Source organism: Chenopodium quinoa, unplaced genomic scaffold, assembly GCF_001683475.1.
Source record: "Chenopodium quinoa cultivar QQ74 unplaced genomic scaffold, ASM168347v1, whole genome shotgun sequence".
In the NCBI taxonomy this organism is placed as follows: Eukaryota; Viridiplantae; Streptophyta; class Magnoliopsida; order Caryophyllales; family Amaranthaceae; genus Chenopodium; species Chenopodium quinoa.
The window spans coordinates 1,289,304-1,402,645 of NW_018743099.1; the positions used below are offsets into that span (position 1 = coordinate 1,289,304).

A 113,342-nucleotide genomic window follows, 5' to 3' on the forward strand; every position below is an offset into this window, starting at 1 on the left:
TTTATTGCCATTAATATGCAATTTGAAGAAAATTTCGAAGCTTTGAAGCTTCAGACTTCAGAGATCGCAAACAAAAGAGAAGGCATGCTCTTGTTCAAACTAGCCCCACATTTTCCCTTTTTTCACCCATCAGAGTAATACTGCAATTTTTTTTTTTTATTTATTTTTTATTTTTTTTATTTTTTTAGGGAAGAGTAATACTACAATTTAAAATATTTTACCATAAATGAATATTATTCCAAAAAAAAAAAAAAAAAATTCGCAAAAAATTACTGGTAAAAGTACCTATTTGTTGGTTACAACCATTTAAGTTTATTTTTAAAACTAGTTTTGTACCCCGTGCGAAATTGGTGGCAAATCAGGTCAGCAAGTCGGATTCGAGTCAGATTTTGGGTCAATTTCGAGTTGTGCTTAGAAACTATAAAAAATAGTTAAATTTAATATTATTACAATATATAAAATTTTGGTCAAATTCGGGTTGTTTGGGTTCAGGTTTCTCTCTGTAACTTCAGGTCGGGTTAGGGATTGCCAACCCTACGAGCGATGCTCGGATTGTTTGTTGAATTTTGAGATAAATTTATAATCTATATGTCAAATTTTAAAATATATCATCAATACAAAATTAGTTAGGAATTGATGTGCTTTTGGCAAATTTGCTATCTAGTAGACATGTAATGACTAATAATAATGTTGGTGGAAATATTCGCTTTGATACATTAAAAACAAATAAAAAAAAAATAAGAAAAATTAGCAAAAAATAAATTAAATAAAATAAATGTTCAAAGTCTGTTGGGTTGACCTGAACCCAAAACTTTGGACAAGGGTTGAACATTTCTTGACTTGTAACTTGACTCAATACGAGATGACTTATGACCCGACCCTAATTGACAGGTCTACATAATAAAAAAAAATCTATTAGATTGTGAAGTATATTATTTTAATAGATTAGTGTAGATTATAAATAGGTGTTGATTAGGGGATTTTGCTCCCACCAATCGGAATGCGCCACATGGACCAATCAGGTCCTGCCAAGTGTCCCCCAGTTGGAACAGTCAGGGCTTCCCACGTGGCACGCGCTTATTCGTCCACCTTGGGACCTGTTATGTCAAGACATGTGACATACTCCATGCCTAATGGAGAAACCGGCCACCCAGGCCCAACTTCCGAGGGAAGCCCAATCGGCCCTAGGTTTACCTAAACCTAGGATGGGCACGTTTCCCAAGGTTATAAATACCTCCCTTAATCCTCATTAAGGAAAATTACAAAAAGAGAACAGAAACATTACGGAAAAAACACATTAATTACACACAGTAATAACCGGCTGATCTCGCTAACAAAGCAGATTACCTACATTAAACACTCTCACCTAGAGAGACCAAATCACTTTAATTTCCGCATTAATTACTCCTTAATCAGGTACTAACTTGACCGTTGGAGGCGGAGCTCACAGGAGTCTCCGTTATTTTGCAGGTACAGGCGTCCGGTTCCAGTCTCGGAATTGTAACTCTCCCGCAGGACATCAGAAAACCCCGAAACATTTGGCGCCGTCTGTGGGGAGAGTACTTCTGAGATGGCATCCAAATCTGTACCGACTCCTGAAGAGAGGCGTCCCCTAGACGACCCTCAAGTTCAGTCGGACAATGATACCGAAAGTGAATTCGAAGTTGAAGCTCATACAGCTTCAGACGGGACCCTAAGGGCCCGACGTACCCGTCATACCGAAAGGAGGGAACGGGAGCATCTTCAAACAGGAAGCGAGCCAGCAGGCGCACCGCCTGTTCGGCAACAGCCGACTGATGGATCTGCTCCCATCACAAGGAACGAACTCATGACCTTCATGAGGGACTTCAAGGGAGAGATTCAAGAGTTGATCAACAAGAAGCCGCCTGCTCCAGTCAAGGAGCAGTCGGCCAAGAAACCCTCCACTTCACTGAAGAGGAAGCCAGTTCAAGGGCGAGAGGCGACTCCTCATCCTAAATCTAGGAAGCGGGAGCCACCTGCCCTTGATTTCACAAAATTCCGTTATCCTACAGGAAATAGGAAACTTGTTCGTCATATTCAGGCGGACGGGTCGAAGCAAACATTCACAGATGCTCGGCTACTGCTAGAGCAGAAGAAGAGTGACCGATTGTCAAAGTCGGCCTCTACTTCAAAATTTCAAGACAGTTTGCAAAATGCCTCGATGAGGCATACTCAGTCGTATCATGAGAGTCAGTCAGGCGGCACCTCCCGTCAGTCCGGCTTTCATAGCGACCAGGCGGTACCAAACTTACCATTTGTGCCGCAACAACAGTATTTTTTGCAGCCACCTCCGTTTGGTGGACCTGCAGCAAAAAACGTCCAACCTATGGACTGGCAGCTACGGTTGCTTAGACTTGGTGAACAGCCGTCGGCCTTCTCCAAGGAAATTACTGAAGCCGCTCAGCCGGCCAAAGTGAAAAATGTACTAGTAGGCGCCTATGACGGCACTACTAACCCAAAAGACCATCTGATGGCATTCACCAACCTGATGTACCTTCAAGGGTTGGATGATCCCACTTGGTGCAAGTGTTTCCCAGCGACTCTCAAAGGAATCGCACAGCAATGGTTCGGCAACCTGCCGACTGGTTGTGTAAATAGCTTCAGGACGCTTGCTTACTTATTTGCCTCCAACTTCGCCATGAACATCCCTGCGAAGAAAACGACCCTTGATTTGGGAACAATTCAGCAGGGCGAGAAGGAGGGGCTTCGTTCTTACATCAGACGGTTTAACCTGATGAGAATACAGATTCAAGGGTTACCGGATGAGGTAGCTTATACTGACTTTTTCAGAGGTCTCAAAGACGGGTCTACCTTCAAATTTGATTTGGTAAAAAGGGTGGCGACTCTTCAAGAGGCCTCGATTGAAGCAGAAGCCTATATACAGGCGACTGATCTTTGTACGATAAAACAGTCGGACGGGAAAAAGTTCGACAAAAGAGAAGGACGACAGAAACAGTCGTCAAACAAAGATGAGAAAAGAAAACAGGTCTGGGCGGCTGATTCCTCTAAACAGCCGGCCCAGAAAAAGAAAAAAGAATTCAAACCATACTCCCCAAAGTATGCGTTTAACAAGGATAACCAGTTTATCCTAAAAGAAATCAAGGGACGGATCTCAATTGAGAAGCCGGTCCCCATGAAGGGTTCTGCAAACAACCGGAACCAAGATAAATTCTGTGCTTATCATTAGGGGTGTACACCGGTCCAAAACCGGACCGGACCTGGTCCGGACCTGTTTGGACCGGGGACCTGAATTGGGTAATTATAAGGACCGGGGACCGGACCTGAATTAACAGGTCCGGCTTTGGACCTGAATAGACCTGTTTTGTGTCTTTTTCGTTTTTTTTTTTTTAATACAAAACCTGTTGGACCTGCATATGGACCTGTTTTGTGATTTTTAGACCTGTTGCATAATTTAATAATTACATACAAACCAAAATTATCAATTACAAAACTACATAAAGTCTATAAAGTCCCGATTCTCAAACACCAAAAATACAAATGAGTCCACCGAAAATACAAATAAGTCCACGAAAACTCAGTTTCAATTTTTCAGAGTTTGGTTTTCTTTTTTTTTCTTTTTTTTTTTTTTTTTTTAATTACGATTTTCCCGGGTTTCAGGTCCGGACCTGAAAACCCTGGGTTTGCACCGGGTCCGGACCGGGACCGGGAACCTGGATTTTTAAGAACCGGGACCGGACCTGAATCAACAGGTCCGGGTCAGGTCCGGTCCGGTTCAGGTCGGTTCAGGTCCGGTTTCAGGTCCGGGCCAATTTTTGTACACCCCTACTTATCATGATGATGTTGGTCATCACACCAATGACTGCATCAGTCTCATGCGGTACCTAGACCGCCTGACTAAGCAAGGTGATCTTGACACTTATGTCAAGAAATCTACGGGGAACACTTCCTCAAAAAAGCAGTCGGCCAAAAAGAATCAGCAGGCCGACAGCTCTGATATAGATGATGCAGTCGTCTACACCATTGCAGGCGGCTTCTCAGGAGGCGGCCCCACTATTAGAAGCAACAAAGACAATATCAGGCAGTTAGATATAAATTCCGTTCACCAAGAACGGTCGTCCAAATATTCATTTCCTGAGATTGTCATCACTGAAGAAGATCTAGGAGGGGTAAGGGGGCCGCATGACGACCCTCTCGTTATTGAATGTAAAGTGGCCAACCAGAGAGTTGGTCGAATCCTCATAGATACCGGAAGCTCCTCAGATCTCATCAGTAGCAAATGTCTGTCGAAACTAAAATATCAGACTGATTGCATACATCCGGCCTCCCACCCTTTAGTAGGGTTTGGAGGAGGAGTCGTCCACCCACTGGGACGAGTAGATTTACCCATCCGCCTGGGCGAAAAAGGGGAAGGACGACACATGGTAGTCCGGTTCCTGGTAGTAGAGGAACTCTCGGCCTACAACATGATTCTGGGTCGACCTACCCTGAATAATTCCAAGGCTGTTATAATCCCATCTCTTATGTTGCTCAAGTTTGAGAGGGATAATGGAACAGTCGGCTCCCTAAGGGGATATCAGAGAATGGCCCGAGAGTGCTATCTCTCGGATGTCAAGCCCACTGTTATGGCTACTGGGTCAAGCGGTGAAAAAACAGACCTTGACAAGGAGAGTGCGCCTGTTCAAGAAGCAGGCGGCAAAAAGAGAAAGGCATCCCAGACAGGGGCCGCAAGAAAAGCAAGAAAATAGCAATCATTGGCAGAGGAGCGGCCGGATGAGTTCCGCCCACAACCGGCTGGTGAGCATGCGGACCTGATATTAGACGACTCACGTCCTGACCGAACAGTCAAAGTTGGGACGACTGCTCTGAGAAACCTTGGTGACGACTTTCACAACCTATTGAAAGAATACAAGGACATCTTTGCATTCGAAGTCCATGAAATACCAGGCATTAGTCCTGATATGGCGGTACATAAACTGGTCGTGGATCCGAAAAAGAAGCCGGTACGGCAAAAGAAGCGGAACCATGGCGAAGAAAGAAGTCAGGCGGCAGCCGTCGAAGTTAAAAAATTACTTGATGCAGGGTTCATTCGGCAATGTTACTTCCCAGACTGGGTTGCAAATGTGGTGCTTGTTAAAAAGCCGAATGGCACCTGGCGAATGTGTGTAGACTACACAGACTTAAACAAGGCGTGCCCCAAAGACAGTTACCCTCTGCCTAAAATTGATAACCTGGTCGACTCAACAGCCGGCCATGCTTTGATGAGTTTTATGGACGCCTATTCTGGTTTCCATCAAATTCCTTTATGGAAGAAAGATCAGGAGAAGACGGCCTTCGTCACTGATCAGGGGTTATACTGTTACACGGTCATGCCGTTTGGTCTTAAGAATGCCCCGGCTACCTTCCAACGAATGATAAACACTGTGTTCTTTGATCAGATTGGGAGAAACGTCGAGGCATACATTGATGATATGATTGTCAAGACTAAACTTCAGAAAGATCATCTGTCGGACCTCCGAGAAACTTTCGCCACACTCAGGCGGCACCATGTCATGCTCAATCCCAAGAAATGTGTATTTGGAGTTGAGTCTGGGAAATTTCTCGGATTCCTTATCAATCATAGAGGAATAGAGGCGAACCCTGAGAAGGTGCAGGCGGTCATTGACATGCAGTCGCCTCGTACCATCCGAGAGGTTCAGAAGTTAACAGGTTGTCTGGCGGCCTTGGGAAGATTTCTAAGCCGATCAGGCGACAAGTGCCTATACTTTTTCCAGGCAATTAAGAAAAAGGCAAGGTTTGAATGGGGGCCGGATGCTGAGGCCGCCTTCCAGAAATTAAAAGTTCACTTGCATTCCTTGCCGAGGCTGGTCAGCCCTTTGCCCAAAGAGGTTCTCTACATGTACCTGGCCGTCTCTGGTCATGCGTTAAGCGTTGTTCTCCTTGCTGAAAGGGACGGCTGTCAGCTCCCGGTCTACTTTGTCAGTCACGTACTGAAAAATGCCGAGTTAAGGTATCCCCTAGTGGAGAAATTTGGTCTTGCACTCTTCATGGCTGTTAAAAAATTGAAGCCCTACTTTTTGGCACATGCAGTCGTCGTGTATACAGACCAACCTATCAAGCGGCCACTTACCATCATGGAGTCTTCAGGCCGCATGATCAAATGGGCCATAGAAATACAGAGTCTTGAAGTTACATTCGAGCCTAGAAAAGCAGTGAAGGGGCAAGCCTTTGCTGATTTTATTGTAGAGATGACTCGTCCTCCTGACTCTCAAGTTCCAGACCAAGTATGGAAGGTATATGTGGACGGAAGCTCTACTTCAAATGGTTGTGGAGCACGCGTCATATGTCAGTCGCCAGAGGGCGACAGGTACAAGTATGCTCTACGCTTCAGTTTTCAGGCTTCAAACAATGAGGCAGAATATGAAGCTTTACTAGCCGGGATCCGCATGTGCAAGGCGGCAGGGGCAAGAAAAATAGACGCCTGTTCCGATTCACAATTGATAGTGAGTCAGTACAATGGCGAATACGAAGCAACCCATCCGGCCATGATCAAGTATTTACAGGCGGTCCGACAAGCAGTCGGCTCCCTTGAGGATTTCCATCTGATCCAAGTGCCGAGATCAGAAAACAACCAGGCGGATGCACTGTCAAAATTAGCATCATCCGCCTCCTCTATACTCCTCGAACTGTTTTTTGGGAAGTAATGGAGAAGAGAAGCATCGAGGAAAACCCTATTGGAATCCTAGACAGAAGCTCAACCTGGATGGATTCAATCAGGGTGTATCTGACAAACGGTACACTGCCGGATGATACTCAACAGGCGGCAGCACTGAAAAAACGAGCCACCTGTTTTGAAATGATAAAGGGAGAACTTCACAAAAAGGGGTACCTTCAACCCTTCTTAAAGTGTGTTACTCCAGAAAAGGGACGAGAGATACTAGACGATCTTCACTCTGGTTACTGTGCTTCTCATATAGGTGGTAGGATGCTTGCTCAAAGGGCAAGGCGGCAGGGCTACTTTTGGCCTACTTTGGAAGCAGATGCAATGGAGATGGTGAAAAAATGTGACAAGTGCCAAAGGTTTGGCAAACTAATTCACCGTCCGGCTACTGACCTCACTACCATTCACAGCCCACTACCGTTTGCTAAGTGGGGCATGGACATTCTGGGTCCATATACGCCTGCTACAGGCGGAAGGAGGTACATACTTGTTGCCGTCGACTACTTCACTAAATGGGTAGAGGCGGAGGCTGTAAAGGGAATCAAGACGAAAGATGTAATTTCATTCATTTGGAAAAATGTCATCACTCGGTTCGGGGTTCCCATGTCTATGGTTTTTGATAATGGTCCCCAATTTGAGACGCCTGTTCTAAAAAGCTGGTTGGGTGATCAAGGAATTGCAAACTACTTTGCATCTGTCGGCCGTCCACAAGCAAACGGCCAGGTAGAAGCCTTTAATAAAATCATCTCAGACAGTCTCAAGAAAAAGATTGAACGAGCAGGCGGCCTATGGGCGGATGAACTACCACATGTTCTCTGGGCCATTAGGACGACTAAAAAAGGGGTGACTGGAGAAACTCCATTCCTCCTAACTTATGGTGCGGAAGCTGTTCTTCCAATAGAACACTACGAGCCGACTCTTCGAGTAATGCTATATGACGAAGAGGCAAACTGGGAAGCCATGCGCCTGGCATTAGACTCACTTCCTGAAAAGAGGGGCAATGCTGTCTTGCGCCATGAAATCTATCGCCTGAGAATGACTAGATCATACAACAAAAAAGTACACAGGCGTCCACTCAAAGTAGGGGACTTTGTACTTAGAAAAATGGAAGCAGTTGGTAGGGCTAATGAGTCTGGCAAACTAACTCCCAACTGGGAAGGACCCTACCGAATCTATGAGGAAGTGAGGGACGGTACCTACCGTCTGGAAACACCAGACGGACAACCGTTGCCCCGAACTTGGAATGTAGATAATCTTAAGAAATATTTATTTTGAATGATGTAAATAGTCAAGAGCTACTTAATAAAAGTGCACTAACTATTCAATTTTGTACTAAGAGGGACACGCCTACTAACAAATAGTCGGCTACTCTCCATGTTTAATTTTTATTACATAAGAGGGGCATGCCGTCTGTACCTTTACAGTTGGCTACTCTCCATTGAGTATTTTACTCTATTTTCAGAGGGGCATGCCGTCTGTACCTTTACAGTCGGCTACTCTCCATTGAGTTTTTCACTCTATCTTCAGAGGGGCATGCCGTCTGTACCTTTACAGTCGGCTACTCTCCATTGAGTATTTCACTCACAATAGGGGCATGTCGTCTGGGCATATAGTCGGCTACTCTCCATAAGAAGATGGTCGACTGGTTCCAAACACATAGCCACCCCCCTAATACTTAGCTAAAAAGATTAGGGCATGGCCGACCCTGTGCCTAACAGGCGGCTACCCTCCTTTTACTTAGCACCTACGTTCACCAAGAACTTACCAAGGCCACAGGCCGAATGATCAGACCAGGCGCCAAGCCAACTGATCAAATCTACAAAACTAATACGACCTGTCCCAACATCATAGCAGGCGTCCGACGGCATCCCTCCGGATGAAATTCGTCGCAGAGAGCAGCTCCCTTTTGGGTGGAACATTGTTCTATAAACTAATTACACGGAACCTATACGACTGTCCCCAAGGGCAACCACGTAGCCGTTTTTGAGACAAGGATAACTCTATCACTAACCAAACCAGTGGTAGCAGTTGACATCTGAGTCAGATGACCGCCTGTATTACTTGGGATAAATGCAGGGGGTACCTATTGAGTTAATAGCCAACAAACATTGGCGAATCAAGGGGTCTAGCCGGCCTACGCCGCCTGGTACCTCTACTTCTCAAGCAAAAGTGACGGCGACTGAGTAACTCCAACGTTAACTCATAGTCACTCCCTCAAATTTGGTATGGAACCTAAAAGGTTTGAGTAGACCACCTGTTTTTTGGCTAACAGGGGCACTCAAACCCCTATTCCTACTAGGTAACCTATTGAGTTAATAGCCCACAAACATTGGCAAATCAAGGGGATCAGCCGGCATCCGCCGCCTGGTACCTCTACTACTCAATCTAGATTGTGACGAAGACTAAGTAACTCCTATGTTAACTTAATATTCACTCAACTTAGTATGGAGCCTAAAAGGTATGAGTCGTCCGCCTGTTTTTAACAAACAGGGGATCTCAACCACTACTCTTGCTAGGTTAACAAATTATGAGTTAAAAGCCAACAAACATTGGCATTAAAGGGAAACAACCGGTACCCGCCGCTTGTTATCTCTACTACTCAGTTCCTTGGCGACTAGGTAATACTCTATTTACTTGGTCAGACCACTTTCCTACTTGGTTAAATTTACAAATGACAGGACCGCCTGCCTAAAAAGGATCCAGACAAAATAGTTCGAATACTGATTGGATAAATGGTCGACTGATCGTCTATCCTGGAAACAGACAACCAGTCGTCCAGGGGCATAGGCGGCGTACTAACTATCCGTACCTGTCTGCAACGTTCGGCCATGTAAAACAGTCGGTCTAGTGAACAATTGGATATTAGATATGGAATACTTAGACAAATTTGAAGCAAAACAAAAATTCATTAAAAATAAGCCGGTCATTAAAGACCAGCAAAATATTCAAAGCCCCGGCCCCCTGGCCGGGTAAATACAAAGCAAACGGCACGCAGGCCGTGGAAAGAATACATAAAGCTTAAGAAGGGGGCAGTTCAGTATTAGCAGCTGCCGCCTGGTCAGCACTCTTCTTGCTGGACTCGGCTTCAGCTGCATCCTTTTTTGATGCCTTACCCCCAAGCGGCACAAGCGCCACTACCGGCTCCTCCTCCTCCAACGCTTCCCCCAACGCCTCTTCTTCAGCAGCCGCCAGGATCTCTTGATTATATGTATCCGAACACTGGCGGTACGGTTCTTTCCCAAGAGGCAAAGTCGGCACTGGGGAAGAGGCGGCCCCAGGTCATGCGCTGGATTTGAGCGGAGTCTTCCATCATCTCCCGGACCAGCTCTTTCTTCTCTTGCTCGGCCTTTTCCGAGAGCTCTTGGGTAAGACTCTTCTCCTGGGTCACCAGGCGTTCCTTTACGCTGGCCAAGGATTTCTCCATGGCTTCGTAAGAGTACATTTTCAGGCGAAGAGGTTTCAGCTCGGCCTTGAGATTTGTGATGGTCGCCTCCAGCTCGTCATTCTTCTTCTGGGCCGCCTCTAACTGAGCCCGAAAAGCGGCGGTAGCCTGCGCCTGATAATAAAGAATATCAATGGTCAGTACTTCATTTTGGGCAATTTGAAACATTGCCTTATCACAGTCAGAGGCGGCCATAGCTTTTGCAGCCTTTACCTCTTTGTTCTTCCGATCAAGCGGCTTGCGAAGGCCGTTAACTCGGAGCAGGGCCTAAGTATAAAAAAACAGGCGTCAGTTTCCAAACAAAAAAGAAAACAGGCGTCCAGAAATTCAAATACTCAAAAATATGCTAAGTACCTCAGCAAGGACCCCTGCAATCCCGTCAAGGTCAAGGGTGCCGACACCCCTGACCGCCTCCCTTTCAGCTGGAGGAACTGCCCTGATCATAGACTTGGCCATCTCTACCAAGTCAGGCTCCTGGGGGCCGGCTGCATCAAGCATAAACAAACGGATTAGACTTAGTAACAAAGGGAGCAAGTCTAAAATTTACAAGGACAACTTCATACCTCTAGGCGGCCCAGTTGGAGTTTTAGAAGAAGAGGCCGGCTGTTTCTCAGCCGCCACCTGTTTCCTGGCAGAACCAGGAGAGCTCCCAACAGTCGTCTTCCGGGCCTTGGGGTCCGGCTGTTGGGAAGATGAAGCTCTTGGAGCACCCGTCTAAAAAAGAAGAAAAAAGTCAGTATATGCATAAACACTCCAAAAAGAGGGTGAAAGGTTCGGAGCTCACCAAGGGTGCCCCCTTCTTGGGGGAGTCGGTTGAAGCTTGTTGCATAATAGAGGCCCGCAACATGGCCGCCGCAGTCTTGGAGGCGGTGATTTTGCTCATGGCGTCAGCTGCAAAAACAAACAGCAAATTTAATAAAAGATAAACAACAAATGTATGGAACAACAGAGTATTCGACAGGCCGACTACCTCTTGAGCACCGACTGCTGAGGCCGCAGGCGGCCAAAAAGTACTCGTCATAAAGCCACTTGAAGCTCGGGACGCAGTGCAGGGGTACTTGCTCTCGTACCCCTGAAGTAGAGTCGACCCTCGACTCTACTTTAAAGAGTCCTTTATCAAGGATCTCTTTCTTAGCCTTGGGGGGAACAGGCGGCATGCTACGGCCGCCTGCAAGAAGGGGTGGATTCCTGTTCCACCTATTGAAGCGCTTGTTCTGCTCAATGTCTGAACTCTCAATGATGAGGAAGGTGCTCCGTCAGTCCTTCCACTTGTTTGCTTTACCTCTTGTCATGAGGTAGCCCCTGTGGCTTGTCAATTGATACCAGCCGGTACCGCCTGTCTTAGGGGTCCGGCTGAGATAGTTCATATGGGCGAAAGCCTCGAAGCTCGGCTCCACCCCGTGCAGTTCGCACCCGGCCACATAGCCGAGTACGTTGACCCAGGAGTTTGGGGCTAACTGCCATAACCCCAACTCATACCCATCCAAAATCCGCTGAACAACCGGATGTAATGGGAAGCGAAGCCCTGCCTTGATGGCCGCCTCGTAGCAGCCAAAGCAGGCGCTTTCATAACTGGAACCAGCCGGCCAGACGACTGTGTCTTCTGGATCCGGCACAAACACTAGAAAGTCGGGGCCCATGGTGTGGTTTGCAATAAAGCTCTCCACTTTCTCTTGCATGGCTGTGATTCGGCCCCGAGGTACCGTGCAGTAGTAGGGGGTATTTAGCTCTCGGTAAGAGGCGGATGGTTCCGCCCAATTGTCCCCCTTCTCAACTGCGTGAGAAAGTCTCGCCTCTTGCAGGCGGCTGTTTTTCTCTTCTGTACCCAAAGAAACATGGCCAGAAGAGCTTGACTCGGAATCGTCCTCCGACGAGTCTGAAGAGGACGACTCCTCCCCTCTCCCGGAGGGGCCCGCCTCCTCTCTTTGAAAAGGAGCAGATTTGTTAACTGTTAAATGGGAAGGGGTCACTATGACTCCCCCACAGAATTGCCGGCATCCAGGCCGCCTTGTTTCACTTCCACATCTGGCGCCTGGTCAGATGTTTCACTAAGCGGCACCCTGTGGGAGGAGCCGTCTGAATTTGAGATCCTAGCTGTCTTTTTCGTTCTGGCCATCCTGCTCTGCATAGACACAGATACAGTCGGACTTTGTATAAAGGGCAAAGATGGGTCCGGAAAAGGGCAGGCGGCACTCCTAGTCCTAGATTCAGCCGTCCCCGGTGACCGGCTGATCACTAACCTAGGTCGTGTCGTGTGCTTCCGTGGTGCCATTTCAGAAAATAAAAAGAAAATTAAGAGTAAGAGAACTGAGTTACCTGAACGAGTGACGGTTGATGAAGTTCTGGAAATCCAGTGCAGTCGGCTTGTCAGAACAGGCGGTAGGCAGAAAAGGTCCAAAATGTCAGAGCAAGTTCAGGGGTCCGAATGTTCTCAAAAAGTTCTCAAGGTGTGAAAATGACTCAAGACAACTCTCCCTTATATAGGCGAAGTGAGAAGGCGAAGGGTCACTTTCAGAATTCAAAATTTGGGCGGGAAAATCTCTCGTCCTTTCGCCGACTGATACCTGTAGCAGGCCGTCGCCTGTTACAGTGCGACACCTGTCACAGGTAACACGTGACCAATCACGTGCCACCTATGAGGGGCAAATGATTAGGGGATTTTTCTCCCACCAATGGGAATGCGCCACGTGGACCAATCAGGTCCTGCCAAGTGTCCCCCAGTTGGAACAGTCAGGGCTTCCCACGTGGCACGCGCTTATTCGTCCACCTTGGGACCTGTTATGTCAAGACATGTGGCATACTCCATGCCTAATGGAGAAACCGGCCACCCAGGCCCAACTTCCGAGGGAAGCCCAATCGGCCCTAGGTTTACCTAAACCTAGGATGGGCACGTTTCCCAAGGTTATAAATACCTCCCTTAATCCTCATTAAGGAAAATTACAAAAAGAGAACAGAAACATTACGGAAAAAACACATTAATTACACAGAGTAATAACCGGCTGATCTCGCTAACAAAGCAGATTACCTACATTAAACACTCTCACCTAGAGAGACCAAATCACTTTAATTTCCGCATTAATTACTCCTTAATCAGGTACTAACTTGACCGTTGGAGGCGGAGCTCACAGGAGTCTCCGTTATTTTGCAGGTACAGGCGTCCGGTTCCAGTCTCGGAATTGTAACTCTCCCGCAGGACATCAGAAAACCCCGAAACAGGTGTTTTACGCTTTAAACTACTTCCTTCGTTCAAAAAAATATTGTGATAAAAAAAAAAAAAAATTATGATAATTTTGAGAATTATAATCTAATAATTTTACTCTAAACTATTTTTTTTATCTTATAAAGTCTATTTAAATTTATCCAACGTGGCTCGACACTTTAATTTGCGAAAAGTTATAATGCCAAGTGTTGTTGCCTCAGGACCTGGCTAAAAGTTTAGCTTTATACATTAGTTACTAGTTTTGTGCCCGTGCGATGCCCGGGTTGTTTATTGAATTTTAAGATAAATATTTAATCTATATGTCAAATTTTAAATATATCGTTTATACAAAATTAGTTAGGAATTGATGTGTTTTTGTGACAATTTAAACTATGTAGTAGACATGTAATGATTAATAATAATAATATTGGTGAAAAATATTTCTTGACCCGTAACTTGAAATAATGACCCTGCTTGAAATGACTTGTGACCAGATCCGATTGACAATGACTGGTCTACACACAGTAATGAAATTATATTAGATTGTAAAGTATATATTATTTAAATTGATTAGAATATATTATAAATAATAGATGTGGTGCATTTTGAACTAATTCCTTCTCTCTAAAAAATATTATGATACAAAAAATAAATTTATATCATAATTTATGAGAGTTATAATCTAATTATTTTTTGAATAAAATAATAATTCAATTTGCACATATGAAATATTGGTATTTTATCGAAAATAAAACTCTAAATTAACAATTTTATCCTAAAATTCTATCGAAATTTGATTGAAAAAAGAATTATAAACTTATTTTTTATCCTACAAATTGAATTCTATATAACTCTGTCCTACGTGGCGCGACACTTGGCGAAAAGTTGAAACGCCAAGTGTCGCTGTCTCGTCGCCTGGCTAAAAGTTTAACTTTATATATTAGTTACTCCGTATATGATATGATATTATACGAGTATGATTCACAACCAAGAATGTCAAACTAGAACTAAAATTCGATTTTCGATCATTTTTACGGAAATGTATTAACCATTTATTGATAAAAAAAATAATAATAAATAACTCTCATCCAATACTAATTTGGAATAGTGTTTTAAAAAAATTACTAATTTGGAATCATTTACTGATATAATGTCATATTCTAATGAAAGTGGTGGAAAATTGAATTTTGATTGTAGTTATGTTAGGAAACTATTTGGTTGTAATTTGCAAAATTAAATTTTTATGGTGTAACCTGCAAAATGGGTACTTTTAATAATTATAATTGACTAATTTTTCAAAATTTTCCCACAAATCAACCTAAGTCAAGTTAGCTATCATTTTGAATAGAAGTTGTTTATGGGGCGAGACGGACTGCTAAGTCCACCCAATTTGGGTAGACAAAAATTTTGAAAGAAATTAAATATTTGACTGGGCTAAGCCTGGCTCGTGAATAAAAAATGGGCTGAAATGCACAAGACGCTAGAATAGACCTGGTGCACTAACAATTTATTATGCACCTAACCTTTTTTGTAAAATAAATTCTCCTCTTGGATTTATTTGCAAAATATCTTCCTAAATTGCTTTCTCTCTTCTTTGTTATGACTCGAAAAATGGTTGTAAAAGGTAACTATATCACTTGAAATCGAAATGTAATTATATCATTCGAAAAGTGATTATAACAATTAAAGGATAAGTATATCGCCCAAAAAGTGATTAGTAATTATGTCATTCGAGCGGTAATTATGTCATCCAAAAGATAATTATATCATTTGACTAATTTTTTAAAAATACGACTAGATGATGTATGTGGTGCCATGTCATACAATTATTGTTATTTGTATGACAAAAATGATAAACTGTTTAATGTTTGAACCCATGACCTCATGCATTGCCATGCTCATCATAGTTTAACTTTAATCACTACTCCAATAAAACATCTTATGTCTATAATATTTTGTCAAAAAAAATTAATCATATTCATAAACTTGAAGATTTAATAACTGTAATACCCATATATTTTATAATTTAATAAAAGATAAAATTTGAGTTGTACTTTTTATTTGATAAATTTGTCAAACTATAAAATCCTACTTTTTCATTGGAATCTTTATATGATAAATTAGATTTTTATATGTATATATAAATATTTAACTTTATTAAAAAAAAAAAAAAGGGAGCCACTGTTCCTATTTCTTCTGCGTGGGATTTATTAATCAAACCCACAATTGATTCTTGTAAAAGTTTAGTTTTTATTCTCTAATCTCCATTATTTTTATTATTCTATAAAGAAGCCCCACCATATTATGTTTTGTATAATGACCAAACGTTGTGCATTTCAACGTCGCTCGATCTTTTATTGCTTCTGTTGTAATTTATCCAAAGGTAATCACACTATCAACCCTTAATTAGATCGATTGTTTATATTTGATTGTATTATTTATTTTATGTAATCACACTTTATCAATTTGAAGATGTTTGATTAATTTGATTATATTATTTATTAAGTAATCACACTCGTTGCTATTTGTTATTTGTTATACGTAATCACCCTATCTTAATTATTTATTTATTTTATTATTTGTTTGATTATAAATTGTTAGTATTAATTATAATCCGTGTTGTTATGTGTAAATTTTATAATTTGTGAATTATATATGATCATGATTTATATGTATATGATTAGTGTGTGGTATTATATGATTTAATTGTCGCATTGATTGATTATGTTATTTTTCTAGGGTTTTTAACGTTATTGCTATAGGGAGTATTGTTCTTGAGGTTTTAGGATTATTAATGCTGAGTATTATTTTTGGGTTGAGATTTGATTAATTTCACTACAAGAATCAGGTCAAATAACGACGGACCAGTTCTGACGGACCTGAAAATCCGTCGGAAAAATCGATATTTCCGACGGATTTAATTTCCGTCGGACAATTCCGACGAATTAAAAAAATCCGTCGGAAATTTCCGACGGAAAATAAATCCGTCGGAATAATTGGACATTCCGACGGAATATTCCGTCGGAGAAGGTAATTTCCGACGGAACAATATTCCGTCGGAACATATACTATAAAAAAAAGGAAAAAAATATTTTCGGAGTATTTAACCTCTAACCCTAATCCTCCTAGCCGCCCTTTTTTTTCCCTCACTTCTCTTTCCTCTTCTTTCTCTCTCCTTAATCCTCCTCCTTTCCTTTCTTCTCTTTCTCTCTCCTCATCCCCTCCGTCCGCCCTTCTCTCGTCCTCTTTCCTCTCTTTCTCTCTCATCCCTCCTCCTTTCATCTCCTCATTCACCCCCTACCACCACCAACAACAACAATACCATAAAGACCAAGAAACAACAACGAAGACGACTACAAAAACAACGGCGACCACAACAAGAACGGCGACCAAAAAAGAATGGCGACCACGTACATGCGCATAAATCTAGTTAATTTTTTATGAAATTGTAATGTTAATTTATAAATTTTATTAGATGATTGTATAATTATATATTTCCTTTAATTTTTGTGGTTTAATTAACGTTTTTTTTTTTAATTTTTCTTTATGAAATTCTTGCTAAATATGTAGATCTATCGGTTTTGATTTATTTGTGTGGTGTTTTTCGATTTTTTTTGTCTCAATTTTCGTATTTTTGGGTTGATTATCGATTATTGGGGTTATTTTCAGTTTTTTTGCTAAGTTTTGTGTTTTTGGGGTTTATTTTTGGTGTGGTGGTATTAAAAGGTGGGAAGGGGCTAGGGTGGGTGTCGGTGGCGGTGTTTGAAGGTGGATTAGTGGCTGCTGTGGGTGTTTTTGGTGTCGGTGGTGTCGATGGTGGTGTTTAATGGTGGGATAGGGGCTGCGGTGGGTGGTGCTTAGGTTGGGGGGTTTGGTTTGGGTGGGCTGTTGAAGTTCGGGTTTAGGGTTTGGGTGGGCTGTTGAAGTTCGGGTTTAGGGTTTGGGTGGGCTGTTGAAGTTCGGGTTGGGTGGTAGATATGGTGGTTGTGGGTGGGGTGGTAGAGTTGGGGTTTGTGGGTGGGGTGGTAGATCTGGTGGTTGTGGGTGGTGGGGTGGTTCTGGAATTCCGTTACGAGTTAGGGGTTGGGATGTTGGGTTTTTTGGTGGTAAGAGGTGGTGATACGCTGTGCCGTGGTGGCGCGGCGTATTTTTTTTAAATTTCAGAAAAGCAATTTCCGACGGAAATTCCGTCGGAAATTATTGTAGTACCTGAAAATGTTTTTCCGGCGGAAAATTCCGTCAGAAATTCCGTCGGAATAGTGTTTTCGACTGAATTTTCATCGGAAAAGTTCATTTTTCCTACAACTACTTTTCCGACAACCTCTTCCGCTATTTCCGACAAATTTCAGGGTGTTTCCGACGGAATTTTTCCGTCGGAAATTAGCCTATGTGTAGTAGTGTTTGGGTACTAGTATTAGTTCTATAAGAGTTGAGATATTTGATGAGCCGAATATGTCGTCATATATGAATTGGGAACTTGTGCCAATATTGAGATATTATTTATTATCATGTGAATGGTTATTTGATCGATGTATGAGATCAAAAAGGTTGAGATTATTGTTTTGTTTTTGGTTTGAGGCTCCGCGTTATATAACTTAGTCCTTGGCTTGTTGGTAAGAGGGTAATAATCATGAGTTAAGAATGAGGTACAATCTTTATTATTTGTTTTTCTATGGTCCCCTACAGTGGAAATTGGCCCGTATGTGGTCTGGTTTAAGGTGTTTTCTGGTTATTGGGAGTATTCAAGTTTTTATACTTGTTGGTTTTATTCGAATTACCCATGTCCAAGGCTAGGTATAGAACAAAGAGCATGGCACACTATTGGTTATGAGTTGAGTAAAGGTTCGTACTATTATTCGAGGTTGAGTTGTTAAAGATTATTTTCATAGTACAATGTGTAATGTAGTTTCGAACTACATTGTTTAATTGATCTAGTAATGTTTATTATTATATTATTCTTTGTATTATGATATGTGGTGATTACTCAGCTTTTTTTGCTGACGTGTGTGTTATTTTGTTTTGCTACTTGTGTTTGCGGCAATGTCTTTTTCTTATGGTGGCCCTGCGAGGCTGCGACGATCTATTTTGGAATTTGTCCTTAATGGTGAGCAGTCAAGTTTGTGTAAGCAGGTTTGATCAAGTAATCATAGCTAAAGGGAGCTCAAGTGATCGATTAGTATGCTATAATGATTTGTAAAGTTGTAAATAGCTCACCTAGATTATTGGGTTGTATTTATTGGGATTTTTGTAAGCCTTAACGCTCGACAGGTTGTTGAGTGTGGCGGTAATACCTCTGATTTAGGAGTATGCTTCCGCAATTTTATTTAAAGGCCTATTTTTCCTTTATTTATTGTTTATTATTAGTCAATAAATCGGGGGTGTTACAATAACAAAAAAATAATCTAACATACATAAAATAAAACCAATAGCTATTTTTTTATATGTACCCCAAAATATGTATCGATGTTCAATATTGATTGAAAAAATATATTTTAAATAATACGAATGCTATAGTTTATTTTACTAATTTCACCTTATTTATATTCCACCACATAATTTTTATTACCATGTATAAAAGCTCATTTTTAATTTATATTATTGTAGACGCCTAAAAATGTCTCCCCAAAACCAAACCCGATGATGAACAACCTTTCACCGCCACCGCCACTATTGGTCGGGTTCAGTATTTAATCCCAAGAGTGCTTAGAAAATAGTATTTGATTAAATTCAATTTTTGAATAGTCCAAGGATTAGTCTTGATGTTTGGTCAAAGCATAGTTTTAATTTCAGCCCAAACTTATTATTTAATTTTAGCCCAAACCTTTTATTATTATTTATTTTGGCCCAAACTTTTTATTTATTTTATTTATTTTAGCCCAAATAATAATAAAATTAGAAAATGGCCCGAAATTATCAATCGGCACTTAAAATGCTGAACGAAATTAGGGTTTAAAATGAATTTAGACGGAAAAAAGGACTGAAATCTCCCGCGTCACGGCAACAGTCCACCGTGTCACGGGAAACTTTCCCGTCTGACGGTGGGGTTTCCCGTGATACGGGACATTTGCAGTGACACGGAGATTTCAGTGTCCTTTCCGCGTAAACCCTTAACGCGTTTTCTCCTCCCCTTCACTAAATATTTCCCACGTCACACAAATTTGTACCGTGTCACGAGAAAGTTTCCCGTATGAGGGTGGGATTTCCCGTGTCACAGTACACTTTTCCGTGTCGCGGGATACTTTTTTAGGGTTTTTATCATTTAGGGTTCCGTGTGTTCCCTCGGCACATTTTTTCTATAAATACCCCCTCATTTCTGATGTACGGTGCATGAATTAATTCTCTATTTTTCTCTCTTCTATGCTCTAGCCTAAACACTAGCCTACCTTATTCTTTCAAAATTCCTTCTTCAAGCACTCCCAGGAGTCCATACTTTATTCGTGGTTCTATCCTTAAGCCAAGGCGTGAAATGTAGAACTGTTTGAGGGTTTGGCCCCAAATCAATTCTATTTAATTTTAATTTTAATTTAATTATTGTTTTATTACTATTTCCTTGAAGTTACTAACTCGTTTATTATTTTGTAGTTGCAAGCAAACAGAATTAAAGTAAGAATTATGTTCCTTTTATTTCTATTATTTTTCTAACGATTTTATATTGTTGGAATTATTGTTAAATTGCTTCCAATATTGATGTTATTCTATTATTATTTATGATCACCATATTGCATGTTTAAAGGGAATATGTAATTGAAATCACGCCTAATAAGATAATTTGGACAACCGGTTTAGGTTCCTTTTTAATCTTGTTATTTAATTCAAGTGATCACAAATATTTTAGAATTATATGTTGCATTAATATTCAACCAATTTAGCCTAATAATAGTTTGGAGCAAATTTATTTTGTTTGCATGCCTTTGAGATCGCAGGAATCACTTTTCACTATAAGAATCGAGTAGAGGCCAATACGAGCGAATGTGACTCGATGACTCACTTCGTACCATCATCCCCAATCCTCCTTTCGTGGTTCCAAACCATATGGAGTTAGTAATCTCATGGATTATGAATGGGGTGTAACCTTAACGGGTCAATCGTTGTTGCCTATCGTTGTCCCTTAGTCGTGGTTGCCTTTTTATGATCCGTGAACGGTTTACAAGTTCCTTAAAAACTTGTTGGCGGCTCCCTACTTTCCTTGTCCCTAATCGTAATTTCAATTCCCACTTCCTATGAGTGCCAAGCATATTCACCACATGCTTTTAATGTAGGCGCACTTCGAGCGACGCCTACAATTATATAATAATCTGAGGTATTGTCCGAGTCAAAAACTAGTTATTATATTATTAAAAAGTGATTATATCATCCAGAAGTTGGCTATACTATTTAGGAATGTCAAATTATTGGGTCCATACAACAACCCATATATATAATAAAACTAATATTTCAGTTCATACTTTTCATTTAATTATTTTTTACGAATTACTAGGTTTTTTTTTGGGGGGGGGGATGTGGTAGTACTTAGTTAGGGCATGTTCTCATTGATTGAACTCAGCTTAACTGAACTGAATATTTTATAAGAGAAGAAAATTAGGAGTTGAATGACAGGCTAAAGTCGTATCACCTAATCAAAAGTAATTCCTAAATCCTCTAACTAATGTAGATAGGGAAGTAGGGTCGAATCCACAGAGAAACGAGTCTTTCTATTCCTAATTTAATTAATATATATAATCTAGATTATTAAGTAACCAATATGTAAATTTGGATATAAAACTAAACTACAAAGATGAAGAATAAGAAGAAAACAATGAATAAAGGGATCTAGGGCATAGGTTCACCAATAAATAATATTCTAGGTAAAACATAATAATCAATCATCAATGCATACATTAATCAGATCATAATAAAGGGCTTTCCCTATGTATTACAATCACACAATTTAATTTACCGGTATTAAATCTCATCTCTCGAATCTCGACTTAACCATTTATAAATTAACCTGTCTATTGAAACTAGATCTAAACATCAATTCTCATCTGTCGAATCTCGAATCATTATTGTTAAACTCATGCATAAAAAATCTGCGCAAATCTAGTCACAGAGCATTAAATCAATCAATAGGAAATCAATCTAGCATTGGCAATTAACAACCATAAATTACCCCTTCATATTATTTATGGATCCCCAAAAAACCCTATAAATAGAACTACTCACACATAATAAAAACTAAACTAATCAAAGCAATAAAATTAAACAAGACATGATCAAAGGAATAAAATAAACAACTAAGATTAAGAGAAGAGAAATTGTTACCAAAGAAATCTGAAATTAAGAATAGAGTTAAGAACAAAGTATATGAGGGAGAAACTAATCTAAAAGCTAAGTAGAGAGAGAAAATCTAAAAGAGGAGGTCGAAAGAGTAAAAAGAAGGTAATTAAAATTCAGTACAAAAATTGTACTTAAACCTCCCTAAACAAATCCTAAAACAAAACTAATCAGATCCTTAGAAAAACACGCGCCCGATCGGGCGAAGGGCCGCCCGATCGGGCCCGCCTTTTTTTACTACGCCCTTGCTGGTGTGCTGCGCCCGATCGAACCTACGCTCACCCGATCGGGCGCAGCTTATCCTTCGATGCTGCTTTGTGCGCGCCCGCCCGATCGGGCGTATGCTTGCCCGATCGGGCCCGACTTCTTCTTCGAGGCTTGGATTTCGATTGGGCTCGATTCCTCGGCCCAATCCGGATTTCCTCATCGGGTCTTGATTACTTGATCCAATTGCCCCGGTATCACATGCCGAGCCCTTAATCACCGGCTCTCACTGGTCCTGGGCTTCAATGATGGTCGTGCTCCTCTAATTTCCGTAGTTGATCCATGAAAACCCGGGAAAATGCTCTAAAAGTGCAATTTCCTGTAAAACTCAACCAAAACTACGAAAACACTAATTAGTAATAAAAGTGGCCCTAAAGAGCCAAAAACACTACTAATTATGACCAAGGGACGGGGGTAAAACACTATATAAAATAGACATATCACTGAACTGAATTGAACTGAACTGAATTTCAACGTATGAGAACAGGCCCTTAGTTATGGAGGAATGCTTTAGAAAATAAATACTGGGAATATATTGGATTTTAAACTTTTATTGGTTATAATTATTTTATTACTTATGTTATCAATAAAGATTTATTAAATTCCTCAATTTTTTTACATGTCACAATTTCAACCTTTTAATTTCTATTGTTATTTGTGATTGAGAAATTTTAAATGACTTAATCAAAATAATTTATTTATAAATATTTAAAAGAGCAATTTTGTGAAAAATAAAATAAAAATTTTAGGTTCATTAGCTCGCGAGCAAGGTCGGCTTGAGTATGTACAACAATACTAGTCAAGTCAGCATAAATAAATTAACCAGTACAGTTTACTAGCCTAACCTGTTTTGGGTAAAAAAAAAAACCCATACCAAGTGGCCCAATTAGAAGGTGTCATGTGTCACCTTTAGAGAGGTCCAAAATGGACTAATAATCATTCGACACGTGTCCCTCCTAGAATGTTGGTATAGGCGTCGTTCGAAGTGCGCCTACGTTAAAGCATGTGGTGAATATGCTTGGCACTCATAGGAAGTGGGAATTGACATATACGATTAGGGACAAAGCAAAGTAGGGAGCTGCCAACAAGTTTTTAAGGAACTTGTAAACCGTTCACGGATCATAAAAAGGCAACCACGACTAAGGGACAACGATAGGCAACAACGATTGACCCTTGAAGGTTACACCTCATTCATAATCCATGAGATCACTAACTCCATATGGTTCGGAACCACGAAAGGACGATCGGGGATGATGGTACGAAGTGAGTCATGGAGTCACATTCGCCCGTATTGGCCTCTACTCGATTCTTATAATGAAAAGCATTTCTGCGATCTCAAAGGCATACAAATAGAGATTCAATTCGCTTCAAACTATTATTAAGCTAAATTGGTTTAATATTAATGCAACATATAATTCTAAAATATCGTGATCACTTGAATTAAACAATAAGATTAAAAAGGAACCTAAACCAATTGTCCAAATTATCTTATTAGGCGTGATTTTCAATTACATATTCCCTTTAAACATTTAATATAGTGATCATAATAACAATAGAATAAACATTAATATTGGAAGCAATTTTAACAATAAATCCAACAATATAAAATCGTTAGAAAAATAATAGAAATAAAAGGAACATAATTCTTACTTTGATTCTGTTTGCTTTAAACTATAAAATAATAAACGAGTTAGTAACTTTAAGGAATAATAATAAAACAATAATTAAATTAAATTAAATTAAATTCAGTTGATTTGGGCCAAACTCTCAAACAGTTCTACCTTTCAGGCCTTGGCTTAAGGACAAAACCACGAGTAAAGTATGGACTCCTTGAAGTGCTTAGAGGGGGAATTTCGAAAGAGAAATGTGTAGGCTAGTGTTTAGGCTAGAGTAAGAGAAAAAGAGAGAATTCATTGATGCCCCATATTAGGGGTGTTCAAATTCGGGTACCCTGAGTTTCGGGTAATGGTTAATTCGTCCCATGTCCCGACCCAAATTTCTCGGGTACCCGGGTACCCGAATTATTCGAGTCGGGACATAGGGTACCCGGATTTTTTTTTTTAAATAGCAATAAAAAAAAACTACTGTAATTTAATTTTTAAAACTACTGCATTTTTTTAAAAAAATTCTAGATTTCCATATTCTAGTGCGTGAAGGAACTCGAAGCACTGAGTCGCGTGAACATGTTCTGCTACTCAATTAGATAAACAAAGATAAAAGTCGTAAAACACCAACACACCATTAACAACAAATTATCAAGCTTGTATTGTCTCATTCTTAATCGGATTCCTAGTTTTCTTCACCCAAAATTCAAAATGGCAGCATTTGTATCATCCAAAGAGTAAATAAGCTTTCGAATTCAAAACCAAAAGCAAAATCGAAGCTCGTACTATACTCGCCGTCTTACGTGGTTGTGCGATTGTGCCGCTGCGATGGGAGTTCTCTCTCGCGGTTGTGCTTGTGCCGCTGTCCGTGAAGGAACTCAAGGCAGGAAGAGAGATAGAGAGGCAGAAAGCAGACCCGTGAAGGAACTCAAGGCGGGAAGGAGAGAGAGAGGAAGAGCAAGAGAGGAAGAGAGAGAGAGAGAGAGGCGTTTGATGAGAGAGAAAGGCAGGAGAGGCGTTTGATGAGGAACCCTAATTTGCAAACTGAATGGGCTGGGCTTAGTTTGAGGGAGGGTTTTTTTTTTTAATTTTAATTTATTGTCGGGTACCCAAGAATTAAATAGTGCGGCCCATGTCCCGGGTGGGGTACCCGACCCGAAAAAACCTTTTTTCCCAAATTTCCCATCGGGTATTTATCGGGTCATCGGGAAATCGGGACGGGACAATCGGGTCGGGTTTTTTTAACACCCCTACCCCGTACATCAGAAATGAGAGGGTATTTATAGAAAAATGTGTTGAGGGAACACACGGAACCCTAAAAAGATAAAAACCCTAAAAAAATTGCACCGCGACACGATAGAGGGCACTATGACACGGTGTCTGGCATCGTCAGACGGGGCAAATTCCCGTGACACGGTGGACAGCTGTGTGACCCGAGAAATATTTAGGGTACGGGGAATAAAACGCGTGAAGGGTTTACGCGAAAAGGACACGGAATTGCCCCGTGTCACAGCAGAGACACCGTGTCACGGGGAATCCCACCGTCAGACGGGGCAAATTCCCGGGACACGGTGGACAATTGCCGTGACGCAGGAGCCTGTAGTCCGTTTTTTCCGTCTAAATTCATTTTTAACCCTAATTTCGTTCAGTATTTTTAAGTGCTATTAATAATTTCGGGTCATTTCTGATTTATTATTATTAATAGGACCAAAATAAATAAATAAATAAATAAATAAAAGGTTTGGGCCTAAATAATAAAATAAAAAGGTTTGGGCTGAAATTAAAAATGAACTATGCTTTGACTAAACATCAAGACTGATCCATGGACTATTCAAAAATTGAATTTAATTAAATACAATTTTTAAGCACTCTCGGGATTAAATACCGAACCCGACCAATAATGGCGGTGAAAGATTGTTCATCATCGAGTTTGGTTTTGGGGAGACATTTTTAGGTGTCTACAGTTGGGCAAAAGGCTGCCTTTACGGACCAAATCCAGAGAAATTAAAGTCGCAATGTGGCGCAGCCCATCAGTCCTAGGTTTCTTGTAACTTAGGCAGGGGCACAATATCCGATGACCCTATAAATAGGGTGATTTCCCCCTGTTTAGGGACACGTTCATTTATTACTTTCTACCTACATTCTCTCACAACAGAAAAAACACTTGATCCCGGAATCCGAGAACATCCCACTTTTACCTTTTCGCACCTTTTCGTATTCTTTGACCGATACAAACTTGATCGTCGGAGGCGAAGCTCCTACCAACCGGAATCTCCGTATTTTGTAGATACAGACCACGCAAGACCAGTCTTGATGACGTAACTCTCCCGAGGGACAAAAAAAACACCCAAAACATAACCCATTTCTCTTCCAAGCCTATAAACGATTACCACAGAATTTTAAGAGAGGGGCAAGAATAAACAGATCTGATCTCCACCCTTAAAGTTCCCATAAATATGAACTAATTTTGAAAGATTTTTTTTAAGGAGCCCTAGTAGAGATGACAATTGATCATATTTGAATCGGGTGGAGCTTCACCCGCATCCATCCATTATTACAATCGCTTCATCAACATCCACTCGTCACACGCTTCACCCATCATCCATATTCATTTGTCCATCATTCGCGGATTAAACGGGTAGAGCGTATGACAATGAATGAGTATTTAAAGTGAAAAAAAATCCACATAGACTCTACATTTCTGTTTTTTAATACAATTTTTCTTTAATAAAAAAAACAATAACAACATATTGTTTAAAAAGTTAATTTGCTAAGTAATTTTCTTGCAAAATTCATATTTTATTATTATAATTCTTACAAATATTTTTCAATATATGTTAAATGAGTAGGTGGATGGTTAGCGAGTGAAGTAGAGTGTCATCCACGTCCAATCCAATCAATCACTAACTTTATCCGTCACTTGCTTTTTATCCATTTAATTTGGGTTTTCATCCATTTATTTAAAACGAGTGGAGCGGGTTAGTGGATATCTATTTAATATTGTCATCCCTAAGCTCCAGTTTATATTATGATAAACAAAAATCATTTATCTAATGGCATTTCTATAAATAAATCAATGGACATGCTTGGTGAATAGCTTATAGCTGAAAGATGAAGCTGATTGTGTTAGCTAATTTTCACTGGCTGATTGTATTAATTGATTTGACTAACTTATTTTATTAGCTGATTGTATAAAAATGTTTGGTAAACAACTGATAACTTAAAGTTGTTTGAGTATGTAAAATGACCAATAAGCTAATTGTGAGGTAGGTGGTTTAGGTAGAATTTTAAATTAAATTGGGGTATAAGTGGTATTTAACCCTAAATTAATGAGTAAGCTAATTGAAAAAGCTCCTAATAAGAGCTTATTTAGTGAAATGAGCTCTTTAAATAAGTTTCCCACGAAAGTACCAAACATCTTAAATTAGCTTATTTAATAGTCAACAAGCTAATATAGGCCAAATAAGCTAATTTTGCTCAAATAAGCTATTTACCAAACACAACCAATAAAATTTCTCAATCAGTATGGCATTTGCGTAAATAAATCAATATTAGTTGGACCCCTATTTAATATAAATTGTTGACTTATTGACAGAAATAAAATTAAAACACATTTTTGCTTATTATGAAGATAAACATGTACTTTCTCTAATTTTTTTTCTTTACTATTTAGGTCAATACTTGATGATTAATTTATTTTAAAAAATAATAAAAAAATTAAGGAGTATAATTTTGCCATTTGAGAAAAATTGTATTTATTTACAACTTTACCATTTGAGAAACTTAGAATTTTTCGTTATCATCTGCCAATGCCCAATAGTATATCCCGTTACTAATTAAATTATACGGAGTATATGTATTAGAAAAATTGATCTAATACATTATAGTAACAAATTATGAAACGTAACTGAAAAATATACATCGTAAGTAGGGGTGAGCAAAATTATTGGGTACCCGGTTTTGGACCCGGAATTGGTTAGGACCCGCCGGGTCCAGAACTGGAACTGGTGCAACCGGTTCCGGGTCCGGGTCCAAAAATCAGGAACCGGTTATAACTGGTTCCAGTTCCAGTTCTTGATTTTACGGACCCGGTACCCACCGGATACCCGGAACTGGTTGCATTGCTTTAAAAATATGTTATTCGTGGCCTGCTCTGAATATATGGGGCATAATTATCTATTGGGCCTTATAATTTCCTAGCCCACACTTTATTTCTAACCTAATTAGTCACCATATATTTAAGGAGTACTTTTTTTTAACTCATGTTTTTTTCATTTCATCTCCCACCAAAAACCACTCATAATTTCTACTTTCATCCGTCAAACATCAAACTCCAATTTGATGATTATTTCACCCAACTTAAATTAATCACTCCATTCTTATCTTTTTCCCAAATTCTTGTATCTAAATCCACTTTTTTCCATCCTTAATTTTTATTTGTACAATAGAAAGAGGTAAAAGATGAAGGTGGTGAAGAAGAGGCCGAAAACAGATGAAGATTAAAGATGAATCAAGCTTACATACTCTATTATTCTGAGTTTTAGGGATGATTTGTGTGATTTCAGGCCAATAAATTTATGAAAAAGCCATGATTATGTAATACAACTCGAGTTAGCTACTGTACATTCTCTAAATGCTCAGATCTACTTTTTTTCATCTTTATTTTCTGCAATTTTCATATAATACTTTTAGGTTTATATTTTTTTTTTAAATAAATATAATTTTTGTTTATCGATCAAATCTGATTTTTCCTTTGGATATGTAACCGGGTACCCGGTTCTAGAACCGGTTACCACCAGTTCCAGTTCCAGTTCTAAATATTCTGGACCCGGTTATACCGGTTCCGGGTCTGGTTCCAAAATCTAGGACCCGGTACAAACCAGTTCCAAGACCAGTTCCTTCGTTTTTCACCGGGTACCCGGTTGTGCTCACCCCTAATCGTAAGAAGTATATTATTAACAGACACAAACTTGCATCTATTATGTTTGAGTGAATATTGTTAATGGAGTACAATTAATATTGGACACACATGACCTCGGGTCAACATATATCCATAGAAAGTTGTTCCTTTTTCAGAGACTAAACTCTGAAGTCTGAACTCATTACTCATGTATACATAATCAGCAAAGGAAGAAGAAACAAATCTCATCCTCTTGACATGGCCTTCAATATCAACTTGTAAATCACATTCTTTGAAATTATAAGCTTTTCATTATTGCCGCATCAATTGTGCAGTACATGTATCAAATGGCATATGCACAACTCCAAATACTTTTATTTTCACATGTAATAACCTATGTACTCAATGGACAAAAAAAGTCTGTATCACCCTGTAAAATGGGAAAAAAGAAAAAAAAAAAATTCAACCTCGGGAAATCTTTGGATATTCCTGACATATCTAGAGGCTTGAGAACGGATGATTTACAGTCTTCACCCATCTTTCAGACGAGGTTATCAAGACTCCATGGCCACACAAGGCAAAATGTATATACGATGAAGGTTCTTCAGGTAAATTTTTTGAAATCATACTGTCTGCCACTCCAACTCAACATGTATAATTCCATTCTTTGAATTGATCAGATTATATTTCTCATTCAGTCGTCCATTGTTCACAACATCTGCTAGAGTGATCTCCACAAATCCAAGTGACTCCTGCACAATATAAAGTCCTCAGTTAATTGACATGGAATGGTAGTAACAGACAGCTTTAAGATGCTAAAACTAAGGCAATTGATAGGAGCATATTTTTACTTTTCTTGTAAAACCAAAAGTTCTGCGTTTGCTTAGGATTTCAATGCACAACTTTTCATGCAAAGGTGGCTCGTCAATCATAAAACTAAAGTGCTCATCCCACCGTGGATTCCGATTCTTCTTGATAGTCTGCAAAAACATGTACATGCATCAGTGTGAAATTTATGAATATTTTTTCATCCTATTAAAAATTCAAAGAAATTGATGTATTTCGAAACAGATGGAATTGAACTTGAGCGACTGCACAGTCTTGAGTAAAGGCATTTTTTCGATAAAAAACAAGTCCAACAAAAACTATGTCACTTGAAAAAGAAATTGATAAAATAAGATGGAACTTCAGTATAACCCTACCTATTTCTGTCTAAAAATTCTCACATGAATCAGACATAGGGAAAACATGAATACTCAAGCACCTAATATTTTGGTTTAATGCATCTCCAAAAAAAAAAAAAAAAAAAAAAAAAAAAAAAGAAAAGAGAGAGAGAAAACTCCTTACATTTTAGCACCATGCAAATTTTGCCTGAAATCATGGCCTAGCAGCCCTGACCCCACATATACAAAGTAGTGTTTTAAAATCTCCCAGTATAAAGCAAGTTGTTCACAGATGTAATAAGAAGTATAAGCCAGAATTTTTTTAGATACATCCAGGATTTTCTGTTCATTTGACATTTTTTGCTCATCCAAAATTATTAGTATAAAGTAAAAATTACCCTTGGGTGCACCTACCTCTATGTGCAACCGAGTGTATAAAAGAATCTCTGATATAAGCCACACCCATTTGCATTAGTTGTCACATTACTTGTTCAAACAACAATTCTAAAGTAATTATCAATTTCAGACAGAGGGAAGGTAACATTGGCTTCTTGTTGAGCACAAAAACCTGCCGAATCCAACAAGCTCTAGAGTCTAGATCAAAATTATATGAAGAACTAGAATTTAAAAGCAATTTTCTCTTGCTGGTTGCAAATATATATATAATGCATCATATTGATTAAATTTCATGCTTGACAACACTTTCATTGAAACATTTTCTTTGTTGAAAGTCTCGAGATGAGTTGCTTGCTTATATGAGAGGTTATCATCAGAGAGAAGCTTTGATCATTAAGAATGTAACAAAAAAAAAAAAAAAAAAAAAAAAAAAAAAAAAAAACTCACCATTGTTTTCTTTTTTTCACCTCTGAACACAATCTGAGCATAAGGGTTGGTGTGATGCTCTCCCTCTACATCCTTAGCTGATATGACGCTAACCAAAAGCGCTCCTCCTTCACTAGTAATCGAAGCATCGGACAAAGATTTAGTTAAGCTGTTCTGTTTACTCATCATTTCATCCCCTGGCGCCGCAAAGCTGTCACTCTCCAACTTGAAAGGATCAAAAGTGAGTTCAACTACAAGTTGTCCCCTTAGCTTCTTATCTGGAGAATCGTTCACATCAAAACTCTTGAGTAAATCGAGGGTAAAAACCTTTGCCTCATGGGGAGTTAGTTGATTTAAAGGAACTACTTGCATCCCTAGTTTATCATCTCCTCCAAACTGCATGCAAAAGCATTAAAAAATAAGCATCAACTGCAGTTGTAAGAGGATTAAGCTATGTATAATTATATATACCTTCAACTATGGTCATGTAAACATTAGCCAAAAAATAAATGTGAGAGAATCCAACTATGAATACGTAACCCAATAAATCTTATATATACTCTTTTAATAAGGGATGTGAAATTAGAAAGCAGGATGCATAATGAAATTTGGTGTATCTGGTCAACAAGCTAAATCAACCATGAGTGAAAGTTTGAAACCACAAATTTTCACATACAGATATTGACATCTAATAAAAGAATCCAAATATATAAACATAAAAAATTATCACAACAGTAGTTGTTAGTTTGTGACCAACATCTCTGCTTAAGTGTTCGGGAGATTTTGGAAATTCATTGCTATTCGACTTTCAGTACAGGTCTTAAACTCTCCAAGCATATTTTAAATTTATTGCAGTTTGGCTTTTGTGCACAGAACACTTTCATCTAATAAGCTTTAATTATCAAGATAGGAGCACTGCAATGCTACACAGTTTCACAATGTCTATTTGAAGAAAAAAAAAAAAAAAAAAACACATGTTCCTCCTACAGCAGAGTTATAAGAATCACTGCATGGAGATAAAGAATAAAGAAAAAATGATTGTACTTCATATATAATAGTTCAATAACATTCCTATACTACATACTTGGATATTTATACTATTAAATTACTAGTATTGTAAGAGTTTTAAGATCTGTAACAACATATTTCAGAGTCTATTATTCTATGATTATCTTCTAAAGCTGTCATTTCTAAATTTCCACAGGTCTACTAATAGAATAGGTTATGTCTAATAGTCTTTGATTAATGAGTAACAATCAATTAATCATTCATACTCCTGCATAGTTATTTTCTTTGTGTAGAAGTCAAGGGTATTAATTCAATATGTTTTAAACCTGAAACTGTACTATAGTTGGGTGATAATTATGACTAAAAGCAAAAACATAATAGTCTAAGAGGTTTAAGAAGAAAACCTTGTCCCAGTCATAAACTTGTAGCTCGAGAACTTGGGTTTCAGGATCCTTGACGATTAGCTTAAAGTCCTCATTCCACTCCGGATTCAAGTTTCTTTTCTTGACAGATGTTTTTTTTGATGGCCTTTTTACACCACTCAACCTTAATTTAACATATGGATCAGATGTTCCTAAAAGATCCATCTTCAAAAGCTTCATTGCTCGGATAACTTTCACATGTAATATGCCAACAGGCTTCTGTATGGCAACGCTGCATGAATATTGGATATATAACCAAAAAAAAAAAAAAATTAATAAAGGAAGAGATGAATATATCCTGGTAGAAGAGGAGGGAAGTTTGGAGGGGCGGGGGCAATGGTATACAAGTATGGTGTTAAATCTTAAACATTTAACATGGAATTCTAGCGTAAACTTTGATAACAAAAACAGCCTTACTTGTTGTCTGGTACACCTCTGCTTCTGCATTCTTAATAGTGTTTCAAAATGCATCAAGGTCTAGTATAATTTGTGCGTGTGTGTGTATTTATATGTTTATATATACAGCTCACCCATCTACAAAGGAATTCTTACGTTGAAGTATCAAGAACGGGAATTTCAAGTGATTGGGGCCAGTGATAGAGGCTTGCAACTTGTTTCTTGATAGTTTCCTGCACACAGACAGACTAGTCAGTCTGCTATGCAGTTTTGTCAACAATTTGACCTGAACCAAAATATATATCCTACAGTCCTACCCATCAAATAAATCCTATGGTTGCACCTGAACTAAGCGATAAAGACCAGGTATGGACATGACATCTCCTCCAAGAACTTTTAGTCCAAAATCCACATGCGGCTGCAAAAAGATTATAAGATCAACAAAGGGAGTTGCTAGCAAATTTTGATGCAACATACAAAAACTGATACAGGACAGTACCTGTTCCATTAATGAGACCACTATACTAGCGAAACATGGGAATGTTGGAACAAGGGGTTTCAGGTGTATCCTAGGATTAGCGAATACTTGTACGTCCACAAGCTGAAAAAGAGGATATTTGGTTCAGTATGATTTTGGATCTTAATATGGACTAAACAATACCTGAATTGAGCTTCCCAGTCAATTCTTACTTGAACCCTAATTTTTGCAGACATCAACTTTACAGCCAACACAATATTGGGATTTCCTGCCCATCTAATTGCTGGTTCCAAGACTAGTTGCTTTTCATTTGTCTCATATACTTTCATACCTGCACAAGGCATCCAGTGAAAATGAGGTTTTCAGGTGAAACTGAAGAAATAAAAGTTAAGCTGGACTTAAACTTCACAGGCCAGAGCAGACATTGAAAAGACATCAATTGTAGTTAAGCCGGAGAAAACAAGATATGTTTCTTGTCCAAAAGATTACACAAATTCCGCTGAATTATCTTCAATCTCAGCATGAAATAAAGAGTATACCTTTGACAAAAGATATCAAAGGTAACATGAAGTATACATTTGCAAACCAAGATATTTAGAGGGATTGAATTCCAATGAACAGACAATTTTTTTTATTGGCCATTAGATTGAGAAAATACTAAGGTAGATTTCATCTGATCGATCAAACTTATAAACTTTGAATACGAGTATACTCACCAAGTAACCGACATAAAAGAAAACTATATTGCCATGTAGAGTCTTGTTAGATTCAAATTATTAATTCTACAATTATTAATTAGACATAATTAAGATATAATTAGTCAAAGATGTGTGCTGAATATTGTACATTAAGCAAATGGGACAAACATAAAGGAACAAACAGCGGAAGTACAGCCACTGATTTACTATGAAGTATCACAATAACATCAGCAGTGAGGAGGTCACCTGGGTTCAACACAAGCTGATATAAGCTAATATCAGAGTGACAATATAATTGAATCAAATCTAAGCATCAAGCTAAAGACAGCACAAAGGAGCCACAAACTGAATGAGCTTTGTATAGCAAATTAAGATTAAAAAAAATAAATAAATAAAAATATAGAAGCAGAAGACAGAAAATTAAACTACTGCAGTAGCTTTAAAAGCTAAATTTGTCTAATCTGACATAACATAGGTTAAAGCCGCTTCTGGAGTTCAGGAAACTAAGAGCTAAACTGTAATAATAAGCCTAAAAAGACAGAAAATAGCAGATACAGATTCACACAATAGAAACCAGGACTTGACCAAGCTAGAATACAACCAACATAGCATCAGCTGAAATCAATCTACAGCTGAACACCAAAGCTGAGAATCTGAAAGAACTAGTTTGAATCAAAACTTTCTATCGCGGTAAACACCACAGCAGTGTTAATAAAAAAAAATTCTTGACTGGAATTGTAGAGATCTGATCATGCCCTTAAGAGTTGCCTCAAAGATTCAGAGTACCTGTTATAAACTGTAAACGTGACTTCCCTAAACAGGTTCCTTTTACAGTTTCTTTTCGACTGAATTAGTGAAAAATTTACAGTTTCTTTTCAACCAAATTCCATGTTAAGATTCAGAGAAGAGCATAGTGTCAGGCCGAGCCACATCTGAGTATGTTTTAATTCAAAAGGACTATGCCGAAATTAGAAGAATCATACACAGAATTTCTTTTGCATATATATATTAGCCACCACATATCAATCATACCCTTCTTTTCTGCTACTGTAATTCCTCAAAATTAGGTGAAAAATTACTAGGTTCGTGGAAAGATTTGTTTTTCCATGCAAAATATATAATACATGTACCATATATGTGTACTAGCTAATAAACCAAACTGGTAAAGCATACTCACCATAAAAAGTAGGTGGAAGGGTTCCAAGACTTAGATTCTCAATATCAATGTCCTTTATCTGATATTTTCCTATGTAATCAGCAAACATAGGTTTTGCCGTGCTTCTGATCGTGTTGCAGATTGCCTGTAAATATTAATGAATTGAGCATCAGAGCTTACTCACTAAATATTAATGAATTGAGCATCAGAGCTTACTCACTCAAAAGATAATTTCGCCAAGGGAAACTCACCTTATCGAGATAAGGCCACATATCCGACACAAACGTGTTCACCCAATCTACCTGATATATTGAAGCCTGCTTAGATATCTTCATTTTTGTTGATAATTGATAAGAAATATGAAAAGTACTACTTACTCGCTCATAATCAGGACTCTTTACCCAGTTTGGAATATCAGGTAAAACACTCAATAGAGTATCTGTATCGAATTCCTGAAGTGGGGTAACAACTTGCTCCTGTGTCCATGTTTAACAAGCTCATAAGTAATAAAACAATTTAAGAAACCTTGTTAATGAAAAGATTTTGTAAAATTAAGTTACAGATTAAGCAACTGAATAAGATTGTTAATATGTTGCATCTGAGCAACTTGCCATCTCGTTAGTCTAAGTAGTATCGCCAATGCTGCAGTCCCTGCAGACCTCCTTAATCCAAAACATCAAAATAAATTGCACTGACCAATTAATTTTAAATGCCCATTTAATGCCCAAAAAAAAAAAAAAAAAAAAAGCCATCATAATTTGTTAGGAAAAAAAAAACAGCAATTTTAAATATTAGATTAAATTTTAGGTGTATCAGGATTATCAAATATACTCTGTTACTTTGTTGAGAGGTAGAAGCCCTTAATGAGTATGCTACAATGTATTATCAAACACTTATTTAGGTGTATCAGGATTATCAAAGGTAATGGGTTAAACAAGATACAAAACATTGTATCAATTTTTAATTATAAAGTCAAGGGTACAAACCCCAAGACTTTACCAACTAAGCTGGTAGACACTCACACGGTATATATTCTCATATTATAAAGTTGAAAAACGGCTTTCATACGAGGTCACCCAGAGAGTACACCACAGGGGCCTGCAGGGACATGCATTTAGAACTTTTTGGATAAAATAAAAGGAGGGGGGGAGGGTGACTTTATTCTGTTTATATTACAACCATATGTATATTAAAATATAATCAATACATTATAAGAATAAACAAGCTGAATAATTTAAACCATTACGGAGTATAATATTGAAGATCTTTGCAACATTTTTAATTTGATATCTGGCCATCAAAAGGAAGATACAGCAATACAACATCAACCCATATCTTTTTCATTTTTTTTCTTTTAATTTATTTGATTACATTCCCACCCAACATGACATCACTGCCAACTATCAAACAAACCAGAAATATAACCATTGAATGAACCAACTTAGCCAAAATCTTCAATCCCTTATTATATTCCAGATAATCAATTCAGTGAATCAACAACTTAGCTGAAAACTTCAACCCCAGATACCCATTGAATGTCTACATAATGATCAATTCCATTTAAAGTTTATCAATATCTCGCAACTATTGGGCTTGAAGTAGTCAACTAGATAAACCAAAATCTATTCATTTGATATATTAATGAAAATACAGCTGAAATAACTAAAACCCAAGAACAAAATCATTTAGCAATCAAAAACTCACAAATAATATGATGAAAACATAAAAACAAAGTACAAGAACACAGGAAAGATTATGTCATGATCATAAGTCTAAAATAATCATGACTCAGTCAAACAATTTATCAAACAGTAAATGTGCATTACCTCAACATCTTTAGGCTTGGAATATATAAAGAAGAAAAATCCAGCAGCAAGTCCAATTGGAAGACCAATGCAAAAACCCAGAATTCCTATAAAAGTACTCACAAAACCCATATCTTTTTTCTTTGAAATTATCAGTCTTTAGCTATGAAATGATCATTTTTCAGAAATTGTGCAGCAACTCAATAAAGAAATTGATAAAATTGAATGTGGGATTTTTGAGTTTGGTGGAAATAATTGGAAATTGTTTTACAAGGAATTCGAAAACGCTACGACAACCTGGGTTTCGCTCTCAAAGAAAGACCAAATGTCGAAATACAGTGTTCATAGTTGTTTTGTATTTTGGTTTATACAAGAAATATGATAATAACAACCTGGGTTTTTCTATAAAATAAGTACCCCACAAATACAATAATAACGACACTTTGAAAATGTGAATAAACATACCTGAAATTAATTTATGAGGCATTTGTTTATTTGAAAAATCAAATACTACCACCGTTTCAATTTTTTTTTACAACGATTAAACATTTTTTCTCTTTAATTTATGTCATATAATTGCAAATAATATAAAACGGATGCAGTACTTAATAAGGCCCATTTAATTCACCCTACATTAAGAGAACTGATTTTTTTTTTTTTTGATAAATTGAAATTATTATTACTAGTTCTCTTTTGCTACCTCCATTTTAAATTATATACAACAATTTGATATAAAGTATGAGTAGAATAGGTCTAGTTGATGCAAATTATTTGAAACGGTGATAGTATATTAATAAGACTATAGCTTAAAATGTACTCATATTTAGGAAAAAAAAAAAGTGTTGTTGTTTTGAATAAGCTCAGTAAATATAAGTTCAATTCTATAACAAATACACTTTAGTGAACTGAGGAAGTATATAAAATGTATCTTGCTTTGAAAAACTTTTTTAGAAAAAACTTATGATGTAAAAAATAAAATAAAATAAACAAATTTATAAGATAATTATTTAAGTTAAGGTTCTTTGTACAATCCTCTCCAATACCACATCACCCCTTTGAGAGTCTTTGGGTTGAATTGGTTTACTAATATGATCCTAGTAAAACTTTAAACGAATAATTTTTTAACCAAAATCTATTCTGATTTTAGTAAGGTAAGAAAAAAAAATCTAAATTAACTCATTTATCTTAAAAAAAAAACTATCCAATGGTATCCAATTTCTTTATCCAAAAAAATCATAACTTTGTTAAATATTAAGAAGAAATAATGGGAGAGATCAGAGAAAATTTTTGTGTGTATTCTTATTCCATCTAATACGGGATATTTATACATATATATTATCTAGGGTTCCAGCATCGGATAAGATCAAATACCCAACTCTAGAATATTCTAGATAATACATGGGATAATAGTCATCCACATTTAATATTTCATAACACTCCCCCTTGGATGACTATAAAACGATAACTAAAATTTACTAAAAAAAAACCCGTACAAATAATTTATAATGCGCATAAGATGCTGCCTCGTTAAAAACCTTATCAGGAAAACCCAGTGGGAAAAACCATGATTAAGGAAAAAAAGAGTGCAGCGCGCATTAACTCCCCCTCATGACTACATCACTTGAGATCTTTAAGACGACGCAATCCAATGCCGTAAGCTAACTTTTTGAATGTGGCGGTTGGGAGCGCCTTAGTAAACAAATCTGCCAAATTTTCACTCGAGCGAATCTTAAGAACTTTTATATCACCATTCTTCTGTAGATCATGAGTGTAGAAGAATTTTGGTAAAATGTGCTTTGTTCGATCACCTTTGATATACCCTTCCTTAAGCTGGGCGATGCATGCTGCATTATCCTCATATAAAGTCGTTGGAACTTCTTTCTCGGAGTTTATGCCACAATCTGTCTGTATATGTTGAATTACAGATCTTAACCATACACATTCACGACTAGCCTCATGGATTGCCAAAATTTCTGCATGGTTAGAAGAAGTAGCTGCAATCGTTTGTTTCATAAAACGCCAAGAAATAGAAGTACCTCCACACATAAACACATATCCAGTTTGTGATCTAGCATTATGAGGATCAGACATATACCCTGCATCTGCAAAACCAATCAAACCTTCTTTGAATAGGTTAGAGAAAAACAAACCCATATCTTTCGTACCTTGAAGGTAACGAAGTACATGCTTAACCCCATTCCAATGCCTTCGGGTGGGGCATGAGCTAAATCTTGCTAACAAATTTACTGAAAATGATATGTCGGGCCGTGTATGACTAGCAAGATACATTAATGCCCCTATTGCACTTAAATATGGTACTTCAGGACCAAGAATTTCTTCATCATTCTTCCGAGGTCGGAAGGGATCTTTTTCTACATCAAGTGCTCTAACAACCATGGGGCTACTCAGTGGATGTGTTGTATCCATAGCAAATCTTTTAAGGACCTTTTCTATGTATGTTGACTGGTGCACAAGGATTCCATTCTTTAGGTGTTCAATTTGTAGCCCTAGGCAAAATTTAGTTTTTCCAAGATCTTTCATTTCAAATTCTTTCTTTAAGCACTCCATTGTTATTGAAATCTCTTCAGGAGTTCCAATAATATTTAAATCATCAACATATACTGCAATTATGACATATCCTGATACAAATCTCTTTATAAAAATGCATGGGCATATAGAGTCATTCTTATACCCTTCTTTCAACAAGTACTCACTTAGTCGATTATACCACATGCGCCCTGATTGTTTCAATCCATATAGAGATCTATTCAATTTTATTGAGTACTGTTCTCGAGAACTTCCATTTGCTGCTTCTGGCAGTTTAAATCCTTCTGGAAGTTTCATGTATATGTCATTATCTAGTGGGCCATATAGGTAAGCTGTGACTACATCCATCAAGCGTAAATCAAGTCCTTCTCTTATTGTCAGACTGATTAGAAATCTAAAAGTAGTTGCATCCACCACGGGAGAGTATGTCTCCTCATAATCAATATCGGGTCTTTGTGAGAATCCTTGTGCAACTAATCGGGCCTTGTATCTTACAATATCACCATTTTCATTTCTTTTTCGTACAAAGACCCATTTATATCCCACTGGTATTACACCTTCAGGTGTACGGACTACAGGTCCGAATACTACTCTTTTTTCAAGAGATTTCAATTCAGTTTCAATTGCTTCTTTCCATTTTTGCCAATCACTTCTTTGTCTACATTCATCAATGGACTTTGGCTCATGATCCTCTTCATCATTCATGACATCTAATGCTACATTGCATGCAAAAACATCATCAACGTCGATTTGGTTTCGGTTCCATATAACTCCAGACATGATTGAATTTGTTGAAATTTCTTCATTATCAGGTACCTGAATATCTTTTTTCATCATGTCTAGGGTCTCTTCTGGAGATCCTTCAAAATTAATAGCTTCCTCGGTTTGGCCATTGTCAATAGTTGCTCCTTTTTTCTTCCGAGGGTTTTTATCTTTGGAACCGATGGGTCTACCACGCTTCAGGCGTGCTTTAGAATTATTTGCAATTTGGGCTTGTCCTTCCGGGACATCAATTTTAATCAGAGCATTTTCAGCTGGTATATGTGACTTGGTCACTTTCTTTGGGTCAGCAAATGAGTCTGGCAATTGATTTGCTAAGTTTTGTAAATGAATTATCTTTTGGACTTCCAATTCACATTGTTTAGTACGAGGATCAAGGTGAGATAATGATAATTCATTCCAACTGATTTCCTTTTGCAGATGTTTATTTTCTCCCCCTAATGTTGGAAAGACTGATTCATCAAAGCGGCAATCTGCAAAACGAGCCGTAAATAAATCTCCTGTCGTTGGCTCTAGGTACTTAATTATCGATGGAGATTCATATCCAACATATATCCCTAGTCTTCTTTGAGGGCCCATTCTAGTGCGTTGTGGTGGAGCAATTGGAACATATACTGCACATCCAAATATTCTCAAATGGGATACATTTGGTTCCTGACCAAAAACCAATTGTGATGGGGAGAATTTATGATGACTTGTCGGCCTGATGCGAATTAGTGCTGCTGCATGTAATATAGCATGCCCCCAAGCAGAGGTTGGAAGCTTAGATTTCATAAGTAATGGTCTAGCAATCAATTGTAAACGTTTAATTAACAATTCCGCAAGACCATTTTGTGTGTGAACATGTGCTACATGATGTTCAACACTAATCCCGATTGACATGCAATATTCATCAAAGGCCTGGGATGTGAATTCACTAGCGTTATCAAGACGAATAGCTTTAATAGGAAAGTCTGAAAAATGTGCTCGTAATCTGATCAACTGAGCAAGTAGTCTCGCAAATGCCAGGTTGCGAGTTGATAACAATGATACGTGTGACCATCTAGTTGATGCATCTATTAAAACCATGAAATATCTAAATGGCCCACACGGGGGATGAATTGGTCCACATATATCCCCTTGTATACGTTCTAGAAAAGTAATTGATTCGGAATTTATTTTAGCTGGTGATGGCCGGAGTATTAACTTGCCTATTAAGCAAGCAGCACATGAAAAATTATTATGAAGAATCTGCTGGCTCTTCAATGAGTGTTCACATGAATTTTCGATTATTTTTCGCATCATTATTGAACCGGGATGGCCTAACCGGTCATGCCAAACTTTGAAGTCATCAGTAAACTTCTGGTTTACTATAGCATGTGATTCAATTGTATCGATTTTTGTATAGTACAAACCAGTGGAGAATGTAGGTAATTTCTCCATAATAAGTTTATTGCCTTGAGTTATACTTGTGATTTGAAGGAATTCATTATTTCCTTCACTAATTGTCTCAATATGATATCCATTTTTTCGAATATCTTTAAAACTTAGTAAATTTCTTTGAGACTTAGGGGAGTATAATGCATCAATAATTTCCAATTTTGTTCCCCCTGGCAATAATACATTTGCTCTTCCGGAGCCTTCTATAATTCTTGTACTACCTGATATAGTACTCACACTAATCTCTTTCATCACCAATTGTGAAAAATATTTCTTATCTTTAAGTATGGTGTGAGTGGTAGCACTATCAACTAGACATAAATCTTCACCATTGGTTGATGATTGAGCTCCAAAGGGATACATATTCTAATAGAATTAAAGAAACTAAAATAAGATTCACTAAATCAAATAACTTAAATTAAATAATGAAATATGCGAAACATAAAATGTCCAAAAACATAAAATTGTCCAAAAACAAATATTCCATAAAGCATAAAGTCATAGTACTACAATAAAATTCTATAATAAATGCAAGCTAATTAACAGAGTTTATTCGCCAATGGGACATAATTTATTCAATTATTTTCTTCAGGATTAGGAAAGAAATCAGCCGCTTCCAGGTGAGTTGTATCACCGTAATCAAAATCACCTTCGCCATCCTCATACACCAAATTTGTCTCCACTTTCTTTCCTTTCTGTTTGATTGATTGTTGATAAAGGTCTACTAGATGTTTTGGTGTGCGATACACACGAGACCAATGACCTTTTCCTCCACAACGGTAGCATATATTTTCATTTTTAACCTTCTCATTCTTATTTCCATTTTTATTGTCCCACTTCTGGTGAGAGTATGAGTTCCTAAAATGACCACCTCGACCACGATCATGTCCACGTCCGCGGCCGTGACACTGACCTCGACCACGACCTCGACCACGACTGCTGGCGTGATCTCTAGCCTTTTGCTCTTTTCCAGTATGGGATGTCGCATTCGCTTCAGGGAATGGAGTAGAGCCAGTTGGGCGTGATCCATGATTTTTCATTAATAGTTCATTATTTTGCTCAGCCACAAGGAGACAAGATATCAATTCAGAATATTTTGTAAAACCCTTTTCACGGTATTGTGTCTGCAGGACAACATTGTTTGCATGAAAAGTAGAGTATGTTTTTTCTAACATTTCTGCATCCGTGATTTTCTCTCCACATAATTTCAATTGTGATGTAATTTTAAACATGGCTGAGTTATATTCACTCACAGACTTAAAGTCTTGTAATCTTAAACGTAACCAGTCATAACGAGCTTTTGGTAATATCACAGTTTTCTGGTGGTCATACCTTTCCTTTAGATTACTCCAAAGGACTTGTGGATCTTTAACAGTCAAGTACTCAGTCTTAAGGTCTTCATGAAGGTGATGGCGAAAGAATATCATAGCTTTAGCCTTATCTTGGCTTGTTGCAGTACTGTTTTCTTTAATAGTATCACTAAGTCCCTTTGCATCTAAGTGTATTTCAGCATCTAACACCCAAGACAGATAGTTGTTTCCAGTAATATCAAGAGCAACAAATTCGAGTTTTGCAAGGTTTGATATGATTCACTGATATATAAAACAATATTATAAATTAGGAACTAAGATGATATAATAAATACTCACAATTCTACCATCAATTTTCATATATCACATTTTTCAATAAGTTTAACCATCCTTTCAGTTTTGAAACGCACAGTAAGATTATAAGCATTTTAGTAGGAAGGATAAGCAGCTTGCACTCAATTTTTTTTTTTTTTTTTTTACTCATTACATTCAGTATAATTGAATAAAAGCTAGTACCCCATATAATGATGTGTAATACACTAATACATAATTTTAATTGCTTTATTAAAGGCAATATGTTACATCACAGTAATTATGCAGAATGTAATGTTGCGGTGTGTACTTCCTGTGTGCGAGTATGTGTGTGTTGCGTGTATGTATCTTCCTAGTTTGAGGTGACAAATCACTTTTATTGTAAAAGAAAATAATTAACAGAGAAGTTTAAGATAATAGAGCACTGACATTAATGATCAATTATTGAACAACAACAGCTTTTATGCCACCAAATCTTAGTTCGCTGTAAACTATTAGATCCTGTTCAATGTATGTTAGAGTATATCTAAACAATCATAGTCCAATTTTTCACTTCTAAGGGTCAACATAAGACCTTGCACTGCTCATTCAAAACATATACAGAAAATAGAATTCCTTTCCAAAATGATATGAGAAATATATTTTTGACAGAAATATATATATTATTATTATTTATTTATTTATTTTTTTCATACATCTCAATCTAATTAGTAGGGAATACTTGATGATAAATTATCATCTAAATTAAATGGCGGGTTGATTGAAAATGCAGAAGGTACTGAGGTTGATTATGCGTCTTCTAAGGTACTCACTCTTATTATGCTAAGTATGCTCGCGAAAATTTCGTCAAATACAGCTAGTATGCTTAAATTTAACAAATACCCATTTTTATCCTTTCAATCCAATCAAAGATAATCTTCTACTACATTACACCAAATTCTCAGAAAAAAAAAAAACCACAAATTTAACAACACTTAAATTCACACCCAGAGTAAATTCATCAATTTCAATTTCACAAATTATAGCAAAACTACTAATTTCAAGCATTTGGTCAAACACCCATAAATTAAGATCTTGATTTCTAGCTATCAAAGTATCTAATTCGACTTAAACAATCAATATGAACTCAATACATCATAATTTATTATCAAGAATTCAAGATATAAATCTATAAACTAATTAACGAAACAAATAGTATGTAAATATAAGAAATTAAGAGGTAAAAATTCAGTAATTCACCTATAAAGTCACGGAATATGGACGAGTGGATGACGGAGCAGTGGAGCACCGAGCACAGGAGGCCGGAGGCGACGACTGTGGGACAGCCAACAGCAAGAACAGGAGCCGGAGCGGTGAACGTCAATGGCAACAGCTTACGGGATGATATGAATGCAGTTAGGGGTGGGACTTCGGTCTGGCAGTTCGGTTTGACCTCAGTTTGAAACGGTTTCGGTTTGAAACGGTTCGGGTTAAAACGGTTTCATTTAGACGGCGGGTCGGTTCAGTTCGGTTTTGATTAGTCACAGGTCGGTTCGGTTTCGGTTTATTTTTGAACGATTTAAATTCGGTTCGGGTCATAAACGGTTCGGTTTATAAACAGTTCGGGTCATAATCAGATCGGTTAGAAACTGGTCGCTTCAGGGGCGGATTTAATCGGGTCAATGCCGGTTCGGTTTTTAAACGGTTCGGTTAATAATCGGGTCGGTTTGAAACAGGTCGGTTCAGGGGCGGGTTTACCCGGGTCAATGCCCGTTCGATTTATAAACGGTTCGGGTCATGATCTGACCGGTTTGAAACGGATCGGTTCAGGGGCGGTTTTACCGGATCAACGTCGGTCCGGGTTCATATCGGTTCGGGTCATGAACAAATTATTTTGAAATGGGTCGGTTCAGGGGCGGGTTTACCCGGGTTAATGCTAGTTCGATTCATATCGGTTCGGTTTATACTCGGTTTGGTGCTAAAATCGTTCGGGTTAGTTTGGTAATCGGTTAAATTGGATCGGGTTGAAATCGAGTTCTAAAAAGTGGTTTTGACCAGTTAGCGCGTTTTGTTTTATATCAAGTTGGGACTAGTATTTCCATTTCATTAGCGGGTCGGCATAGGTTGGTGAAAAAAATAATGGATCGAGTAGAAATTGGGTTTTAAGAGATTTTTGACCGGTTAGCTATTTTCGTTTTATATAAAGTTGGGACTTCGTCACTTTATTTTCAGACATCGGATTATATACAATTACACAAATCTTCATTTATTCAATTATTCTATATCATGTTAATATGTTATGTTCAAGTTTGGTTATACTCTTGTTGTTGTTTATTCGATACTATCATATTAGTCTATTACAAATTTATAATGTATTAATGTATTATTGTTTCATTATTAAATATATATTATTAGGTTATCAGCTTCTTGTTGGATTGTTTTTAGATATCGTGTCATGACCATGTTTTGATGAGTTGCTACTTTGAATACGATAAATCGATTCAGATATCAGATTATATAGAATTACAGAAATTCTCATTCATTCTATATCATGTTAATGTGTTATGTTTCAAATTTGGTTATAGTCTTGTTGTTGTTTATTAAATATTAGTCTATTACAAATTTATAAGGTATTAATGTATTATTGTTTCATTATCAAATATTATCAGGCTATCAGCTTCTTGTTTTAATTGTTTTAAAGATCGCGTCATAACCATGATTTGATGAATTGGTACTTTGAATACGATAAATCGATAATTGATATTGTAATAAACTAATAATTTAATGTTACGGAACTATATTTGGATGTTTAATTAAAATCACGATTATTCAATTTCCCATTAGTCTAATAAAGTAATAATTGACAATTGTTTGTAACTATTCCATAATTTTGGTGTTAAAGTTATATTGCTGAATTACTTTGTTGTCTTACCCTCTCTAATCACCTTTTAAGATTACGTGCCTACAAGGCTGCAACATATATATGTTGCAACTTGCAAGTTAAAGAAAACGGGTGGGGAAGTAGAAGTATTCAATTAGATCGATCATCAACTGTTTTAAGTGTTAATAATCAGATACATTTATCGATTATCTATACATACCAATGATAGTATGATACCAATCGTACCATACATGATTATTTATTACATATACTGATATACATATAACTAATATACATTAAATATGTCATGTTGAATCAATTCCAATTTCCAAACATTTGTGTTTCTTACAATTTATAAGTTACATAAAGTTAAGAGTACAGTAGTGTTTTTATTAGTACGTAGCTATGAATAAAAAAAACATAATATCCAAATCCATTATCCCATGATCCGTGTCACCGTCTTATATTAAATATCAGCCATTGATTTGCATGTCATCTAACGGCCTATCATCGCACACATTCCAATTCACGATCCGTGTGTTTTCTTTTCCACCAATCAGATCACTCTTACCATCGTCTCTTTAGTACTCTTTTTGATTTCTCTCTCGTTTTCTTAATCCTCTTCTGTAGTATTATCAATTTTTTGAAGCCATGGCTGCTAATATGCTCACTGCTCTCTCGTTTTCTCTCTCATCTCCTCTTCCTTCTTCCTTTCTTCTTCTTCCTTCTTCTCCCTTCTTCCGTCTATATTCTCCTTTCTTCCATCTCGTTTCTCCGTCTCCGTCTACCGGCACCACGCACAACGGTTTTTATGGTCAAATTCGACCACGAAACTCTAGATCTAGTTGTTTCATGATCGAATTTGGCCTTTTAAAACCAAATTCGAGGCCAAATTCAGGATTAATATATAAGGTGTTTTCGTTCTTCCTTTTTTTATTTTCTGTTTTTCTTTTTAATTTTTTTTCAAGTTGTGGGCAACAGAGGGGGCCGAGTTAGGGTGGGTGCGGCGGCGGTTAGACTGGGTTCGGGTGGGTGGGGAGGGAGGATTTTTCGAGGGAGGGAGGGAGTTTTATGGTGGGTGAACAGTTAGAGTGAGTTGGGGGGTTTCGAGGATGTTGGGTTTCGTGGGGGTGGGTGGGGTGGGGTTACGGTGGGTTTGGGTTTTTTTTCGATTTTTTTGTATGGGGTGGGGTGGGGTGTGTTACGGTGACGGTGGTGGGTGTGGTTGGGGTTGGGTCTTTTTTTTTTTTTTTTTTTTTTTTTTTACAGTGACGGTGGTGGGTGGGGTGGGGTGGGGTGGGGTACATTACGGTGATGGTGGTAGGTGGGGTGGGGTATGGGTCTGGGTTTTTATTATTTACGGTGACGGTGGTGGATGAGGTGGGGTAAGGTTTGGGTCTGGGTTTTTTTATTTACGGTGGGTGGTGGGGTGGGGTGGGTGGGTTACGGTAATTATGGTGGGTGCGGGGGTGGTGTTAGGGTGGGTCTGGGTTGACGTTGGTGGGGTGGGGGTGGGTTACGGTAACGGTGGTGGGGTGGGGGTGGGTTACGGTAACGGTGGTGTGTGGGGGTAGTGTTAGGGTGGGTCTGGGGTGACGGCGGGGGTGGTGTTAGGGTGGGTTACGGTGGTGGGTGGGTGGAGGGTGGTTGGATTGGGTGGGTGGCCAAATTTTTTCATTTTTTTATTTAATTTATAACTTCTAATTTAGTTATACAAGAATATAATTTTAATTTTATAATAGCAAAAAAATTTACAAATTTAAATCAATAATTATATGTAAAAAAAATTGTACTGTTAAATTACATTAAACATCAAATATATTTCGTGAAATTCTAACAAATTGTTAAAGGCTGTAAATAGTTCAATTTGAATGGAACGGGTTGTAAACGGTTCGGTTTAAATAGTTTGTAATCGGATCGGTTTAAATGGGTTGCGGTTTGAAAATAGTTCGGTTTAAACGGTTTAATGGGTTATAACAGTTCGGTTTAAACGGTTAGCGGGTTGTAAATGGTTCGATTTAAACGGTTTTTTCCTACGGTTTAAACGGTTTCAGTTTATAAACGGTTCGGTTTAAACAGTTAGCGGGTTAACATTAATCGGTTCAAACGGTTTCGGTTTATCAACGGTTTGGTTTGTTATTGGTTTACGGTTCGTAACGGGTTAACATTAATTGGTTCGGTTCGGTTTCGGTTTGACATTATACGGTTCAGTTTGGTTTTCGGTTTAAAATTAGCGGGTTATAAACGGTTCGGTCCGTGATGGTTCGGTTCGGTAATGGACGGTTTCACGGTTCGGTTTGAAAAATCCCACCCCTAAGTGCAGTGATTTAATTATCACTGTTACCTTTTCTTTTACTTTTTATAATATTCTGTAGCAATGGTGCTGATAACGTGTTAAATATTAAGAAGAAATAATGGGAGAGATCAGAGAAAATTTTTGTGTGTATTCTTATTCCATCTAATACGGGATATTTATACATATATATTATCTAGGGTTTCATCATCGGATAAGATCAAATACCCAACTCTAGAATATTCTAGATAATACATGGGATAATAGTCATCCACATTTAATATTTCATAACAAACTTTTTATCCTAAAAAATCCAACTTTTTTTATCCTAAAAAATCCAACTTTTTAATCCTAAGGAAAATCTATTCTAATAAATAATAAGGGTCATGTGGTGCAACATTTGGCAAAAACTTAAAATGCCAAGTGTTATTGTCGCACGCCTTCCCTAATCATATGACTAAGGCCCCTTTTGGTAGTATCATTTGAGGTAAAAATTAGCGCTTTGATCAGTCAAAACACTACCAAAAAAAAAAAAGAGTATTTGGCAAGGTAGCAGTGTGAGTAGCGATTAGCAATAGAGGTAGAGTTTAGGTAGCTAATTTCAAACGTTAAAGATAGTAGCGTTTTAACGTAAAAGAGTAGCGGGTAGCGTTTACTAAATTTTGGTTTTTTTTTTTTTACAATTTATATTATTATTAATATATTTTAGTATGCAATGTGATAGAGTATAAAATATATTCCTGGGCCTCAACCATAAGATTAAGCTTTTGGTTGAGATGGTCCTCTAACATGGTATCAGAGCCAGCGTGACACAAAGGTCACGGGTTCGAATCTCATCCGCCCCTCTTTCAAAGTGGAATTAATTCGCGCCGGGTATTGGAGGGTATGTGCTGCATCCACATTTCAAGCCCAAAGGGCCTTTCATGTGAGGAGAAGTGATAGAGTATAAAATATATTCCTGGGCCTCAATCATAATAAGCTTATGCTTTTGGTTGAAATGGTCCTCTAACACAATCGCTACTAAACTGCTAAAAATATTGACGATAAGAATATTATAAAGGCTGAAACTCTAATCATAATGTTTATCTCATTAATCGATGAATTGTTGATTGTGTCGTCCAACTTGCAAGACATTTTATAATTCATGATACATAATATAGTTAAGATCAATCTTTATCAATTCAACACATTCATGATAATTAAGATACGCTTCTTTTTACCTGTAAAAGTTGTTGACACTCGGGATAATACTCTCATAAAATTGAACGATTATTTATGTGGGATTGACATAAGATAGGTTTATTTATTATTGGAAAAAAATGTTGAATGTAAAGTAGTGATTTTGGTTATTCAATGTTTTAGTGGAATAAATGATAATGATGAGTGATTTTTATTTTATTTTACTTATTTTTTTTGGGTGCAAGATTAAAAGAAAAGATATTGTTTTAGTTTAAAGTTTTATATATATATTTTTTAATCTAATTCAATTTTATTTTTTAAATTAAATGTTCACGAGGTCTTATAAATTCTGATAATTTTAGTTTAGATATGTTCATGTTTGATAAATTGAAGAGAATACACCCATATTATATTTGTGGTCATAATTACAATTGGTATGATAATGATAAGATAGACAATCCATCATGAAAATGTATTACAGATTGAACAGACACAAAATTGGTAAGTTATTAGTGAGTATCTAACATAAAAATGTCACACTCAAATTCCATTAATTTAACACATAATTGATATTTTATTTTTTGGACATTGGCAATATTTTGACCAGTAAAGTTTGTTGGCAAAATCTAAACTACTTCTTGAAAGTGTTAATAAAATATACTAGATTACTAGGCAGTTAGGCTGGAGAAACTTGAACCCATCCACTAGATTTATAAATATTGATATGAAAAACTGGTTTATTGTTGAGAATATTATAAAGGCTAAATAATTTTATTTTATTTTTTTATATATATATAAAAAAAAAAAGTCTCAATATTTTTTAATTTTTTTTTATTTAAAGTAAGCTAGCAAATAAACTTCTTATTATGAAAGGTAAAACTATAAAAGCACTCAAACTATTCTTTTCTCACAAGTCACAAGCCACACAAGGTACACTACTTTTTTCTCTTGAATTGATGAAAATGACCCATAAAAATATATTTTTCATTTTATTCTGCAATCTAACTGCTTCATTATATGTTAGTTGGAGGATGAAAGTTACACAAGTGACTCACCACTATATTCCTAATTTTGACATTATATAAAGACCTTATAAATTTTATCTTCATTTTATTATTTAAATGGCTGAAATTTTTCATCCCATCTACTTCAAGATGAATCATGCCAAGAGACTAATAATGCATCTAAGATATTATAATATTCAATTCTTTAATTTTGACATGTGTCCTATTATTACTAAAATGAACTATTTATCTACTTACGCTGAAAATCCCAATATGCAAAAAGAAGCACGAGGATCAAATTGACTTAAAGGTGAGAGAGGCAGAGGAGTGATAAGTCTATTATGCGTAGTATATTTTTTTTTTTAACCCTCCTATCATGGTTATATTTGTGCTTATTTGAGCTTTGCGATGCTATTTTTATTATAGATACACAGTTTTTAGTGTTTTTATAGATTTGGTATTGTTATATAAGAATTGATAGATTTACGACAATTCTTGAGCTTATTAAAACTACAATTAAATACAAATTATATTTTTGACCGAAGATTAAAAGCTCCAGAATGGATAATTTGGTCCGGTGATTAAAGGCTCGATTAAGTGAATTGGTTACAAAGCTCCAAGCTGAACCAATAAAATGAAAGTTCGGCCCAAAAAAGATGAGTCCATGATAAATGAAGCAAAGGAGCGCAAATGTTTAGATAGACTTTTGTCCAGCCACCACTTATTGGTCCATTTACTGTTTAGGATGAGCATTTGGATTTGACAATGAGTAATTGATTATCTATTGATTTAAAAATTAACATTTATTAATTTGGAAATGAACATATTGTATACACCCTCTGTGTGTTTTTTAAGTGTTAGAATTTGAACGACACATAGTTTTAGGTAATTTAATTGACTTAAATAAAATAAGAGGTAAGTGGGGTAGTTAGAGTATTAAAAAATTGTAAAAGAAAGATAGTGGAGTTAATAGTTTATTAAAAAGTAATGAATGTAAGAGAAAAGATATAATAATAAAAAAAACAGTTGTGGGTTTGGGTAAGGACCATGAGAGGAGATAGATATAATATTTTAATGTAGTTTTTTGCCAAAAAAAAGGAAGTGTAACACTTAAAAAAACACGGTCGGAAATGAGAAGTATAACACTTAAAAAAACACGGAGAGGGTAATTATATTAGGGCTGGTAAAAGCTGACCCAACCTGACAACACCACTCGAATTCAACTTGAAATAAATGGGTTTTGATTGAGATTTTCAACCTGTTTATCTAATTGGGTCACTCACTCGATTTGAAAATAAATGGGTTAGGTTCAAATTTATATGTGTTTTAAAAAACGAATATTTACAAATTTGGAAATGATCATTATATATATATATATAGTACATGATTTAAAATTGAATATATATAGATTAGAAAATGAACATGTTGTATAATTATACAAGTAAATGTATTAAAATAAATTTTATGCAAATGAAGTATATCTTTAATACGAAGTATGTTTTATAACAAATTTCCCTATTATAAATTCTCAAATAAAATGAAATTTTATTGAACAAAAGAAATGGCATACAGATTACTGTACAATTGGTTTAAGCTGCACCAGGGTGCAGCTTAGATATGTGCAACATCGGCCCAAAAGCCCAATTACACACGCCCCATTAAAAAAAGCCCTAAAACAAAACTAGACAACACAGAATTGCTGCCCTCCACACCCAATTAAAAACTGCTATAGTTTTATTTCAAAAAAAAAAATAAAAAAAAATTGTCAATTCATTCTTCTATGTCTTCAACTTTTCCCAATATCTTTAATTCTTTATACTTCACTTCTCTCTCCTCTTATAATTTTCTCTCTCTAAAAAACTAAAAATTGTCATGGTATTTGAAATGAGGTAAAAAAATCAACCAAATTTCCCAAAAAAAAACCGTTTAGTTATTTCAAACATTTTTACAATTAATTTCTGTTGTTATTTTCTCACTCTAACAAAGATCCTTCTCGCTCCTCTACATGATTTCACTTCACTAACAAACTGAAAAATAACAATGAATATTAGAGAAGAATGAAAATAAAATGATTCTCTCAATAAAAGGAGAATTTTTATGAATATCAGTGACTTTCGTCGTTAATTTTCGTCCGAAGTTTTTGATGCTCTATTCGAATTGTTTGTTTCGTAATTATATTAGGAAACCAATGCATGTCCATATTTTGATTGGTTATGTTCACTCTTTGAAATGCACATGTTCATATTTTTATGCCTATTTTCACTTTCTGAAAAGCTAATGTTCACGTTTAAAGGAACCTATGCATATGCTCATATTTTGCATGATTATGTTCATTTTCTGGAATTCATATTTTTTTTTTGAATATGTTCATATTTTTAATACTTATAATGCATATGTTTCATAATCATATTATTTTTTATTTTTTCAAATTTTTATGCTCATAATTAAATGCATTATATTCATAATAATATTTTATATGTTCATAGATAATTTCAAATATTCATAATGTATTTATGTGTTTTTACGAAATATTTTCATTAAATATGTTTATGCATATGCTGTCTTTCTCAAATGTTTATGTTCATATTTTTTTACGCATATGTTCACCATTTAAATGCTTTTATTCTTCGTCAAAAAAACAAATTAAAAAAAATAAATGCTTATATTCACTTTAAGAAAACCAATGCTTACGTTCACATTTTGAATTTTATGTTCACTTTCTGAAAATGCATAAATTTTTTTTTTAAATTTTTTTATGCATATATTCATATTTTTATGCCTATGTTCACTTTCTGAAAAAGCTAATGTTCACATTTAAGGGAACCTATGCTTATGCTCATATGTTGCATGATTATGTTCATTGATAAAAAAAAAGTGCAAAAAATCAGATGAAATTCATACACAGATGAAATTGGTCGAAGCTAACAAAATTCTTCATGTGAATTCAAAAAATCAGACAAAACTTATCAATCGAAATTAAGCACAAACTCACCACATAATAAATCGAAATTCATGCATAAATCGAAACAATTACAATTGAAATTCACACAAAATTCATACATAATATTTTTTTTTTTAAAAAAAGAGGAGAGATAAATTAAAAAAGGAGAAAAAAAATAGAGGAGACAAAATTATAATGATATTTTTGATCGAAAATTTTAATGAGAATTAGGAAAGAAAAGAGAAGAGAGAGAATTGGGAAGAAGGAAACCAAGAATTTAAAAAAGGAAACAAACTAATGCGGAAGAATGTTAGCTAGGTTTTATGATATGACTTTGGGCTGCATGCGTTTCACGCAGAATATCTTGTGTTTCATGGTTGTTGTATCTAATCCTATATACATGAGGTTGCAGCTATCCTATATACATGAGGTTGCAGCTAAGAATATGTGACAAACATAATAAAAAATCACATATTGTAGACTTAGACCTGTCAATTTGGGTCAATGAGTCAGGTTTGAGTCAAATTTTGGATTATTTGGTTTGAATCGATTGGATCATTACAGAATACGAAATTGTGTCGGATGAAGTTATCGGGTCAGGTCAGAAATTAACAACTCTAAATGTAGCCTATTGACTCTATTCCTTAAGTCCATTACCCAATGAATCCAGAGAGTGTAAATGGGCTGGGCTAGTAACACAATCCCTCAACAAAACCCTAATTTCCCCCAAATAAAACCCCAATCAATCCCCAAAAACCCTAACCCTCACCCTCCTCCCCCATTTCATCAGCAGCCTGAAAAACCAGAGGAGAGAGAAAGAGAGCACAAAAATGCAGATCTTCGTGAAAACCCTAACGGGTAAAACCATAACCCTAGAAGTCGAATCCTCTGACACAATCGACAATGTGAAAGCCAAGATCCAAGACAAAGAAGGCATCCCACCCGACCAACAACGCCTCATCTTCGCCGGAAAACAGCTCGAAGATGGCCGCACTTTAGCCGACTACAACATCCAGAAGGAGTCGACTCTTCACCTTGTTCTTCGTCTTCGTGGTGGTGCCAAGAAGAGGAAGAAGAAGACTTACACTAAGCCTAAGAAGATTAAGCACAAGAAGAAGAAGGTTAAGCTCGCTGTTCTTCAGTTTTACAAGGTTGATGATTCTGCTAAGGTTCAGAGGTTGAGGAAGGAGTGCCCTAATGCTGAGTGTGGTGCTGGTACTTTTATGGCTAATCATTTTGATCGCCATTATTGTGGTAAGTGTGGTCTTACCTATGTTTACCAGAAAGCTGGAGGTGATTGATTGATTTCCAGTTTTTGGAGTTTAATCCAATGAATTCTGTTAACTAGTTTTTAGTTTTTGTTATCAAACCTATGTTTTGTTGAGGATTGGTTATTATAATTACTCTTATTTGGAAATGTTGAATCTACAATTTTGAATCTCTGTGTTTTTTATTTGTTTTTTTTTAAAAAAAAAATTAGGGATGGAGTATAAAAGTATAGTGTTCATCCCATACATACATCAGAAAAAAATTGTGTTCTGACTACAAAAATTGAAAAAAACTGAATTTAGGAAGAATGGATTTTGAGATTTTGACAATACAACAGTAGTTGAGCAACTGTTATACATTGTGCTCTGCGACAAAATATTTAATGCAGTTGAATTTGAGTATAACCCCGCGGCTTATATTTGTGTAAAACATCTCACATTAAACATATGAATACTCCATACATATTCAGTTGCACCACTGTCTGAAGGCGGAACACATGGCCTGACTGCACCGCCCTCGGATACAAAGCACAGTTTAAATTCTCCCCCATTGCCCCAGTGTCTGGAATCAGTTTTAACACACTTTGTATAAATCAGTTTTAACACACTTTGTATAAATCAGTTTTATAGACTAGTAAGTAGTAACAATCTGGACTTGTAATGTTGAAAGCAAACCTCACTCCCTTGTCAATGCCTTCAGTTTAACTACTGGTTGTCTAGTAGTGAAATCAATTAATCAGTTGTGCAGTACCATGTATCAATGGAATATGATGTACAGCTCCAAATACTTTATTTTCGCTTGTAACAAATTAATCAATGGACAAAAAATTCAACCTCGGGAAATCTTGGGATTGGATAATCCTGTCGAGACTTGGATGATTTTATTGAAATCTTTACTTCACCATCTTTTTGTTGAGGTTGTCGAGATTCCATGGCCAAACAAGGCAAAATGTATGTACGATAACGTTTGTTGTTCGAGTAGATTTTTTGAAATCATATCGTCTGCCACACCAACTTAACATGGACAATTCCATACTCAGAATCAATCAGATCGTATATCTCATTGACACGTCCATTGTTCACTACATCAGCCAGACTGATCTCCACAAACCCAGCTGAATCCTGCACAATATAAAAGTTCACAGTTAATCAACAAGAAATAGTAGTAGCAGAGGGCTTTAAGATACTATAAATGGGGAAATTGAGGAGCATATTTTTACTTTTCTTGTAAAACCACAAGTTCTACTTTCGCTGAAAATTTTGATGTACAACTTTTCATGCAAAAGTGGCTCATCAACTATATATGTAAAGTGTTCATCCCACCATGGATTCCAATTTCTCTTGATAGTCTGCATAAACATTGATGAATCAGAAACAAATTGAGTTTCTGACTATAAAAATTGAAAGAAACTGAATTTAGTGAGAGATCAATTTTGATAATACAACGAATATATGTGAGCACTTGAGCAACTGTAATACATTTCTACAATGAAAAACAACTTTAATATAAACAATTCGTATTAACGAGCACTTAAGCCATTTCAGAAAGAAATGATGAATTCAGATGAACTTCAGTATAACCCCACTTAAACTTGTCTGAAACTTCTTACATTGAATGATTTGACGATTCAGAAAAATTATGAATACCAAGAAGCTTACGAAGAAGTACATTGTTTATATTTCATCCATCATAAAAAATACTCGTACATTTTCAATTGCACCATGCAAACTGTCTGAACTCTGAAGGCAGAAACATAGCCAAGCTGCCCTCAGTCAGTGTTACCATACTTTGAAGTATAAAGCAAGTTGTTCACAGAAGTAATACAAGGTATAATACACAATTACACACTTATTTGCATTATGCAAAATAGTTGCTGGGGTTTTTATGTATAAATCCAGTAACTTTTTTTTCCTATGAAAACCACTCTATCCGCCATCCGGATTGAATTGTCACATTAACAGTTTAAATCACAGTTCTATAGTAAATATCGATTTTAGGCAGTGGAAGTACAACATTGACTTCTTGTTGAGCACAATGCAACACCTTGCTTAACTGCCTCTGACGGAAGATCCTTGAGCTGAACCTGTCCACCAGGAGCCCAAGAATCCTCTAAAATCAGAGGCTAGTGGAAGTCGGTTGTTCTAATGCCTCCAAACATTATACGAAGTGCTAGGGCTTAAAAGCAATTCTCTTGCTGGTTACAAATACATTGAAAATCACATATAATAAATCGACTCAAAGTAAATATTTTTGCTTGGCAACACTTTTAGATACTGAAATATTTTCATGTACATCTTCGTTATCATGAGAGAGAAGCTTCAATAAAAAATTGTGAGTAACTCACCCTTGTTTTCTTTATTTCACCTCTGTACACAATCTGAGCATAAGCGTTGGTGTGCTGCTCTCCCTCTACATCTTTCGCTGATATGACGTTAACCAAAAGTGCTCCACTTTCACAAATAATTGGGGCATCAGATAAAGATCTATCTATGCTGTCACTCCCCTGTCTCCCCAACTTGAAAGGATCAAAAGTGAGCTCGACTACAAGCTGCCCCCTTGGTTTCTTATCAGGAGAATCGTTCACATCAAAATTCTTGAGCAAGTCGAGGGTAAAAATCTTTTTCTCGTGGGGAGTTAGTTGATTCAAAGGTACTACTTGCATCCCCATATAATCATCCCCTCCAAACTGCATGCAAAAGCATTAATTGTGAGATAATTAAAGCTATATATAATTACATATTTACAACGCCTTCAATGTGGTCATGTAATGTTGTAAACATTAGCAAACTCATAAATGTGAGGGAACCCAACTATGAAAACATAACTCAATAATGTTCTTCCAACAAGGGATGTGAAAGTAGCAAGAAGGTGATTTTTTTTTTTTTTTTTTCCAACAAGCTAAATCAACCATGGGGTAAAGTGTGAAACCACATTTCATACAGATATACACATCTAATAAAACGGTTCCAAATTTGTAAGCAACTCATACAGATTAACAGATAGATGTTTAGTGTCTACTTCTAGGATTATCTTCTAAAGCTGTGATTTCTTATTTTCAACAGGTCATCTGATGGAATAGATTATGTCTGATTAATGATCAATTGATCATTGACAGTACTCCTGCAGAGATATTTTCTTTGTAGAAGCCAAGGGTATTCAATACGTCTAAAGCCTAAAATTGGACCATAATTAGGTGATAATTGATGACTGAAAGTCAGTCTAAGAGAGTAAGAGGAGTTTAAAAAGAAAACCTTGTCCCAGTCATAAACTTGTAGCTCAAGAACTTGGGTTTCAGGATCCTTGACGAATAGTTTAAAATCCTCATTCCACTTTGGATTCAAGGTCCTGTTCTTGATAGATGTTTTTCCCAATGTCCTTTTTACATTGCTCAACCTTAATTTAACATATGGATCAGATGTTCCTAAAAGATCTATCTTCCAAAGCCTCATTGCCCGGATAACTTTTACATATAATATGCCGCCAACAGGCTTGGCAACTCTGCATGGACATACAACACACAAAATAATAAAAAGGCGGTAAATGGATGAAAACATATCCTAAGCAAAGAGGGGGAGGGGGAGAGGGGGAGGGGGTAGTATACAAATAAGGTGTGATTATCAGTCATTTAATACGGACTGCTGGTGTAAACTTTGATAACCAACACCACATCTGTAGTCTGTATAGTGCTTCAAAATGCATCAAGGTCTAATATAATTTGTGTGTCTCTAATATCTATATACAAGTATATATATACAGCTCACCCATCTATGAAGTAAAACTTACGTTGACTGATCAAAAATGGGAAATTTATACGATTTGGGCCAGTGATAAAGGCTTGTAACTTGTTTCTTGATAGTTTCCTGCACATAAACAGCCTAGTCAGTCAGCTATACGATATATCTACAATTTGGACTGCTGACCTCTATCCATTAAACTAATCCTATGGTTTTACCTGAATTAAGCGATAAAGACCAGGTATAGACATGACATCTCCTCCAAGAACTTTTAGTCCAAAATCCACATGCGGCTGCAAAAAGCTTTTAAGATCAACAGTAGGAGTTGCTAACATATTTTGATGCAACATAAAAAAACTGATTTAAATAGGACAATACCTGTTCCAATAATGAGACCACTAAGCTTTCGAAACATGGGAATGTTGGAACAAGGGGTTCCAGGTGTATCCTAAGATTAGCGAATATTTGTACGTCCACAAGCTGAAAAAAGAGGACATTTGGTTTTCAGTATGAATTGGATTTTAGTATGGACTAAACTATACCTGCATTGAGTCGATTCTTACTTGAATCCTGATTTTTGCTGACATAAACTTGACAGCAAACACTATATTGGGATTTCCTGCCCATCTAATAGCTGGTTCCAAGACCAGTTGCTTTTCATTCGTCTCATATGCTGTCATACCTGCAAAAGGTGGTATCAGTAAAAGTGAGAGGTTGAGATGAAACTCAAGAAATAAAACTTAAGCTGGTTCTAAACTTCACAAGTCACTGCAGACATTGAAAAGATATCAATTGTAGTTAAGCAGGATTGCTGGAGTAAACAAAATATGTTTCTTGTCCAAAAGATTACACAAATGTAACAGAATTATCCTTGATCACAACAAGAAATAAAGAATAAGCCTATAACTAAAAGATATCGAAGGTAATATGAAGTATACATTTGCAAAACAAGATTTTTAGAGGGATTGAATTCCGATGAACGAACATTTTCTTTTGGCCATTAAGATTTAGAAAATTAAAGTATCATGATCCTCAAAACAAAAAACAAAAAAAAAAACAAACAAAGGCATAAAATTGTCCAAGTTAAATTATTTTTACCATGAGTATACTCACCAAGTCACCGATAAATAAGAAAATAATATTGTCGAATAATTAGCTTTACAATTATTAATTACATGTAATTGAAGATATTGTTAGCCAGAGATATGTTTTGAATATTGAACAAAAAGTAAATGGGATTAACATTAAGGATCGAACAGCAGTTGTACAACCACTTAATATCAGTCTAGAACAGTCAAATTAAACCAACAAGCAGGCCTTTGAGAAACTAGTTCATGAACAAAAAACTTTTTCCAACACATGATTTATGGAAAATTGACAATATAATTGAATCTAGTCTAAGACCAAGCTAAAGACAGCATAAACGAAAAAATAGAAGCAGAAGACAGGAACGTAATCTACTGCAGTAGCTTTAAAAGCCAAATTTGCTAATCTGACATTCTGACATAACATAGGTTAAAGCCGCTTCTGGAGTGCAGGAAACTAAGAGTTAAACTGTTATCTTAAACATGGAATGACTAAAATTAGCAGACCCAGATTCACAAAATTGAAACCAGGACTGTATTAAGCTAGAAATCAACTAAATGTATTGTTGAACACCAAGGCTGAGAATCCGGACAGAAATAGTTTGAATCAGAAATATCTTCAACAGAAAACACTACAGCAGTGTTGTTTTACAAAAAAGAATTACTCTTGACTGGTATTGTAGATATCTCTAATCATGTTATTAAGAGTTGCCTTAAAGATTCAGAGTGCCTGCTATACATAGTAAACAACTAAACACGACTTCCCCAAACAGGTTCCTTTTACAGGTTCTTTTCCACTAAATTAGAGAAGACTTTACAGTTTATTTTCAACCGAGTTCAATATAAAGAATTAGTGATGAGCATAGTGTCAGGCTGAGCCACATTTGAATTCTCTCCTGTATGAGACGAATGAACATTAGAAAGAGTTGTACTGCATCATGCATTATTACTCAAGGACTATGTCGAAATTAGAACCATAGGCAGAATGTTTTTGATATATTAGCCAATAGCCACCACTCATCAACTATCTCCTCCTCATCTGAAACTGTTATTTCTCAAAATTAGGTGAAAAATTACAAGGTCCTAGAAAGATTTGTTCTTCCACACAAAATATAAAATACACGTACCATATATTAATATATGTGTACTAGTAGCTAAAAATCAAACTGGTAAAGCATACTCACCATAGAATATAGGTGGAAGGGTTCCAAGACTTGGATTCTCTAAATAAATGGCTATCTTATATTTTCCTATGAAGTCAAATTGTTTAGGCTTTGCCTTGCTTTTGATCATGTTGCAGATTGCCTGTTCATATTGATAAATTGAACATCAGGGTTTACTCAAATAGTAGTTTCACACTTTTGCCAAGAAAAACTCACCCTATCTAGGTAAGGCCACATATTTAACACAAACTTGTTCAGCCAATCCACCTGATTCATTGAAGCCTGCTTAGGATATCTTCATCTAGATATTAAAGGTAATTAATAATAAGAAATCCGAAAACTACTACTTACTCGATCATGATCGGGACTCTTTACCCAATTTGGAATATAGGGTAAAGCACTCAACAGAGTATCTCTATCGAATTCCTGAAGTGGTATAACAACTGGCACCTGCGTCCATTTATAACAAGCTCATGAGAAAAAATTTATAGAAACCTTCTTGATGCAAACACAAAATAAAATTTTAAACTTATAGTCAGACTAAGCAATTGAATTAGTTTGTTCATATGTTGCATCTGAGCAATTTGCCATCCTGTTAGTCTAAGTAGTATTGCCATTGCTGCAGAGCTTCTTAATCCAGAACATTGAGATAAATCACACTGAATGGTTAATTTCAAATGCCCATTTAGTACATTCGAAAAACAGATGCTCCAAAGTCATCATAATTTGTTAGAAAGAATTCAACACGTATGGAAAGTAGATTAAGAGATCATAGCATAACCAAAATGCCCACTAGACCCTTGCTCAAAGATACTATTTTACATTATAGAGATGTAGAGAGACCCTTAATTGAGAATACACTACAATGTATTATCAAATATTTAGGTGTATCAAGATCATCAAAGGTGGTGGCTTAAACAGGATCAAAAGCATTGTATCGATAGTATTCAATTTTAAAGTCAAGGGTATCACCCCCAATTTTTCATCAACTAAGCTAGTACACACCCATTAGGTACATGTCGATAGGGGGAGGGGGCGATCTTTATTCTGCTTTTACTGCAACCATGTGTACATTATAAGAATAAACAAGATCAATTTAATTTCCCGGAATCACCATCATAGTATTGAAGATCTTGCAGTAATTTTATTTGATATCAGGCCATACAAAGAGAGATACAACAAGACAGCATCAATCCATTTTCTTTCAATTTACATGATTATCACAGTTCCACACCTCTATCGATCCAGATATAGTCTAAGAATGTGAAATGTTAGCAACTTAGCATGGAGGGGAGGAAGACTAATTTCTTGTCAGCCCTCCTACTCAACATGACATTGCTATGCCAACTATCAAACAAACAAGAACTTAACTATTTAATGAACCAACTTAGCCCAAATCAGTGAATGCACCTTAGCTAATTCTGGTGCAAGAAATTCAGTGAATGAACCAACTTAATCAAAAACCTTAGCTCCAGAATCCCATTGAATGTTTACACAATGACCAAATCTTATTTATCTCTTTTTTTCGAGATTTTGCAACGAATTATAGCAAACTTAAAGGTTGGAAGTATTCAACTATATAAATCAAATTAAAGCACAATTGCACAAATGCTATAGTTTATCCATAATGATAATCATTCATTTGACATAATACTAAAAATTCAGCTGAAAGAACTAAAACCCCAAGAATAATATAATACCATTATATCAAGCAAAAAAAAAAACACAAATAAAATGACAAAGAATTGAAAATGAACACAAAGTACATTAACAAAGAAAAGATCATACAATTATCATAAGTATAAAACAATCATCACTCAGTCAAACATTTTATCAAACAGTAAATGTGCATTACCACACCATCTTTAGGCTCAGAATATATGAAGAAGAAAAACCCAACAGCAAGTCCAATTGGGACACCAATGCAAAAACCCAGAATTCCTATAAAAGTAATCACAAAACCCATATCTTTTTTCTTTGACATAATCAGTCTTTAACTATGATATGATATACAGTGTTCATAAATGCTTTGTTTTTTGGTTTATAAGTACAATAGTACAACATATTAGAATTTATGGCTTTATATACTAGGCAGTTAAGCTAGAGAAATTTGAATTTATCCAATGGCTTCAGAAATATTGATGTGATGATTATATGTATATTGTTGAGAAAAATATAAAAGCTACAAAAATAATCTATCAAGTTAGGGCCTGTTCATATTTACTGAACTGAGCTGAACTGAACTGAACTGAACTGAACTGATTGGAGCTGAACTGAACTGAATTGAACTGATTGGAGCTGAACTGAATTGAACTGAACTGAACTAAGCTGAAATGAATATTTTATGAGAGAGGGAAATTAAGAGCTGAACTGAACTGAACTGATTAGAGCTGAACTGAACTGAACTAAAAATAAGTAAATATGAACAGACCCTTATTCTCTTTTTTCTTTTTTGGTAAGTAAACATATACAAGTATTATTCAATTACTTTACTTTTGGTAATCTTTATGAAAGTGACTAATAAATACTCCCTTCGTCCCCCGATTGATAGTTACTTTTTCTATTTTTATTGACTCAAAATGTTAGTCATATTTGTTTTTTTTAAGTACCATTAATATTATTTTTTTTACCAAAATTCTCTAATATTTGCAAAAATATTTGTGCAAATTTTACTTTCCCATGTACTTTAATTATTTTATCTCTCTATTTTTTTTGCATACCCAATGTAATTACATTTTTCAATATACTATTTTTCTTTGTAAGTGACTATCAATCAGGGACGGAGGTTTATTTTATAAATTTGCAACCCAGTAGATTCTTTAATTTGTTTGTTGGAGGATGAATAGTTGTACACGTGATTCACCTTTATAACCTACATAAGTCATGTTTGCCGGTAGCTTTTCAGGTAATAATTAGCGTTTTGGCCAAGTTAAAACATTAGAAAAAAAATAAGAGTGTTTGATAAAATAACATTTTATGTATGTAATGGTCAGTGGTAGAGGTACTGTATTGGTAGCTTAGCTTTCCTCACACGTTAATAATGTTAGCAATTGGAAGGTACTCCATACTTATTAACTATTACGCATTTACGCACAGTTAAATAATCCCAATTTTCACATGTGTTTTCTCAAACCGGTCAACAACTTAATATTTAAGGTTACTTGACCGCGAGTGTCCAAATAATAATAAAAAAATCATTTATTTATTTATTTTTTTTTTTTTTTTTGCATGCATGGTTTGGTTTGGGTTGGTAGCCTAGCACGGTGTCTGTGTGACATCCTCCTGCAGTCCTGCATCCAGAATTTCTCAAATTTCAAAGAAAAAAACCTGAATTCGTACTACACAATAAATACAAGCTAAATTTTCATTAATACCACCCAATTTTACTCTGCTTCTCACCCATTTTCACTCTCAGAAGTGCAATTTTGCTCTTACAGGACTCAATTACTGCTACTTCTGGTATATTTATTTATCTACCTTCTTTCTCTTCTACCCTTTTTATTCATCATAATCCCCTCTTCTTCAACTTTTTGGGGTTTTTTTTTGCTGATATTTTTGATTGGTTTGGTTCTGAAATGGTTTATTTCTTCAATTGTTAGTGGGTGTTTTGGATGCATTGAATGAGTAAATACAAATGAAATTAGTTGACTATCATATTTTACTGTGGTTTTTGTATTTATCTTTGTATATAATTTATGGCTTTATGCTTTGTGATTTGTGATTATTTGTGTGAGTAGCTCACAACTATTCATTGTCTTTTGTACGTTTGTGTTTTAGGGATTCAAGGGTTTTTATTTTTCTGTGTAAAATATGATTAAATTAAAGAATTTGTTGGTCAATTGCACTTCTTTTTAAGGTTTTAATAATTGTTAGGGTTTGAAATTTATGTGTGAGAGGAAGTGCTGACTGACTGCTGAGAGTTTGGGATGTGTGTATGAGAGGAGGTGCTGATTGCTGAGGGTTTATCAATGTGATGGAGTAAATTCACTTGAGTCCTACATCGAGTTGAAAAAGAAAAAGGCGGTGTATTGGGTTGTGTTCTTGTGTATGCTGGTGATTTTGAAATTTGGTGGGTTGATATTTCGGCCTTTTGGGTTTTGTTGATGCAGTAATAAAGATGAGGTTTGCTGGGTTATTAGCAAAGTATGGGGAAAACTTGTCATCATTTTGTGTGTTGAGTCCTCAGTTTTAACTTGATTTTGCATTGTCCTGTATAGCAAGGGTTGATTTACTTTCGTTAGTAGTTAAATCGTGATTAATATTGCTTTGGGTTATTGAATTGGTGTATTCTTGAATACAACACGAGTGGTTGAATGGTTGTTTGTCTGTCTAAGTCTTTCGAGTGAATTGAATGTTGTCTATCGGTCTATTTGTTTATTTCATCTTTTGTTGCTTGGCTTCTTGCGATATTTGCTTTTAATTGCAGCTAGTCTGTTGGTCTTTGGCCTTTGTCCATAGTAGTTTTATTGGGTGGAAGTCTTGATTGCTGATCATATGAGAGTGTACCATTAAGATTGCAGATTGGATTTTCTAAACTAATGTATCAGAATATTCACTATGATTTTAAATGGGGGCTTGTAAACTGTGTTGTTCAGGTTGTATCTATTGCCTTTAATACTTTGTGCTGAAGGAGCTGATGTTTTTTCTTCAGTAATTATTATGAAGTGTATCATCTAGCTTCATCTGGCAGACATGTTTTGAGATTTTATGCACTAATTTATTGTTTGGCTTGATTCTGTTTTCTGAATTTCTTTATTTTGTTGAATCTTAAATTCTCTGTCTTTCGTATATCAGTAGAGATTAATAGTAAATCTGAATGGAGTATTTCAATGCAGCTTCTTTTCCTTCCACTTTCTTCAATGGCCCTCCATAAGATGAAGATATTCAATTCTGTTGCCAGCAAGATTCTGTGCACCGTGAAATCTTCTCAACACTTCAGCAAACGTGGATTCTGCAGCTTCTACGGTGAGTCAACAGAAGCCAAGAACGTGAACGTCTTCATGAAACAGGGCCCACAGAAATCCATGGAGTCATGGGAAGAAGATGGATCGCTTCGATTTCGGTTTGATATTCCAGGAGTCCCAAAAGAGAAAGTAAAGCTGGAGGTTGTAGGGAATACATTGACTTTTGAAGCTGAAGCAGTGGAGATTCCATGTGATGAGGGAATTCGGGCTTACGACACTTCCATTGAGCTGAACCCAATATTTTACAATCTAGCCAAAGTCCAGGTAGAACTACTTCATGGAGTTCTGTACATTGACATTCCTATCCATTCCTCTCCCTAGATTTTATCGTGTCATGAGTTTGTGAAATGGTAGCCTATCATCTATTCATTTCTTGAAATGTAAATACACAACAAAATATTTCTGTAATCAGAGTTAAAACTGAAAATTCTGTCTCATAGACCCTATTAGAACCCCAGAATTTTATGCTCCTCTTCTAAAACATTTCTGTAGCACATTCTCTGCATTACGAAATAGTAGTTTAGCTCCCCGTTGCTGGACTGTTCTTCTTGTACCGTTGTACGTACATTGATTTAGGGAAATCTTTCAGTCAGCAGTAACCTAATTTGGAAGCTGATGCTGGAAAATGAAAAGAAATTTTGAAATCAGAGTGAAACTGTCTCATACATAAACAGATTATTTTGTATATGATGTTTAACCTGAACCTGTTCCTAATGCTGTGCCGTTTTAATTTATGTTTCCTGCATAAACATCACGTTGGCTTTGAAGCAGCTGCATGGTACTGGCATTTTGTAGACGTGGTTTGGTTATTCTTATTTGTCTCTATCTATTGGTGGGGAGGTATATGAATGGTTTTTGAGCTTTAAATGTTATGAGCAGTATCGTAGTTTTATCTGACCAAGAAGGTAAGAAGTATACATGGCTCATACAATACTTTGTGTGATGTTACATACATTACTGTCAGTTTTGTGTAACATAGGAATATATGAACATGTGTAACTAAACAACATGCGCTAGAGTTGTTCCATAGAGAAACACACAAGCAAGTTCGTGGAACCATGGAAGAGCTGCAGCCACATTCGAAGTTCAGGGGTTAGAAATGTTGGGATACCATGGTGTGAAACTGCCTGCTTGGGCAATTGATAATAACATGGTAAAATCTCTCCCTTTTCTTGTAAAGCTTCATCTTGAAGATTGCAAGGACTTGGAGCAAGTGCCACGCTTAGGAAAATTGCAAAATCTGAAGGTGCTCTCGCTTTTATCATTAGAAAAATTGGAGTATATAGAAGAAGATGATCCTCAGGCTTCTGTGTCTGGATTGTTAACTGCAGAAGAACCACCGTATTTTCCCTCCCTAGAGCAACTTTGGCTAAAAAACTTGCTAAAGTTGAAAGGATGGATGAAATCAGGGGTGGAGTTGGATGATGTTCGTCTTTCTCAATTGAATTCATTGGTTATAGACAAATGCCCAGAACTGACATGGATCCCGCAAAGTCCTATCCTAGAGGATCTGACTGTATATTCATTCAATGAAAGACTGATGCTGATGAGAATCCATGAAGTTTCATATAGTCCTCCCTCATCTCCTTCATATTTGAACATTGGCATTCCCTCTTCATCGCAGTCAATTGACCCTGGAAGTTCAAGTAATAGTTATAGTAGTAACGTTCTGAAATTAATTAAGGGCAGTGGAATCAGACAATGTGGCCTGGCTAAACTCACTACCAGTTGAGGCTTTTAAGTGCCTATCTGAGATGCACATTAAATATGATAAAGCGGTGGAGAGTACTAATGAGAAGATTGCTTGTAACGTGACTGTTCGAGGTGATAAGGCAGTGCAGCTACTCGAAAGTGGTTTAAAGGTCAAGGAGTACGAGTTACTCAACAAAAACTTCAGTCACACTGGCTGCTTTGGTTTTGGTATTCAAGAACACATCGATCTTGGAATTAAGTATGTTATCTCGACTATTAGCTTTCTTTCTTTCATTAATTATTGCTAGTGTTGCTTCAAATATGGTCGATTGTTTGTTTATTTGCTAGTTGATATTAAGTTGATCATCAATCTTAATTATATTTCCTCTTTTCAGGTATGACTTTTCTACTGGTATCTACGGTATGGACTTCTATGTTGTTCTCGAGCGTCCTGGATACCGTGTTGGCAGTCACAAAAGGTGTAAGGCTCGAGTTGGAAATCAGCACAGAGTTAACAAGGACGATGCCATGATGTGGTTCCAAGAGCAAATATGAAGGAGTTATTCTCAACAACGCCCATAATATTGCTGCTTAAACTTGGCTAGCACCAGCATTCAAAAGGATATCTATCATTTTAGCTCTCCTTTTATGTACTTTTTAGTTTCCTCTTGATTGCTAGATTAGCTAAAAGGATCCTCTCTTGATTAGAACACTAATATTTCCTTTTTGTGGAAAGAAAACAATGCCTCGACCCACGTGCCAAAGCAAACAAAAGAAAAAGAAAAAAAAAGGAAAAGTATCCGTTGGGAGCAAAATGACAAACCAACGTCAAAGAAGAACGGTCAAATGATAAAGCATGCACAAGTTAAGTTGTGACACTTGTCATAACTTTAGAGGTCACGTATTTTTTGTGACTTAAATCTCTAAAACGACTATAACTTGTTAACAGTAACTTATTTCAAAAAACCAAAAACACCAACGGCTATAAATCCTATAATTATGAGTTGTATGTTTTATTATTATTGTAACTTTGTAGAATTATTGTCAATGTACCTTTTTAATATGAATGTAATTTCTATGTATTAATATGAACTTTATGTTTAAATTGAGTTCAAGTCTATTAATGTTACTTTATATTATTGTGATAATGTACAAGATTGCTGCTCATGACATTTCATCTAACCAAAATCTTATCTTTTGACTTGATAACAAAATCTTAGTAGCTGACGAGCATTCAATAATATTAATTTTTCTTTCTAGCATATTGAACCATTAAATGTGTAGCCAAGCATAACCTCCTCTCTTCTAGATATATATTTGCCTGAGCATGTAGCTGGCATGTTTATGGATTTGATGCTTTCGCTTAGCATTAACGCGACAAGTTTGATCGGGCAACATGCTGGTTGTGGGAAATTATAATCTACCATTACCGAATGTCATTTACAGCAAGTACATGTAGGCGCAAAAGTCACTCGAATTCGTTGTTGACCTCGGTTGTGAATGTTGAAAAAAGAAAAAAAATAAAAAAAAAATGAATATATAATAAAACTTTTAATAATTCAACAACAAAGTCGTTGTAGTATAGTGGTAAGTATTCCTGCCTGTCACGCGGGTGACCCGGGTTCGATCCGATCCCCGGCAACGGCTTTAACTTACAAAATGAAATCCTTGAACATAAGATTTTATTTCTTAAAAACAACAGTATGACCCAGGTTCGATTCCCATTGCCGGGAAGCATAAAGGAGATGATTCCAAGCATCAGGCACACCAGGAAGACACCAATGACTACAATCAGGAAGTCTATGTCACCAATTCCGTAAACTCCAGGATGTCCATCTCTTCTTAATTGAGAAAGTGGTGTTACTCTTAACAATTCTAGTGGCTTTTCCATTTTCTTAATCACCTTTTCTACTATCCTTTCTGCTGGGTGTTCTTCTACTACTCCATTGTTTGTTGCTCCGAGTAACGGTCGCTTTACTCCTATACATGTTCTTGCATTTGGAGCTGTCCAGTTCAGGGCACTGCAACACATACAATACTATACTTTTCCATCTAGTCCATGTCTTCAACCCCTTTTCGTATGCAATTCTACCCATCTAGTCCATGTCTTCAACCCCTTTTCGTATGCAACGAGTCGGTCCATGTCTTTATACAATTTATTCCCATCTTCAATGAAATCCCACCTGCATTTACATACAATTTACTTAATTACTTGCAAATTTCTTTATTATAAACTTGTGTGAGAAAAATTAAAAACAAATGTTACGTCTTAAATTAATGTCATTCTAGTACTTACGGCTGTTTCCTCCCGGTATGAAGCCACCAATGCCAACACATACAATACTATACTTTGATCAACATGTATAATGGTAAGTGTCGCGTAATTCAGTAATCAGGTTGAAACTATCTTATATATAATCAGTTTTGGAAATTATTTATTTGGATTACTAAATATTATGTACTTGTATGTTAGTATTATAATATAAGGTGAGGACTTATTTCAGTTTCATAAATTCAGGTTATATTTATTATGTTTCAGATAGAATTTCTACAAAAAAACAGAGTTTATAAGAGAAAGTGTCTTACTTCATATGATCAGGGGAGACTCCTTGAAAAAACACCCTGATATCAGAAGAGCTCAAATGTAATTCTACCCATCTAGTCCATGTCTTCAACCCCTTTTCGTATGCAACGAGTCGGTCCATGTCTTTATACAATTTATTCCCATCTTCAATGAAATCCCACCTGCATTTACATACAATTTACTTAATTACTTGCAAATTTCTTTATTATAAACTTGTGTGAGAAAAATTAAAAACAAATGTTACGTCTTAAATTAATGTCATTCTAGTACTTACGGCTGTTTCCTCCCGGTATGAAGCCACCAATGCCAACACATACAATACTATACTTTGATCAACATGTATAATGGTAAGTGTCGCGTAATTCAGTAATCAGGTTGAAACTATCTTATATATAATCAGTTTTGGAAATTATTTATTTGGATTACTAAATATTATGTACTTGTATGTTAGTATTATAATATAAGGTGAGGACTTATTTCAGTTTCATAAATTCAGGTTATATTTATTATGTTTCAGATAGAATTTCTACAAAAAAACAGAGTTTATAAGAGAAAGTGTCTTACTTCATATGATCAGGGGAGACTCCTTGAAAAAACACCCTGATATCAGAAGAGCTCAAATGTAATTCTACCCATCTAGTCCATGTCTTCAACCCCTTTTCGTATGCAACGAGTCGGTCCATGTCTTTATACAATTTATTCCCATCTTCAATGAAATCCCACCTGCATTTACATACAATTTACTTAATTACTTGCAAATTTCTTTATTATAAACTTGTGTGAGAAAAATTAAAAACAAATGTTACGTCTTAAATTAATGTCATTCTAGTACTTACGGCTGTTTCCTCCCGGTATGAAGCCACCAATGCCAAGTATTGAAGATCAAAATGTCGAAACCCTTCCACGACTTACCTTGGCTTACTGAATTCAGAACTAACACTCTGCCAGCCTTCTTTATTCACAATCTTTATAAGGAATCTGTCTCTCAACAACGTCAATGATGTATTATAGTCCTGCATCCGTGTATAAGTGTCCATTATTACATCATTTTCTTTTGTCGAAATTACCAATTAATTAACTTGGAACGTCTCATATTAGCTATATATAGAACTCTCTTGGTCTCTAAAAATAAGAAGTATATATTTTTCATACGCAAAGTAGTTTAGGTTATTCAAAATGATTATTAATGGAACGTAAACTAACCAGGAAAGTGAACTCAGAGAGGCCTCCATTCCTAGCTAAGGTGTACTTAGATTTTGGCATGGCCGTGTGGAGCATGCATGCAAGAGATTGCCATTGATTCAGGCTTATTGAATCTCCCACAAATAGTATTTTCTTTCCTCTTAATCTTCTTAAAAAATCAGCACCATCAAACCTAAAGGTTGAAGAAAAAAGGTCATATTTTCTAGGGAAAAGAATGGATATCCTAATGCAACATATTTATCTATCACTAAACAAATCATTATGAAAACATGCCATAACTTCATTTGGGTACTGTTGTCACGTTACTAGTTCAAAAATGAATACGTGACAAAAGAAATTCGGCATTTAAGGCGAATGTTACCTTGGAAAAAAGCAATGAGAAGGCTTCCATCTAAACTTGAGATAATTTTTGTCAGGTCTTCCATTTTTTTCACAACCAAATTGTTTCTCAAAGAAGGGACAACTTGATGCATCATAAAGAGGATATGAACTATCATAAACCCATTTTCCTGTATATAAATCACATGAGTTTTTACTAATCTCTTTCTTTCTACTAGTAATATTCCAATTTTGCCCTTCTCCACTCAACACCATAACCAGCAGAAGAAGCATAGCAAAAGCAGTTGAGTTTTTCATGATGAAGAATGAGTTGGTTATGAGTTGCAAATGGTGTGAAAAGTTGGGCATTTAAAGTGGTAAATTTTATTAATGGGTGGTTATATTTTAGAAATACCAAAAAAAAAAAAAAAAAGGTTAGTGGGGGGATATTTTAAGGGTAGTGTACACAAGAAAGGGGAAAAAATCAAATATTTTGAAGTTTACATATTTTCAAAATTAAAAATAAGGGAATTAATTTTACGAGCATTGTATTAGCACGAATACATTCTAATATAGGGTATGGAAAAGTATAGGTATGTTGCTTAGCTACCGTGTGCGAGCAAAGTGAAGCAAGTAACGGATGAGAAACTGAGGGAGAGAAAAAGAATGTGTGTTAACTGCTTAATTAGTTTAGATGATGAAGATGGATGGCAACTTTTTGCTTACTTTAATACCATTTCATAAGAGAATTATAATTGATCCAAGAGTGCATATTTTTATGAGATGATTGATTGGGGTAAGCTTTAATTTTCATGTTTGTGTTGTTTATTTGAAAGTCCGCTTTCAGTTGCAACAAAATTGATAGTGCTAGGTTTCCCTTAGGACTCTAATGAGAAAGCCAACTTGTTACGCTACGACCACTAATTGATATGTGACTAAACATGAACATAACCTGTTTACTCGAATTGTCATCTCTTTTTTTTCAACTCCGAGAACAATTTAGTTTTGTTTCTAGTAGCTTAGTAGTTAATGGCTAACATAGGTAGTATTGATGCAATGTAAGCATTAAAAAGGACAATTTTTAAAAGTATAGACCATGTAATAAAAAGAGCAAGCTGTAGATCTAATCTTGATCAATTTATGTGTACATCGACATCACTTAATAGAGTATCGGATACAATACATGCATGTTATAATCACTATTTATTCGTGTGATGGCACACATATTACTTAGATGTGGTAATCGATTTAAGAAATTAAGTTAAAGAAAAATGGTCTCCAAGGAGTATGACATTTGAGAGTTAGTGATTAATGGTAGTCATAAGCCACGAGCCCACAAAAAACCTAGTCATGCAAGGGCGCAAGGTTCTTAATAATTAAATAGCTTCCACAGCATGGCTAGGTCGAGGCACCTCCAAAGCGAGTTCACAGCCTCCCTATCAGTACAAAATTAGTACTATTGTGCACAACTGATCTAATCTGAATATGGTTATAATCCACCCTATTTCATCACCTAGCCATCGATTTATTGTGGGCATTAGGTTTTGAACTCTAAACACAAGTATTACATGGTCAGTGATCCAACCAACTCAACCAAGTTATTTCCAACATATATATGTGCAACGGGAACTAATTATACTTATTTTGGATCATGGGGCGGGCCATAGCCTGGGCTGGCCACCCTCTGGATCCGTCATTGCATACTTGTTCTAATCATACAAGATATGGCATTCAAGTGTAATGGTAGTAATAATGTAATGGCAGTCTAACGATATAGTGAGAATTGGCTGTAATTCAAAAATCACAGCTTAGTTAAGCTTAAAGGCTAGTAAAAATGCAAATTATTAATACTATGAACAGTCGAACAGGGGGATATACGTATATAACACAAGGGTGCACATAGTAATACGTAATATTGTCCGTCATCTTTTGATGTATACGTACAAATACAGGTATCTATAAGGGTACAAGTAGACATATCTTTTTTGGATGGTAAGATGGATGGACTTGACCCCTCAAGGGTCATCTCAAATACATGATAGCAGTCCAGGCCTTTGAAAAGAAGGGGCGTAATGCTAGATCAAGCAACCTTAGTTACGACTTTGATATATACATACATCGATATTAGGGGTATATAGAATCCTCTGTGCTCATATGTGAGCCCTTTGTTTCCAAATCATCGGTCTCAGAATTTTGGGATTGTGATGTGAAGTATTCCCTCCCTGCATCAAAATGAATTTATGATGAATGTTTGTGAATATACTGATAAATTGTAGTATCAAGAGTATGCTGCTCTTTTTAGTTCTCTAAATTTGGTCTTATACTTACACAAGCTCTGCAGACACAGAGTTCTTGTTTGCACTAGGTGGAAGTGGCAAAATGATTTGGTATGGTCCTTGCGCGATTTCCCTCCTGTGGTAAGTGGTGAAAGAATCATTTGAACAACCTCCTGCTTTCAGCCACTTCATTGACCGCTTACCTCTCACAATTAAGCTGCAATATGTCAATAACACAAAGGTTGGATGGTTTGATAGATTGAAAATGACATTAACAGAAGATTTGACAAGTTACAAGTGCTTAGGTTATGTCAATACTTTTTGTCGTCCATTTCCACTCTAATATCATTGATCTCAACCCCAGGAAGCTCAACTGTGACGACATGACTGCGTTTGGATTCAACAATATTTATCCTTGGCGACCATCCCATTCCTACAACAAATCGTAGGTAACTTAAATCAGAGCAAATAGTATGATTGCTCAGGGAGTAAATAATGATTTATATACTCAAGACTAATACTACAGCAGTGAAATTTGCAAACTACATACCATTGATTTGAGAAGAAAACATCTGTCTCGTGCAACTGCTTTGCTTCTCTTGTGGAACGACAGATGTGTGGCATTCTGATGCAGGTAACACTTCATCTTGTTTACAGGATTCAGTCACCCCAATGTCAGAAGAGTTCAATTCTTCTTGAACAGGTCTAGAATAAAGAGGATCTTTAGAGGCAGGACGAGAAAATAATGGTGACTCAAGGACAGTAGTCTTTTTCTCATTTTCACGCTTTGCAGAACAATCTTTGCATTTGGAAACCTGATTTCCCTGGAATGTAAAAGAAGTCATTCGAGAAAATAGATTGAATTCAACAATACCGTTTCAGTGTAAGAAAGAAAGGATATAATGTCCAATGCCAAAATTAATCAAACTTGGGATCGGAAGGTATGTACATTATGTTTAGTACCTGTTCAGTAGAATTCAGCATAGCCTGCCTCATAAAATACCCTTGAGAGGCAGATGCTTGCCGTCCAAATAGCATTCTGTTATCAAGCCTTCTAAATGAAGTGCTTATATTGCTGCTGCAGTTCTGAAACATTGGATACATTCACATTCTTATTATAACTATGCATAAAAAATGAAAGCAAAATGGAAAGAAAATAGAGAAATCATTCAAAAAATTACATCACAAAGTGAATTGTTGAAAATTAATCAATGGGTTTTTATATCAGCAGCTACTCAGCTAATGTACTGCACTGTCAATTAATTTTACAGCCAAAAATGACAACGAATTTACGGTCTCTTCCATCCACAGTTTGGTAAATTATTACAGGCAGTTCTATATAGGATTATTTAAGGTCTTATTGGATTCTTTAATCTTGGGGGTTATTGTTTGCCTAATATGAAGTCTAAACTCTAAAGTGACGAACTACCTTGGTTTCAAAATTTTTTGTCAAAGTTAGCGAACATTGAACATAAATTTATCAAATTGTGTAGTCAAATACTCCTATAATGTAAAAAATATCATCACTGCTTCACTAGACTTAATATGCATAAGAACTATTTTCCCAATGTATTCATTTTATAGTATTTGCTAAGACAAAAAATATAATACACAAAATAGTCAATATTTGAACAAAAATTCTACCTCAAAAATCAATATGGTATACCACTTCAGAATTTTTACTGGTAAAATAGATAAGGGAATTAAGGAATCCAACTAATGAACACAATATGTCAATATATGATCACATTGATAGTATAATATGAATTATAAAACAGCATTTAATATTAGATTATTAAAACACATTCCTAATTCATTGATCTTTATCCAAAAAGTTACTCCACCAGTCCCTCTTTACTTACAAATTCTTAAATGGACCTGGTTCACACTAATTTATTGTGGACCACTAACATTAAAGAAAGTATGGTTGTTTTATTAATAAAAAAAAGTCACTATAATTAAAAAAAAGTCACTATATTGAAATAAAAATCATTTTGGTAATATATAGGCCTAAGTGGTTATTTTTGTAATGAAATATTGTATATATTGATCAATATGAATAATAAAGGCCACTATGTTAAAATTAGGGTAATAGCGTCGTATTTCAAGTTCACAATATTATTAAACGTTGTAGTAGTTTTAATAAAGGTTACTAGGTTAAAAATAAGGATACTATGTTAAAAATAATGGTCACTATGTTCAATATAAAGTCAGTTGCGTGTATATAGACCTCGGGTCCACAATAATCCACGCAAGTCTTTTTGCTCTTTACTTGCATTATATTTCTTTTTATGACGTCCCTTTGAGAATTTTTTCCCCTCATAATATATAGACAAGCGTGAAACCTCCAATGTTAAAGGTAAAAAAAACATGTTCCCAGTATTTGATAAACTCTATTAAAAAGGGATGGATGGAGGACAAATCAACCAAATAAAAAATTCAATAACTTATGGAGGCATGACGCATGAGTAAAGATAGTACTATCATTAACTTTATAAATCACAATAGTTTGACTTTAGCAATTTCACTAACTTCACTCTTACTATCTCTAGCAATTTATAGTTTTACTTTTTGGTGAACATCTCTAGCAATTATGAATATATTATTAGATCCGTTATTTTAAAAGGTCACCGGTTAATAATTTTAATATTTTTGATAATTAAAATATAGTAAAGAATCAAACGATTGCAATTAAAAATGAATACATATAACAAAACAATGAAACACCAATAAATCATGGGATAATACACCAAATTAATAAAAAAAAGGGAAAAAAAAAAATAATTACCAAAGGAATTAAGTGGGCATTAGGAGCAGTGACATCCTCAGTGACAATTCCAGCAGCAAAGTGAGCAGAAATGGTGTTGATCCTACGCCTTATCACTTCACTCTCCATTTTTTATTTATATTTTTTTTAGTTGGGTTTGAAGGTTTATGAACAGTGGATTTGATGATTGGTGAGAGATGATAAAATAGAAGAAAAGATCACAAGATTTTTTCTTTCTTTCGGTGAGGCTTGGCGGCTAATATTTATCTCATTTCCTTTTCATTTTTTTCCCTCTAATTTTTATTTTTTATGGTCACTCATGTTACTACGTATACCTTAATTAAATAAAATTTAAAAATAAATTCGGTGCATATTTAATGCTCTCTTTATTTTATTAGGCTTGAACTTAAACGAGCTTATTGAAAACTTATTAGATCTGATTGAACTTAGGGTGTGTTCTGTTTATCTTACTCCGTATTAGATTTGTTGAACTTAACTAAACTTATCTAAAATTTAAAATTTTTATTGAAACTTATTATACCTGATTGAACTTTATTGAACCTAATTGGAACTTATTAGACCTAATTAACATTACTTGCCTTAGTGTTCAAATTAAGGGCGTGTTCTATTAACTTGATATTCACTTATCTGAACTTATGTTATCTTATCTCAAATTATCATAACTTATTATTATTAGGCCTTATGAAAACTAATTTTAGTTATAATTTGTATTTGGATAACCATTTCAAAGCTTATTTTTCCTAAAATGAAATTATTTGAACATAATAAATGAACTTGTTACACTTAAAAGAAAGTAAAAATAAGGTAAACAAAAAAGGCCATTAATCAAATAGTGTTGAGACAATTTCTCCATTTTCATTTTGAACTCTTAAGAATATAATGTGCCAAGATTTATACTTTAAAATATTTATTTACAATTTTCCCTTATTTATATTGGCAACAATTTAAGGTGTGGCGTGATATAAATCTATACCAAAAAAGCTGCACGGGTATAGCTGGTATGAGCCACCCTAGTAACTATTTTTACATATCCAAACCCGTCCTTTTCCTGAGCTGGATGGGGTTGAGATAGTGGGTCGAGCCGTAAATCGTAACTGATCACCTCTACCTCCCAACAAACCCACACCAAACGACGCAACGTTTGAACCCATTTTGACAATCGAGTATTGACATTTCCTCAAATCAAAATCCCCACCATCCTTCTCGTAGATCCGATCTCCTCCCGCCCACCCCCCTTTTCTCCCTCTCTCTCTCTCTCTCTCTCTCATCGAGTCATCGATCTGCAAATTCGTCGAATTCGGGATCATGCCTCTGTAATCGGAGCTCTAATGGAAGGAGATGATACCCATTGAGTCGCCATTAGAGCACAATGAGCTGTTAACCTTCCCTTCTCTCAGTCGCGAGCCTTCGTTTTCTGGCTGGTGCGATATCAAACAAACTCATCATCTGCAACGAGGCGAAGGCGATAGCGACACTGATATCGATAACGAATTTGAGCTGCCATTTGATCAGCCAGGAATTGGAATAATGGAGAAACCTGGTGATTTGGAGAGAGATGATAGGCATGGGAATGGGAATGAGAGTTATGTTCCTTTTGATGTTGAAGATGAAGGGAATGGGATTGGGAATCGGAGTATTGAGGATTTGGATTCCAAGACTGAAGTCTCACCTGCTAATGTGCTCAAGACTTTGTTCTTTATCTGTGTTTGGTACACTTTTAGCTTGTTTTTGACACTGTAAGTAAATCTTCTTGCTCTAATTTCGACTTTTGCTTTTCTATTTTTAAGAAATGTGGTTTTGTTTTGGAATTGTGAGCTTTGGTTTAGTTTGATTCTGAATTAGGACCTGTTTTATTACTTGATTCATCTGTATCGGACCGTAAAGTAATGAAATCGAGTACTTGGGGTGGTAAGGATTTGGTATAAACTCAATGTGTATTGTGTAAATTGTCGGCAAGCCGATTTGACAATCTTATTTATGTTGACAACTGATTATATATGCAATGCCAAATTTTATCTGAAATTCTATTATTTTGGGTGTTTTTTCCTACTAAGAGTTTGAATTAGTTTCTAAAAGGAATTTGAATTTGGTATAATTAATAATAAGTGCTTTTTTGTTGATAACTTAGCGTTATAAGTTGCATCTATGCAAGTTGGTATTGGATAGTTGCATAATTCTATGGTACTGTGAAGGTATTGGATGGATATATAATATTGCAGTCAGAACAAATGGGTCAACTTTAAAAATTGGAGATTGAAGAGAACAATGATGTTGTATACGGTGATTTAAACATTGTCATGATATTTGGCACAAAGATAATGTTGCGACTTATGATGATTTAAGCAACCATCTTAGGACTAGCACAAACTATAAACATGTGTCAAAATTGAGAACTTAAGATGGTTCCACATTCCATCATATATTTGGAAGGCTTTTCATTTGAAGAATTGAAGGGGAAAAAAAAAGGTTATGCTAGTGATTTTGTACTTCATATACACTTTTAGTTCAAATCCATAAATTAAAGTTGGTCATTAATTATTAATATAAAAGCACTAAATTAGCAAAAGCGCTAAATTAGCATTCTACCAAATCAGTCATAATTTAACGGTGTTTAGTTTATAGTAGAAATTAAATTTTAACAACTTAAAGAGAAAACATATGATTTAATATGATTGGTTTGGGAGTATGCTGATATTACGCTTATAGATAGGTATACATGAACCGTCTTGTAAAATAGCCTTGTTGTTTGTCCTAAGAAGAAATATGTATACAAGTTGTGCTGAGTAGACAGTAGCAAAATTGGATGTTCTAAGCTTCTTTTTATGAAGGGTTTTGCACTATTGTGTAAAATAAAGATTCAACCTTAAAATCCAAGGTAAATAGGGAATTCACTTCTGGTATATTAGTGTAGTTGTCAGATAGCATTATTTGTAGTTAGGGAACTTTTTTTCCCCTCTCTTTTTCTTGTTCTAAATATATTGAAATCATCTTTTGTTGCTTGTCAAAGCAATTGACATCCTAATACTTGTAAATTTGTTGTGACTAGGTATAATAAATCTCTATTAGGGGATCACATGGGGAAGTTCCCAGCTCCCTTGTTGATGAACACATTTCATTTTGCTATGCAAGCTGTCTTATCTAGAGCTATAACTTACATTTGGTATGAAAGATTTCATAAAGGTGTACGCATGACATGGAGGGATTATTTTTCTAAAGGTATGCCAGTTCAATTACTTTGACTTATATTCTACACAGTTTTTTTTTTTTTTTTTGGTTTCCAATTCGATTCAGTTATGTTCTCTTATGACATTACATGTTGGACATCTTATAAAAACTAGTAAGATGTTAATCATGATATCCCTTAAGATGTTGAAGTGTTTGAAGACAATAATTTTTATTATGCCTATTCTTAAAACCTAGTCCTTTGAAGCTCTCAGATAAAAGCTCCTTTGGCTTTGGCTTTGCTTAAGTTATCAATTGTTACCTTGTAGTTTTAAGCTAGGTTACACAAGACGATTATGGACATGGTACAATTGCAAAATTGACATGATAAAATGCCAACCTAAAAGTGGGGCACATAAATCATAACTTATATCATAAAAAAGGAATGTGACCATTCATTCAAAAGATCCCTCTACTCTTATTTTTTTAGAAAAATAAATAAATAAAATTTATCTCAATTGGAATCTTGAGATATTACGTTGGAAATGAATTCTTTTACTATAACAAAACATGTATTTTCAAAACAATAACTATGTGGGATCTTGTAAGATTCGTCTTGTTTTTATTTTCCTTGTACCCTTGTGGCATTTGTTTCCTAGTGTCCCAAAATATCAATAAATCAAAACCAGACATGGTATTCCACACATGTTTAGGTGTATCTCACATGTATCGGTGTCGGTATTGGACCCTAGTGCGACAATTACATGGATTAATTGTGATTTTTAGGTTTCAAGGACTTTGATCTAAGATTATCTATTTTAATTTATTTTATTTTTCAATTTATTTATTGGGGCTTTGTGAATATTACCTTCCATAAGATTTCACTTTCTGTAGGGATTTCCAAGGTTTCAAAATTGATCTTCATTTACATGTATTGTTGCTCCTTTATTCGACTAGCATGTGAAAAATGTGGGTCATGGTGAATGAAAGAGACTAAAGATGGGTTGAACCTATTTGGCCAAACTTGTCTCAACCCCCCCCCCCCCTCCAAACAAAAAAAAAAAAAAAGAGGATAACCTACACATATTATTTTATTGGAACTGTAAGGGCATGTTGTGTGCTATAATCTCTTTCAATAACTAGCAGATGGATGGATGACTTAATGTCTATTTAAATTTATTGTAGTAAAAGTTTCTGTTACTGTTAGACTGTTAGCAATATAGCATTGACTTATCTGATGCCTAACAATACAGATGGCCTCTGCCTTTACAGTTTTCCCTACAGCTCTTGCAACGGCATTGGATATCAATCTGAGCAATGCATCACTTGTTTTCATCTCTGTTACATTTGCCACCATGGTTTGTCTCTTATACTTGAATTTTATGTTTATGCAGTATGGTTTATGCTTCCATTTTCTAGCTTCTTGTTTAAATCTGGTGACCTTATCCTCTTTGTAAAATTGTAATTGTTCGAATTTTCCCTGTAATTTGCAGTGTAAATCCGCTTCTCCGATATTTCTTCTTGTCTTTGCTTTTGCTTTCAGGTAGGCAATACCTTTTCATATCTTCCTTTCCCCCTCCAAATCGTCTTACTTTTTTTTTCCTGATTATGTCTTTGCATTTTCTCATGTTCTGCGTAGGTTTTGTTCCCTTTTTTTCTTAACCTTTTTTTTTTTTTTTTTTTTTTTTTTTTTTTTTTTTTTTTGAAAATTATAAGATGGTGAATTAAAAAAGTTTGCTTTTTATTCTTTTCTAGTTTTGTAGTTGCACTATTCGCATAAAGCTATAGAGTATAGATAACACTGTAGAGGCTGATAGACAAGTTTAACTTTCATCTCTATGTATTACCTTTTGCTTTTCCAAATTGAGATATTCAAATTTTATTTTTAGTTTTGAAAATATGATTTTTTTTTCTTGCTACCTTTACAACATAATTGTACTAGAATTTTCTGCCAATTTGGCTTGGTTTTTGTTGATGTGTCATTTGTATGTATTAATAGTAGCATGGGGTGAAAATCTTAAAGTGCGCTTTTGTATCCAGGAAGAAAAGAAGAGTGAGCTGTGAATACACAAGATTTTAGGATTAGTAAAATTATCTAACATTGGATGGTCAACATTCAATTCCAATCTATCTACTATAGGGTTAACAGCTTCATGGTTTTCTACCAGTAACTCAGTAAGCTTCAGCAAGAACTTTCTGTAATTTCTAACTTGTTCTTGTTTTCCTATGAAAAACATCTTTTTTACCCTTTTTGCCAATGCATAGAGCCTTTTTTAAAATCCTCTAAGGCAAGATTTTACTGTGCTACACAGATTTTGAGGTGATATTGATATTTATTACTATAAAGTTAGTTTCAGTAATGCTATGATAGGACAAAATCCATATATATTTTACGTTTTTTTTTTTGGGTATTTTAGCAAATTTAGATAGCTGCCTCTTTTGGTAGATAGGGGATGTACTTTTGTTAGTACTCAGTTATATCGATATTAATCTTCATTCTTACTATAACTAAGAATCAAGGATGACATTCATATGCTTATTTTTGCCAATTGAATTTGACATTCTTTGTTCTTGATATAAATTTTTTATTGTATCTTGGTTGATTTAGGTTGGAGTCTCCAAGTGTTAAACTTTTTGGAATCATTCTAGTCATCTCATTTGGAATTCTATTGACGGGTATGTGCAATTTTTTTTTTTTTTTTTTTTCCTCTCTATCTTTGCATGGTCATGGATGTAAACATGGTCTTATAAAAGTAGAAGACCTGAAAAAAATCTAGGGATCCTAGGTTGGGTCTAATGTATTGAATTTTGTAACCTTATTTCTGCAATGCAAAGAGGCTATGACAATTTGTATTTGTCTGCGGCTGTGCCTGTTTATTGGGTTAACAGTAGCTGCAAAACAGCAGTTAGCAGTGCTTGATGTTATTGCTGACACAGTGACTAATGGAATTACTTTTGACATATTCATATTCTTTTTGACTTGCAGTTGCAAAGGAAACAGAATTTGAGTTTTGGGGATTTATCTTTGTTATGCTTGCTGCTGTTATGTCTGGATTTCGCTGGTGTATGACACAGATTCTGCTCCAGGTATTGCCACTTCCATGCGTGATTTCTCCAATATGATGCTTAGTTGTTGAGATTAGAAAGCTCAATGGTCACTATAGATGATTTCTTATGGCTGCTTGCTGCTGTAGCTTGACAATTTGATTTTGGTTTTGATGTTTTAATCCTAACTTTCTTTTTCACTCTTGCCATGGCCGGTTGATTTGCATTGTGGTTGTATTTGCTGTTAACAAAAAACTGCACTGAAGAAAGAATCCTATGGTGAGTACCGTGTTTTGTTTGCTAAACCTTTATGAACATAAGCAATTTATGACAATGTTGTGGCCATAGTCTCTTACCAAAATGCTATTATAATTCATCTTGGAAATAGTAACTAATTAATTAATTAACTAATTATGTACTCTCTTTAACTAGACTGCTGCAAGACACTAGGTTCTTTTTTTTGGGGGGGGGGGGTGGTTGGGGGAATAGTGGAGCTAAGCCTATTTTGTATGCCTTAATGCCATTTTGCCATCTTGGAGTGACTTTCTAAACTTCATCTACTTGCTTAAAAGCCTTATGGCCAAACTACTAAAATTTGAAAGTTTTCTCCCTCAGGTTTAAAGAATCCACTTACCTTCATGAGCTATGTCACCCCTATAATGGCACTGGCAACTGGTTTAATGTCACTTTTGTTGGACCCTTGGCATGAGTTCCCACAGAACGAATATTTTAACAGCTCCTGGCATATCACAAGAAGTTGTTTGCTCATGCTTTTTGGCGGTACCCTGGCTTTCTTTATGGTAACTTTTACTTTTAATTTTCTGTAGGTCACAAAAGCAAATCAGATTTTGGTTCCTTCTGATGTCTTTTTTTTTCCAGGTACTGACAGAGTATGTTCTGATCTCAGTAACAAGTGCCATGACTGTCACGGTAGCGGGTATTGTTAAGGAGGCTGTTACCATAATTGTATGAACTCTTCCAGAAAATTTTCCAATTAGTTGTGAAAATGTAATTGTGTCCTAATTATATATGTTATTCTGTGTGCTGTTTCTGTGTTCACTGGGTTTTTGTAATTCTATTGGTTGTCTGCTTTCAGTTTTCCATATACTTGTTATAGATAGCATTTCCTACGTGCAATTGTAGAAGCTTAATATTTCCTCTTATTATTTTATACTTGCAACACTCTTTTTTGGCACGCTATTTGAGGAAGTGATTATAAAAGGTAAACAAACAGATTAAGCTATAAATATTATAGTTTTAAGCAGTGGTAAAATTATTTCAATTAATTTTTTTGTTTACCTAGTCTAATATCTTAATTTGCTTGCCAAAAAATATATAAATATTTACTCTGTTTTGCTTGCCAAAACAGCGTAAATATTTACTTAAGATGTTGTTAAACTTTCAGGCAATTGATGTTATGGCTTTTGTAGTATGCATGCTGTGTTCCAAAAATTCCTAGTTTTGTTTTCGGTCATGATTTTTAGATATGACAACTTGACAAGTAATTTAGGATAGTTGATAAAAGGAATATAATCTATCTTGGCTCCTAGGTTTGACTAAAAATATGTTTTGTTGCCTAATTTGATTTAGTTTCATTTCATGGACTTGTGAAGATGAAGTTGAAATGTTAATTGTACTGCTATATTAGACGTGGCTGAAATAATCTCAGTCTTGTCTCCTATGTACTGAGGTACTCATAGAAGTGTATGTTCCTGGTGTTGTGGAAAAAACCAAAAAAATTGTATAGAAATTTATAATATGCTGAATCTGAAAATGTTTGTCCACTAAATCATTCTTCCACTAATTCTGAACATTCAACTAAAGAGGAAGTTAGCCTCCTTCTAAAGGAACAAACAAGAATTTGCTTGATAGTGTGACACGCCTTGTTGGCCCAAAATTTTTAAATCCTTCTATTTTCTGGAGTCCTTTCCAGTTTGAATTGTATTAAATTATATATTAAGTTGGCTTTTATGATAACAGGAAATATAAGCTCTGTGCCATTCGTTTTGAACTGAAATGTTTGTTATTATCTTATTAGTGCTTACTAGTGACACATCTTGTTGGCCTAAAATTTTTAAATCCTTCTGTTGTCTGGACTCTGGAGTCCTTTCCAGATTATGCTAATTAAAGGGTAAACCAAGAAAGTCAACTTCAAAAGATTCCCAGTGGCAGGGTACCTAGTAAAAATTATCTGAAGAGGAAAGAACGCACTTTTCTTTGGCTTAAAAGAAAAGAAAAGGAATAAATAATCTCAGGAATGCGTTTTTTTTAAAAAATAATTTTTAAAGTATGATAAGAAAACAGCGTCAATCTATTTGATCTACCTGCAAGATATGTGTATAATTGTCGTGAGTGATTTGAGATTGTCACTGCTTGATCATGAAATATAGATGAAGACCAGGTGAGAGCTCACTCTGCTAAGATTTTGTCCTAACATCAGATGATGTTCTGTGCTTTCCGCGTCTGTTTGGGCTGTTAATTGATGATGTGAAGGACCTTTTTTGTTTTAGCATGTTAAATTTTATCTGTGATTATCCTTTTTATTTTCCTGAAAGTTAATCAACCTGAAAATTTATTCTCAGAGACTTGGTGGCTGTTACTGATCTCCTATTTACTGCATTCAGGTTGCTGTCTTTTACTTCCATGATGACTTTACTTGGTTGAAAGGGATCGGTCTTCTGATAATCATGATTGGTGTCGGTTTATTTAATTGGTACAAGTAAGTACAAGCCAATATGACCTTCTTTGTTGTGATGTAGCTTACGATTTTAGTTTACGTCATTAAAATGATTTTCAATGTGCTTTTATCACTTGAAACAAATTTTTCTGATCTTTATCCACCAAATTACTAACATTGAGAACTTCATGTTGGCTTTTGAATCTAATTTTATGGTTGAAGTCTTGTGGAGTACATAATAAGGGAAAATAGGCTATGAACCAAAGATGCCACCTGTGCTCACGAGACAAAAACTTAGTCAATAGTCTAGAATCATCCTAGATGCTATTAACCTATCTTTGTAACCCCCTTGCCAGTTTCAATCAATATTCAAGCTTTAATCTTTATTTTCTTGCATTGTCAAATCTGAAATATTAAGCTAGAAAACCAGTCCATTATAACTACATACCACCATTATATACTATTACCATACTGTACATCTAATGTCTATGCTTCATGTCTCAAACTAGTGGTGAAAATATCCAGTAAAACTATACACAGTAATATGTTGCTGATAACTCTAATTGAAAAAACAAAAAATGTTGTAAAAGAAAAACAAAAAACAAAAAAAAACTAGTGGAAAGAATTTCAACAGAGATATAACAATAAGATAGAACTTCTCACTTTTTCATGCTTAGCTTCTGCTCTTACTTTTTCTTCTTTTTTTTGTTAGATATCAGAAGCATCAGAAAGGTGAAGTCCATGAAAATGCTGGGGAACAGTTAGGAGTGACTAATATTTCTGCAAAGTATGTCATTCTTGAAGAGGCCGATGATCAACATGATGGCATTTGAGACATTTTGATTCTACGAGGTATGAATTTGCATCAATGCAGAACTTTATAGTTCATTCTTGAATGACCCCCACTCCCACAAGAGAACTTGACTGAGTTATTTTGTTGGAAGTTACAGTATTGCCAACCTTTTCCCTTGATTTTACCCCTTATTTTATTCAATCATTGCTTTGTGTAGAAATTCTGATTGTGAAAATAATCTTACTCCAGTTACACTTGGGATAGCTGGATAAGTGTGAATTTCATTAGTAAAAGTAGATTTCTGAAATGGGCATCCTTATCGATCAATGAGGTGGCAATTTATGTGCAGCTTTAATGTAGCATTGCTTGTGGTGGTGGAATCTCATTCAGGGAAGTTGTCTCTTTTATCTCATAATAAGTTGCTGTAGGGATATTAAAAGAGAGGGAAAGGGACTCATATACTAGCTATCTGCTATCATGCTCCATCGATCTGTTTGCCTATTTGTTGTTTGGCGACTTGATTTATTGCACATCTCCTTTTCTTTTTGAAAACTGATTGTACCTTGATTCATAAATTTCCTAATACGTATTATATTAGCTTGCATGACAAATCTCATGACCAGTTCTGTGAGCTCACAGAAAGAGGCTTGACATTTGGACAGTTGGAATTTGTTCTTGTAATCATGTGTGAGTGGAGCTATTAAACTTTTTTTTCCCCAACTAATTTATTTAATTTATATTTTTGTATATTAGGGAGGATCAACTAACATTTTAACTCCTGTGATTGTGAAGTTCAATTACCTGAACCACCCATAATTGACAACCTTCTATAAACTGATACCTTGGCATCATAAATGAAGAAACCTTTATTCAGAGGCATAGTTGTTAAGGTATGTAGGGTCTGTACTTAGTTTTATATCCCCATTCCTCTTATCATATGAGTTAAAGGCCTATCAAACATCAGAAGAAAAGGGTATGTCCTTGCCAGGTGAGGTTAATTGAGAATTATCTGAGAACCCAATTTTCATGTTCATGTCACCCACTGTGACACTAAATTCCATATAATCATGCTTCTTCATTCCCTTTCTTGGGACTCACCTTAGTGATTGCTAATGCAAGATATTGTGATTGGTAATGTGACAATTATATTGTTTGCTTCATGTTGGAACATACTTTTACAAAATCCTTTTTCCTTTTTACTACTCTGTAATTCATTGAGTGATCAATATCAGGATAGAAGTTTGGTAGGGAAAGTTGAAACAGAAAATAAAAAGGGACAGAGCGAGGGAGCAAGTTTCTTATTGGGTTAATATTAGTTTAATCCGTGTCCTGTCAGAAGATCCATCCCTTAATTAATAGGTGTACCTTCTGAACTATTGATGTTTCTTTCTACACCATATTGCAGAACTTACACAATTTGTGCCCATGCCATATATACCTTATATTTCTGCTCATCATGTGACCCCCCAATTTAACTGTTCAACAATATAGAACATATTCTGTTGGTAAATCCCAATGGATAAATGCAAAAAGTCTCAGCATCTGTAGCCGAATGCGAGAAAATTTATTTTTTTGAAGGAGTTGCTTCCTTGCACATGCATTAAAAATACTTCTTCCAGACTTCCAGTTAAAATTTTGCATCCATCCTTGAGGAACTGCATGAACAGCTTTTAATTGAGTTGAAAATTTTCCTTTCTTTCCATTTCACCTATTATTTGTTTATTTATTTTGGTCCGATTGAGCTGCAAGGACATTACAAATAACAAAGGGTAGAAGGAATTCGAACCTGTGACTTGCACTGGCCAGTCGTCTTTGCCATTAGGCCAAGACCACATTGATGTGCACCTATGTTAGTCTCGGCTATCAGTCTCTCCAAGACTTTTTTCAACAAAAAGTTTGCTTATTTTGGCACCTCCTGGTCAAAATCCTTGCTTTTTTGCCCATTACATGTATGTTTGCTTGATGGTCTGGATCTGTAGGTTTTTGACTCAATGCTTAGTGCACCTTCACATCATTGAATGTGTAGAACTCAGTTTCTTTTTTACTTGAAAGTGAGTCAGGGAAACAATATTCTTTACACAAATGGAACTACAACAAATTGAAGTAGAGCTATCAAACTTTGTTTTACCTCAATATTCATTTTTTTCTACAACATTGATAGAATCAAAAGTAGGTGGAAATTGATGAAAGTTTGTTTAGAAGTTCTGGTTTGCATTGCCTTTTTTTTTTTTTTCGTAAATCTACTAAAGCTTGCCTTATTTTACAGGACTCCCTCAATGGGGACACATTCAGCTTAAAATTAACTTGTAAAAAGTGCATCAAACCTCTTCTCCAGGCAACCTGTATGTATACAACGTAACTTGTCTTCAAACTTCTTGTTGGATTGCTGCCAAAGCTACAGGTTTTGATGGCAGACACAGTTCAGGTGCATGGTCATACCATACATGAACCTTCCCAGCTAAAAGCGGCTGCTTCTGCTCGTATTATACACGTACACTGCTTGCTGTATCATTTTTGTACCGTTATACTAGATTGTACATGTATTACAGAAGACATTAAATTTTACTGCTTTCTCCAATTAGGCTGAAGGTGTTATTAGCTTTAGCAAACTTCTGTACATGTGTGTGGTTGCCAATTTTGTTCATTGCAAAACATTGTAGTACTCAATTTTGGATTAATTGTAAATCATTTTTTCAACACATCACTGCGGATTATCATCAAGCATATACTATACTATTCCATATGTACACAAATAATTAATTTTAAATAAGCAATGTGTACAAAGGAAAAAACATGTTAAAATTTGAAAATAAGACAAAAGAAAATGTAAATCAAAGGGACATTGAACCTTTTTTTGGGAGCTGAATCCCCACATAAACACCCAATAGATAAAAGATACCTCATCATTTTATTATAATGAATGGGGAGAGAGTTGAGGGGGAGAGTAAAAAATTATGGAGCCATATTCATGAAAAATATTACATTGTCATGAGCAAGCTATTTTGTGTAATTTTGACAACCATTTGTATGACAAAGGCAATGGAAGTTCAAGATGTTCCCATAATTAAAGCTAGAGAGATTAAGTTAGATGATTAATCTTCTTGTTCGAAGCGTATTTCGGGTATCATTGAAGGTAATGTTGTAAAAAACAAGTGAACAGGTTGAATTCCTATAATTGAACGGAAATGACTTATTGAATTTGATCTATTTGATGAACTAGGTTTTTACAATGAATTACTCCACATACACATAGTATATAATTGATTTTAAGTATTACAGGTCAAAGAGGATACTATTTTCAGTTTTGTAATGAATCTGTAAATGTTACGTTCATGGATTTTGTTTTGGGTGTTTTTGTCCCTCGAGCGAGTTACGTCACAAAGATTGGTCCGACTGAGCTGTACCTGCAAAAACAACGGAGACTCCGGATGGTGGAGCTCTGCCTCCCACGATCAAGTTAGTAACTTGAAAGAGAATAAAGAGTAAGGAAATTTAGGTGGGGATCTGCTTGGATTCCAAGCTCAGGTGTTTCTCTGATGAGAGAGAAAGTAGGCGTAATAAATGATTGAATGTGTCCCCAAAATGGGGAAATATCTCCCTATTTATTGGGTCGTTGGTAGAAGTGCCCCTATCTAGGTCACTTGACCTAGGTTTTGGTGGGTTGCGCCGAATTACGACGCTTCTTGGGATTTGGGCCCTTGAAGGCCGCAATTTCAGAAGCTTATCTGAAGGGGACATGTGTCAAGAGGCTATTGGGCCACTTGGGCCATCCTGAACTTGACACGTGGCCTCCTCTCATTAGTCCACATGTCTAGGGTATTTTTACCCTAAACATTTTCCCCTCACAGGGGTCACATGATGCCTGTGACACGTGTCCACCTATCAAAGGTAAACAATAACAACGAATAGTAAAATTTGAATTTCAAACGGGGATGCCCCCGTTTTCACCTTCTATAAATAGAAGTTTACCCCACCTTTTCTCTCACTTCATTTTCATTTGACTTTCTAGAGAGAGAAAAAGAGATGTTTAGAGAGAGATTCTCTGCTTCCGTCTGCGTCAAAGTTTTCCGGATTTCCGTGTGCTAACCTTGCAACACCTGGTCACCGTCTGTAGCTGTTTTCAGATTTTTCAGAGTTAAAAGTAAGGTAACCGCCTGTACCATCTTTAGTTTTTCTTTTCCAACTTGTATACATTCTTTTTCCCGTCTGTATACATAGTCTTAGAAATAAAATGAGTTCTCAATCCACACACTCGGCACTGCCTTGGACACTCAGCCGGTCTCCCGGAACGGCTGAGTCTAGAACAGGGGGTGCCTTTTCTAGACTGTCGGAACTTTTGTGCTCATCTCCAAATTCCTCCCTCTCTGTGTCTATGTAGGACACAATGGCCAGAGTCAAACAGACGGCCAGAAAATCTAAGAGTCGGCGCACTATGGAAGTGCCTGCCGACGAGGTTGTTCCGGATGGGGAACATGAGGATTTGGAGGAGAGCGACAATTCTGATGAAGAGGCTCCCTCTTCTTCCGGGAGCTCGAGCATACGCGAGGTAGACAATGAAGAGGTCGCCTTCTCTAATGGATCCGGGGAAGGATCCAGCGGTATTGAGGCCGCTGAAAGATCGGGGGCCGAGACTTCTGGCTCCGATCAAGATAATTTCACGGCTGACTATCAACAGCCGGCGAAAGTTGCTGACAAACCCAACTCGAAGAAAATTAGGATGCTTCTGGGTGACATAGCCCTGCTGAAGAGTGGCTTCAGGGCTTTCAAGGAAAAGCACCCCTTTGGAAAGGGGTGGGATATTATCGTCCCGCCTGCTGATGTAGTGATGGCATGGGATGACAAGATAGAGAATGCAGACAATTATGTTGTTTGCTACGAGGCGGTAATAGAAGCCGGCCTCCGATTCCCCCTCCATACCGGGATTAGGAAAATCCTGAAGGGGTATGATCTGGGAGTTTGGCAGCTTACCCCCAACTCATGGGTGAATATTCTGAGCTACATAGCCGCTTGTGAGCTCCAGAACTTAGCTCCCAGCTTCTCTGCCTTTGCTTATATGCATTACTTGAGCAAGGCCCCAGGCGGTCACGGGGCATGGTACACTCTTTCCACCTTGCCCCTGTATTTGATGAGTTTGGACAAGGTGTCCAAGTGGTCAGGGTGGAAAGACAAGTTTTATTTAATTTCTTCACCAACCCTGAGACACAACCGGACACTGCGCCGGTACAATCAGGAACCGATTCTTCTAAGCAGGAAATGCCCTCTCCCGGCGCTCTCTACTAAGGCCCGAGAGCAAATAATGGAGCCGAGTTTCTTTGAAACCACTACTGAGCCCTTGGGGGATGGGACTCACATCATTGTTCCGAAAAACTAAATCCCCCACCCGGACTACTTCAAAGATGAATGCTTTCTGTCTGCCTATGGGTTAAGCCCCATGTTTCCCAAGGGTAGATCCACTTGCATCCGGCATGTATGTAGTTTTTATTTTGTACTACAAACTTTTTATGATTTTTTCTAACTTTTATTTTCTCCTTGCAGCCGACACCTTGAAAATGGTAGACCCAGCCAAAACTCCGGCTAAGTCAGCAGTGCAACTGCGCAAGAAAAGCGCGCTCTCAAAGGGAGCAGCCGTTAAGGCCAAGAAAGGCGGGGTAAGACCGCCTGACTTTAGTTTTTTCTTTACATTTCTTGCAAAGGTATTTTTCCGGTTAGGTACACTTAACTCTTAATTTGTAGGACACTGCTAAACGCGTTCCATGCTCCATCTCCAAGCTTTTTAAAAGGCAAGGGGAGGATCTGGAAAAGACCCCGGCTGCAAAGACCGCCAGGAAGGACCCCCCCAGTCAACCTCCACTGCCAACTTGGGTCGTCCCACGACCAGAGGCAAATCTCCTTCTACAATGAAAATTATGAGTGAAAGCTCAGAACGCTCGCAGAAGAATGCGCCGGATGTCTCTACGGCATCGAAGGGTAGCCAGCCACCTAATGTTGCAGTCGGTGCGGCAACAACTGGGGAGGAGGAGATTCCTAAGCTCCATCCGGAGACCCAAGGTACGGGAAAGATTGAAATACCTTGTCCACTTAACTTCATGAGAGTCAAGACTAAGGTAGACCCCTCAGGGAGTTCATTCAGCACGCAGCCGACAACGGATGAATGCCAACTATGCTGCATCCTTCTCACCAAGTACTTCTACTTCTTTTGGTGCAGATCTTACATACGACGAGCCGAATCTTGTTGGGTTTGCCAAACGGATGGTGAGGACCCTCACCCGGTCAGAGAAAAATTCCATACCTGATCTGCAGGTGGTGGACTTTGACCGGATAATGGGCCAACTGGCTGAGGTAAAAGATTCTTTAACTCAATTCTGAAATTTTTTCTTCATTTTTATCAAGTATTTCATAATCCGGCTGCTCATTTCTCAGGTAATGCTGAGGGTGGATGGGCTCCGAGGCCCCTTCAGGCGGAAGCAAGAAGAGGTAAATGACGCCAAACGGAGGGCCCTTGAAAACCTCAACTCTGCTGAATATGCTAATTATATGTGTGATTTAGAGATTAAAGTAGTAGAGTTGAAACAGGAGGAGCTGATCTGGAGCTTGACGGCTGCGAATGATGAAGCCACCAGTCGGGCTAATGACCTTGAGCTAAAACTAAAGGATGCTCAATCTGAACTCAAGGAATTAGAAGACGCTGACAAGGAGAACACAAAGTTCCGGGCAGACGTCAAACGCCTGGGGGTGGAGATCATCAATTTGCGGAACCAGCAGGTAGATGAGATTGCCAAGGAGTAGACCCGGCTGAGCGAGGAGAATGAGCGGGACAATGCTGCCCGCCTTAAGATAGCATGGGGGATCCTTGACCCGGATATGGACTTTGTAGTTTACAAGCTTAGGTATGATTACGCCACCGCAGTGTATGATGCCCAAGTACTGGGAGAGGCAGCTCCGCCTCGCTTCAAGGAATGGGCTGCAGGTCTGGGATATGAAGTCTCAGATAATAAGGAGGAGCCAAAAGAGGATGAGAAAAATGAAGGCAGTCAGCCTCAGGTGACTGATAACCAATCAGAAGCCCTCCCAACCGGTCAGAACCAGCCGGAGCAGCTTCCACCTCAGCCTTAGGCAAGCCTCCCCAAATTCAGCGGTAGTATGCCAAGTTCTTTCTTTTTCGGCTTGTAAGACGAGTATGTTGTATCTTTACCAACTGTGGAGTTGGGTAAACAATTTGTTTCTTTAGCTTCTTCACCGGATGTGATTCCGGTTAACAATTATTCTGGCCTTTGCGCCATTTTCGCTATTAATGAAGTAAACCGACTCAGTCGATTGTTTATATATGTTTGTGTTTGAATTTTTTCAGTTTGAATTTTGCGTATATACTACAATTCTTCAATATTTTGCCTAACTTAAAAAAAGCATGCGGCAATTTGCAATCTGGCTACTCTTGCCCCTGGACGGCTGTGTGGTTGGTTTTATTTCAAATTGATTAATTGGCTTGAAAACACTCAATACTTGGAAAAGTATGAGGTGTTTTTAGGCCAATTAATCACAATGGTGATTGCCCCAAACCAAGTGCACAGCCGGCCATTAGAACGGGTGCTTCTAGCCTCTAACCCAGGCGGTAATATTCCGTCTAGGATTATTGCATAGCCATTACACAAACTCTTTTGCCCCAATTAGGAGAGAGAGTGCAATTTGGAATAAATAATCTAAGTAAAAACTTCAGCCGGTAACCGACTGATGCCTCAGGGCATCCGGTATTCGGAAACTTAATCGTTCTCGTAGATTATTCTGGTCAGACGGCTATGAGTTGATCAATTTGGTCGTTCAATCTTTGCCGTCTGCATAGGTATGTAGAACTGACGAAGAGTCTGCTCTCTGTGACGATTTCACTCGGAGGGGTGTCGCCGGACGTCATTGTCCATGTTGGGACATACGGTTTTATAAAATAAGCAACCATCTGGCTATTGGCCTTTGGTCTTGTTTGAGACCGGTTGTATAGCCACTTAGCGTTTATGTGCTTTGTTTTTTTTTTCAATCTGGCCATTGGCCGTGTGTTATTATAACATTGAATTTACACTAAGTGTCGAACTTAGTTGGTTAAACGAATAGTCCGTCTGAGTATTACCCGGGCGGACAAGTAATTATAACATTGAATTTACACTAAGTGTCGAACTTAGTTAGTTAAGCAAAAGTTATGTCTGAGTATTACCAAGGCGGATAAGTAATTATAAAGATAACAAAATAATTTTGAAAACAAAGCCTGATTTCTCATTGATAGACTCTTTGTTTACAAAAAAATTACATTTCTCAGAAGTAGTACTTTTTTAAGTTATCTACATTCCAAGTTCGAGGTAGGCGTCTGCCGTCTGGGGTACCCAGACGGTAAGTTCCATCCCTGACTTCTTTATAGATCCGGTAGGGGCCTTCCCAATTGGGGGTTAGCTTTCCAGACTCATTGGCCCTACCGGTTGCTTCCATTTTTCGTAACACAAAGTCGCCAACTTTCAAAGGTTGCTTGTGTACTTTCTTGTTGTAGGCTCTCGTCATTCTCAGACGGTATATCTCATGGCGCAGGGCAGCATTGCCCCCGCGTTCCGGGAGGGAGTCCAATGCCAGCCGCATGGCCTCCCAATTTGCCTCTTCATCATAAAGCATGACTCTGAGAGTCGGCTCGTAATGTTCAATGGGCAAGACGGCTTCAGCACCGTACACCATAAGAAATGGGGTTTCACTGGTTTCCCCTTTGGCAGTTGTCCGGATGGCCCATAGGACATGAATCAGCTCTTCTGCCCATAAGCCACCGGCTCTTTCAATTTTCTTTTTTATGTCGTCTGAGATAAGCTTGTTGAAGGCTTCAAATTGGTTGTTTGCTTGGGGTCGGGCGACTGATGCAAAACAATGTGAGATTCCCTGATCTTCCAACCAAGTCTTAAGGTGAGGCGTTTCAAACTGAGGGCCATTATCAAACACCATAGACATAGGTACCCCAAACTGGGTGATGATGTTCTTCCAAATGAAAGAGATGGCATCCTTTGTCTTGATGTTCTTGACCGGCTCAACCTCTACCCATTTGGTGAAGTAATCCACAGCCACCAAAATATAACGCTTTTCGCCTGGGGCGGGCGTATAAGGACCCAAGATATCCATGCCCCACTTAGCAAACGGGACTGGGTTGTGAATTGCCGTCAGATCAGTAGCCGGGCGGTGAATAAGCTTGCCAAACCTCTGGCATTTGTCACACCTCTTCACTAACTCTTTGGCGTCGGGTTCAAGAGTAGGCCAAAAGTAATGCCGCCTGGCTCTGACGGCTAGGGACTTGCCGCCTATATGAGAGGCGCAGTATCCAACATGCAATTCTTCAAGAACTTCTTTACCCTTTTGACAGGGTAAAGTCGTATCCCCTAATCAAAAGTAATACCTTAATCCTCTAACTAATGTAGATAGGGAAGTAGGATCAAATCCACAGAGAAACGAGTCTTTCTATTCCTAATTAACTAATATAGTCTAGATTATTAGGTAACCAAAATTTATATGTGAATAATAAACTAAACTACGGAGATCAAGAATAAGGGGAAAACAATATATAAAAGGATCTAGGGCATAGGTTCACCAATAAATAATATTCCAGGGTAAAACATAGTAATCAATCGTTGACATTGCATAAATAGCACGATTAACAGGCTTTCGCAATTTATTAATCAACATAGATCTAACAGGCTCTCGCAATTTACTAGATCTAAGTTCTTATTTAAAATAGCCTTTAATATCAAATTAACATCTGCTTGATTCATCAATTTAATATTGCTATACTTTTACAAGCCGCAATTGTAAAACGTTAAAACAATTCAATAAGAAATTATTATGCAATACCAATAATCAATAATAGTCAATCATCAATGCATCAATTAACCAGATTGTAAAGGGCTTTCGCTACGTATTACGATCACACAATTAATTTACCGGTACTAAATGTCATCTCTCGAATCTCGACTTAACCATTTATAAATTAATCCGCCTATTGAAACTAGATCTAAACATTAATTCTCATCTGTCGAATCTCGAATTAATATTGCCAAACTCATGCATAAAAGATCAGGCCTAATCTAGTCACAGAGCATTAAATCAATAGGAAATTAATCTAGCATTGATAATTAACAACAATAAATTACCCCTTCATATTATTTATGGATCCCCATAAATCCTAGAAATAAAACTACTCACACATAATTAAATCTAAACTAATCAAAGTAATAGAGTAAATCATGATGAAAGGAATAAAATAAACAACTAAGATTAAGGGAAGAGAAATCGTTACCAAAATAAATCTGAAATTAAGAGTAGAATTAAGAACAAAGGTTTAAGAGAAAAGAAATCTAGGAGAATAATTAAGAGAGTAAAGAAAGAGTAAAAAGAAGAAGAAGAGAGATGCCAAAATCGTATTACGGAGGAGTATTTATACTCCGTACAAAAATCCTAAACTAAAACAAATTAAAACGACGTTAAACGTCTCCTAAGAAATACACGCGCCCGATCGATCGGGCGCGCCTTTTTAGCCCTACAACTAATCTCGCGCCCGGCCGGGCGCGTCACCGGGCGCCAGCCAAAACTTCTCTCGCCCGGCCGGGCGCGCCTCCGGGCGCTAGCCTATTTGGCCGGGCGACTCATTTGGGCCACTATTTGGACTACGATTGGGCTCCAACTCTTCGGGCCAATCTAGATTTCCTCCTCCGGTCTTGAATACTCGGTCCAAATGCCCCGGTATCACCTATACCGAGCCCTTAATCACCGGTTCGATGGCTCTAACCGACCCTGGGCTATAAACTCTGGTCGTGATTCTCCAATGCTCGTGATTTCTCTAAAATATCTCGGGAAAATACTCCAAAAGCATAAATCCCTGCAAAAGTCAACCAAATCTACAAAAACACTAGAAAACACCAATTAGTAATAAAAGTGGCTCTAAAGAGCCAAAAACAGTACTAATTATGACCAAGGGACGGGGGTAAAATACTATATAAAGTAGACACATCACCTTTTCTGGGGTAACACACTTCAATAGAGGTTTAAGGAAACCCGCCTTGAAGAGTTCTCCATTTCTCATCTCGAAGTTTGCTTGCTCGCTTCTTCATGACGACTGCCTCCTGTGGTGAATCAGGAAGTGTGTCGTCTGTTTAATATGCCCGGATGCCATCCATCCAGGTAGAGCTTCGGTCTAGGATTCCAATGGCCTCTTTATATATACTTCTTTTTTCCAGAACTTCCCAAAAGACTGACCGAGGCGTATCACAGCAGGCGGAAGATACTAATTTGGACAATGCATCTGCCTGGTTGTTATCTGACCTCGACACTTGACTAAGATATAATTCTTCAAGTGCCCCGGCCTCTTCTTTGACTGCCTGAAGATACTTGATCATAGCCGGATGAGTTGCCTCATATTTTCCCTCATACTGGCTTACGACCAAATGTGAATCAGAGTAGGCGTCAATTTTTGTTGTCCCTGCTGCCTTACACATGCGGATTCCGGCTAGCATGACTTCATATTCCGCCTCGTTATTTGAGGCTTGAAACTTAAACCGCAGTGCATATTCAAATCTGTCCTCCTCAGGGGACTCATATATAATTCCTGTACCGCAGCCGTTCTTTGTCGAGCTCCCGTCTACATACACTTTCCAAACCTGATCAATGTTATCCGGTGGTACTGGTCGTGTCATTTCAACAATGAAGTCGGCAAACGCCTGACCTTTCACTGCCTTTCTGGGTTCAAAAGTGATTTCAAGATTTTGAATTTCAATAGCCCATTTCAACATTCTGTCGGATGACTCCAAGGTAGACATTGGCCACTTGAGGGGCTGATCGATGTAAATTACAACTGGATGAGCCAGAAAGTACGGCTTCAATTTCTTGAATGCCATATATAGAGAAAGTCCAAAATTTTCAACCATGGGGTACCGGAGTTCAGCATTTTTTAGCACATGGCTAATGAAATAGACCAGGAGCTGGATGCCGTCTCTCTCAGCAAGGAGAACAGCACTGAGAGCATGATCTGAGACAGCTAGGTACATGTATAACGTCTCTTTGGGTAGAGGGCTAACAAGCCTTGGCAAAGAGTGCAAGTATTCTTTCAGGTTTTGAAAGGCCGCCTCAGCATCATCCCCCCATTCAAATCTGGTCTTCTTCCTGATTGCTTGGAAGAAGTAAAGGCATTTATCACCTGACCGGCTGAGGAACGTCCCCAGTGCCGCCAGGCAACCAGTTAGCCTCTATACTTCCTTAACAGTGTGGGGTGTAGGGAATATTTCAAGCGTTAATCCCTAGCTTGAACCCCACTGTGATCATACACTAAAGTACGGTGGCGTCCAAAGGGAAAGAAGATAGAGCAAAAGAGTCGCCAACAAGTTTTTTAGGAACTTGTAAACCGTTCACGAGGTGAAGGTTACACCCCTTAACGATCCAAGAGATCATCAACTCCATAAGGTCTTGAACCAAATAGGGTTCGGGGATGAAGGTACAAATCCAACCTAAAAGAGATTGAACTTGCCCTAATAATAGGCCTCTACTTTATTCTGATCGTATTCATGTGCGCTTTCTGACAAACATGCAATCAATAGGATTAACCCTAAACCTGTTTATATATGTTGGTTGAGTATTAATGCACAAATAAATCTATTATTGGTGATCACTTGAACTATAATCATATTAACCCTAAACAAGATTATTAATTATCTTATTAAGCGTGATTACAAGTATCAATTCCCTTTAAACATGCATAAAAGGTGTGATCAAGAAATAACAATAAATATCAAGCAACATAATAAATAATCACAATAATAATAATAACCACAATTATTAATTATAATTATAATAATATTCATAGTCATGTTAAAGCATAATAATAGCAAGATCCTAGGCATGATACTAACAAGATTAATAACAAATCCTAGCATGTCACTAAGCAATAAAAATCAAAGCTTTAGCCCTAACATGATACTAACAATCATAAATATTAGGAAGAACATAAAAGGCATCATAACAATCATACTTAATATTAAAGTTACCCTAGACATGATACTAGGAATCATAATAACAATCTAAGCATGATTTCTACATAATAACATCAATAAAAACCATTGAAGTACTTACTTGGATGCCTTTTACCTTTTTCTAATAACAAAATACGACGTTAGTAACTTCAAGGAAAATAAAAAACAACAATTAAATTAAATAATTGAAAGAGAGAGTTGGGACCAAACCCTCAGAAATTTAAACCTTTCACGTCTAGGGCGAAGACAACTTTGAATATGGCTAGGTGTATCTAAGTCAAATGAATGCGGAATTTTTATGAGAGAAGGCTAGTTTAGAAAAGAGAGAGAGAGAGTAATCAAGAAAATCTTGATGAGAGTTGGTGAATCAAAACGGAGTTTTTAGGAAGCTATTTATAGAAAAAATCAGCCAAAAAGATAGAAAATCAAAAACAGAGTTCTGACGCGAAAAACCAGGTTAGCGCCAGGCGCCAAGCGTAGTGTCAGGCGCTACAGCTGGCGTTTGGCGCTGACTAAGAAATTGACGCGTTTTCTTAAAATCAGATAGAAATTGCCGTACAGGGAGATAAAATTGTATTTTCCTCAAAAACGTTCTTTTATTCTGATAAAAACTCTAAAAAGTCAATAAAAGTCAATTTATCAATGCTAATTGAATTAGGAATGAAAAGAACCTTCTAGAAGAATCTAGAAGACTAAAACCATTCCTAATTGCATTAGGAATGATAAATCTATATTAGGCCCTCCTCTAGATCATTGGGCCGCATATAAGGCTCAAACCAGACCCAGTTCAGTAATTTGGCCAGAACTTCCTCAATATTCATCGGAATTGGGCTTATAATATATCGTTGGAAAGCTCTTTTCAAGCCCATCCAACTACACTACTATTGGACCCATATCATGGACCAACCAAACTGGATTGGCTGTTTTCTTAAAATAGGTTTTCAAAAACAGAGAGAAGAGAAATGAAATAAAAAATTTCCGCAACACTAAACTTTCCACACTTTCACTTCATTTGATTATGATTCGACGTGAAAGGTACTCATCATTGGGTTTGGTTTTGGGGAGACAAAAATGGGTGTCTACAGAAGCCCCCACTTTGACTGAGTTTGGAGAAACGCGAGTTTCGAAAACAAAAGTCAAAGTAGCGATAGAGACAGAGAATGATTCAGAACGGTCTGCGATCCTAAATCACTCTTGTAACGCCGATACCTGCAAAACTAGCATTAGTTAAACAGATAAAGAGTTAAGAAACTCGTTTCTTGCACCGTCGAGCACACGTCTCTAAAAGTAGCCGATTTGCTGCTGCTTTATTGTTTTGATGACCTTCTGCATGCTAGAGAATGCCATCCCGCTTGAAAAATGCTACGCTTGTAACTGTCTCCAATATCGAAGATTGCTTTGCTTGAAACGATCCTCTTCCGCTTTGTGACCATCTTCCACATCCTAGGGAACACGACAAAGACAACTTCGCTTGAAATCACCTTCAGTTATTTTTGACAACTTTCCACAATCTAGGGAACGCTGCCGAAGATATCCTCGCTTGAAGCTATCCTCACTTGTTGCGATAATTTTCCAAAGGAAATTACCGAAGATCTCCGCTTGTCGATCTTTAAAAGTTTGCTTGAACTTTGCTTCCGCTACGTCGGTGCTTTTGCTGCTTTTGAACCTGTATGTCGGTGCGTTTTGCTGAATGAACCAGGATGTCGGTGCCTTTCCGAATGAACCATTATGTCGGTGCCTTTTGCGATGAGCCAATTCTTAGGCGCTTTAAGCTAAGTGAGATGATCTTTCATCAGGTCGATCACTTTATGTAATCAAGCCGATTACTAAAAATCGTGTCAAATTGCTTAGAGGGGCTAACTGGTGTACCAAGGAACCCAAAATATATTGCAAAATGTTAGAAACAACCGTACAACTGAACGTTCTGGCGCCGCTGAAATAACATCAGCGCCACATAACTGGCTGTAGCGCCTGACGCTGGAGCTAGCGCCAGGCACTAAAGCCTATCGACTGACGCCAAGGTCTGACGCTTGGCGCTAGAGTTAGGTTTTCCTTAAATACCCTTCCTTCTTCATTTTCGCTGCTATTCGTCGCGTTTCTTGCTCGAAAATTTCCAGAACTTCATTTGATCCGTTCTCGCTCGTTTTTCAACCAAATTCGCTCAAATTTGTTGCAAATCAAAGCTTATTCCATCCATTTTCCCGATCTATGTAAGTTTTCTTAAAACTCACACCGATTTTAATGAATTTTGCGTGTGTTTATTCTCGAATTTCATGAAAATTCGAAACTTCGAATGCTTAATTCTCTTTGTTTTTCAAAATTTATGCCATGAAATTGCTTGATTATGTTTATATATTGTCTTGGGACTAATTTGAGACTTGTTTTACTCAATTTGGTGAAGAAATGAACAAATTGCCATTGTTGAACCTTTTAAGGTCGGGAATACAATGTGGCTTGTTCTTGATGTTTTTGCTAGCAATTCTTGTCCAATTTGTCACAATAAGTACTATAGTATTTCAAGAAATTTTTTGATTGCTTGAAAAATGCCGTTATGCTCAATTTGAATTTGTGCTCTATTTTAGTACTACGTACTCTGTTTTTCTTTGCGAACATAATATCATGCGGCTAGGCGAACCTTATATACTATAGAACCTTAATTTATGATAATTATGCAAAATGTAGCATGGCTAAACAACGAGGTTCCGATTCACGATCCCGAGACGTTCGACGGGAGCACGAGCCCGTAGAGGACGATGCCGAGCCGTCCACTTCACTTGGTCGACTCCCCGAGTGGGATGAGCGGACCTTGTCCTTTTCCCCTGTCCATCACATTTCTGAGAGGGTGAGACGGGGCATCACTGTTGGGAGGAGGCGCTGTTATGGTTCCGGTTGTGATGGATTGCTCGATCTGTGTAAGATGTACATCGCCAGAGAAGATCAGACGAGACTTTTATGGGAGTCTTGTGGTCTTACTGCGTTGTTCGAGACCTCCGAGGCAATGGTTGCCTCTACCGGGGGTCACCATGTAGTTTGTGCTCTGGTGGAGTTCTTTTGGGACACCACCAACACTTTCCACTTTCCCTGGGGTTAGATTATGGTCACTCCTACCGACTTCAGTCTCATCACAGGACTGGAGTTTAGCTCCGTGCCACTGTCGTTCGACAGCAGGATCAACGTCTTTTCCCCTTAGGTCGAGGAGCTGTTGGGTCCGATTGCTATTCGGGCTCGAGCTGAGGTAGAGTCGACTCAGTTCAGTGCTATGGGGATTCGCCGCTCGACTCTAGCAGTGGCTTTCGATGATGGTGCGACTACCTGAGAGCAGTGGGTGCACATTTTTGCACTTATCTTGCTGCTAGGGACGTTCTCCCCTGACAAGGGTAGTAGGGCGCTGCTTTACTACCTTCCTGCCGTCCGCGATCTACACCGGATTGGGACTTATGACTGGGTTAGCTTGGCCTACGCTGATTTCATACGAGCGCTGCGGGACTCGTGTCGACATCTGTCCTTTGGGTCGAATGTTGCTTTGTCCAGCTTTTGGAGGGTCGTAGAGGTAAACCTTATTCCCTATAAAGTTTAGCTCTACATTTTAGTTAGCATTTACTGATAACTTTAGCTTCTTGTAGATCTGGTTCTACGAGTACTTCCCCTCAGCTGCGTCGGCGAGACCGTCGCCGCGCAGGCGAGACCATCGCCGCGCAGGCTTCCAGTTAGTGCTTCGTGGGGCAGCCGCCGTGTGGGGATATCCACTGCATATGTCCGAGATTGGATTATCTCGGTATGATTCTTTTCTTATTTGACATTTTGTGATGCCTTAGATAGATTTTTGCTTGACTGACGCTCTTTGCAGGAGCCTGAGGTGCTGTACCGACCGTGGGTCGACCTGGTAGTCCCTGGGTTAGCTGTGCAGTATTCCACTGAGCGTCTCTATTTCTTGGGGACCTATGGAGCGGCTGCATATCTTGGAGAGTGGGTTTCTATTCAGCACTCCTCCGATACCTTTGTCGTTCCTGTTCCTCCACCACTTCACATGTTTAACGCCACGAGGTTGGTGAGCATGTCAGAGGGAGTCGGTACCCCTTGGCGATCTTACACGATCCCTGGGCGATGCTATGGGGAGGAGCTACTGCCGTTGTTAGCTCCAGTCCCTGTACCTGCCGAGGATATGGCGGTACGATTTTCAGCTTTTACCTTAAGTTAAGCAGCCCCCAAGTGATGCTTCACTGATTTTGTTTTGCCTTGTCAAGACAATGCTTCTGAGTTCGTGCCACCCCGTATGTCTATCCATTATCAGGGGACATATGGGCCGATTGAGGAGATGATTCCTCCGGCTCCTGAGGACGAGCGCTTCGTGGAGCGGTCGATTCCTCGCCACCAGACTCGGGTAAGCTTGTTTATTTACAACTTTTGCCCATATATGTTATGCATGTTTACTAACTTATTTCTTTGACAATTCTCACGCGAGGTGGTTTCGGCGATGGCACGATGCATAGATGCTTTCTGGAGCCAGCTTGTCCGGATGAGCAACGTGGCTACCTGCCGTCGAGACGACGCCGTTCAGGAGGTAGTCTCCCCTTCATATGTTTTTGTATTGCCGCTTCCATTTTGACTATTTCTGATTTTAATTTATTTTGCAGGGTCATCCCATTCCTTCTCGTACCCGCACGAGACTTGAGGTGCGGAGGGATCCGGCGAGGCCTAGCTCGAGACGTCGCCGCACTACTTCGGGAGGTCGGGGTGGTCGTTCTGAGGCTTCTCGTACCGAGGTGGTAGAGGGGTCAGGTTCTTCCTCTGAGGGTGCACATGTTGCGCCGGTAGGCCAGGGAGAGGCTACCTCGGCTCTTAGAGGTAGTGGGATGTACGAGGTTGGCTCTTGATCTTGGGTGGACAGGTCCCGTGTTGAGTTTTCCTCCTCCTGAGGAAACCGGAGCTGGTGCTGGAGTTGGAGTTGGAGCTGGTGGAGAGGTTACTCCTCGTACGGCGGAGTTTTATGCGATGATGGGTATACGTCCCCCGGCGCCGTAGCTTATTCCTGTGCTTTTTTATTATTTATTTTGACTTTGTACAGAACTTTGCCTTTGACTCATATTTTAGACATATTTGTATATACATACTATTTTATGAGTTTATTTTATTTATCATGTTTTTTCATTTATTGTTATTATTATTATTATTATTATTATTATTATTATTATTATTATTATTATTATTATTATTATTATTATTATTATTATTATGTGCATGTTTGTGTGTGCAAAGAAATGTGACAAATAATTTTGCACAAAAATTCCGTCATTTTTATTATTGATGGAGGGTATCCGACTTTCTCCCCCAAAAAGAAAAAAAAAAAGAAAAGTCAAATAAAATATTGGATTTATAAAAACTTGGAAATTAGTCTAAATAAAATCCAAAAAATAAAATAATTAATATAATAGTGTAGACACCCATTTGTGTCGCCCCAAAACCAAACCCAGTGATGAGTACCTTTCACGTCGAATTATAATCGAATGAAACGAAAGTGTGGAAAGGTCTAGTGTTGCGGAAAGTTTTAATTCTCTTCTCTCTGTTTTTGAAAACTTTATTTTTAAGAAAACAGTCAATCTAGTTTGGTTGGTCCATGATATGGGTACAATAGTGGTGTAGTTGGATGGGACTTGAAAAGACCTTTCCAACGATATATTATAAGCCCAATTTCGATGAATATTGAGGAAGTTATGGCCAATTTACTAAACTGGGCCTGGTTTGAGCTTTAAGTACGGCCCAATGATCTAGGGGAGGGCCTAATATGATTTATCATTCCTAATGTAATTAGAAATGGTTTTAGTCTTCTAGAACATTCTAGAAGGTCTTATCATTCTTAATTCAATTAGGATTCTTCAGAGTTTTAATTAGATCAAATAGCATTTTCGATTGAAATTATATTATTTTATCTTCCAGTACGGGAATTTTATCAAAATTTCGAAAACGCGTTGAAATCCAAATTGGCGTCCAACCCCAGGCCTTGGCGCCTGGAATCAGGATTGGCGCCTGGCGCTAGCCACAGATCCTGGCGCCAAGGTGGTTTTGCGATCTTCAGACTCTGTTTTGATAAATTATCTTTTTTGGATGATTTTTTCTATAAATACCGTATCAAAAACTCCTTTTTCATGGATCATCTACATCTATTATCTACCAATTCTCTTTATTCTTATGTCTTCATCATCTATCTTCATCATTCACCAATTAGCATTCATCTACAATCAAATAATCCTTTTCATTCATCTCTTTTCATCAACTTTCATCAACATTCTCTTCTTTTTTTTCTTTCTTGCTTTAATACAAAATTCCGCATTCACAAGATCTAGAAACATCAGCCATATTCGAAGTTGCCTTCGCCCTAGACGTGAAAAGTTTTAATTTCTGAGGGTTTGGTCCCAAATCTCTCTTTCAATTATTTAATTTGATTGTTTTGTTTATTATTTTCCTTGAAGTTACTAACGCGTGTATTTTGTTATTAGAAAGAGGTACGAGGCATCCAAGTAAGTACTTTGATGGTTTAATTGATTTTATGATGTAGATATCATGCTTAGATTGTTATTTTGATTCCTAGTATCATGTCTAGGGTATCTTTAATATTAAGTATGATTAAAAGTATGATGTTTCCTATACTCTTCCTAATATTTATTATGATTATGATTGATATTATTTTTATTAATGATGTTGATTATTTATTATGTTGCTTGATATGCATATTATTTTATTATTGTTATTGCTTGATCACCTTTTATTGCATGTTTAAAGGGAATTTGTACTTGCAATCACGCTTAATAAGATAATTAATAATCTTGTTAGGGTTAGTTGTGATTATAATTCAAGTGATCGCCAATAATAGTTTATTTGTGCATTAATATTCAACCAACATAGATTAAACAGGTTTAGAGTTAATCCTATTAATTGTATGTTAATCAGAAAGCGCACATGAATACGAGCAGAATAAAGTAGAGGCCTATTATTAGGGCAGGTTCAATCTCTTTTAGGTTGGATTTGTACCATCATCCCCGAACCCTTATTTGGTTCATGACCTTATGGAGTTGACAATCTCTTGGATCGTTAAGGGGTGTAACTTTCATCCTATGAACGGTTTACAAGTTCCTTAAAAACTTTTTGGCGACTCTTTTTCTCTATCTTCTTCCCTTTTGGACGCCACCGTATTTTAGTGTATGATCATAGTGGGGTTCAAGCTAGTGGGATTTTTAAAGGCTTGAAATTATTCCCTACAGTTTTTGGCGACTCTGTTGGGGAGGATTTTTATTTTAATTCCTGAATTTGTTTCGTCAATGATTTAGAATGAGTGGATGAGGCTCGTAAAGTTCTAAGTATTTCACGTGCGTAATTTTGATTAACATTATTGTCATATGCATAAAAAGGTTCTCATTGGAAAGACCATCCGTAATGAGTCAAAAACATAGGATTTTTACACGTAGGAAATTTGAGAAATGTCTTTCACAACTAGGACTGAAATAACACCGCGCGAAACTGGGTGATTTTATTGAGCACAGAAAGCTGCTGAGGCATGTGGGAAGTAGCGTCAGGGGCCAGAGCTTGGCGCCACACTTTTTGCTGTAGCGCCAGACGCTAGTATTGGCGCCAGGCGCTACAGTTAAAAGTTGGCGCCAGTCTCTGTTTGCTGGCGCCAATTTCCCCCAATACCGAGCCAGAAATATGCGTTCTAATTTCGACCGGTTTTTCGCATTGTTTGCTCGATCCTACTTCCTGATTGAATTTTTTCTCATTTTTCTGAAACCCATATGTTTTCTACATATGGACATAACCCTCTGGGAATTCATGCTCTATCTACCCGATTGAACGCTCCTGGCAACAAAGGGTACATCTGAAAGGTTGAATTCACCAAACCATGGAAGCGAGTTTTTTCTAAAAACTCGCGGTGTCCTATCCACACGCGGTAACCCTTCACGGTTAGGCTTCTACACGGTGCATCTGGACAATTAACCATGGACCCTATTTGACCAAACCATATCCTGAACTTTAGAGAACTAGAGCCATGGTTAGGTTGCGAACTCATTGCATCATATTGTGCCTACTTGACTAGTTGTGCATTAATTGTTGTGCATATATATTCTATGTTCCTCTTAACTGTTTGTTAATTTGTGTTGAGATTATAATTAATGACTTAAAGAACTTTGCCTAATTAATTAATTAATTAATTTGAGTCAATAAAGTCTATTTTCTTTAATCAGAATTGACCTAGTACGACTTTAGGCATACCCCAGTTGGCTAATAATACCGAAAACAGTCCCGGACCGAAGCTCCAATAGTGGTGCCAAAATCTGAGCTGTAGCGCCACTGTATGGTGTGTAGCGCCAGACGTTTACTACAAAGTCTGGCGCCAATCACCACATTGTGACGCCAGTCCTGCCGCTTGGCCGACAGTTCGGATTATTTGTCGAGTCATCACCTAGAGTCTAATTAACCAGTTTACTAATTAATTCGGTTAATTTCCGCTGTCAATAACACCTTGTCGAGTCATTAATCGAGTCTTGGTCACATAGTCTAGCCACATGGTCATGACACGAGTCTTAACGCACCATCTACACTCACTAGTCTTAGCACGCACTTTGAGTATACATCACCATGGCCATGTCTTAGGTTCATGCATGAGTCTGTCTCTTCCTTCATTTGAGTTGAGGGGGTACATTCTACTCCTAATTCTTCATATCCCTCCGTCTAAATCTTCTTCACATTCTTCCATCTTTCTTCACCTTCTTCTTCCATTGCATGTTGAATAAAGTTTGAGTCAAATAATTAACAATAAGTATCCCCAAATTCCTTTTCACAGTACTTGGTCGAGGAGAGAACGGCGATTAATCAAGAACAACCTCTTTATTCAAGTTTCTCTTTTTGATAAACCAATTTGTCAGAAGAGGAAGGCTAAGAAGATAATGGCAACTCAAGAAGAAGTCAATGAGCTTAGGAACCAATTGGTTACCATGACTGAAACACTAAAGCTACTCACCCTCAAGGTTGATGATCCCGTGAAGCTACAACAGATGGACCTCATGCAAGAGAGCCTAAGCAAGTTGTCTAGCGATTACAAGTTTCAAGAGCTTACATCACAAGGGGTCTCGGTGGACAAAGATCTTCTTCCGCAGAAGTTCAATGCCAACGAAATCCCAAAATTCAAGGCAACAGATAACCCTTACTTCCATCTAAGAGCTTTTGAAACTATAATGACCATTAAGGGTATCGATAAGAAGGTTTTCCCCTCTCTGTTCCCACTATCTCTTTGAACCGTTTGTCAACAATGGTTCTTCTCCCTTGACAAGGAGAAAACCTAAACCTGGGAATCGATAGTAAATGCTTTCGTTGATAGGTACAAGTGCAATATCCAAGTTGAAACCGATCATAGACAACTTTAGATGCTAAGACAAAAAGAAAATGAAGGCTTTACTTCTTTCTTTAATAAGTGGAGGGAAACTTCCGCTAAGATGATTGAGGTCCCCGCCAAAAAGGAATCTGTAAGGATGTTTATCAAGAATCTCCAAGAAAAGTATTCGAAGCACCTAAAATATCAACACAATTTGAATACTTTCAAGGCCGTTTATGACATCGGAATTGAAATCGAAGATGACCTTGCAAAGCAAAAAGCTACTAACAATAGTAACCACGGTGGCTGGAAAGGAAAGAAGAACGACAATCCTTCTTCTTCCGAAAACGCCCACTCTAGTAACAATGTTAGTACCTTTGATCTTAGTGAAGTTTTAGCCATAGATAACCAAGGATCTAAGAAGCAACTAAGGAAAGACTTCACCCCCATTGGGATGAGCTACGATACTTCCTTCGATCGACTCCATGCCAAAGGACTCATTACTCCCATTGGACCTATTCAAGATCCCGCACCTGAAAAGAGATTTCCTAGTTGGAATCTAGACGAACACTGCAAGTATCATCAAGGTAGGGGTCATACTACTGAGGGATGTTGGAAGCTAAAGGAGGCTATCCAACATTTGATTGATAATAACAAGCTTCCCGTGCCTCCAGTTACCAAGAAGAGCGAGTGATGATAAAGGAAACAACACAAGACAAGAGGCGAGCTGCTACGACAAGATTTCTTTTTTCTATTTCTTTTTCATCTTTTCTTTCCCCAATAAGTCTAGCATAGGCACCTTTTCTTTTCTTTTAGATTAATTTTGTAGAATTTTCCTTTTTCCCTTTTTAAAATGAGCATTTATTTCCTTGCATATGATCATTTCATTACATTGCATTCAAAAAAAAAAGAAAAAGAAAGAAGAAAAAAAAAATCCATGTCGAATTAAGCACAAGGTATACCAATGATTTGAGGCACCCCTTGTAGCCACATCATATCTCCCTTCACCTTTCAAATTTACAATCCTTTCTTCATAAACCACTTTCAGCCCCGTCTAACGATAGACCCTTCTTTTTTCAACCTACATCTACCTAACTTTGGGATGGGATAGTGTGCAACTTTTGCAATTCTAATGAAAGCTCGAGCAAATTCAAAAGATTAAAATAGCAAAAAAAAAAAGCAAAATAATAAATTAAAGTGTACAAAAGGGTAAGTGTTCCAATGTCTTTGATATGAACATATCTTCGATAAGAACATGTCTCAGATTGCGTCTCTTATCGAGTGCTCGGTACCGTGCCTGAGAAACATGAATGCCAAGTGAATGATAGACCGCATGATCGGGATTGCCCACACTTATAAAAATAAAATAAATGCTAAAGCAAAAAGATCTAAAAAAAAGAATAAAAATTCAAACATGAAAATACAAAGATTCAAAAGCAAGGTTACACACCTTGGGGGCTTATCTAGGGTCTTGAGCCTTTATCCCCTTCTTCTTTAAACCTTTAGCCTAACCACGTTACAACCCTTAAAAAGACCTTTTTTGAGGTATACACAGTTGTGCGAGGTTCGGCTAGAGCTACGTTCGGCCTGATTCCTAACGGATACGTAGGCAACCTCACATCGAGGTGCGGCCGTAATAAACATGCATTCATATTCACATTCACACACTTGCACCATGATCATATCAAGGGATCTCCAATGCTCATCCCTATTCATTTAGAGCTAGACTTGGGGGCTTGATCCCTATATTATTAGCTTATCTAGCCTAAGAGTCACCACCATTTGACTCTTTTCAATAATATGTTTTTCCACACACTTAGCTCTTGCGGCCTAGCTTTAGTGTCACTTTCACACACTGCACAGATTCGTGACCGAATATACTTCCCTTAGGAACCCTTTGTCACGAAATCTTAACGCTGAAGCATGCCTTATCATATCAACATCACTCATCAATCATAATCATCATTGCATCACAAAGTATGAAGTGCTTAGCCTCCGTGCCTAAGTTACCTAAATACTTTCATTATGGAGTCAACGTTTGAGATGGCCTAGGATGAATTAATCCTTGAACCTTGAGATATAGTATCAAACGACATTTGACTAAGCTCATTCAACATGCATCTTCAAACTTCGCTTCCTTTTCTTTTTCGGGAGAAAGTCGGTACCCTCCACAAAAATGACGGAAATTTTTGCTTTTTTTGCATTTTCGAGTCGCATAATCAACACTATGCGCACGCGGGTCACGAGTCACATGTGTCATTACACTTCGAGTCGAGTCAACCTCGAGTCGGTCAATCACATCGAGTCAAGTTTATACCTTGAGTCGTGTCAAGTCAATGAGTCAAGCAACGTTAAGCCTTAGGTCAACCCTAAGATGATTAAAAAGATTGGCAAAGTTCTATGGTCAAAATAAATACAGGTGCAGCAGAATAGGGAAGACCCTATCACAGCGTTCGGCGACAGAGTCAATTCTTGGCGCCTGAGATATTTCAGCAACGACGGAGTTCGAAGCCTCTCCAAAAGTAAATAAGTGATCGACCTGATGAAAGATCATCTCACTTCGCTTAAAGCGCCTAGGCATTGGCTCAAAAGCAGAAAAGGCACCGACGTATAGGTTCAAAGCAACGAAAGCGCCGACGTACAGGCATAGTTGAAGCAAAGTTCGAGCGAGCTTTAAAGATCGACAAGTGTTGGTCTTCGGTAATTTTCTTTGGAATATTATCGCAACAATTGAGGATGACTTCAAGTAAAGTTATTCTCGACAGCATTCGCTAAGATTGTGGAAGTTTTCACCAAAGATTTGAGAAGATAGCACGAGATGGGCGGTCTTCGACAGCATTCTCTAAGATTGTGGAATTTGTCACCAAAGATTTGAGAAGATAGCACGAGATGGGCGGTCTTCGACGGCATTCGCTAAGATTGTGGAGGTTGTCACCCAAGATTTGAGAAGATAGCACGAGATGGGCAGTCTTCGATGACTTTTGCTATGATTGGAAAGGTTGTCACTATGATTCAAGAAAAGGCTCAAGATGTAGCAACATTGGTCGACGGCGTTCCCTAGATTGCGGAAGATCGTCAAAACAAACAGCAAGATGGCGTTCCCTAGATTGTGGAGGGTTGTCACAAAAAACTAAGGATTGTTTCAAGAGAAATAATCTTTGATGGTATTCCCTTGGACATGGAATATTATCACAGCGGAGAGGATAGTTTCGAGCGAAGCAATCTTCTAATTTGGAAGCAGTTACAAGGCGTAGCGGTTTTCAAGCGGGATGACATTCTCTAGCTTGCAGGAGGTCGTCAAAACAACAGCAACAGCAGCAATCGGTTACTTTCAGAGACGTGTGCTCGACGGTGCAAGATACGCGTTTCTTAACTCTTTTATCTTTTTAACTAATGCTAGTTTTGCAGGTATCGGCGTTATAAGAGTGATTTAGGATCGCAGAACGTTCTGAATCATTCTCCGTCCCTATCGATACTTTGATTTTCGTTTTCGAAACTTGCGTTTCTCCAAACTCAGTCAAAGTGGGGGCTTCTGTAGACACCCATTTGTGTCTCCCCAAAACCAAACCCATTGATGAGTACCTTTCACGTCAAATCATAATCGAATCAAACGAAAGTGTGGAAAGGTCTAGTGTTGCGGAAAGTTTTAATTCTCTTCTCTCTGTTTTTGAAAACTTTATTTTAAAGAAAACAGCCAATCTAGTTTGGTTGGTCCATGATATGGGTACAATAGTGGTGTAGTTGGATGGGACTTGAAAAGACCTTTCCAACGATATATTATAAGCCCAATTTCGATGAATATTGAGGAAGTTATGGCCAATTTACTAAACTGGGCCTGGTTTGAGCTTTAAGTACGGCCCAATGATCTAGGGGAGGGCCTAATATGATTTATCATTCCTAATGTAATTAGAAATGGTTTTAGTCTTCTAGAACATTCTAGAAGGTCTTATCATTCTTAATTCAATTAGGATTCTTCAGAGTTTTAATTAGATCAAATAGCATTTTCGATTGAAATTATGTTATTTTATCTTCCAGTACGAGAATTTCATCAGAATTTTGAAAACGCGTTGAAATCCAAATTGGAGTCCAACCCCAGGCCTTGGCACCTGGAATCAGGATTGGCGCCTGGCGCTAGCCACAGATCCTGGCGCCAATGAGCCAGGTCTGGCGCCAAGGTGGTTTTGCGATCTTCTGACTCTGTTTTGATAAATTATCTTTTTTGGATGATTTTCTCTATAAATACCGTATCTAAAACTCCGTTTTCATGGATCATCTACATCTATTATCTACCAATTCTCTTTATTCTTAAGTCTTCATCAACTATCTTCATCATTCACCAATTAGCATTCATCTACAGTCAAATAATCCTTTTCATTCATCTCTTTTCATCAACTTTCATCAACATTCTCTTCTTTTTTTTCTTTCTTGCTTTAATACAAAATTCCGCATTCACAAGATCTAGAAACACCTAGTCATATTCGAAGTTGCCTTCGCCCTAGACGTGAAAGGTTTTTATTTCTGAGGGTTTGGTCCCAAATCTCTCTTTCAATTATTTAATTTGATTGTTTTGTTTATTATTTTCCTTGAAGTTACTAACGCGTGTATTTTGTTATTAGAAAGAGGTACGAGGCATCCAAGTAAGTACTTTGATGGTTTAATTGATTTTATGATGTAGATATCATGCTTAGATTGTTATTTTGATTCCTAGTATCATGTCTAGGGTATCTTTAATATTAAGTATGATTAAAAGTATGATGTTTCCTATACTCTTCCTAATATTTATTATGATTATGATTGATATTATTTTTATTAATGATGTTGATTATTTATTATGTTGCTTGATATGCATATTATTTTATTATTGTTATTGCTTGATCACCTTTTATTGCATGTTTAAAGGGAATTTGTACTTGCAATCACGCTTAATAAGATAATTAATAATCTTGTTAGGGTTAGTTGTGATTATAATTCAAGTGATCGCCAATAATAGTTTATATGTGCCCTAATATTCAACCAACATAGATTAAACAGGTTTAGGGTTAATCCTATTGATTGTATGTTAATCAGAAAGCGCACATGAATAGATTAAAAGGTACTCATCACTGGGTTTGGTTTTGGGGAGACACAATTGGGTGTCTACAAGTACATATTGGGAAGCCAAGAGTCTTAATGCTCGTTTCACTCT

At 37.0% G+C, this 113,342-nt stretch overlaps 9 protein-coding genes and 1 pseudogene across 11 annotated transcripts in view; 4 read left to right on the forward strand and 6 right to left on the reverse strand.

Moving 5' to 3' along the window:
• Positions 1-173, reverse strand: part of LOC110731827 (putative GPI-anchor transamidase) — a 7,320-nt gene extending 7,147 nt beyond the window's left edge. Inside the window, exon 1 of the mRNA XM_021911712.1 lies at positions 1-173. This exon is cut by the window's left edge and continues 153 nt beyond it. Coding sequence (XP_021767404.1) covers positions 1-11 — 11 coding nt within the window. The 5' untranslated portion in view covers positions 12-173.
• Positions 174-28,693: 28,520 nt separating this feature from the next.
• LOC110731828 (synaptotagmin-3-like) lies at positions 28,694-36,751 on the reverse strand. The gene is made up of 12 exons (XM_021911713.1): positions 36,392-36,751; positions 34,943-35,041; positions 34,817-34,867; positions 34,587-34,710; positions 32,924-33,042; positions 32,733-32,834; positions 32,577-32,651; positions 32,390-32,466; positions 31,820-32,069; positions 30,429-30,803; positions 29,274-29,402; positions 28,694-29,174 (listed from the first exon to the last, which is right to left on the reverse strand). The coding sequence occupies exons 1-12, from the start codon at positions 36,500-36,502 to the stop codon at positions 29,046-29,048; spliced, it is 1,641 nt and encodes a 546-aa protein (XP_021767405.1). The 5' UTR covers positions 36,503-36,751; the 3' UTR covers positions 28,694-29,045.
• A 4,940-nt stretch (positions 36,752-41,691) lies between these two features.
• LOC110731905 lies at positions 41,692-43,624 on the reverse strand. The gene is made up of 2 exons (XM_021911823.1): positions 43,621-43,624; positions 41,692-42,629 (listed from the first exon to the last, which is right to left on the reverse strand). The coding sequence occupies exons 1-2, from the start codon at positions 43,622-43,624 to the stop codon at positions 41,692-41,694; spliced, it is 942 nt and encodes a 313-aa protein (XP_021767515.1).
• Positions 43,625-53,756: 10,132 nt separating this feature from the next.
• On the forward strand, positions 53,757-54,455 carry LOC110731830 (ubiquitin-40S ribosomal protein S27a). The gene has a single exon (XM_021911715.1). It carries the CDS (start codon positions 53,846-53,848, stop codon positions 54,314-54,316), a length of 471 nt encoding a protein of 156 aa, XP_021767407.1. The 5' UTR covers positions 53,757-53,845; the 3' UTR covers positions 54,317-54,455.
• LOC110731829 (synaptotagmin-3-like) lies at positions 54,370-62,283 on the reverse strand. Its single transcript, XM_021911714.1, has 12 exons — positions 62,122-62,283; positions 60,618-60,716; positions 60,483-60,533; positions 60,288-60,408; positions 58,582-58,700; positions 58,397-58,498; positions 58,237-58,311; positions 58,068-58,144; positions 57,536-57,782; positions 56,629-56,970; positions 55,504-55,632; positions 54,370-55,405 (listed from the first exon to the last, which is right to left on the reverse strand). The coding sequence occupies exons 1-12, from the start codon at positions 62,248-62,250 to the stop codon at positions 55,277-55,279; spliced, it is 1,620 nt and encodes a 539-aa protein (XP_021767406.1). The 5' UTR covers positions 62,251-62,283; the 3' UTR covers positions 54,370-55,276.
• A 1,219-nt stretch (positions 62,284-63,502) lies between these two features.
• LOC110731834 lies at positions 63,503-67,241 on the forward strand. Its single transcript, XM_021911718.1, has 2 exons — positions 63,503-63,725; positions 65,102-67,241. Exon 2 carries the CDS (start codon positions 66,330-66,332, stop codon positions 66,960-66,962), a length of 633 nt encoding a protein of 210 aa, XP_021767410.1. The 5' UTR covers positions 63,503-63,725; positions 65,102-66,329; the 3' UTR covers positions 66,963-67,241.
• Positions 66,985-67,477, forward strand: LOC110731906 (60S ribosomal protein L11-like). Its single transcript, XM_021911824.1, has 2 exons — positions 66,985-67,181; positions 67,318-67,477. The coding sequence occupies exons 1-2, from the start codon at positions 66,985-66,987 to the stop codon at positions 67,475-67,477; spliced, it is 357 nt and encodes a 118-aa protein (XP_021767516.1).
• A 1,025-nt stretch (positions 67,478-68,502) lies between these two features.
• On the reverse strand, positions 68,503-72,751 carry LOC110731831 (annotated as a pseudogene).
• Positions 72,752-72,880: 129 nt separating this feature from the next.
• LOC110731832 lies at positions 72,881-76,337 on the reverse strand. The gene is made up of 6 exons (XM_021911716.1): positions 76,092-76,337; positions 74,267-74,389; positions 73,854-74,127; positions 73,622-73,736; positions 73,356-73,520; positions 72,881-73,249 (listed from the first exon to the last, which is right to left on the reverse strand). Exons 1-6 carry the CDS (start codon positions 76,197-76,199, stop codon positions 73,213-73,215), a joined length of 822 nt encoding a protein of 273 aa, XP_021767408.1. The 5' UTR covers positions 76,200-76,337; the 3' UTR covers positions 72,881-73,212.
• Positions 76,338-77,206: 869 nt separating this feature from the next.
• On the forward strand, positions 77,207-88,489 carry LOC110731835 (probable sugar phosphate/phosphate translocator At1g06470). Of its 3 annotated transcripts, none has more exons than XM_021911720.1 (12): positions 77,207-77,827; positions 79,138-79,307; positions 80,526-80,611; positions 80,747-80,796; positions 81,862-81,929; positions 82,240-82,340; positions 82,565-82,577; positions 82,914-83,098; positions 83,178-83,264; positions 84,923-85,017; positions 85,688-85,827; positions 86,118-88,489. In XM_021911720.1, exons 1-11 carry the CDS (start codon positions 77,430-77,432, stop codon positions 85,806-85,808), a joined length of 1,374 nt encoding a protein of 457 aa, XP_021767412.1. In that variant the 5' UTR covers positions 77,207-77,429; the 3' UTR covers positions 85,809-85,827; positions 86,118-88,489. The 3 variants fall into 3 exon arrangements, with proteins under 3 accessions (XP_021767412.1, XP_021767413.1, XP_021767411.1); XM_021911721.1 differs by lacking the exon at positions 86,118-88,489 and adding an exon at positions 86,018-86,111; XM_021911719.1 differs by having other exon boundaries at positions 77,208-77,827; positions 88,035-88,489.
• Positions 88,490-113,342: the final 24,853 nt, after the last annotated feature.

Excerpts from the sequence above, each read along its gene's own strand:
- LOC110731835 (XM_021911720.1), top strand. The coding sequence starts at position 77,430 with ATGATACCCATTGAGTCGCCATTAGAGCACAATGAGCTGTTAACCTTC. Across the intron at positions 81,930-82,239 it reads ATTTGGAATTCTATTGACGG|TTGCAAAGGAAACAGAATTT; the intron begins GTATGTGCAATT and ends TTTGACTTGCAG. Across the intron at positions 83,265-84,922 it reads AGGAGGCTGTTACCATAATT|GTTGCTGTCTTTTACTTCCA; the intron begins GTATGAACTCTT and ends TACTGCATTCAG.
- LOC110731829 (XM_021911714.1), bottom strand. The coding sequence starts at position 62,250 with ATGTCAAAGAAAAAAGATATGGGTTTTGTGATTACTTTTATAGGAATT. Across the intron at positions 58,312-58,396 it reads TGGTCTCATTATTGGAACAG|CCGCATGTGGATTTTGGACT; the intron begins GTATTGTCCTAT and ends AGCTTTTTGCAG. Across the intron at positions 58,145-58,236 it reads GTCTTTATCGCTTAATTCAG|GAAACTATCAAGAAACAAGT; the intron begins GTAAAACCATAG and ends GTTTATGTGCAG.
- LOC110731828 (XM_021911713.1), bottom strand. The coding sequence starts at position 36,502 with ATGGGTTTTGTGAGTACTTTTATAGGAATTCTGGGTTTTTGCATTGGT. Across the intron at positions 30,804-31,819 it reads AAGTTTATGACTGGGACAAG|TTTGGAGGAGATGATAAACT; the intron begins GTTTTCTTCTTA and ends TTTTGCATGCAG. Across the intron at positions 29,175-29,273 it reads CTTTTGGTTTTACAAGAAAA|GAGTCACTTGGATTTGTGGA; the intron begins GTAAAAATATGC and ends TATATTGTGCAG.
- LOC110731834 (XM_021911718.1), top strand. The coding sequence starts at position 66,330 with ATGTTGGGATACCATGGTGTGAAACTGCCTGCTTGGGCAATTGATAAT.
- LOC110731906 (XM_021911824.1), top strand. The coding sequence starts at position 66,985 with ATGCACATTAAATATGATAAAGCGGTGGAGAGTACTAATGAGAAGATT. Across the intron at positions 67,182-67,317 it reads CACATCGATCTTGGAATTAA|GTATGACTTTTCTACTGGTA; the intron begins GTATGTTATCTC and ends TCCTCTTTTCAG.
- LOC110731832 (XM_021911716.1), bottom strand. The coding sequence starts at position 76,199 with ATGGAGAGTGAAGTGATAAGGCGTAGGATCAACACCATTTCTGCTCAC. Across the intron at positions 74,128-74,266 it reads TGCTGAATTCTACTGAACAG|GGAAATCAGGTTTCCAAATG; the intron begins GTACTAAACATA and ends TTTACATTCCAG. Across the intron at positions 73,250-73,355 it reads TCTGTGTCTGCAGAGCTTGT|GGAGGGAATACTTCACATCA; the intron begins GTAAGTATAAGA and ends ATTTTGATGCAG.
- LOC110731830 (XM_021911715.1), top strand. The coding sequence starts at position 53,846 with ATGCAGATCTTCGTGAAAACCCTAACGGGTAAAACCATAACCCTAGAA.